General features: G+C 45.2%; 1 pseudogene; it reads left to right on the plus strand.

Annotated features, from left to right (window-relative positions):
• The first annotated feature begins 59,910 nt into the window (after positions 1-59,910).
• LOC146799624 (uncharacterized) lies at positions 59,911-107,838 on the plus strand (annotated as a pseudogene).
• The last annotated feature ends 36,341 nt before the right edge of the window (positions 107,839-144,179 follow it).

Raw genomic sequence — 144,179 nt, forward strand, 5'->3', positions numbered from 1 at the left:
AACCATACGATTCTGCAACGTCATACGGCGATCCGCTTGAAGCTCAGCTGTCAAGTTACCAAGGGCACCAGCCGTTACATTAACAGTGGATTCAACTACACGAGTCAGTTGTCTCAGGTTCCTACTATTGACCATAGGTCCCCAAAACGGCAGGAAACCCATGAAAAAGTCTCCCGCTTCCTGACCAGCAGTATCCTCCTGACTAACAACACCTCTCACAACTCTAGTCTTGTGATAATCAGAGGCAGCAGTAAATGTCGGCGGTAGTAAGTTAGCAACATAACATGTTCCTGAAAAATCAGGGGGCAACCATGTGTATGCTCGATCATAACAGACAAAGTATGTACCCTTGGCAGCCAAAAACGCAGGGGAAGACTGTGATGGGAAAACGTACGTTTCAGTACAGTCACTCTTCCCTAGCTGAGCTCTCGGATTCTGACCATTGCCTTGCAAACAAAAACTACCTAAGTGGGGTACGACCCAAATCGGAGGCGAACTCTTGCGCTGTTTCTCGCCCAGACTAATGCTATACCCAGTCGCATTCCAACCCACATAAGCTCGCAACTCATCCTTGGGAATGGATGAATATGCATCGATATCTCTACTCATATCGGCAACTCCTCTTACCAAGGCCTTATTGTTGGAGCTAAATTTTGTGGAGCGCGGTGGTCGCGGGGGATAGGTCTCAAGTGCAAAAAGGAACATAGTCTGGAATGCCCACGATGACCCATTATAGCTAAAAGGCAGAACTAGATACGGGATACCCTTATCAGTGGTATGCGGCATCTAACCACACACCCAACAATTAGTCGTATTCATCACTAGTTGGTGTTGGTGCAGGAGTTGAATAAACAAATTGTTTACAAACTCAGAACGTCTAGCTTGTTCGTGTTCAGGCAAAGGGTGGAAGGAATGCGAAGAAGCAGTAGTAGCGGAAAAAGAAACGTGAGGAGGCACCGTAGACATAGCAGGTACAAAAATTAAAACAATTCCACCCACCAAAGTTATCAAGAAAATTAAAAACATTAGGGCACACTGGATCAGGAAACATTTGTTGCGCAATAATTCATGCAATTTCGCTTTACGCTCAATCACAGTATTAACACCTCGCAGCTCAGGAAGCTCCATCCTCTACTCGAGCCGTCCGCGGCGGTTGGTTTGTACCTGTTCAGAAATGCGTCCGTTAGCCTTGGGAGTTCCCAAAAACCAACCGGGGAAACCGACCTAGTGTCTGGTAACCTGCAAATCAAAACTAGGCACACGTCACGGCCCTACGGCGAACCCGGATGGCCGGTTCAAGAACACACATACAGCAAACTTCCTGGCTGAGGAGAATACAATTGTCCAAAAACGAGTTGTCAGGGCAGAGGAGGCAAAAGAAAACAAAAAAAAAAGGGGTATTCACTTTATTAGTCCTTGGAATGGGAGCGTAAAGAGTAACGATGTCTTCCAGGTTGTGTCTGCTCTTCGAACAAAGGACCAGATGACAAAACAGTGTTCAATTGTTCAGGTGAATGTTTGAATGGAGTAATGTTCGGATCCAGGGGCAAAGGCACAGTTCCAGGTGGAGCAGCAGTGTTCTTCAGTTTAGCTGACTCAAGACTTTTGAATCGTGCATCGCTGAACGGGACAAGCCTAGGAACACACTATGTTTCAGAACTGCCAATTCCCTGTCTAATCCATTTGTCATACGGTAAAGGTAGCGGTACACGCTTCGTATGGGCAGCATGCACCCAATGCTTTCTTCCAGCCAATCGAACAGCAGTCCGTGTTGACAACAGGACCTGGAACGGTCCAATTTATCTTGGCTCCAAGTTTCTTTATTTCCCAAAGTTCTTTACGACAACGAAATCGCCAGGCTGTAACTTGTGTCCTGGTCCCTCTGTTGGTTTTGGCAGAGCCTCAAAAACCTGTTGATGAATGGCACTTAGTTTAGCAGTCAAGTCATAAAGGTAATCGATCAACATGGGATATTCGAGCTGGGTAAATTCCTTAGGTCTAGGGACTCCCCAAACGTTCGCAGGACGACCAAACACAATTTCATACGGGCTAAGCCCTACTCAAGAGTGAACAGTCGCCCTAGTGGACAGAAGAGCCAAAGGCAATGCATCTGGCCATGACAATCCAGTAGTTGTTTGGATCTTAGCTAACTTCAATCTCAGAGTCCCGTTATAACCCTCAACAAGACCTCCAGACTGTGGATGATTAGCACTATGGAACTTCTGCCTAATCCCCAAACCCATACACACACTCTTCATAACCTTTCCCACAAACTCACTTCCATTATCCGACCATACAATCCGTGGCATGCCGAACCTAGGGAAGAACTCTTTGAGAAGGACTTTGGCTGTAGACAGGGCTGTATTATCTTTCAAGGGGTAGGCTTCGATCCATCGTGAAAATGCACAAACTACAACAAGGACATACTTAAGGTTGTTACACCTATCCATATGAATGAAATCTAATTGAATAATCTCAAAGGGACAAGTCGCGGGAGCAAAATGACCAGATGGAGTTGGAGTTCCCTTGCCAGGATTATGCATCAGGCACACCATGCAATTCTTAACCACCCTCGCCGCACACTTAGAAATCCCATCATTCTTCCATACTGGGGCCAACAACTTGCAAATTCCCTTCGCACTTATGTGTGCCATTCCATGTGCCATTGTAACTACTGCAAGCACATACGCATCGGGTAACATCCATCTCTGCTGTTCAGACAGATCAACCCAACAACCAGTCGAATCCAATTTACCCATACTTTCTTTCCACACATTCTTCTCACTCTCAGTAGCCTCCTTCTGAATTGACTTCACACTCTCAATCGTATTTTCACACATTCCATTATCCGTAACCCATCTTGCAGAACTTGCAACATACATTAAACTCATCATGTTCTTTGCCGTCTCTTTCGCAACCTCATCTGCAAACGCATTACCACGACCAACATCATCCGTAACCTTCCGATGCGCACTACACTTCACAATTGCAACTTGCTTTGGCAAAGTAAGTGATTCCAGAAGCTCATTCACCAATTGTCCATGCTGTATTTTTGTCCCGTGGGACGTCAAAAATCCTCTCTCTTTCCATAATCGTCCAAAACTGTGTGCAACACCAAACGCATACTGACTGTCGGTGAACACATTCACTCTCTTTCCCTCGGCCAAGACACATGCTCTCATCAACGCAATCAACTCTGCAGCTTGTGCAGAGTTCTGACTTACTCTCGCAGTCTCAACAATCGTAATCAATGTCGTCACAGCATACGCAGCAGTCACATCACCATTCGGCAACTTAAAGCACGAACCATCCACATACAAAGTACCGTCCAGATCTGACAACGGGGTATCTTTCAAATCGATCCGACCCTTCGTTTCTTCTTCAGTTCGCAAACAACAATCATGTGGTTCTGAATCACTCGACTCTACAGTAGTCGGCAACAATGTGGCTGTATTCAACACACTACATCTTTTAATCTGGATATGGCTTGCCAAGAGTGTCAGCTCATAGCCTGCCAACCTAGCACTCGTAAGATGTTGAGTTTTCATCCGGATCAATAGAGTATCTACTGCATGTGGAACCACTAACATATTATCCATGACCAGACCAGCAGACTGTCGAATAGACACAGCAGCTGCCGCTGTCGCTCTAAGACAGCTCGGCAATGCTCTTGCTACTGGATCTAAAGTCGAAGAAAAATACGCACACGGGCGCTGTTTATCACCAAATTGTTGCGTCAACACACTCAACGCACAACCCTCTCTTTCATGAACGTATAGTGTAAACGGCTTACTGTAGTCGGGAGTACCCAACACAGGAGCTGAACACAATGCATCGCGTAACTCAGAAAAACTCTTCTGACAGTCATCAGACCAAGGCAGAGGATTCGAAACATCTTTGCACGTGAGAGCTAACAAAGGCTTTGCTAACAAGGAAAAATGTGGGATCCATTGTCTGCAGTATGATGTGATACCTAAAAAGGCACGTACTTCTCTTTGAGTGCTTGGCACAGTCATTTGAGCAATTGCTGTAATTCGTTCCTGGGTCAACCTTCTTCCCTCCTTTGACAAGAGATGACCTAAGTAGGTTACTTCTTGGCAACAATATTGTAACTTAGAAGGTGACACCTTATGATGTAAATCAGACAAATGCTGTAGCAAGGAAATCGTAGCCGCTTTGCAAGTTGCCTTGTCATCAGCAGCTACTAAAAGATCGTCTACGTACTGGATCAGAGCAGCACCGACAGGTAACACAAAGTTATCAAGCTGGCTTTTCAGAGCCTGACTATATATCAAAGGACTCTCACAATAACCTTGGGGTGCGCGCTTGAATCTAAAGCTACGACCACCCACTCGTTCTTATAATGACCCTCTTCCTTGCAGTATGCACATTGATTCTATCCTAACAAGGGCCGAGAAGCGAAATACTCCGATCTCAGTGGTACTTTCGGGAACTGTGTCTGTTGCTGAAATTGCGAACGTTGCTGCGAATCGTTCTGATTCGAGCGAGGCTGATACGCCTGCTGCAACAACACCTTAGTCTTCAAGTCCTTCGTTTTCTTTTCTACTCGTTCCTTTTCTTCCTTATCTCTGTTCTCGTAATATTGGGCTGTAGCTAGAATCTGAGCAGTTGAAGAAACAGCCCAAGCGCTTTCTGAGTCTTTCAATTTGTTGCACAAGTCAGGCAACAATTTAAACACAAATTTATCGACAAATAGTCTCTGGCCTCCCTCCGAACTCATGTCTTGACCACTGTGGTCCACAAAAGTCTCTTCGAATCGCGTGAAAAAGTCGGACACACTTTCATCCTTCTTCTGCTTACAAGCCGACAATTTATCCCAGTTAACTCTCAACGCTGGCATCAAAGTCTTCATCAAATTAACTATCCTGTTCGGTAACTCCGCTACTAGGGGCTCAGGCTTTGCACCTCCAACTTGGAGAGCATCCGCAGCTAAAATAGCCGTCCAGGTACCACCTAACTCGTTCGGATGATCCTCATGGCGGATCTTTGCCCATATCGGTTGTGGCACTATATTGCCAAACAACATCTCAAGATCTGCAATGTTCATAATACAAGCGTCCACTGTCTGGGACAATTCCTTATAGTAACCAGCAGGATTCTTACGCGGGTCTGGCAAAGTCTGTTTTAATGCAAACACTTCAGACCTTTTCCATGGGACATGTATCCAAACTCTCTGAAAATGTGCTGGAGTGGCCTGAATACCTCTCCCTGCATCAGCCTGTACCGCATCACGCCATACTGACCGGACCTCTCTCATAGGATACTGTCCTAACGTCTTCGTTGCGGAAGAATCACTCGTCAAACAAATCTCTAGAGGGCAGCACAGACCTATAGGCAAGAAGCCGTTCTAACGCATGTCTAGCTTCAGAACCCACTATCATACCTTTCGCAAATTGACTCTGGAGTTCGAGCATTTCAGTAGGGGCTGAGTCTAATTCGTCGTTATCCCATTCATCTCGCAACAACTTACACATCTCCTCAAATACATACCTCTGAGTCGGTTCATTCCATTGAGAAAATGTATCGTAAACTATACGAGAACTATACCTATCGGGTTTCAAAATCCACCTATGAGCCATCGAATCTAATACGGCTCCTTCCCCAGAGCCAGGGAGCTGGCTACGTCTCTGCGTGGAATCAGAAACGACGGGCGCAATTAGCGACCCAAAAAGAGGAGTCAGAAAACTAGGGACGGTGTCGGATACTCGCCAACGAACGGAAGGTGAAATAGAAATAAGAGCAGGAGAGACAGCGTTCAATGAAAGCAAAGGAGCAAAAGGAGTAACAGAAACAGGAGTAACAGACGTAGTAAGGTGAGGTGTAGTAGTCAAAGACGAAAGAGGCAACCCAGGAAGAGGGGGTGCCGGAGGAACATAACCCAACTGAGGAACAGGGGCAGGGACAGGAGCAGGAGGAGGAACTACCAAAGGCTGACCAGCAGCCGGTTGTACAGCAGGGGGAACCAAAAGAGCTGTAGGACTTTGTACATAAGGAGGTGGCAACTTCAATAAATAAGACATCAGACGATCCTTTTCGGGGTCCTCTATCGGCTTATCGGGACATGATGGCAAAACAGGGTAGCACTTATCAATTGCCATGCTATGTTGTCTAGTGGAAATCTCTGTCGCTTTCTCTTTTTCATCTTCCTTAAACTGCCTAGCAGCTTGCATAATCGTGACACCTTTTTCTCGTTTATCCTTTTTAGCCTGTTTGATTTCTTTCTGCTTGGCTTCTTTGCGCCATAGACGAAAGGAGTCAAACATCACCGGCCGGGCTTTCTTCTTAAATAATTTCGCTTCCAAATTATCCAAAATTGAAGTTTCAAAGCTACCATGTTGTGGCCATCTGAGAACACCATCTTTCCTCGTATAGTGGACCCATACCGCATTATACGTGATAGGACCCACACCATGCTTCGAATAGAGCTCGTAAGTCGGAGTTCCAACCGGAGGTATCGGACAAGAGTCCTCCAATCGGGAATCCTTGTTGCAACATCCAAGACAAGACAAGAAACCAAGACTACGGGTAGGCATCTTCGCTCACTAACCGAGTTTCAAACTTCAAGGGGCTATCTCTACCGATACACTCGTAAATGTACGAGACCCTCAGTTTTTGGGAACTGCAGCTACCAAATAATCCTAAGGACCAAACTAAACCAAATGCAATGGAACCATGCAAACCAGAACTAAGGACCAAAGAACTCAAGTTACCAAACAAAACTAAGGAACAAACCTGAGGACTGGGAGCGACCCACTTATACTTAACTGAAAGATCAATGACGTCACCAGGAAGACCCGTCTATCGTCTCGCCGTACTAAGGACTACGCCAGGCTCCAAAACAGGTCGACAGTCAGGGCGCCAGTCCTTTGCAGACGTCTGGAAGCGGGAACCTTCGCGGGGAAAGACCTTCGGACCACTTATGCGACATACATGGATCGATGAAGTGGGGTGCACCTCCCTCGGAAATTTCACACGAAGCTCCTCACAATCTTCAGGCTAGGACCGGGACCACTCGATGTCGCCACGCTTGGGAGCCAACTGAAGGACTTGGCAATTTTTAATGACCCAGCGGTGCCAGGGGACAACACCTGAGACCATCGGGGTTCACCTGTTTTGGCGTACTAAACAAACAGAGACACGGGAATCATCCTCTGGCGTCGAAAGATCTTTTTAATGACTGCAGTAAGGAACAGAAGTCACAGAAGTATCATACGAGATAGATTCTACGGAGACTGCTCGATTTGTACAAAGCAGGTCGCTCCTTACATACTGAATATTATGCCTCGGGCAAACATTCCTACAAGTTTACAAGTATTCCCGTTTCTGTATTCCAAACAATAAGATCACACAACATCACATTCCCATCTCCAGGTGTCCGGCCTTCAATCACACAATTCTGACATCCCTCTATTGAAAGGCCGGACCGCCCCATAATAAAATTAGTCACCTCCTCATCATAAAAGGCTAGAGGGAAATACAGGGATAGATGCAGAAAATAGGAGAGTCAGATAAGACATATTCGTAGGCAAATAAAAGAAGCGTGGTCTATTGTATCAGGGTCAGTAATCTTGCTCAAGCAGGACAAGACAGAAAACCGGTGGGGCAGGGTCAGCTTTCGCCAAGTCATGCGGAATTCAGCAGAACGTGCACTAAGGAATACGTGTCCTCGTGAGGTTATCCAAACAGGGTCATCACTCGGACATCGCCCATTCACTGACTATGTGAGGGCAATGATACAAAATGGACGTTGTGCACAAAATGAAACCCGTAGGTTTGAACACGAAAACCAGCAATATATGACAAATCCTTCAGTGCAGCGTTGCGAAAACACTTGCCCATACTAAACTCATCATTTGTGATTCACTAATACCAAAATCGTCACGGTACCATTAGTTCCAAAACACGGGTTCAGTTTTCACAGAACCTCAGACTAGAGGAAGCGACTGCAAGTCCAGGTAGGCTACTAAGAAAGACCGCAGGACTCACTCACAGACGAGGCAGTTCTGAGATTCCTGTAGTAAGCATGAGCTCCCCTAGGGCAGTTCCACTCTTATCTGTGCAGCCATACCCAAGATGACCGCAATCCAGGTCATCTGGGGAAATACAGTCCCTTTATCGAAACTGAGATGAAAAGTAAACAGCACATGCAAAAACACACCCAGGCCATATGTAATACTCACAAGTGTTAATTACAGCATAGTCACCAGTACGCAGACCCATGGAACCAGTGACTTTTCCCACAGGGAAGACTCGCAAAGCGATGTAATCTGCAGCATGCGGGAAATCAATCTACGGACTGCACTGGTTGGGCGGGCCCTAGGGCGTACACCGCAGAGATATTGACACTATAATTTGCGCTACCGCCATGCACAGTTATTTCATCAATAATTTCACTACAAATGTTACAGTGATATTATCAGTGATGTAATAGAAGATGTCATGAGTGATGTAATATGTGAGGTAATTAGCAGTGCATGGCAAGGGCATGAGTTATAGTTACCTTAGGGCGCAAGTTATAGTTACCTGAGATAATAATAAGTAAAATTGGTGAATTTCTGTGGTTTTAAGAGTTTAAAATGTTACCTTTTAACTGGACATTTCACCTAACAAGAACATTACTTTAACCTTTGTTTTTTTCAGTGAATTTCTTCTTTTTTTACCATAAAGTAATATTTAATTACACATACATTAATCCTACCCCCGCTGTGGATGCCTCTGACCACGCGCGGCAGGGAGTTCGCAGCAGGGCCTGGCATCAAGACCCTGCGACCAACCCCCCCTGCCTGCTGCCTACCCTATGCTGTTTCGGCCAACCCCCATAATTACAGCCAACCCTACTCTCCACAGAGTCTTTGGTCATGCATGGTGGAGGTTGGCCAGAGGGCCTGGCATGCAGACAGGCCCTGTGGCCAACCCCCTCATGTTGCCAACCCCACACTGCACATGGCTTTGGACATGTGCAGTGGGGGGTGAGCCACGAACCCTGGTCTGCCGACAGGCCCAGTAGCCAACCCTCAAAGGCAGCCAACCCCACACTGCAAATGGCCTTTGTCCCACGGCTCCCCCCGGGCCTATTTCAGCCCTTCCCCATTCCCTGGAGCCTGGCACAAAAAAGGTGGGCTTTCCAGTGCCCACCAAGGACACCCACCATAGTGTTTTTGGGGGCTGCTGGGGGCTGCAGGAGGAGCCCCAATGGCCCAGTGACCCCAGTCAGCTCCACACATCTAGAGGGAGCTGGCATTATTCCTGTCCATGGGGAGCGCATTCTAATACTGGTCCCTGTGGGCAGGAGCAATATTTTCATTTGTGTCCCTGCACGCACAGATGAAAAGCCTACTCCTAGCGGGCAGGAGCATTTTTTAAGCTCCCGCCCGCTGGGTGCGAACTTTGTGTTTTCTTTCACTTGGTGGGAGATTTGAAATTGCGAGAGGGGGTGAGCTCCCTGAGACATAACATTTGACCTGGCCCCAGTGGGTGGGGTCCCCAGGGCCTCTAGAGGCTCAGGTAGAGGCTATCAGTGGTGAGCCACACAGCCCCCTCCCCTTAAAACATGCAGCAGGCCCGGGGGTAGGGACCCTGGAGATGAAACTGACCTGGCTGGGAGGGCCATGTGGCCTCTACCCCTTTATAAAGGTGGCTGTGGCTCCCTGTGGCTGATATCGGCCTGGGAATGGACTGCATGACCCTCCTCCTTTACAAATGTGTCCAGGCTCTGCAGGATGGAGTTCGAAGGGCCGAGGAAAGCCTGGCTGGGGGGACATGTGTGTCCCACTCCCCCAAAAGTGAACATCTATTCCCCCCATAACCTGGGCTACCAGGGGCTTTAAAAAAACAAGCATGGGAGATTGCACTTTTTTGCCGTAGGTTTGCAAATCATTAGAAAATTTGTGGCAACGTTTTTTAAAAACACATTTTTCGGCCCAGGTGGGGACCCCCTGGGAACCCACCACCAGGCCTAGGGGGTCAGAGTATTCCAACTCTGCTCCCTTGTGTCTTTTTTGCAGTGTTTTTTAATCACTTGGAGTCCTGAGTCCTAAGATATCTGCCAACACTTACTGGTTGAGGTGGTGCCAGCCAATGAGATCTCAGTTTGAGATCTATCAGGATCTGCAGAGCCTCAGCGTCTCTAGATCTACCAAGTTTTTGAGCATTTTTTACTCAAAAACTACTGAACGGATTTACAACAAAACACAACAAGCATTTGCAATGCAATAGGTCTCGCATTTACGCGAGTTGGAGATATTGACATTGCAAATGACAATGCCTTTTATTTTTGTTTTTAAAACCTAAATAAAAGGCATTGTCATTTACAATGCCAATAGCTTAAACTCGTGTAAATACGAGACCTATTGCATTGCAAATGCTTGTTTGTTGCTGGAACCGTAATCCTGCCTTCCTGTCCCTGCTTAGAGGGCAGCTAAGGAATGAGCTTCCCAGAGATAAGCACCTGATTTATGAGGTCTTTGAGGCCCGCATGAAGGCCCCTTGATGTTTACAATCCCTTGTGTTCGCACTGAAAGGGGGGTGGTTTATGGCCTTCACAGTCGCCTGCTAGAAGCTTCTTAGATGTTAGCTGTATCTGGGTCCGTGTTGTAATTGTGCTGCATGCAAAAAAAACAACGCAGCGTGGAGGACAGAAGTTTAAAAGAATCTGATGGCCCAGAGGAAATTTGGAATCGTAGCCAAAGTGAACGGACACTAATTACATTTTTGAAAGGGTGTCCTTAATTTCACATCACCCTTACCTCTTCCTTTCAAGTGTCATAAAGTGTCTGTAGTCTTGGGGCTCTCCCCTAATCTTGTCTTAAATGGTCACAATTGCTGTACTTTCCTCCTTCAGCCCTAGCACCCTCACCATATCTATTTTTAAGCAATTGAAGAAAAAACATCATGAAAGAGTACTGGAAACCACACAAACATGAAAAAAAACTGGAAATTACGAACAATTAAGACGTTAGAATAGTAAAGTGCAACATTGATGCTGGATCGATGGCTCAGTAGACTAATGTGTCCACCTAAAAATATGTGTTTGACCTCATGGACACAGGTTCAAATCCCCGTGGGTCCACTCAGCCTTTCATTCTTCCGAGGTTGATAAAATGAGTACCGTTGGGTATCAATGAACACCTGTATGTCAACGTCAAAATATCCTCCAAGGTGAACGCTGCTGTTTAAATATACACGTTAAGTTATTAAAACAAATACCCTGAGTTAAACAAGGGGTTTATACACGTGCCATCTTTTATTAAAAAACTGTTGTCACAGGGGTTGATATGTTGTGGGTTTTTTAATCCACTGGCCAACAGTTTTCTACCAATTCATTTAATTTGTTCTTCCATATATTTATCATGTAACTTTAGTTTTTTTAAACGAATTAAGAAAAAACTGTGTAAAGGACCAGAGGGCGCTCTTCTTTCTGCATATTCATGTATATTTTTTAATAGGTGGGAGTGTACATGTGTTTTAAATGTCTTTTTTTCGTCCTATATACTAACATACAGAGAAAGAGGTTCACACTGCATACTGCAAAATATTCTCTGCTTGGCGGAAAAAAGCAAGTACAAACGTCCTTTTGATGAACGGTTACACTGCATATATGTAATCCCTTCACATTTACGCATGCCTAAAGAATTACCAAAGTGAGTGGTTCTACAAATCTGCGAGTATTTCAGCTTCCCATGACTATGTGTAGACTTTTGGGGAGAATTAAATAGAAAATATGCCATAGGTCGGTTTAAATCTACGGACTTTTGAATCCAGCTAATCTTCCCCATGACTGAGGTTGCCTGTGAAACTCGCTGCACTTTTGGGCCAAATACAACACAACAGAGGAGTGAACATTTCACATCGTGTAAAGGGCCAATCCAATTCGGAAGCAATCTTAAAACAGTTTGTAGAAACGTGGAAAACCGAAAGCCAGGAAGGGCTGGTGGCTGGTTAAGATTCGACCGAGAAATGGCCTTGACAGAGCGGTGAAGCGCTGACTTCCCGAAACAAGCACATGTTTCTAAATACTAAGGGGCAGATTTACAAGCCCCTTGCGCCACCTGTGCGTCACTTTTCAAATGTTAAAAATGACGCAAAAGTGGAACAAACGGCTTGTAAATCTGCCCCTAAGCATTAAGCATCTCGTAAGAGTTTACTGAGCGCCATATGGGACAGTTTATAGTTTCAATGAGGCAGGGTGGTAAAGTGAGAACACAACAGCAGAGTTACAAAATAAGCAGGCATCGTGTACAAAACCCACCTTAAAAAACATTTGATGCTTTTTATGAGACACCGCGAGGGTGTTGTGGGGTGACGGGTGAGGACGGGACTGAAGCGAATGAAAGGCTGTTTAATGCTGGAATGCGATGGGAGCCGGTGGGCTGAGGTGTATTGACTGGGCTGTGCCTGGGCTCTAGAGGGAACAGTGACACTGTCAGGACGGAGATGCACTGATTGAGCAGTACTGACTGCATAATATGCCAGGCCCAGTGATGGAACGGGGAGTGCCACGGGTGGACTTAGGTGCATTGAGGGAGTTGGAACAGCAAAAGGTGCAGCAGGTGCAGTGGCACAGCTGTGTATGTGCGTGTGTGAAAGTGATCGCTATCGCGATCACATCAAAGCGGCCGTGCGGCCCGCGAAAGTGAAAGCAAACGAGTACTTTCAGGCCTCCAAATGGTGCGCGCGCCCGGCCGACGCACATGCACTGTATTTGGAGGCCTGAAAAGCCACTGTTTGCACTTCCAAAACTCGCTTACTATAAGTCTCGCCAGAGCAGCGCTAATGCGCTGTCTCAGACGAGACCTAAAAAGCACTCTTTCTGGACCTAGATCTAGCTTTCTGTCAAATTTTAGCTGTTTCTAAAAACCCTATGGGAAAGTAAATTGAGCAAATTTGTTTTGGGAACCCCCGCTTTTTTTTTCTCTCCACTTGACGGATTTCCCTTAAACTTTCTATGTTCAAACTAGGCAAAATGGAGCACTTTTTTGGAACGTTTTGTGAAGATTCATTGAAGAGCGCCAAAGACATTAGCATCACATAAAATGCATTTTATATGGAAAAAACGCCAAACCTAACTTGTTTAAACACCCTCTGGTGACTGCCAAGTTTGTTAAGAACAAAACACACCACGGCTCAACTGCTATCCCAAGCGAGCTTTTATTTGTGCAACGATATTCCTCATATGAGACAGACGAAAAAACCATCATCAATCTAAACTACACAATGATGAGATTCAGGTCCTCAAATTAGGACTAACTTTCTGCCCCACATCGATGTTCAACTACACACAAACAAGGATTGACCTGTATATGTACATCAGAAAATTAAAACTGCTGAAAATTCACACTCTACACCCGAAACCCCCACGTCATCTTATCACAAATGAAGAAACGGCCCAACTCACAGGGAATGACTTAGATACACTTCTGGCATTACAATAACTGGAAGAATCTGCTGAGTCCGAGAATATTGCCGAGATGGATGTTGCCACACATCTTGATGCTGCAGGGATCCCACAAACTAGAGGACAGAGCAAGTTTTGGGTCAAATCCAAAGTTATTCCACAACTACCGCACAACGCCATTGACGTTTTTCATGATGCCATCATTACGTATTTAAAGAAACATAAAGATGAGACACCTAGAAAAAAGCAATTCAACATTCCGATGAGATAGTGGAAAGTGGTCATGGACCTAAAGAAAGATGACTAATTAACAATAAAAACTTCGGATAAAGAGGGAAATATCGTCATTTTCAACAAGGAACAATATGTCAATGAAGTCCGGCGACAGCTAAATGACACCAACTGCTACATGCCTATACACAGAAGGGACTATGACTGTTGCATTATCAAAATCCAAGAACTCCTGCAATGTTGGCTTGAAAGCGGGCTCATTGACTTGGAAGAATATTGTTTTCTCCTCTGCGAACACCCGGTGATACCTACCTTCTACCACCTCCCGAAGGTACACAAAGATCTCATGAAACCACCGGGGAGACCGATTGTAGCATCACAGAACAGCCTACTTGAGAACATCTCCATCTATATTGATTCCTCCCTATATCCTTTGGTGAAGGACCTAACCTCATATGTGAAAGACACCCATGCCTTTTGAAACTAATCAATGGGATTGACTAGGAACATGACATGGCTATGATCACACTTGATATCACCTGCTTGTACACTTGTATTGAACACACTAAGGGTGTGAATGCAATCAAGTGATTTCTGAACAAACGTGAACTGAAATACCACAACCATAACATTATGTTGTTAGACAAGACTGCTTACTGTCTTGAAAATAATATCTTTCTATTCGATGGTTGTTAGATTTGGGGTTCTCTAGTTGGCATAGGTAGGTACCTTTGACAAATAGGGACCCTTGCGTCTAGTCAGGGTAAGGGAGTACACTCCTAGAATAACTCCTGCTCACCCCCTTGGTAGCTTGGCACAAGCAGACAGGCATATCTCAGAGGCAGTGTGTAAAGCATTTGTGAACACATACAATAACCAAGTGACAACACTACAGATGGACACCACACAAGTTATATATAAAAAATAAGTATTCTTTATATAGACTTATCACAAGACCACAAACGACAAAAATCCACAATACTGTACTTAAAATTGTAGAATTAGCTTAGTTCTCTTTAGATGTTAAAAGGCGACACTTTGAGTTCATTGTACCTTAAGATGCGTAACGCAATTCAACGAAAGTTTTGCAGGGAAGGTGATGCGTCGGTTCCTTACACGCAAGAACGGTGATGCGTCGGGTCCCTACTGCTGCATAGGGGATGCGTCGGTTCTTCTCTGCAAGGGGAGGTGATGTGTCGGTTTCTTACTGCGCTTCCGGGGCTATTCGGCACGCAACGCCGCGATGCGATGAAGATCTGGTGCAATGAAACTAAGATGGCATCTTTTCTTGATGTGACACGATGCGAACCGCGACAGGCCCTGCGACACGCTTCTCGGTGATGCGGCGACATCTGATTTGACGTCGATCCTCATCTCCGGCGATGCGAGATGCTTCGGCAACAATGCGAGCCACAATAAGCCCTGCGACACGCTTCCCGGTGATGCGCCGCCGTCTGATGAAACGTCGATCCTCTTCTCCGGCGATGCAAAGTGCTTTGGCAACGATGCGAGCTGCGACAGGCCCTGCAACACACTTCCCGGGGATGCGGTGGCATCTGTTGTGAAGTCTATTCTCTTCTCCGACGATACGAGGCACTTCGGGGACCCTGTGATGACTCAACAGCTCTTCTGGGCCGTGACAGGCCCTGCAACGCGCTTCCGGGTGATGCAGCGGGGTCTGCTGCGACGTCGATCCTCTTCTCCGGCGATGTGAGGCACTTTCTCGTTGTGAAACGACAGCGGCAGTGTGACGACACGCTTCTTGCTCGTGAGTCGCGCTTCCAGCTCCTTGCGACACGCAGTCCCTCAGAAAGCCTCGCAAAACAGCAGGCACTTCTAAAGAACTCTTGGGGAGATGGTTGGTGAAGTCTGTTGTCCCTGAGAATTCAGCAGGAGGCAAGCTCTTTTCTCAAGCCCTTGGAGATCCTTCACAAGTTGAATAAAGTACACAAAGTTCCTTTCTCCTCTCTTTTGGCAGTCAGGCAACAACTGCAGGCCAATCCCTCAAGCTTAGGGATAGTCTCTCCTCAGTCTTTCTGGTTCCTCTTCTCAGCAAATGTTTCTTATTGTTTCCCAATGTGATCTAAAGTTCTGGGGTCTGGGTCCCCCTTTTTATACACAGTCTCTCTTTGTTCTCTGAAGGCAGAGATGTATTTGCCTAGTCAAAACCAGTTCTGGTCAGTCCTGGTGCACTCTGTTTACATGACTCCTTTTTTCCTTTCACAGTGCAGGGCAGAGACATCAGACGCACCACAGGAGGTGGAGCCAGCATTGTGGAGGGAAGGAACAGCCCTATGCAGATCCCAGGTGCAACTCCTCCCATCCATCTGCATGCAGATCTCTCTATTCAGTCCTGTGCTGACTCACCCTGTCTCCTGGAATCCCCCAGCCCCTGTCACTCAAACTCCAGACAAGGAATACACAACATAGCAGAGGCAGGCTTCACTAAAAGATGTATTTGATCATTCTGAGTTCAGGCATACTAAACTCGAATTTCTACCATGTTCCCTGAGTCAGTTAGGATTATAAGGTGTACTAATCCAACTGCCCATTCTGGTCTATGGGGAGCAGATAGCCTTGCAATAGTGAAAACCAAAAATGGCTGTAATTCACTATTAGGACATGACACACACACCAGGGCATGTCCTACCTTATACTTACAATACACCCTGCCCTTGGGCCTACCATAGTGGTGTCTAATATGAAGAAAAGGGAAGGTTTAGGGACTGGCAAGTGTGTGCACTTGCCCAGTCAGCATGGCAGTACCAGTCTGCACACAGGCTCTGCAATGGCAAGTCTTAGACACACGTTAACAGGCTGCTTCTGTGGGTGGCACAACCAGTGCTGCAAGCACACCAGCAGCATTTGGATTACCAGCCCTGGGCACTCCTGGTGCACTGTACTAGGGTCTGACAAGTAAACCAAACCAGCCAATCATGAAATCACTAATCCATACACCAATTTACAATAGGGAGCACTTGCACTGTGGCACTGGATAGCAGTGGCACAGTGCCCAAAGCATCTAACACAAGCAAAAACACATGAGGCAACAGCAAAAAATGGAAATGAGACCCACCGCAAGGGGCCAGGTCTAACAATGGGCAACTGTACAGGCAGAGACGAGGGACCGGGATGGGCACGTGCTTTGCCCCAGCTATGCAAACTTGTTCGTTGGCTGGTGGGAGAAGTACGTGGCCTAGGCGGAGCAATATGAGCCCTGGGTAGAAAGAATTTCCTTATGGGCGAGATACATCGACAATTTATTTATTGTCTGGAGAGGGACCCCTGAGGAGGCCAATAGATACAAAGCAACCCTTAACCAGAATGACCTCAATCTCATATTTACTGCCACCATAAGTGTAACCAGTGTCTTCTATCTAGACTTGGAGGTATACAACGAAGGCAGGAAATTACTAACTAGTCTATACCACAAGCCTACCGCGGGCAAGGCAGTTCTGCACGCGGGCCGCCAACATCCCAGAGCCCTGATCAAGAACATACAGTTCGGCTAGCTTCTACGGTCAAACGAAACTGTACTACCAATGATGAGTACATGAAAGCAAAAATTAGGATGGTGGTGAGGTTCAAGGCCAGAGGTTATACCGATGGCATATTACGGGAAGCTGTCTGCAAAACCAAAGAGATAAATAGACAGACACTCCTGGCAGAGAAGCCGAAAGCAGTGACTAACACAGGACCCATTAGAATGATCACAGGATATCATGAGAAATCTCATAGGGTCACTCAGATCTTCAGAAAAAACTGGCACATAGTCCAGACTGATAATGTGATAAAACATGCCTTACCGCCACACCCAATCATTACATACAGGCGTAGTACCTCCATCAAGGATTGCCTAGTTCATAGCCATTTCCCAGCCACTCCAATCGGGCAGGACAGATGCAAGGGGTTCTTTCCCTGCCTAAGCTGTAAGGCCTGCAAATTCATCAGAAAGGTCACTGAGTATGAGGTGGGGAGACACAGCTCTAAGAAATAAAGGAAAATAAATAAATTACTTAATTGCAATTCAAACTTTACCAATTACTGTTTAGAATGTCCCTGACAGAAAAGATACATTGGAAGCACCATTCATCCTGTTAAGAAAAGAATACTTGAGCACATGCGTTCATATGCGAATAAAGATCAGACGTATACAGTGGCACAACACTTTGAGCAAGAACACAAATGTAAGCATGATTTATTGCGATTCTTTTGTATTGATAAGATTGGTAAAAAGGAGAGAGGAGGAGACAGAGTGAAAGAGCTGCGGTGTCTGGAATCCAGATACCTTGTGGAATTGTCCACTAAGACTCCGCTGGGCCTGAATAATGAGGAAGAATTGTGGGTACACATAGGTTAGGTTGCGATCACCATGCCTCACAGCGCATGAGCTATAGTTGGTGGCTTTGTCATAGATTTTGATACAGATTTTCATCACTGTAAATATCTTGCACCAGAGAGTCTGAAGTCATATATCAAAGTCAATGGAGTTTGCCCATTAAGGGCTTGATTGTTTCCATAGGAGTTGCATATATATTAACCCTGGACGTAGTATGCGTAGTAGCGCTACGCTACCTGAAGTGCACTTCGCACTACGCAAGCCATGCGTAGCTACGCGAGCTGCATAGTGCAGTAGGGAAAATGCTGTTTGCACTGATTGCACAGTGCTGGATGCGTGTCTGCACTGTGCAATCATTGCAAACGGCATCTTGCACAGTGCAATCTGTCGTTTTCTGCCGCTCGAATAGATTTGTACTCAAGCGGCAGTTTTCTCAACGCGGACTGGTAGTTTCTCATCGTGAGCGGTCGCGAGCATACGCAACCACTCGCAATGAGAAACCTGACCTCCCCGCGTTGAGAATCTCGCCGGGAGGTTTATTTTCCACGCTCGCAATCGGCAACTTGATGTTGCTGATCGCGAACGAGGAAAAAGCCTCGCCGGGATGTCATTTTGCTCGCTTGCGGTCGCCAACTTGACGTTGAGGACCGCGAGGAAGCAAAAAATGCCCGCTATGCGTTTTTGCACTGTGCTACGTGCCTCTGCGCACACAGATCATTAAATGTGCCGACGCAAAAAATGAAAGTGAATATTTTAATCGTGTAATGGACTTCAAGTCCCAGTATACAGCGGAGTGACGTGGGATGTAGCACACGCCTACTTGGGGGCTTGTAATAAAAGTAGCCGGAAATAGAAATGCCACAATCGTCAAGAGTCATTTTATGCAGCCCAAGATGAAGAGGGTCACACCTTGAAACGCGTCGGCACATCTAATGATCTGTGTGCGCAGAGGCAGGCTGGAGAGTAGAAGCTGGAAGGCACAGTAATGTCGAGTGCCTTTTCAAAGCTCAAGGCATTTTGTTGATTCAGTATCGCACACGGCGGCCTGGTCGTGGGAAAGGCACCATCGTCTGCAGGAAGAAGAATGTTATCTCCAGCTGGGCGAGGCCAGAGTCTGAAACAATTTCGGGACTCTTGTGGCACAGTGCTGTTTTGTAAAAGGCTTACCAAAACGCACACAACCTACTGAAGGTATTTAATTGAAGCATGAATTGAAAACGAACTCTTGAACTTACTGAAAGTGAATATTTTAATCGTGTCATGGACTTCAAGTCCCAGTATACAGCGGAGTGACGTGGGATGTAGCACACGCCTACTTGGGGGCTTGTAATAAAAGTAGCCGGAAATAGAAATGACACGATCGTCAAGAGTCATTTTTTGCAGCCCAAGATGAAGAGGGTCACACCTTGAAACGCGTTGGCACATTTATTGATCTGTGTGCGCAGAGGCAGGCTGGAGAGTAGAAGCTGGAAGGCACAGTACTGTCGAGTGCCTTTTCAAAGTTCAAGTCATTTTGTTGATTCATATATATAGATATATATATATATATATATATATATATATATATATATATATATATATATATATATATATATATATATAAATATATATCCAACTGAAGAGCGCACCACAATTGAAACGCCACACACGGTCGTGTAGAATACCTTTTATTTGGCAGGATAGCAGGGAAGAAGGTCCACCATTGCAGCTAAGGTTAGTAGCCAAACATGTTTCGGGTTTGCTTGTCCCTTGGTCACTGGCTTCACAACGGAGAGAACAGCTGCAGAGATTTTCCGCCGCACTCGCGGAGGCTTGATTTAAAGTCCCGCCCAGGTGGGCGTGTCTGATGACTGCATTCTGGGATTAGCAGGGAAGAAGGTCCACCATTGCAGCTAAGGTTAGTAGCCAAACATGTTTGGATATATAGCGTTCTGTGCCAGGCCGCGAAACGCCCCGCTGCGGAGGAGCAGATCCTACACGCCGATGATCACAGGCGTACAAGGAACGGCGTGACCGATGTGGCAGGTCATCACTAGCGGGCACCCAGCTTTGCCCTGTGTAGCGACCTACTATAGGAATAAGAAATTGATTGGGAGATAAAGCGCAATGCCACAATGGCTTTCAAAGAACTCACAATCCCAGAATGCAGTCATCAGACACGCCCACCTGGGCGGGACTTTAAATCAAGCCTCCGCGAGTGCGGCGGAAAATCTCTGCAGCTGTTCTCTCCGTTGTGAAGCCAGTGGCCAAGGGACAAGCAAACCCGAAACATGTTTGGCTACTAACCTTAGCTGCAATGGTGGACCTTCTTCCCTGCTATCCTGCCAAATAAAAGGTATTCTACACGACCGTGTGTGGCGTTTCAATTGTGGTGCGCTCTTCATTTGGATATATAGCGGTCTGTGCCAGGCCGCGAAACGCCCCGCTGCGGAGGAGCAGATCCTACACGCCGATGATCACAGGCGTACAAGGAACGGCGTGACCGATGTGGCAGGTCATCACTAGCGGGGACCCAGCTTTGCCCTGTGTAGCGACCTACTATAGGAATAAGAAATTGATTGGGAGATAAAGCGCAATGCCACGATGGCTTTCAAAGAACTCACAATCCCAGAATGCAGTCATCAGACACGCCCACCTGGGCGGGACTTTAAATCAAGCCTCCGCGAGTGAGGTGGAAAATCTCTGCAGCTGTTCTCTCCGTTGTGAAGCCAGTGACCAAGGGACAAGCAAACCCGAAACATGTTTGGCTACTAACCTTAGCTGCAATGGTGGACCTTCTTCCCTGCTATCCTGCCAAATAAAAGGTATTCTACACGACCGTGTGTGGCGTTTCAATTGTGGTGCGCTCTTCAGTTGGATATATAGCGTTCTGTGCCAGGCCGCGAAACGCCCCGCTGCGGAGGAGCAGATCCTACACGCCGATGATCACGGGCGTACAAGGAACGGCGTGACCGATGTGGCAGGTCATCACTAGCGGGGACCCAGCTTTGCCCTGTGTAGCGACCTACTATAGGAATAAGAAATTGATTGGGAGATAAAGCGCAATGCCACGATGGCTTTCAAAGAACTCACAATCCCAGAATGCAGTCATCAGACACGCCCACCTGGGCGGGACTTTAAATCAAGCCTCCGCGAGTGCGGCGGAAAATCTCTGCAGCTGGTCTCTCCGTTGTGAAGCCAGTGACCAAGGGACAAGCAAACCCGAAACATGTTTGGCTACTAACCTTAGCTGCAATGATGGACCTTCTTCCCTGCTATCCTGCCAAATAAAAGGTATTCTACACGACCGTGTGTGGCGTTTCAATTGTGGTGCGCTCTTCAGTTGGATATATAAATATATATATATGTCTATATATATATTATCATGTGTTATGAATTTCTAATAATGTGTCCTGACTACATGATTTCCTTGCCAGCACATAATGCATTGGGATTTACATTCTTTCTGGTGCACCAATATTGCAGCCTCCATAGGATTGTATATGTCGCCTCTTATTTTATAATCGACCATGTTCCGTTTTGAAATTGCACAATCTGTATATACACATTTTGATTTAACTAAATATTTGCAAATGAGGTTCCGCACTATCGCGATATGTTCAGTCACACACTGGCAGCCGTGCTTTAACTGTTAACTTGTATCCAACGTAGTACTTCTAAAATGGCCACCGTATATGCTTTGTCTGTATTTTGTGCAACTTCTTTACTTTTGGTTGTGCATGACGATGATTTTCCTTCCGTTATGCTTCAATACGATTTTGTTTATATTGGTAACCGACATTGAAAAAGGCGTTGCTTGCTGAAATGTGTCTGCCAGTTTTCACGCTGCTAGCCAAATAAACCCTTCACTTTAACTTTCCCTAATGAGTGCCTCCAAGTTTGTCCACAGGAGTGTGGATCGTATCTTGTGATGTGACGCGACTCACCACCACGTAGGAGTGAACCCCGGACACGTGGTGTGGCGTCTGGTGAACTTTCGTTGGTGATATATATATATATATATATATATATATATATATATATATATATATATATTATATATATATATAGATATATATATATTCAACGAAAAAATCATAGGTTTCAGGGGTGTTATAGTTAGCTGGCCATTTCACTCGTACAAAATCATAGAAATTCCTCCGTTATAGTTAGTTCTGCTAACTATAACTCGCGTGCCTGCAATGCACTGCTGATGATGTCACATATTGCATCATTCATGACATGGTCAGTGACATCACTGATGACATCTCAAATGACATCACTGATGACATCACTGATGACATCATCCAGTGAATGTAGTTTCGTTTGAAATTTAAATATTTATTATATATATACCAATCTGTATTGAAGATTGAGTGGATATATAACTGTCTGAATGGAGGATTTAGTAGCTGTCTGACTGTCTGTTTAAGTGAGTAATTAAAAGTGTATCTCTTAATACATGGATTAGTAACTAAACTATGTGAATGTGTGCATCACTGTCTCTGTTGTTGTATAACATGCTGCATCAGTTGGTCACTAACTACATGTGTGAGTATATTAGTTATTGATTAGTTGGGTGAGTATTTGTATGGGACACTGAGTTTGTGTGCGGTTGGATGGGGTGTGTGTAACTCTATGCATAGATGTGTGAATGGTTGATTGACTAGGTGTATAGGTTTAAGAGTGCATGTGGAAACAGTTGTTTGGCTGACTGAGTGTATTTATTTGTGTATTGGTGAGTGAATTTATGTATTAGTTGTACATCTTAAACAAAGTTTTAAAAAAAGGCATTGTATGTGAGAGTTGGTGTATATAAATAAGTATGTGTAAGAGTCAGTGATTGTGAGAGTAACTATAAGAATGAGTGTATAATTGTAATGGTGATTTTTTAACATATTAACTATGAGTTACTATGTGTTTGAATAAATTAGGTGTTGTTGGATAATTGTGTAAGTGAGTAGATGTAAGTGTGATTAATTTTTTTCATGAGTGAGTAGGATGACTGCATAACCGACTAAGATGACTGCTGATGTGTCAATGTCTATATATGTGTATAAGTGCATTTGATAGTGTTCAATTAATTAGTGACTGCATGTATAAATGATTCTGTTGTTGAATGGGTAATTGTGTGTGTAGACTTAGGAATCTGTGAGTGGTTATGTAGTAACTGGTATTGGTGTGTCACTGGTTTCAAATATGATATTTTACAGTGAGTGATGAAAGGTTATACTAGTGTATGATGAAGTGTATCAGATTGTCACGTGGATGATGTCATCAGTGATGTCATTTGAGATGTCATCAGTGATGTCACTGACCATGTCATGAATGATGCAATATGTGACACCATCAGCAGTGCATTGCGGGCGCGCAAGTTATAGTTAGCATAACTAACTATAACGAAGGAATTTCTATGGTTTTGTACGAGTGAAATGGCCAGCTAATTATAACACCCCTGAAACCTATGTTTTTTCTGTGAATTTTTAAGGTTTTTCAAATGCTAATTTCTAACTATAAAGTCCCTGAAACCTATGGTTTTTTCAGTGAATTTCAAAGCTTTTTTAAATGCTAATTTCTATCTATAACGTCTCTGGAACCTATGGTTTTTCTCAGTGAATTTCAAAGGTTTTTTAAATGCTAATTTTTAAGTGTGATAGTAGTTATACCTATTTTTTTGTACTGAATTTGTACAGTTTTTTAACTGTTCATTTATAAATATTTTATTCATTAAATAACCTTATATATTTTTCTGAAAATTGCAAAAAAAACATTTAAAAATTATTTTAATATATTTATATTATTTTCTTTAAAAAAAATGTTTTTTCCCAAGAAATTTCGGAGTCACGCACTCAAAGCATACACATCACGGTGGGTGCGCGGATTCTAGCTGCTATTTTAGAAAAGTCGTGAAGGATCCGCGTACGGTGTGCGAAGGCTGCGTGTTTTTCAGTTACATCATATACATATAATATTACGTGATGTGCGCGATTGGTATGCGACCAGTCCGTGACCCCTGCTCCCGTGCATTCACGACACATGCGCATTACGGTACGAGATGCTTGCGCGGTGCAGGCTCCGCGTGATGTCATATACATGCTGGGGTGCGCTGGGTGCGCAACTCCCGCAAAAAAAATGTATATTCCAAAATGATATGTATGTGTCTTTAATATACATATTAGGGCAAGAGATTATCTAAGATAGTGATAAAAATAACATATTTGTACTTATAATAAACCTAAAACCTATATTATTTTTAAATATATTTTCGCGAAGTCGGGTGCTTGCATCGTGAGTGCAGAGAACCAGGTCAGCAGAGGTTCTGTACTGCCAGAGAAACCAGGTCAGCAGAGCCGTTGTAGAGACAGAGAACCAGGTCAGCAGAGCTGCTCTAGAGCCTAATAAGCAGGTCAGCAGAGCTGCTCTAGAACCAGAGACCCATGTCAGCAAAGCTGCTCTGGAGCCAGAGACCCAGGTCAGCAGAGCTGCTCTAGAGGCCAAGAACCAGGTCAGGAGAGTTGCTGTAGAGCCAGAGAAACCAGGTCAGCAGAGCTGCTTTAGAGGGAGAGAACCAGGTCAGCAGAACTGCTTTAGAGCCAGAGAACCAGGTCAGCAGAGCTGCTCTAGAGCCAGAGAACCAGGTCAGCAGAGCTCCTTTAGAGCCATAGAACCAGGTCAGCAGAGCTGCTCTAGAGGCAGCGAACCAGGTCAGCAGAACTGCTTTAGAGCCAGAGAACCAGGTCAGCAGAGCTCTTTAGAGGGAGAGAACCAGGTCAGCAGAGCTGCTTTAGAGCCAGAGAACCAGGTCAGCAGAGCTGCCTCTAGAGCCAGAGAACCAGGAAGCAGAGTTGCATTAGAGCCATAGAATCAGGTCAGCAGAGCTGCTTTAGAGCTAGAAAATCAGGTAAGAAGAGCTGCTCTAGAGGCAGAGAACCAGGTCAGCAGAGCTGCTCTAGAGCCAGAGAACCAGGTCAGCAGAGCTGCTCTAGAGGCAGAGAACCAGGTCAGCAGAGCTGCTCTAGTGCCAGAGAACCAGGTCAGCAGAGCTGATTTAGAGGGAGAGAACCAGGTCAGCAGAGCTGCTTTAGAGCCAGAGAACCAGGTCAGCAGAGCTGCTCTAGAGCCAGAGACCCAGGTCAGCAGAGCTGCTGTAGAGCCACAGAAACCAGGTCAGTAGAGCTGCTTTAGAGCGTGAGAACCAGGTCAGCAGAGCTGCTTTAGAGGCACAGAACCAGGTCAGCAGAGCTGCTCTAGAGCCAGAGAACCAGGTCAGCAGAACTGCTCTAGAGGCAGAGAACCAGGTCAGCAGAGCTGCTCTAGAGCCAGAGAACCAGGTCAGCAGGGCTGCTCTAGAGGCCGAGAACCAGGTCAGCAGAGCTGCTGTAGAGCCAGAGAAACCAGGTCAGCAGAGCTGCTCTAGAGCCAGAGAACCAGGTCAGCAGAGCTGCTCTAGAGCCAGAGAACCAGGTCAGCAGAGCTGCCGTAGAGCCAGAGAAACCAGGTCAGTAGAGCTGCTTTAGAGCGTGAGAACCAGGTCAGCAGAGCTGCTTTAGAGGGAGAGAACCAGGTCAGCAGGTCTGCTTTAGAGCCAAGAGACCAGGTCAGCAGAGCTGCTCTAGAGCCAGAGAACCAGGTCAGCAGAACTGCTTTAAAGCCATAGAACCGGGTCAGCAGAGCTGCTTTAGAGCCAGAGAACCAGGTCAGCAGAGCTGTTGTAGAGCCAGATAACAAAGGTCAGCAGAGCTGTTCTAGAGCCTAAGAACTAGGTCAGCAGAGCTGCTCTAGAACCAGAGACCCAGGTCAGCAAAGCTGCTCTAGAGCCAGAGAAACCAGGTCAGCAGAGCTGCTCTAGAGCCAGAGAACCATGTCAGCTGAGCTGCTTTAGAGCCAGAGAAACCAGGTCAGCAGAGCTGCTTTAGAGGGAGAGAACCAGGTCAGCAGAACTGCTTTAGAGCCAGAAATCAGGTCAGCAGAGCTGCTCTAGAGCCAGAGACCCAGGTCAGCAGAGCTGCTCTAGAGGCAGAGAACCTGGTCAGCAGAACTGCTTTAGAGCCAGAGACCCAGGTCAGCAGAGCTCTTTAGAGGGAGAGAACCAGGTCAGCAGAGCCGATTTAGAGCCAGAGAACCAGGAAGCAGAGTTGCATTAGAGCCATAGAACCAGGTTAGCAGAGCTGCTTTAGAGCTGGAAAACCAGGTCAGCAGAGCTACTCTAGAGCCAGAGAACCAGGTCAGCAGAGCTGATTTAGAGGGAGAGAACCAGGTCAGCAGAGCTGCTCTAGAGCCAGAGACCCAGGTCCGCAGGGCTGCTCTAGAGCCAGAGAACCAGGTCAGCAGAACTGCTTTAGAGCCATAGAACCGGGTCAGCAGAGCTGCTTTAGAGCCAGAGAACCAGGTCAGCAGAGCTGTTGTAGAGCCAGATAACAAAGGTCAGCAGAGCTGCTCTAGAGCCTAAGAACTAGGTCAGCAGAGCTGCTCTAGAGCCAGAGAACCAGGTCAGCAGAGCTGCTCTAGAGCCAGAGAAACAAAGTCAGCAGAGCTGCTTTAGAGCCATAGAACCAGGTTAGCAGAGCTGCTCAAGACCCTAAGAACCAGGTCAGCAGAGCTGTTTTAGAGCCATAGAACCAGGCAGCAGAGCTGTTGTAGAGCCAGATAACAAAGTTCAGCAGAGCTGCTCTAAAGCCTAAGTGTCACACGTTGGTTCACCCCTCGGGATCGGTTTGTTGCTAATTGTGGTCCACCTCTTGATCTACCCAAGCCTAGACAGCTTTAATGGCACAGGTCATTAGGAGGATCAAGTGAGGGAAGGAAAGGATGGGGACAGCAGGGAGGGAGACCTGTAAGACATAAGGAACACGATTAGTACCCTACCTAGCTTCCCTAACGTTCAGGTCAGACCTTCCTTTAGTTCAGTCCCATAAACTTACCTAGTCTATATGAACATATCTGTACCTGTAAAGAAAACAGAACAATCGGCTTCTTTGGCGTACTCTTATTAGGGCGGTCTTAACAGTGGTTCTCCTTGGTTTGACTACATAAACGGATACACAAATACAAGAGCATCATAGGACAATAATACAGCGTCATCAATGAGCATAGGTTCACCCTAGACATACAACGCAACTGCGTAGATCCCTCCCAGCACCTACCCCAAATCAAGGCTCCACCTTGCTTCACAGGGAGAGCGTGAAACTGCTACTTTAGGATGAATCCCTGTTTAGAATGGAGTCAAGAACACACAAACACAAAGACTGATACAGACGTGTCAACATATAGAGTTTATCGCCATTGCGGTGCCATTCCTCTGTCTGAGGACGGTATTAATGATGGAGGTATTTTGTAACGGATGCCAATAAATGAAAATGTAGGGTATTCAGGGTAGTAAACCGAGAATAGGTTTGCTCGGGTACCTCTCTCTACCACAGGGAATGTTTGTGGCTATTCTCTTTCTCTGCTCAGAGTCTGAGGACTTAAAAGGAGCCGGAATGCCTCCGGGCGAGTTCTATCACTGAGGTTGCTAGGATCTTTGCGGCAGTAATACTACCACTCCAGGAGACGATAATTCCCCCCTACCTCCGCCTGAGCTAGCTCCGAGCTCTCCAACGGAGTAGGGGCTGAGGATCACAACAATGGTATTTCACGGGGTTGGTGCACAGCACCCTTACCAGACCTTCGGATCGTTTAGAAGCTCCCTCTGCAAAGGAGCGAACTGGGGCACAAACTGCTACTTTGGACGAACAGGAATCTCCACTGGAAGCGCACGACTCCGCTGCGGCCGTTGGAAAGAATTTCCGACGCGTTGTGGGGCGGCGCTGGCATCTATGTAGCAGATGCGTTCGGGTGACGTTGGTGTTTTCGCGTACAACGTGTACGCTCCTTGGGCTTCTGGGATATGTAGTTTGGGAGGGGTTTCTGACCGTAACGTCTCGAGCGCGCTCGAGTACGGTCCATAACACTAAGAACTAGGTCAGCAGAGCTGCTCTAGAGCCAGAGAACCAGGTCAGCAGAGCTGCTCTAGAGCCAGAGAAACCAGGTCAGCAGAGCTGCTTTAGAGCCAGAGAACCAGGCAGCAGAGCTGTTGTAGAGCCAGATAAGAAAGGTCAGCAGAGCTGCTCTAGAGCCAGAGAACCAGGTCAGCAGAGCTGCTCTAGAGCCAGAGAAACCAGGTCAGCAGAGCTGCTTTAGAGGGAGAGAACCAGGTCATCAGAGCTGCTCTAGAGCCAGAGAACTAGACCAGTAGAACTGCTTTAGAGCCAGAGAACCAGGTCAGCAGAGCTGCTTCAGAGCCAGAGAACCAGGTCAGCAGAGCTGCTCTGGAGCCAGAGAACCAAGTCAGCAGAGCTGCTTTAGAGCCATAGAACCAGGTCAGCAGAGCTGCTCAAGAGCCTAAGAAGCAGGTCAGCAGATCTGCTCTAGAGCCAGAGATCCAGGTCAGCAGAGCCGCTGTAGAGCCAGAGAAACCAGGTCAGGAGAGTTGCTGTAGAGCCAGAGAAACCAGGTCAGCAGAGCTGCTTTAGAGGGAGAGAACCAGGTCAGCAGAACTGCTTTAGAGCCAGAGAACCAGGTCAGCAGAGCTGCTCTAGAGCCAGAGAACCAGGTCAGCAGAGCTGCTCTAGAGGCAGAGAACCAGGTCAGCAGAACTGCTTTAGAGCCAGAGAACCAGATCAGCAGAGCTCTTTAGAGTGAGAGAACCAGGTCAGCAGAGCTGCTTTAGAGCCAGAGAACCAGGTCAGCGGAGCTGCCTCTAGAGCCAGAGAACCTGGAAGCAGAGTTGCATTAGAGCCATAGAATCAGGTCAGCAGAGCTGCTTTAGAGCTAGAAAACCAGGTAAGCAGAGCTGCTCCAGAGGCAGAGAACCAGGTCAGCAGAGTTGCTCTAGAGCCAGAGAACCAGGTCAGCAGAGCTGCTCTGGAGCCAGAGAACCAGGTCAGCAGAGCTGATTTAGAGGGAGAGAACCAGGTCAGCAGAGCTGCTTTAGAGCCGGAGAACGAGGTCAGCAGAGCTGCTCTAGAGCCAGAGACCCAGGTCAGCAGGGCTGCTCTAGAGGCCGAGAACCAGGTCAGCAGAGCTGCTGTAGAGCCAGAGAAACCAGGTCAGCAGAGCTGCTCTAGAGCCAGAGAACCAGGTCAGCAGAGCTGCTGTAGAGCCAGAGAATCCAGGTCAGTAGAGCTGCTTTAGAGCGAGAGAACCAGGTCAGCAGAGCTGCTTTAGAGAGAGAGAACCAGGTCAGCAGGTCTGCTTTAGAGCCAAGAGGCCAGGTCAGCAGAGCTGCTCTAGAGCCAGAGAACCAGGTCAGCAGAACTGTTGTAGAGCCAGATAACAAAGGTCAGCAGAGCTGCTCTAGAGCCAGAGAACCAGGTCAGCAGAGCTGCTCAAGAGCCTAAGAACCAGGTCAGCAGAGCTGCTCTAGAGCCAGAGAACCAGGTCAGCAGAGCCGCTATAGGGCTAGAGAAACCAGGTCAAGAGAGTTGCTGTAGAGCCAGAGAAACCAGGTCAGCAGAGCTGCTTTAGAGGGAGAGAACCAGGTCAGCAGAACTGCTTTAGAGCCAGAGAAGCAGGTCAGCAGAGCTGCTCTAGAGCCAGAGAACCAGGTCAGCAGAGCTGCTCTAGAGCCATAGAACCAGGTCAGCAGAGCTGCTCTAGAGGCAGAGAACCAGGTCAGCAAAACTGCTTTAGAGCCAGAGAACCAGGTCAGCAGAGCTCTTTAGAGGGAGAGAACCAGATCAGCAGAGCTGCTTTAGAGCCAGAGAACCAGGTCAGCAGAGCTGCCTCTAGAGCCAGAGAACCAGGAAGCAGAGTTGCATTAGAGCCATAGAATCAGGTCAGCAGAGCTGCTTTAGAGCTAGAAAACCAGGTAAGCAGAGCTGCTCTAGAGGCAGAGAACCAGGTCAGCAGAGTTGCTCTAGAGCCAGAGAACCAGGTCAGCAGAGCTGCTCTAGAGCCAGAGAACCAGGTCAGCAGAGCTGATTTAGAGAGAGAGAACCAGGTCAGCAGAGCTGCTTTAGAGCCAGAGAACCAGGTCAGCAGAGCTGCTCTAGAGCCAGAGACCCAGGTCAGCAGGGCTGCTCTAGAGGCCGAGAACCAGGTCAGCAGAGCTGCTGTAGAGCCAGACAAACCAGGTCAGCAGAGCTGCTCTAGAGCCAGAGAACCAGGTCAGCAGAGCTGATGTAGAGCCAGAGATACCAGGTCAGTAGAGCTGCTTTAGAGCGAGAGAACCAGGTCAGCAGAGCTGCTTTAGAGGGAGAGAACCAGGTCAGCAGGTCTGCTTTAGAGCCAAGAGGCCAGGTCAGCAGAGCTGCTCTAGAGCCAGAGAACCAGGTCAGCAGAACTGCTTTAGAGCCATAGAACCGGGTCAGCAGAGCTGCTTTAGAGCCAAAGAACCAGGTCAGCAGAGCTGTTGTAGAGCCAGATAACAAAGGTCAGCAGAGCTGCTCTAGAGCCTAAGAACTAGGTCAGCAGAGCTGCTCTAGAACCAGAGACCCAGGTCAGCAAAGCTGCTCTAGAGCCAGAGAAACCAGGTCAGCAGAGCTGCTCTAGAGCCAGAGAACCATGCCAGCTGAGCTGCTTTAGAGCCAGAGAAACCAGGTCAGTAGAGCTGCTTTAGAGGGAGAGAACCAGGTCAGCAGAACTGCTTTAGAGCCAGAAACCAGGTCAGCAGAGCTGCTCTAGAGCCAAGAACCAGGTCATCAGAGCTGCTTTAGAGCCATAGAACCAGGTCAGCAGGGCTGCTCTAGAGGCAGCGAACCAGGTCAGCAGAACTGCTTTAGGCTATCAGGATGCTTTTAGGGGTACCAACTGCATGTGCCTGGGGTAAGTTGCTGGGGGAGTCGGTCAGTACTGAAGGCGGGGGGAATAAAGCAGGGTTTCTTTACAAGTTTGGCTCCCCAAAATTCTTCAAACGAGTAAGGCTGAAGGTGATCAAAAATGCTTTGGAGGTCTGGTATTTCATCCGCTCCAAATGTGGGATAGGTTACTACTCCGATCAGGCACCGATCTGGGACTCTCCGGGGACCCCCCCTGCCTCCAGGATAGTATGGCACTCCCAATTAAAAGAGCCGGGGTCGCGACTTGGTCTGAGTTGGGGGATGAAAATGGCATACATCCTTGGGAGGTATTGAAAGCAAGAATAGGCTCGGGGTTCTCGAGGTTCAAGTTTATTCAACTAAAATCATGGTTTGAAACGGAGAAGGAGAATCTAAGGGGGAATGGTGAGGTGGAAGATGCTCTCAAGAACATTCAACATCTTAAGAAGGAAATCTCTATCTGGTACAGGCTCCTGATCAACGCAGATGACGTTGGTATTCCACATCAGGTTTCAGCCTGGAATGACTCTCCTTTTGAACCAGATATTGGGAGCCTCCTGGAACCCTCCATGACCCTGCTTTATAAATACACAAAATCTGCCAGTCTGAAGAGAAATCACTTTTTTGTTTCTAATCGAATTTACTATACTCCGGAGAAGATCTCGAAATTTGCCCCAGATCCGGAGCCGAGATGCCCCAGGTGCTCACTCCCTAAAGCCAACGACGTACACATCTTTTTTGAATGCGCTGAATTGGGAAAATACTGGGAAGGGGTGTGCAGATACTTATGTATGACCTTCGGAATAGATATCGTGTTGAACGGCTCTCTGATCTTTTTTGCCAATGACCAGGTGTCCACTGCCGGTTTGGCTCAACCACTCAGAGGGCTGTTATTATGTTTGATTTTGTTGGCCCGAAGGGAGATATGTTTCAGGTGGAAAGACCCCCTCCCCCCGAAAGTAGAAGACTGGTTAAAATCAGCACTGGCTATGGCCCGGTTAGATGTTATGAGTTCCAGCCCTAGCCTTCCTTCACTTTGGGCACCCTTTGTTCGTCTGGGCCAGGAATTGAGACTCTGTTGATTCCATTCTGCAGTTGCTAATGGTCGATAAATACCATGGTCCTATGATTAACACCTAAATCCCGGACGACAAAAGGGGATTGGTTGGATAACCTAAACAATGGCAGGCGGTCGGAGGGCGCCCCATTATTAAAACTGACCGGTTATGTCCTGCTAGCAGTTTATAGGTGAGATGAGGACAAATAAAAAAATTAAAAAAAAAAAAAAAAAAAAAAAAAGAACTGCTTTAGAGCCAGAGAACCAGGTCATGAGAGCTCTTTAGAGGGAGAGAACCAGGTCAGCAGAGCTGCTTTAGAGCCAGAGAACCAGGTCAGCAGCGCTGCCTCTAGAGCCAGAGAACCAGGAAGCAGAGTTGCATTAGAGCCATAGAACCAGGTCAGCAGAGCTGCTTTAGAGCTAGAAAAACAGGTAAGCAGAGCTGCTCTAGAGGCAGAGAATCAGGTCAGCAGAGCTGCTCTAGAGCCAGAGAACCAGGTCAGCAGAGCTGATTTAGAGGGAGAGAACCAGGTCAGCAGAGCCACTTTAGAGCCAGAGAACCAGGTCAGCAGAGCAGCTCTAGAGCCAGATACCCAGGTCAGCAGAGCTGTTGTAGAGCCAGATAACAAAGGTCAGCAGAGCTGCTCTAGAGCCTAAGAACTAGGTCAGCAGAGCTGCTCTAGAGCCAGAGAACCAGATCAGCAGAACTGCTCTAGAGCCAGAGAACCAAGTCAGCAGAGCTGCTTTAGAGCCATAGAACCAGGTCATCAGAGCTGCTCAAGACCCTAAGAACCAGGTCAGCAGAGCTGCTTTAGAGCCATAGAACCGGGTCAGCAGAGCTGCTTTAGAGCCAGAGAACCAGGCAGCAGAGCTGTTGTAGAGCCAGATAACAAAGGTCAGCAGAGCTGCTCTAGAGCCAAGAACCAGGTCAGCAGAGCTGCTCTAGAGCCAGAGAACCAGATCAGCAGAGCTGCTCTAGAGCCAGGGAAACCAGGTCAGCAGAGCTGCTTTAGAGGGAGAGAACCAGGTCAGCAGAGCTGCTTTAGAGCCATAGAACCAGGTCATCAGAGCTGCTCAAGACCCTAAGAACCAGGTCAGCAGAGCTGCTTTAGAGCCATAGAACCGGGTCAGCAGAGCTGCTTTAGAGCCAGAGAACCAGGCAGCAGAGCTGTTGTAGAGCCAGATAACAAAGGTCAGCAGAGCTGCTCTAGAGCTTAAGAACTAGGTCAGCAGAGCTGCTCTAGAGCCAGAGACCCAGGTCAGCAGAGCTGCTCTAGAGCCAGGGAAACCAGGTCAGCAGAGCTGCTTTAGAGGGAGAGAACCAGGTCAGCAGAGCTGCTTTAGAGCCAGAGAACTAGACCAGCAGAGCTGCTCTAGAGCCAGAGAACAAGACCAGTAGAACTGCTTTAGAGCCAGAGAACCAGGTCAGCAGAGCTGCTTTAGAGCCAGAGAACCAGGTCAGCAGAGCTGCTCTGGAGCCAGAGAACCAAGTCAGCAGAGTTGCTTTAGAGCCATAGAACCAGGTCAGCAGAGCTGCTCAACGGCCTAAGAACCAGGTCAGCAGAGCTGCTCTAGAGCAAGAGAACCAGATCAGCAGAGCCACTGTAGAGCCAGAGAAACCAGTCAGTAGAGCTGCTTTGGAGGAAGAGAACCAGGTCATTAGAGCTGCTCCAGAGGGAGAGAACCAGGTCAGCTGAGCTGCTGTAGAGCCAGAGAACCATGTCAGCAGAACTGCTTTAGAGCCATAGAACCGGGTCAGCAGAGCTGCTTTAGAGCCAGAGAACCAGGTCAGCAGAGCTGTTGTAGAGCCAGAGAACCAGATCAGCAGAGTTGTTCTGTAGCCTAAGAGCTAGGTCAGCAGAGCTGCTCTAGAGCCAGAGAACCAGGTCAGCAGACCTGCTGTAGAGCCAGAGAACCCAGGTCGGCAGAGCTGCTCTAGCTGACACTGACTGACTGACACTGACTGACACTGATTGACTGACACTGACACTGACTGACACTGACTGATGCTGATTGACTGATCCTGACTGACTGCAAGGACTGACACTGACTGATGCTGATTGACTGATCCTGACTGACTGCAAGGACTGACACTGATTGACTTACACTGACTGACTGACACTGACTGATTGACTGACACTGACTGACTGACACTGACACTGACTGACTGACACTGACACTGACTGACACTGACTGACACTGACTGACTGACTGACTGACACTGACTGACTACTCTCTACTACTCTACTACTCACTCTCTACTACTCTCTCTCTCTCTACTACTCACTCTCTACTACTCACTGTCTACTACTCTCTACTACTCACTCTCTACTACTCTCTACTACTCACTCTCTACTACTCACTGTCTACTACTCTCTACTACTCACTCTCTACTACTCTCTACTACTCACTCTCTACTACTCACTCTCTACTACTCTCTACTACTCACTCTCTACTACTCACTCACTACTACTCTCTACTACTCACTCTCTACTACTCTCTACTACTCACTCTCTACTACTCACTCACTACTACTCTCTACTACTCTCTATCTACTACTCACTTTCTACTACTCACTCTACTACTCTCTACTACTCACTCTCTCCTACTCACTCTTTACTATTCACTCTCTACTACTCACTCTCTACTACTCACTCTCTACTATTCACTCTCTACTACTACTCTCTCTCTACTACTCACTCTCTACTACTCACTCTACTACTCTCTACTACTCACTCTCTACTATTTACTCTCTACTATTCACTCTCTACTACTTGCTCTCTACTACTCTCTATTACTCACTCTCTACTACTCACTCTCTACTACTCACTTTCTACTACTCGCTCTTCTACTCACTCTCTACTACTCACTCTACTACTCTCTATTACTCACTCTCTACTATTCACTCTCTACTATTCACTCTCTACTACTCGCTCTCTACTACTCTCTATTACTCACTCTCTACTACTCACTCTCTACTACTCTCTACTACTCACTCTCTACTACTCACTTTCTACTACTCGCTCTTCTACTCTCTCTCTCTCTACTACTCACTCTCTACTACTCACTCCCTACTACTCTCTACTACTCACTCTCTACTAACCTCTACTACTCACCCTCTACTACTCACTCTCTACTACTCACTCTCTACTACTCACTCTCTACTACTCACTCACTACTACTCTCTACTACTCACTCTCTACTACTCACTCTATAATTATCTCTACTACTCACTCTACTATGCACTCTCTACTACTATACTACTCACTGTCTACTACTCTCTACTACTCTCTATCTACTACTCACTTTCTACTACTCACTCTACTACTCTCTACTACTCACTCTCTCCTACTCACTCTTTACTATTCACTCTCTACTACTCACTCTCTACTACTCACTCTCTACTACTCGCTCTCTACTACTACTCTCTCTCTCTACTACTCACTCTCTACTACTAACTCTACTACTCTCTACTACTCACTCTCTACTATTCACTCTCTACTATTCACTCTCTACTACTCACTCTCTACTACTCTCTATTACTCACTCTCTACTACTCACTCTCTACTACTCACTCTCTACTACTCAGTTTCTACTACTCGCTCTTCTACTCACTCTCTACTACTCACTCTACTACTCTCTATTACTCTTTACCACTCACTCTCTTCTACTCTACTACTCACTCTCTACTACTCTCTCTCTACTACTCACGCTCTACTACTCACTCTACTACTCTCTACTACTCACTGTCTTTTACTCTCTCTCTACTACTCACTCTCTACTACTCTCTACTACTCACTCTCTACTACTCGCTCTCACTACTACTCGCTCTCAACTACTCTCTACTACTCATTCTATTACTCACTCTTTACTACTCTACTACTCTCTCTACTTCTCCCTCTCTACTACTCTCTCTACTACGCCCTCTCTACTATTCTCTACTACTCACTATCTACTACACACTCTCTACTACTTGCTCTCTACTACTCACTCTCTACTACTCTCTACTACTCACTCTACTACTCTCTAATACTCACTCTCTACTACTCTCTACTACTCATTCTCTACTACACCACTACTCTCTACTACTCACTCTCTACTACTCACTCTCTACTACTCTACTACTCTCTCTCTACTACTTATTCTTTACTACTCACTCTCTACTACTCTCTACTACTCTCTCTCTGCTACTCACTCTCTACTACTCACTCTCTACTACTCTCTACTACTCACTCTCTACTACTCTATACTACTCTCTACTACTCACTCTACTACTCACTCTACTACTCTCTACTACTCACTCTCTGCTACCTCTCTACCTCACTCTACTACTCTCTACCTCTCTACCTCTATACCGCTACCTTTCTACTTCTACCTCTCTACTTCTACACCTCTAGCTCTACATCTCTACCTCTCTGCCTCTCTCTACCTCTCTCTACACGCACACATATGCATATATATATGCATATATATGCATATGCATTTATATATATGTATGTGTATATATAAATATACATTCATATATAAACATATATATCATCTGCATATCTATATAAATACAAATATAAATGCATGCATACATATACATATATGCATACATATGCATGTTATGTACGTGAAAGTTTGAAAAACACTAATACAAGCAAAGCTAAAAAGCCACCTAATTACAAACAGAATTGCTTTAACTTAAACAAGGTGGAGACCTATTGCATTTTCAATGCTTGTTTACTTGGTTCCATCAAGAAGGCATTCAGATGTATCACATATTTTCCATAAATTCTGAATGGTAGCACTCTAGTTGCCCATTAGATCATTGTAGAAAAGCTACTGCTCACCAGGGAAATCTGCTGCTGGTATTCAAAGTGCATGTTTCAGTCTGCATGTCAGAATTTTTTAATGAAATAGAAGAGGATTTGAGAAGTCAAAATGTGCCCTAATTTTTCTTTCTGCAGCATTAATCATAATTTCTATGGCAAAATGAAACCCATCATTTTGTTCCTTTGCAAATTAAATGTTTTAAGTGTTACTACTTTATTCCAATCAAGATGGCTTCAGGTGTGCCATACTTTTGTAATAAGTAAGACTATTAGCGCTCTAGTTGTTATTTAGAACACTATGGGACATTTTGTCATTGGGCAATACTTGGGCTACATCTGGGTGATATTTGTGCTACATTTGGGCTCTTTTGTCTCTGGTGGCCATCTTGGGAGACTTGTTTGTTATGAAGTTTCCTAATTTCCTCATTTACTGCAGTCTCCTCAGTAGGAAATACTTTAATTTTTTTACTTTGATTCCATCATGAAGGCATTCAGATGTGTCACACATTTGCCATCAATTCGGAATGTTAGCACTCTAGTTGCTTATTAGATCACTGTAGTAAAGCTACTGCACACCAGGGAAGTCTGCTGCTGCTATTGAAAGTGCATGTTTCAGTCTGCATGTCAGATTTTTTTAATGAAATAGAAGAGAATTTGAGAAGTCAAACAAAATGTGCCCTAATTTATCTTTTTTCAGCACTAATCATAATTTCTATGGCAAAATGAACCCCCTCATTGTGTTCCTTTTAAATTAAACTACTCACTCTCTACTACTCACTCTCTACTACTACTATCTACTACTCACTCTCTACTACGCACTCTCTACTACTCTCTACTACTCTCTACCACTCACTCTCTTCTACTCTACTACTCACTCTCTACTACTCTCTACTGCTCTCTCTCTACTACTCCCTCTCTACTACTCACTCTACTACTCTCTACTACTCTCTCTCTACTACTCACTCTCTACTATTGACTCTCTACTTTTCACTCTCGACTACTCACTCTCTACTACTCTCTACTACTCACTCTCCACTACTCACTCTCTACTACTCGCTCTCTACTACACTCTACTACTCACTCTCTACTACTCACAATCTACTACTCTACTACTCTCTACTACTCTCTCTACTACTCACTCTCTACTACTCACTCTCTGCTACTCTACTACTCTCTACTACTCGCTCTACTACTCACTATCTACTACTCTCTACTACTCACTCTACTACTCTCTACCACTCAGTCTCTACTACTCTACTACTCACTCTCTACTACTCTCTCTTCTACTCTCTCTCTACTACTCACGCCCTACTACTCACTCTACTACTCTCTACTACTCACTCTCTACTACTCTCTCTACTACTCACTCTCTACTACTCTCTACTACTCACTCTCTACTACTCTCTCTCTACTACTCACTCTCTACTACTCCCTACTACTCACTCTCTACTACTCTCTCTCCACTACTCAGTCTCTACTACTCTACTACTCTCTACTCTCTCTACTACTCACTCTCTACTACTCTACTACTCACTATCTACTACTCTCTACTACTCACTCTACTACTCACTCTCTACTACTCTCTACTACTCAGTCTCCACTACTCCACTACCCTCTACTACTCACTACCCTCTATTACTCACTCTCTACTACTCATGTCTGGCTCGCCCTCACAAGATGCCTTGCCAAACAGACATGCGCAATTTGGAAAGTGCACATGCAACCCACCCTTCTCCCAGTCCTTACTACAGTCATTCAGCAGCAACCCCTCCCCGTCCAGACACTTGTTCAGGACGGGAGGATGTTAGGATGAAAACTAAAATGGTATGATGAAGTACCAGTTTATTTTTCATCTTGGGGCTCGGGGGCATCTATGTAGGGAGACACTTGGAGGAGCTTCCCCTGCAGAATGCTGCAAAGATGTGAGCGTGGCGCTAGGTAGCCTGATTGTGCGCTAGTGCTAGGGGGACATATCTTGGTAGATATGGCCAGGTCCTGCTCTCTCCCTCTCACACAGGGCAACACAGCAACTTCGGTTGCTATTCTGCGCTGTGTAACAACTTTCTAAGTCTGAGCCTGCATGTGCAGATACATTCATACAAGGCTTCACTCATGTCCCAGTGTATGATGCACTGCGAGCAGAAGTATGGTGATGGACCATTTGGGCACGATACCAAACCATCAGCCTAGAATACAATTTGGGATTCGGAAAGGGAAAAAGTACGGGGGCACAGTAGAAGACACAAGGATCTCGTTATTGGTTCTCTCAATGCAACCTTGAACACTATAAAATCAACAGTAAGAGATTGTGAATCTGTTCTCTCTGCGCCTCCCTAGTACTGATTTTGAAATACGTACAATATTTTACAGAATAAGCATTGTATCTGATTCTGAATAATGTTACTGGATTGACTTCATGCCATAGAGTTTCCTGGCTGCCATATCTGAATCCAGTGCTGGCTTCTTATTCAACAAATCACTGCATTCTGGGAGCTGTAGTCTCTGTCACCTTCAGCAGCAACATCTGAACTAACACGCCTTAAAATAATAGTTTGGGAAAGAAAAAGGCCAGGACTGGGTCCATGATGCTTGACATGCATTGATTAGGATTGTCTTAGTGTTAGATCTAGGGTGACTAACAAAGGAGTATTAGATCCATGTCAGATTTTTAGAATAGCTTTAAAAGATGAAATTTCAGCTATTGAATCTAAATAAAATTATTTTACATAGTGGATATCCTGAAAATCTGGTCTGGATCCAGTCCATTGTAATCAACCTTCATCGATGCCATTTTAGATGAGTCAAACTAAGCCGCCCCCTTATTTGGCCAGTTAGATAATTACCAATGACATGTTTGGAGAAGCGTCCTTTCTAACATGGTCCTTGGTAACAGCTGCTACATGAGCAGACGTCATCAGATTGCGTGCTTGCTATCCGTTATTGTCAAGCCGGACACAGCCTGAGTTCCAAGAACTGCTGCTGATCAGGGCAAAGTCATGTCAACCTGTCGGCTCACCCCTCCTGGATGTACCGCTGTTGCGCCATTTTGCAGAAGCAGTCTCATCATCAAAAAACAATTTGAAGGCAGCTCTAAATGCGCCTGGTAAGAGGTTGAGTCATTGAGCTCAGCTGCTGCGATGAAGGGTTGTTCATCAATTGATTTTGTCGAGGAGGCACTGTCAGCAAAGCGACAATGGTCGCAAACTATAATAGGGCGCGTACTGATGGAAACAGATTGCCAGAGAGCGATAACTCCAAAATCCAGGGATAGCTTCATTGTTAGCAGTCCCGTCGCTTGTACTATTTCAAACAGATAAAGGTGGCACCCTATTACAGAATTTGTGCTCGAAAAAGAGGAATGACCCAAGATCAAGCATCTATTACACCTAATGGTTCTGTCAAAAGCTGGCGCGACAATTGCTCCTAAAACTTTTTGTGTGGAAGCTCATCAAACAGCCTGTAAAACAAGCCACTCATGGAGATTAATGTTAAGGCACTTTGGAAGCCCGGACGGCAAGCACAGATCTAAAACCCTTGAATTGATTCTCTCGCTGTGTCGCTCCTGTAATGATATCCGCCTGTAATTGTTACCAAAGCCATTGAGTAAAAAGTGCCGTCAAGCACAAGCGTTCCTGCTAACGACCATGGTCTGGGAACATCCTCTGAGCCCCTTCAGTGGAAGGCAAACAATGCCTGTGAAAAATCAACCAATCCAGAAGGATAATATCTGATCCTTTCACCGGAAGTACCTCCTGATCAATCTAACTTATGAGCTGCTAAACTTTCTGGGGTGGGAAACTTTGCTGTGTACAGCTCAGAGCTGCAGCATTGGACACAGTAGGACTTTAAAGTGGGTGTAGCTGTGCAAACACAGGGCTGGCTAAATCAAATGTTTGCTGACTCATGTATTTGTTTCAGTCTACAGGTGTGACAGTGCTCTGTGCTCCAGCACACTGGCTTCGGTAAGTCAACCATATTTGGAATTCTCTTCCAAGTATGCCATGATTTGGTCACAGTCCTTGTCATGGAAAGAGTCTCTTGGGTAGGGGGTTATTCTTTCATCTTTCATTGGCAGTCTTTCACTCTGCTAACTTTGTTAAACATGGCGGCAAACGCGCCACCCGCCGCTCCATCTTAAATCGCTCTCACAGCAAGACATGCACTCTCAAGGGAACTCTTTAGGTTGGCTAAAGCACCATAGGCACAGAGAGCAAATTCAGGGGCATAGTATCAAGCGGCAGCGATAATTATCGCTGGCTGCTCTTAGCGAGAACTTATTTATCGCCGGCTATCGCTGCCAATTATCGCCATGCTATCGCTGTATCAACAACACATAGCGCAATGGCGATAATTTAACAGCGATAGCGGTGTTTTCCATGGAACATCGCTGGTTTTCCAGCGATGTTCCATGGAAAACGGCGATAACCTTGCTGATACGACCCTGTGGTCGTATCAGCATAATCCACCCATTGTTAGGTATTGGTAAGTCAGCATTTTAGCAGACATTAGTTTTTTGCAAAAAACAAGTTTTTTGCCGAAAACGAACGTCTGCTAAAATGCGTGGACCTCCTTGTAAATATCGCGATGTACATCTAGTGATATTTTACGAGGTAGTCCGTCAGGGGTACGCCCAGTGATGCCCACTTTGCATCTCATTAGAGATGCAAAGCAACGCATCGGGAAAACGGGTGCTAACATGCGCTAATGCATGTTAGCACCACCTTGTAAATAGGGCGATGAAAATATCTCCGGCCGCCTGGAAGTAAACCTTGTGACTGGGAGTAAAACTACCATGGGCAGTAACTGCATTAGGGATGCCAATATTGATTTACACCGGAGAGCAGTAGATGAATGGCTAGAAAAAGAATCTATAAAAGATGGTCTGATGAAAACTTTGTGGTGTCACCAGGGTGAGGCAACTGAGTGGCAGATGCGTGCTTTCCTGGTGCTTACAAAGTTTGGATTGAGGGTTCGAGCTTTGCTGCAGAGCTCAGCCCTGTAATAGGTGCACTGTTGTGTGAAGTTCGCTGAAGTACACTTCTACAATCCAAATAAGCCAATCACACTGGAATGCTGTGCCTTATGCAGCCATCTGCTATTCTGTAATCTTGAACCTTATGTAACGAACAATCCTGATTCTCTGTCTTTTGTGATGACCTCCTATTTTTTAATTTTGAATCACATGTAATCATCTATTTTTTATTGTGAACCTTTGGGTAATGTCCACGCTATGTACAAACGCATAAAAGAATCCTAGGGGTAGGACAGTCAGCGCGTTTCCCCGGAGCCTGGTCATTCCTGTGCTCGTGCAGGGGCTAATTGAGCCCTCAGGCAGTGGATAGCTGTGACAAGTCCACACAAACATTTAGGGCCATATTTGCAACATTTTGCGTCCTGGTTGCATCACTTTTGTGGTGCATCAATGACGCAAAATGCCTGTAGATATTTACAAACCCACGCAAGGGGCGATTTGCGCCGCCTTGCATGGCTTTGTATAAAAACTGCAACGCAACACAGCAGCTTGCGCTGCATCGCGCTACATTTCATTCTGAGAGGCGCAACATGGATGGAACATGGGTGTTCACATGCATCCTCCCATGGATTTCATCCAGTGCCAGATTTATAAAGGTTTGTAAACCTAGGATGCGTGAAATCGCTACGCTTCTCAGAGGATGGCGTAGCGAGGAGAAAATTATTTTTTTTCTCTTTATTTCCTCTTTAAAGAGGAAAATGCCTCAGGATATTGATTTTTTGTGCAGGAAGGTATCCCTTTCTGCACCTAAAAAATTCTCCTTCTAACGCAGCCTCCCTTGCACTTTGGTGCAAGAGTGCCTGCATTGGCCCAAGCCTGTGATGGTGTGGGTAGTACAAAATGTTGTATACCTCCCCCATTTTGCATGAAAATACTAATTGAATAATCTATTAATTACAATATTATTAAATGAATATGCATAATTATTAATCAACATTATTAATATTCGAATTACACGTGGGATTTGCATATTGCATGGCTAAATAACCTTCATTCACTAAAAACCGTACTCATACTAACAGTAGTATATGTAATAAATAGAATACTGCATGATATATGTTGCTTTGTGGTGTCTTTGTAATGTTGCCCGAGAATAGGACCAAAAGGGGGAATATAATTGCTTTAAATGTTGCTATACGCTAGATAAATACCAGCACATAGAGGGATTAGTAAGGGCTTAACATTAGATTTATTATTTCTATGTATTAATTACACTTTTGTGTTTGTTTCGCTTAAGTTGGCGTTTGGGCCTAAAACAAAGACAGCTGCCGACGCGACACGACGAAGTGGCCACTGTCCCACGAGGCATGGAGCGAAGTGCGCAGAAGCGACAAAGTCTTCTAGACCTCGTGATAAACCCTGAACTTAGTGTACTCAAGCAAGGACACTGTGGGATGACGGCCAAGACGAAAGACAATAGTCTTCCACAGTAAACCAGTACGGACTGACTTTAAAATGAACTCTTGACATCACCCCTTGAGCTGAACCAAAATCGCAAACTTCAGCATCGAACGATCTCAACCCACCAATCACGACCGTATTAAAATAACGAAATGTATCTTCTTGCTTTGATTTTATTATAAAAATACGCAGTAGAATAGAGAGGAATGCTTAAAATGCTTATTATGCTTATTGCAATCCGATGACAACGACGGTGACGCTACGCGAACTCTACTACTTAGGGTGACTGCTGCGTTTTCCTGACTCCTAGATGATCCAGATGCTGCCCAATTATTGATGACTGCGAACTTTTCCTAATTCTATGGGCACTGACAGATGCTTGCACGTCTCTGGTCTTTGCTGATTTATTGAGACTGTAGCGTGCTGAGCAAAGAACTTTGAACTTTGACAACTGACTGCGACATGAACCAATGACTTAGAGGACTCCAAATAGCCAGATTAGGTAAATATGATGTTCTGCGCTATAATTGAAATTTTATATAAAATTCCAAATGTGAATATAACTCTTCCAGAAATTTAGATAAACAGATATTGATTAACAAGAAATGAGTTTGTGGTTTATTGAGGAAGGTAAGATCTAAATCTTGAATGTGTTTTAGCTGGTTCTAAATCACCGTCAACCAATCCAACTAAATGATTCATCGATCATTGTGGGAGGAGTGCCTTGATGATTAGGATTGAGATCTGTAGGTGGAAGGGGTATTGATGTACATTGTTGTAAAATAACTTTTCTTTCTCTATAGGTTATAAGGTGTTCCCCTCACATGTTGAGCGCTTGAACCGCTCATCGCTCCTGTTGGGTGCAGACCGTGGAATGGTTAGTGTGAGTGTTGGTGTTATGGGCCCCACCAATGACTGCATGTGTGAATGAGTTAGTGTGACGTCTGGTCTGCTGAAGGGAGGATACCGGTACGGGTTTGCTTTCCCCGTTACTAGGCTTTTTTTACGCTCCATCACCTGCCTAAAGTCACAAGCACTGGGAGAGAGCAGAAGTGCTTTCTATCTTGGTTGATATGGCTCATTTCTGCTCTCTACCTTTCATACAACGCAGCACAGCAAGCTGTCGAAATCTGGTCCCTATTGCCCCTTCTGCTGCACCGCTCAAGCTGGTGAATGGTGCTCTGCAATCAGATTGAGATTACCTTGCTGACAAACTGCTGCCCTAATCTCATTCACAGCTGTAAATTCTCTTCCTTCCAGCTGACCGCAGACCTGATTGGTGTCTTACTTAAAACTCTAGATCCTAAAACCCCATTCATTGTGTTTCATCCTTAGTATGATTTGAGGGGGTGTTTCTCAGAGTCTTAGCTTTCGTCCTTCAAGTTTTCTAATCCTCGGCCAGTCACCCTCTTCCCATTGCAAAGAGCCCCCCAACACTTCTGTGAAACATTAATAAAATAATCATTTTCAAACCTTATTTCTTTTGCTGTGGGTATTTCTCGTAACATTCTAAGATAGACGAAAGTCTAGTTAGTGTATTTCATTCATTTTCTGACCAAGGCCCTCATAGGGAGTGGCTAAATTTTTGGGAAAAATTCCAGTTTCTGGTCAAAGCGGGACTGCAAGTGATGCATTATTCCCACTCTTGGTAACACATGATGCCGTAATACTTCATGGCCTTGTCAGCACTTAATCACCTGCCAAAAGCAGGGGGAACATGTGTTAAAAGACAAGGGTGGAATTATCAGTTTGGAAATCAGTGTGGTAACTGCAATGTCTGCATGCAATACCCCACTTCATATGGACCTATATGTCATCGGCTCAAGATGACACTGTATCTGCCTGGCTCCTGCCTTGTACCTCCACCCTTACCTGTGCCTGGTCCTCCAACCCAGCTCCAGCCCTGTCGCAAAGCTCCCCACCTTCACCTCCTCTCACTCCTTTATTGAACTTTTGCTTCTCTCTCTTATTATCTTGCTCTCTCCCATATCACTACTTCATCTGCCCGTTTGCCCTGTTGCAGACCTTCCTGTTCTTTTCTTTTCTTTTTATTATCTCCTACTTTTTTGTGTATTTCTCATCTTTTCCTAGCCGTCTTCTGTGCATCTCTCATTCATTCCTTGCTGCTTTTTTGTGCAGTTTCTGTATGCATATCTCATTCTTTACCCTTATTCTTTAGTTCTTTTTTATGCATCTCTTGGAGGATTTAAGCCAATTGAAGGTCAAGTGTAGATTACTCCCAGATGATTTAATTAATAATATAGAATGCCTGTGGATCACAAATAAATCATTACTGGTTGGATTACACCTTGACAATTCCATGTTAGGAGCACGTTAGCGGACTGCCAGTATTGCCTTGCAGGGTGCCACTAGAAGCTTAGGAATATGGATTTGCTGGTAGGAAAACATTTGGAGGACCACCTCCTTAATTTACTTTCCGGTCGAAAACAGGCAACTTGGATGTAACATGCCTTTTTTACACAAAACCAAGATTTCTATGCAATGCCACGAGTTCTAAAGTAAGGCCCAGATTTACAAAACTGTCACTGAACGAAGTGCAGCACCCTAATTGGATGTGTTGCATAACAGGGAGAGAGTAGGAAAGTGTCATGTCTATCCCTCTCACTAGCACCACTGCACCATTAGGCAGCCGAGAGCCATGCACACACATTGGCACTATAATGCAATGTTGTCTGCGAGAGTCTAGAGGTAGACACCTGTATAAAATAAATCTGAAAATTGCTATTTGTGGCTAGGTTTGTGCTACAGAAATACCACAAGCACCTTCATACAAAAGAAGTGGTCTGCAACAATGTTATACCTTTGCATTCAGATAAACTTAACAACGTGTGCCACTACTCCCATACTCCTGACTCACTGGGATTTGCCTTATTTTGAAGTACAGAGCATTATCTGAAGCTGTTTGACATGATGACCAGTGGCAAAAGACTAAACAAAACAGTGGTTAAAGTAAAATTGATCAAAAGGGATGTGCCAACATGTAATTTTATTTATCTAAAGCACATATTTGGCCCCATAGGGAAAAAGTCCAGAAAAAAAAATCTATGAAAAAAAGGAGGGAAAAAAGGTCAGACTACTGTAACAAGAACAAATGGCTTAACAAAAACCTGCAACTTCGTTGTTTGATTATAGATTCAGAGTTTTCCTTAATCCTCTTTTGGCATCGCAAATCTTTATAGCCGACTTTGTCAATGGCTGTAAGTTGCTTAAAATATATAAGCAACAAGTATCATTTTGTTGTATATAATACTAAACATTTTACTCATTTTTTATGGCGAACATTGTGGCCTAAGTTTAGAGCAGCTGACCTTCAAGGTAAGAAAGCAGGTTCTAGCCTGCACCTCCTGTGATTTAAAAACGTATGCTCTTGTGTAATTTAATTGGTGCTCTATTTAAAGAGCTTCCAGTTTGTGCTATATATTTAAAACTGTAGTCCCTGTTACCAGAGGGAGTGAGGGGTAGAGAAGGTCACCTAAAGATTACCGGTCAGCACCGGCAGGACCCGGCCCACTTTAAGCCCTGGGCCGGGAGTCTAGGGCTGCATGCTCTTTTTTATGTGAGGCCCCGTGCTAAGAATCAGGGTTGACCCTGGCCTGCAGGCTCCCCCATCATGACAAAAACAAAAAACGAACGGGCCCTTCACTGAAGCCAAAAATCTTTGCTTTGCACAGAGTGCCCCACTAGAATTTTGCTGCTTCTGTCCATTCATTTTGCCGCTTCTGTCCATTCATTTTGCCATGAAACGCAAGTAAAAATACACCTACAACAAGCCAGGACTATTGGCTTTGTCAATGGCTGTAAGTTGCTTAAGATAAATAGGCAACAACTATCACTTTGTTGCATATAATACTAAACATTTTACTCGTTTTTGATCGCGATCGTTGTGGCCTAAGGTTAGAGCAGTCGACCTTCAAGTTAAGAAAGCAGGTTCGAGCCTGCACCTCCTGTGATTTAAAAAACGTTTCCCCTTTATATTTTAACTGGTGCTCTATTTTATGCGCTCCCAGTTTGCACTATATATTTAAAACTGAAACTCTAGTCCCTGTTACAGAGGCAGTGAGGTGTAGTGAAGGGCACCTAAAGATTACCGGTCAGCACCGGAAGGAGCCGGCTCACTTAAAGCCCTGGGGCCAGGAGTCTAGGACTGCCTGCTCTTTTTTTATGAGAGGCCCTGTGCTAAGAATCTGGGTAATTGAAATTGGACTGCAGGGCTCCCCAGTGGCAAGGGGGTGCGGTTGACTGCGTGGGTGCTGCTGGGGAAGTATCGCGTCAACTGGTATGCAGCTCGTTCCTGCCCCGATCGACTGTTTAAGCTTGACCCCTTGGTGTCAGCTGCAGCATGCTGTACCTGAGATACGCTAGAATCCCTGAAGTTTTCCTGCTTTCAAAATGTAAAGTTGGAAAATAAAGAGACCGAGGCCGATCTATCGTGCTCTTTTTATGGCCATTGCACCATCACGGCATTCGTTCTTGCAGCAGAGCAATGACGTCACTTCCGGCGCTCCCGGATGTGCGTAGACTTTGCGCGTCCACCTGATTAATTCAGGTGTATGCCTAAAGGTGAGTGCAAGCAGGATATGTTGTAAATTTGAACATTTTAGCAATTTAATAGTTATGTATGTATATGGATGCTACAGTTGACGGAGCGGCAAGCTGCTCTCTATTGAGGACCCGGGTTCGATTTCCAGCTCTGCAGGCAAGATGGTTTTCAGTGGGCTGGGGTCTGTAAACTTATATCAGTTTGTTTGATATGGGGAATGTTGTGTGGTAGTAGTATTACTTTATTTGTTGTTTAATAAAAATCATTATAATCGAGAACAATATATTACAATTAGCAGCAATGGTTAAAAGTGCCTGTGCCAAGTCTTTTAGTAACAATAATTAAAGTGCAATTCTGCAGAATCTTGTATTTAGCAGCAATGATTAAAGGTGCAATTGTGCAGAATCCTGCAAAACATTTTTGAACTGTTAATTAAAATAAATAATTTCTCCTCTTCAGAACGGACCCACACAATACAGATAATTGAGCTTGTATTAGGATTTAACCAGTTGCTACAAACAATAATATATATATATTTTTTTAAACCTATTAAAAAAAATCTCGAATTTGTTTTTCCAATTACTATAAACAATTAAAAACCTTTTAGAACTTCAGATTCAGGGTCATACGCAAGTCTTTAGGAATAATTTTTTGGGGTTACAGATTTTCATTTAAAATTAATGGGATTAGCAACATTATCCTGCAAGAACAATCATTAACGGTCTAGGCAAGCGATTTGAGAGTCGCACTTGGAGAGTAACTGCTTTTCTGCGATAAAAATGAACTTTACAAATTGGGAAGTCAGGCAGGGCATATTCCCAGTGGGACAGGTTATAATAGCATGTCGACATGTTCACACCCCTAATTCGTTAAAGATGGATTTCAACAGAGCTTTCCTCTCTTCTAACAGCTGAGGGCGTGAAGTTACAATATGCATTCAAGATTCTTTATAAAAAACACATAACCCACAGCTGTTTGAGGACCAGTTTTTTTCCCATGTAGGAATTCCATCCTTAGTGGGATATCTCCCAAACCGTAGCAACATAAATTTCTTCCTTAAAAATGGTTTTAAATGGGTCGTGAGATATAATTGAAGTTCTAATTTGGTAAAAGAATTAATAACTGACCAAGAGTGACTATTTTTTGCGAGCTCATCCTTATCTAGAGGACTCGATAGAAGAGTAGCTGATCGATTTATTGTCTTTTTGTACACTGCTTTGCTCCTGACTTCCTCTTCAAAAATCGGAGACTTAATATTGTTTAAACTCTCTATTAGATAAGCTTTTAAAAAGTCACATTGCCTTAACAGAGATTGTCTTTTCAGACCAAATTCCAATCTGACATTGGTGTGCCCCATATGCCTGGGAATCCCAAAGACAGATTTAAAACTTTTCTTTGTAGGTCATCAAGGATTTTCGCGTCTTTCCCATGGAAAATCATTGAACCGTAAGCCAAAGAAGGAATCAGCTTTTCTTTCATAACCTTGAGTAGAAGTTCATGGTTTGGACAAGACAACTTATCCCTCAACTTTCTAAAAGCAAAGGACAAGGCTGTAGCTTTTGCTTTAAGGTTAGTAAAGTGCTGTTTAAAAGACAGATTATCATTGAATATTATTCCTAGATACTTATAATATTTCACAGTTTCAATATGTAACCCTTTAATCTTCCAATCTTTCTTGTCTGATTTTGTACCGCCTATCTTTATAATTTTAGTCTTCTTGGTATTTATTTGCAAACTGTTAACGGAGATACAGTGGTTAAATGAATTGACTAATCTTCTTATGCCTATGGCAGTGTGGCTTAACAAAATGGTATCATCAGCATATTGTAAGTATTTGATATCTTGGCCTAAGAAGGTTGGTGAGTGAGTATTAACTTCTTTAAAATACAATGGTAAGTCAGCCATAAAATGATTAAAAAGGCATGGGGCCAGGACGCAACCCTGATTAAGACTACTCTTAGTTTCAAATCGGCAAGTTGTGTATCTGCCGTCTCCGACTTTAACCTGGACCCATGTGTTAGTATATAACAATTTAATCATGTCCCGCAATTGGTTTGGAATACCCCATCCTGATAGTTTAGCTCAAAGTAGATTGCGTGGGACAGAATGAAAAGCGGCCTTAAAGTTCACAAAACAAATATATAGCTTTTGCTTTCTATACTTTGCTCTTTCAGCCAATAAAGTCAATAAGGTCAAGTTCGTGGTCGTTGACTCGCCCCTTCGAAAGCCAGTTTGGAAGGTTGGAATCAAATCTTCTTTAATGGCCCATTCTTCCAAGTCATTAAGCAAACAGCTTGAGAAGATTTTTGCCTCCACATCTATTAGGGCAATTGCAGGGTTGTCTTGTGGACCACTTTTGTAAATCCGCTGTATTATGCCTCCTTGCCATGACTCGGGGACCAGCTTAGATTAATGACATCATTAAAGAAAGTTGTTAAAATCTCTGACCAAAGGTCAAGCTTTGCTTTAAAAATTAAATTTGGAACTCCGTTGGGACCAGGCGCGCCATTCAATTTTATCATGCTTATTGCCTTTTTTACTTGTTGTGTAGGCCATCTCTCTTTAACTTGTGGCTCACCTTCTTTCTGCTTGATGGGCTCGACTTTTGATGAACAGCTTTATTATTAAACAATATGTCCGGGGATGAACCATAAAGATTAGAAATGAAAGACGCCCAGCAAGATTTGGTGATATTAGCACTATTCCCTCTTTTACCACCATTTTCGAGATTATTTATTATGCCCCAGAATAATTTTGGATTTTGAGTTTTGCAGGAGAAATTCAGATTGGTCCATATTCCTTCATAGTATGTTTGTTTGGCTTTCCATATTTCATTTTTATATTGTCTCCTAAGCCTTTTTAATTTATGAAGCTCTGAGGTTTTTAGTACTTCATTCGTTTTTCTAAAAGTTGCCCATATAGCTCTATAAGGTTCTCTTTTTTGGCGAAGCAGCCAATTCGTATACCATCCTGAATTTTTTGGCCTCATAATAGACCCTTTTGATGTGGTGGAAGGAGGGAAACGATCCAAAAGGGAAGCACACAAACAAGGCCAAATATCAACCATAGACTTCCCTTCTTGTTTCTCAGTTAGCGCCTTAGCAATTGCAAGTTCTAGGAATTACCATATTTCCTTTAGGTTTCTCGAGTTCTAGCCTTTTAAGGCTAAAGGCTGTTTGCCCGATTATCATGGATCTTGCTTCAGGCAGGTTGACATCTGATAATGCCAGGGAGATTGTTTGTGGATTATGATCACTTTCTATCCTAGGTATCACTTGATTCTCATGAAGTGAGGATGTCAGCTCCATTGAGATGATGGAATAATCGATGGTGGAGAATTGGGCTGATTTTTTGAATGTAGGTACGCTCTTGTAGTGATTTTGGACGCCTTCCTGTAGTAACATGAGATTATATTTATTGAGCTGGAAATGGCACATCTGTGTCAGTGCTCTGCTTGGTTTGTTAGTGCAGTTTTTTGTGAGGAGGTGCATATTAAAATCTCCTGAGATAATTAGCATAGTGTCTTGGCGGTCATGGTACAACACTTTAACTACTTCCCATAGTGCAGTAAATTGAGATGTCTTAGAGTTTTTTGGACTTAGATAGACGTTTATGCATATTATAGGTTGTTTAAGGTCTAAATTGATGCACAAAAGCCATGCCAATAGGAAATCAATTTCATAATGATTGACATCCAAGCTCAACGATACACAGATAGATAAGCTGCCACTTGCGCGACCGAAGCCTGATTTACGGGCTGCAAAGTTCAAATAATCATAGTAACCAATTAGGGGTTCCTTTTCCATATTCCATGTTTCTTGGAACATTAAAACATCAAAGTCCCTCAAAAAGGTTACCGTACCATGATCCTCTATGAGGGTTTTCAGACGGTTGGTGTTCCACGAACAAATATTAAAAGGTTTTGTATCCCTAATTGAACCCTTTAAGCATCATTTGTGAGTTTCAGCTCTCCCTTTTGTGAGTGTTTTGGGAAGCCAGCTCCAGTCATCACTGAGGGCTATATTTTTCTTTAGCTACTCACACACTTGAGTGTCCGGTTTGCAACTTGTAGCATTGATCCCAGATGACAAATACAAATTTGATAGTGGCCCTAAAGCGCCTTTTAATACCCTGGAATGACCTCTTGATCTCATGCTTGTAGCGGAATCTATTAAAACAGGGCTATTAATTGGTAACTTTGGGATCAGCAAAGTTGGATATTGATTTTCACTGGTTTTCCGGATTATTTCTCAAATTGTGAGCTGTTTGCTAAAATGTTATTAACTATCTCATCTCGGTGCCAAGTTATAAAAGTCATCTCTTCAGTGGGATTATTGTTCCGATGTTAATTCTTTAAACTCTGGGATTACGTTCAACAGTTTTAGAATATTACCAAGATTCAAAATATTATGTGGGCCCCCTGAAACATACCATGGGGAGAATACTAATTTCATAGTTGCGTCTGGATGTTTGTTATTCACTGATTTTTCTTTTTTTATGTTACCAGCGATCTCAGGTGACAGCTGCATGCCTTGAGTGTCCCCATCAACTGGAACATTGTCTTCCACATCCAGTTGTTCATAAGATACTGTAAGCTTGATGTTAGTTGAAATATTTGTTGAAATATGTTCCGAAAAGGTAACATTGTTAACACGCTTCCCTCTGACCACATTTTGCACTTCACACTGCCGATCAATTCCTCTTTGGGCCTGATCTTGTCCACTCTCCTGAGAATTGGATGTTACAGTTAGTTGTGACCTTGTAAGATCATGGGCCACTTCGGTGAGAGGGCATGTTTCGGCTGAACCAGTTGGACCAGCTGTACTTTTGCACCAACGTTATTCCAAGGATCTAAAGATTGGGTAGATTTCTTTTGTGGTACGATCGATAGGCGAGCCAGAGTTTGTGGATTTCTTTATTTTGTTGTGAGCTTTCCTTAACCTTTTCCTTACTCTTTTAGTTAGTCCATATTGTATTGTATTATTGATTGGTGCCAGATGTGAGGTGGTTTGGGAAGCATTAACATCAGACTCTGATGGTTGGTCCATGGAATCGTTTCCTTCCATCGAGTTCTGGGGTTTCTCAGGGATGGTTAGTAAGGTCTCTCCCTTTGAGGATTGCGTTTCATTTAATATCTCCTGTTTAAATGAGACTATATTTTGTTGCTGAACTTTACTAGTATGAGAGCAATTTGTATTTTGTGTAGCTTTTCTTGTAATCCTGGTTTTTACCTGTGGGCCCCCAGTATCATCTGGTGTTCCCTTAATTAAAGCTTTAGCATCTGAGTGAAGGCAATGGTTTTGTTCAGTTAAGACTGTTTTATCTTGTACAATTCTGTCTGACATTGCCTTAACCTCTGTCACCATGGATCTTACTATGGTCGGTAGCTCTGAGATTTTATCAATCATATGGGCACAAGTGCATGTTAACAGTTGATTATCTCTGTCTGATTGGGCTTTGGCTACCAGGTTTGATAGGTGGAGTAATTTAGTGTATATCCCGGATACATAGAGAGCCAATGTAATTAGTAAGTCCACTTGGATATTCAGTTTAACTGAGTGGAAATTAAGGGCATTGGTGATATTGTCCATTGGATTGAGCAGACTACCCCATATTCCATTCTCGGGATCTTTTAATTTATCCTCAAAAGCACATGATCCATCCCGAACATTTTCATCATATTTGGCTAACAATGATAGATCTGCTGAGCTAAGAGGATTGATCAGTGAATCAGCTTGCGCAAACTTACTCTGTCCATTTAAAAAAGGCACATTCTCTGTGGAAAGTTTACCTGGGACCAGGGTTGATTTGTGATCATTATTAATGATACTGGTTTCCAAAATATGGCTAGGTGGATCCATTTTAATTGCATTCTTACAGCCATTTGGGCTTGAGGAGGCCTCTGGTATCATATTTTGACAACCTCTGACAATATCTGAATTAGGCAGAGTAAGGGAGGGTATCCGAGTGAAAGGAGACATAAAAACCTCGTCAGTTGAATTTTGGTCCAGGCCAGACGATATATTGATCACAGAGTTGTTCGCATTTTGACGAAAAACCTGTTGTGTTTGGGTAATTGTACCTTCGTTAGGAGCTATCGCTATCTTTGACTCCACAATAGGAGATACTAAAAGGTTGAAATTTGCTGCACCTTCGTGCCCACTGGATGAACGGTTTTGGTGTAGTCCTCCTAGTTTCGCACTGGAGGCATGGACTTGAGCTTGTACCAAAAGGTTTGTGGTTTTGCTGGTGAGGAGGCCACACTGGCGGCTGTTGGAAAGACACCAGTGCTATTACCTGGCAATGAGTGATTACTGCTGGTTTCCTTGTTCCCTAAACAAAGTAGGGCATTATCAAGCGTACACCCCGTGTCGGGTCCTAAGCCTTTAAGTATCTCTGTTTTGTTCGTAGATATTTGATCTCCATTTGCACCACAGGCTATTAGTACTGTTCCATTGACTTTATTTACAGTTTCATATTTCTGCTTGAAGAATCCTGTGATGGCTGGTTGACTGGTCATGCTACGAACTCCTGGTTATTGGGCGTCTGCAGGAGAAGCTAAAGAGAATGCTGTTGCATTGACTAATTCTTGATCTTTATCTCCTATTGGATTGCTCATACTGCTATGCAAAAATTAATCCCCAAACTCTCCATTCTCCTCATTCTTTCTCCGCCGCTTTGCTTGAGGTCGTGGCAATGACTAAGCCTGGACAAAGCACTACGCTACGCTCGCGTAGTTTGCGCTACTTCGCACTACGCGAATTGCACGTAGCACAGTGCGAACACGCGTAGCGCAGTGTTGCGTAGTGCTGCGGTCATTTTTTGCTTGCTCGCGGTCCTCAACGTCAAGTTGGCGACCGCGAGCAAGCAAAATGACATCCCGGCGAGACTTTTTCCTTGTTCGCGATCAGCAACATCAAGTTGGCGATCGCGAGCATGGAAAATAAACCTCCCGGCGAGATTCCCAACGCGAGGAGTTCAGGTTTCTCATTGCGAGTGGTCGCGCATGCTCGCGACCGCTCGCGATGAGAAACTATCAGTTTGCGTTGAGAAAGCTGCTGCTCGAGTAAAAATCTACTCGAGCAGCAGAAAACTACAGCTCGCACAGTGCAAGATGCCATTTTCAATGATTGCACAGTGCCGGTTGCTTGTCCGCACTGTGCAATCATTGAAAACGACATCTGGCACAGTGCGAACAAGGTACTACGCAGTTCGCGAAGTGCTACGCGTAGCTCGCGTAGTGCGAACTGCACTTTGCGTAGCTTCACGAAGTGCTACTTCGCGAACTACGCCCAGGGTTAGCAATGACCCATGCAGCCGGCCTGACCTCATTGTGTTGACTAGTCAGGTTTAAATTTTCTTTTTTAACTTTAAGGTATTCAAACAGTATTCTGTGCCTCTAATACAGTAATGTTGAGTTAAGCTGGATATTCGGCTGGTGTCAGGCTGGTATTGGGCTGGTATTGGGCGATATCAAGTGGTAAGAGTGGCAGGAGGCAAGTGGTGAACAGGTGCTCGCAGACCTAATTGGGCTGCTTCCCCAGGTACCCGTACCCACGAGCCCCCACTCTGCAAGAGACCTTTGCAGTGAAGGAGAAGGAATAGGAATAGGAAAGACTGCAAACAGCAGTTGCAGCTCACCTTTCCTTCTGCTGTCGTTTCCTCTTCACCACTTCATCACAAATGGTAGCCCAACAGTTCGACTAAGCGTCAGATCTTTAACTCTCCTTACAGCTCCTTACAACTCCAGAGCGGCTCTCTATTCCTCCCGCTTTTATCGCAACTGCCGCTTTTACCGCAACTGACACAGCTGGTACCGCTGATACGGTTCCTGGAGCAGGAACCTGTCGCGGGCTTGCAGCTCCTCTTGCGCAGTCCCCTGTGTTCTCCTGCTTATAGCTCCCCCAGGGACCCAGGACCACGGCCCCTCTTGCACACGGAACCACAGCTGACAGCAGACTGGAGGGGCACACAACTCTTCTCACTGCTGGCTCGCCGGTGGCTCTTTCTCGCTGCCAGCTCTCGCTCTCATTTCCAGCTCCTTCTTTTTCTTATCTTTCAGTGCGTGGCTCACGGCCGCTGGGAGCCACGGGAGGGGGCTCAGAGGGGCTCAGCAAGATAAAACGGCAAGATAGAACGGCGAGCAAGCAAGGAGCGAGCTGCCACGGCGTCCACTACCGTCTCTCTCTGGATGCAGCGCTCAGCTTTCAGCGAGAGCAGGAGCAGGAGCGAAAACCAGGAATGGTGTTTGATATAATGTAAATGATAAATATGGTGTGCAAGGCCTTGAAGTAAAAAGTCAAGAAGAATTTCAGGAATGTTTTTAAGTTTTTTAGACTGTCATTGGAAAAAACTGGTTGGTTATGAATTGTTACATACATATAATGCTACAGTCCTTTAGGATTTTGGGTGTATGCTTCTACTTGGTTTGATTATAAAAAAGATATCAGGTGACCAAGATTGATGACCCTGCTAAACATGCGATTAAGTGGGTGTGCAAGTAGAATTAGTTAACCAGCTGGATCACCAAATCCCAATCATTCCTTCTATGCAAATCGCCTTGTAGAATATATCCAGGGGGCAAACAGCGCAGCTCATGTGTAATGGCAAAGAATGTTGTTATATTCAGGGCACTGGAATTATGAGATACTGTGGAAGCACTTTTTTCCCTACTATGGATCTGCTGCATGTGCCACTGTTGCATAATCTGCAGATGTTACTTAAAAATCGGTTTTCAGTTTAATTGGATGAGAGTTACTAAAAACATGGTGACATGTGGAATGCTGTTGGTAAAGGTTGACATGTCATCTTTTATTGCTTATTACTTTATTTTGTAGGTAAACTGGTAATAACGAGGTACTGTTGTTGCCCAGAAAGTGCTACTATGTGCAAAAAAACAACAATATAATAAAGCAAGACTATCACAAAATGTATTACATTATTCTGCATAATTTATTTTTTCTTGCTTCATAATTTAGTCAACCCTGCCACATAATGTGGTCCTCAACTGCTGCATAATTCCAATAGCTCTATTGTATTGCAAACTTTTGCCTGCTGTGTCACCCACACTGATCAGAGTTTATTGTGTTCTTATTTAGGCCATGGTTAGTAAAAGTGAAGATTATCTTGACTCTACATAGTGCAACATTTATGCAGTATTTGTGCCTGAAAATAAATCATTTGTTGCCTCCAAGTCTAATCTAGTTAACAGCAAGGGCTCTTTTTGCCAAGATACTGTTAATATACTATTACTCTTTTACAACTTGGTGATTGTGCCACATCATGAGCATACCAACATTTAATTACAACAGCCGAGAGCTTTTGAGCAAAGCTTCAGGCACCGGCACTTTATATTTTACATTGTTGAGTTAACGAAAATCTGTTTGCGTTCTCATTGCTAGGTATTACACAGGCATGACAGCAGATTCATGAAGGGAAACAGCATGTTTTCTCCATTTATGTGTTGCAACATTTTACGAGGCAAAATGTTTGCGTATTTGTTATAGAAACTGATCCTTGCACTGCATGGGCATTTTGAGATACTATTTTTGTATAATTTTGCTTGCTCTTATTTTTGGGCTTAATTTTGGGTGAACCCCCTTTGCGAAATCTAATGAATGGTACTTAGTGAGTTAATGAGCTTGGGGGTATTTTATTTATACTCTGGGCCACACTGTGTCTGATGTTCTGACGACCTCTTGCTCCTTCTGTTAATACCACCCCAAGATCAGTATGAACCTGTATTTCTAAGTTGGAAACCGAGTCGTGGTCCATTGTAGAGGGAAGTCCAGATTCACCGGAACCGTGGTTGGCGTGAGGGGGATAATTAAATATTTGTCACAACTAATCTCAAGGCCAGATAGTTGCCCAAACCGGACCACCTGTGTGAGGACAGGTGTAAGCTGTCTCTCAGGGTCCCGAATATGAAGAAGCATGTCATCAGCGTACGCCGAGACGATCAAATGGTAGCCTGGGAAGTGCACTCCCCTGTACCCTTGATAGTCTCTCAGATCGCAGATCAGTGGTTCTGCGACCAAGGCATACAGCGGAGGAGACAAAGGGCATCCCTGACAGGTACCCCTTGAGATAGGTATGGGAGATGTAAATCTGTTGCCCAATCCAATTTTTGCAACTGGGACATTACCTCACCCACTCCAATGCGCCGTAGCAATGTTTTCATAAATGGCCATTCTACAGAATCAAATGCTTTTTTAGCACCTAATAATACACTGACTACTGTGTCATGGTACTCCTCTAGGCTTTTTTAATACCCTCTAGGACCTTTGAGTCACCTGATCTCAAATGCGATTGTTCCAGTTGTACTATCTCTTTTTTTAATCTGGATAGTCTGTCTCGTATGGAACCTAACACTAATGCATGTTTCAAGATTGCCATCCCCCTTATGTACACCTTGATTGCCTCCCAGACCGTTAAGAAAGAGGTTACTGAGCCTATATTGTCTTCATATAATTATAAGCCCTGTATGGATGTGGCTATATCTGCCCAAAAGATCGGGTCCAGTAAGGAGTATGGGGGAACCTCCCAGTGAAAGGGGCAAAGTGCTCAATTCATAATTCTATGTCTAACATAACCGAGGAATAATCTGAATATGTTCTTGGAAGCGTGTCGCAGGTAAAGACCCAGGTGAGTACACTCTTAGATATCAGCCAGTAATCAATACTGGTGTGCGTGTCATGGGGTGCAAAATAATGTGTGAATCCCGGGGTGTCATCAGAGTGCTGTCACCACACATCTAGCACACTTAACTAGTCAATAATCTACTATTGCTCCAGCGGCAGCAGAAGGCCGATGTGGAGGGCCCTTGGACTGGTCACGGGTAGGGTCCAATATGCAATTAAAATCGCCTCCCTAAATTTGAGGAAGATCAGTCGCTTCAAGTAGGCGGCAGCCAAGTGAATGGCAAAACTGTGGATGGTCGTGGTTGGGGTCATATATATTCACTAACTTAACACTTAGTCCTTCTTTATGGTAACAGGACATGCAATGATTAAGCACACATTTCTGACTTTTATTTACATGTCACCCTGCTCCGAAGGGTTGCCTGGGGTGACTTATATGAAATGAAAGATTTTTTTTAGGCTTGTCAAGTAGCTTCAAATGCCAAGTCGAAGTGACAGTAAACTGCACACACGGGCTGTACAATGGCAGACCTGAGACAAGTTTGAAAGGCTACTTATGTTGGCGTAATCAGTACTAGAAGCTCACTGGTAAAGTTTCAAGTACAGGGCCTGGGTAGATGATATAGCACTTTATAAGGGACATATCAGTAATTCACGAAAAATGTAAATCTTGAAAATGCTGCTATAAGAGCACTGTATGTTTGTCAGGTGTAAATACCTTTTAGAGGCCTTCCATTAGCCAGAGAGATACTGAACTGAGATGTTTGGCATCATAAAATAAATACCAGGCGAGGAAAGTATTGTCTGTGCGAGAAAGACCCACAGCTCAATTTCCATATTTAAAGTGTATTTCAATCTGTACTCCACAGTGGGCCAGATGTACGACCCATTCATTTAGCGCCTCCCAATTTACGACTCATTGCGAGGTGCTAAATGAAATGTACAACAGTGTTATTACACTGTTTTGCGATTCCCAATGGGGTCGCAAATGGGAGGCTCTTTAATATTAATGAGACTCTCACAATTTGTGAGCCTTTTGGGAACTCCTGCCCTCCCAGGGTTGGTGGCCTGCTGGGCTCAGCAGACCACCATGTCTGGGACTGCTATTTAATAAAGCAGCTTTTTTTTAAAATGCTGCCCGTTTTCCCTAAACGCTATGCATTTTTTTTTTATTTATTTTTTTTAAATGAAAAGTTTTCGTTTCATTTTTTAAGGGCAGGCAGTGGTCCCTGGGACCACTGCCTGCCCTTAAAAAATATTTTTAGAGACAGTCACAAAGTGGAAGGGGTCCCCTGGGGACTCCTTCCAAATTGCGACTGCATTACTAACCTCTTGAAGAGGGTGGTAGTTTGTGAGTATTTTGCGACCGCAATTCCGGTTGCTAAACATTCACACATAGCATTGCGAACGCAATTAGGGAGGGGAAGCCCCTTCCTAATTGGGACTCGCAATTCCTAAATAGCGAGTCGCAAATAAATTGCAACTCGCTATTTGGGAATTGAACATGGCCAACAGTGATTTTGCATGTGAAAACCGGTTTGCAAACCTGTTTGCGCATTGAAAATCATGTCATACATCTGGCCCAGTATGAACATCTGTTGAATGTGCAAATAATTATTCAAGACTATTGGAAGCAGAAAAAATGATGCCAGTAAATAAAGGAGGACAATTTAGGAAAGAAACGTGGGCCATACAAAAAATGGTTAGTAGAGGTAAGCGCACAATTACACTTAGGGGCATATTAACAAGCCAGGCGATAAAATATGCCCCTAAATCTGTTCAGAGGACACTTCAATCCACGAAACAGATTTACAGAGACACTAAGATGCAGTTAATAGTACTTCAGATGGCCATCTTTGTTTTTGAGGCAGCAGTGTGAAACAGGCTTCCTTGGAAAGAGTATGATCTGCTCTGCATGAGTTTCGTTTTACCCTGTTGTTTTCTTTCTTGTAGCCGTTAGGTAAGACAAGCCTTTAATAGAAGGAACATGTTAGTAAGTAATTCAATTATTGTAAGCTATGTACTCAATATATTACTGTAATCGTCTTCTTTATGTTCTGTGGAGACAAAGCATTGCGTTTTGGAATTCAATGGTGCAGTAATTTTACCGTGATCACAAAGTTACATTGTCCAGTTTTGAGAATACAGTATTAACCTAATAAGGCACCAAACCAGCTTCTCTGATTTGCATGAAGCCAAATCAAAACCACCACACTCAACCATATGGAAGTTATTGTACCAAGACACTATTTGTTCATTCACATGTCCCATCCTAATAGCCATGCATATGTGGTGAATGCACACAAGACACAAAATAATTAATGCTGTGGGTACAAGCATTGCTCGAAAAGTGGGGGACTTTTAGAAGTCGCCAAAAGTCCTGTGCTACATGTTACCAAGTGCAGAGTTGAATTAATTGGTGTTTTTTCTGCATGAGAGTAGACAGAACATTTCAGTAAAGAAGCAGATGACAACATTATACAATATGCAGCACCAAAGAAAGTAAAAGAAGGATCCTGGGAGACTTCAAGCACATCAGATGGCATTATCCCCAAAGGTACAGTACGAAATTATAAACTCCTTTTTATTCTGCTTGCATTAACAATTTGATGCATGAAAGGATATAGTTTGAAAGCCCATTACCTGCAAAAATGAAGGTCCTCATCAACCCACATTGAGTTTCTGCCACAGAAAATGTGCTTGGTTACTGACACATAATACATTTACAATCTAATTAAACATATTTTGCTTACTAAATGTACAATAACATACTTTCTTTTGTCATAGTTCTTCATACATCACCTTCTGCAGAGCAGTGTACATTGCATTCAGACAACAGTAAAGCATTACCAGATTATACCCCACCAGTAGACGAAGATCCAATTGACACTGTTTGGGATACGCTTTGTAGCAGCTTAAATGTTGAAATGGATGCTCATCTTAAAGACGATTTAATTAATGACTCGGATTCTGGTTTTGAACAACTTATGGATCAAGTTGGATATACCATTCAAGATGAGTACGTAGAAATTCAAATTTGTTCTGATCAAACTAATACCACAGATGAATCATCACTTATTTTTGAGGGCTCCAACAAATGCTTACAGGTGGTCATACTATTGCTTTGTTTCTTTATTATTCGTTTTCGCTTGAGTGATGAGGCAGCTGGCTATATGCTGAATCTCATCTATTTGCTCTTGCCACGTTATAACAGAATGTTCAGAACTCTGTATCACCTTCACAGATATATAAAAAAAAGTGTTAAGGCCCCAAATATTACTTACTATTGTGCCAACTGCTATACATATGTTGATAAAAAACACTCAGATCTGTCCTAACCAACATTGTTTGAAAGATTTGATTCAAAGTGACTCAGTGTCTTATTTCATTCAGCATAGCCTAATTGCATAGTTACAGACTATGTTTAGGCGAAAACATTTTACAGAAAAGGTGAGGAAACATCAATTTGATCACTATATGGAGAATGAGAAACAAACAATGAAAGATGTATATGATGGGGAAATGTATTTGGATTTATTCAAGAGTGGATTCCTGAAAAGCCCTAACAGCCTTTCATTTGCAATGAACACTGATGGTGTTCCTGTATTTAAAAGTTCCAAAATATCAATGTGGCCAGTGTACTTAATGGTAAACGAGCAGCCTATGTCTCAAAGAAAGCTGCGTGAAAATATATTACTCTATGGTATTTGGGTTTCCGCAAAAAAGCCAATAATGTGATCTTTCTTAAAACCATTATATAATGAACTTGCACAGCTGGAAAGTGGAGTGTCATTTAAAGATCACAACAATTGTAGTTTTACTTGCCACGCTACATTTCTGACAATCACATGTGATTTACCAGCTCGTTGTCTTGTTTCAAACAGCACCTAGTTTAATGCGAAGTTTGGGTGCTGGCATTGTCTACAAGAGGGTGAAGTGACTGCTTCAGGAATAGGGCACTGATGTAAACAGTGCAATAGCTAATACCGAGAGTGGACTTTCAGTGTAAGAGGGATCAAAGGTCCCATGTGGTTCGTGTGTTTGAAAAAAGTTTGTGTAACCAGAGGGTTTTTGATTGATTACATGCATGGTGTCTGTAGTGGCATTATGAAATTGTTGATGACCATCTGGTTCACTAAAGAATATAAGCATCATTCATACTCTTTTTATGAAAAATTCAAAGTAGTTAATGTCTATTTGAAACAGATAAAACCCACACTGGACGTTAGTAGAGATCCAAGGTCTGTTGATGAACTACCATTTTGGAAGGACTCAGAGTTTCGAAACTTTCTTTTATTTTATGGAATGCCTGTGTTAAAACATGTTTTAGATAGATCACACTATTTACACTTTTGTGTACTTATAAAAGCAATTCATAAGCTATTAAATGATGACATTAGAAAGGAAGATTTAAATATAGCAGAACAGTGTTTACTTTGTTTGTGCAACTGTTTAATGATTTATATGAAAAAAGATTTTTGACAATGAATGTTCATCAATTGGTCCACCTAGTAGACAGTGTAAGAGCAGCAGGGCCTCTGTTTACTGCTAATTGTTTTGTTTTTGAAGATCTTAATGGTTTCCTTTTTACAACATGTGCATGGTACAGTAGGCATAGAAACACAAATTCTAGATGCAGTAAATATGATACAAGTAATACCTATGTTAATGGAAAATCATTTGCCTCCTGATAGTGTTGAGTAGGGGTGGGCGACAATTTCCGTTCCGCTCGCGGATATTGCGACAATTCAACATTTTCGCGTTCCGCGCGGAATGCGAAAATGTTGAATTGTCGCAATTTCCGCGAGGGAACGGAAATGATTGCCTTGAGTCCTTCCTTTCCTGTCACAAAAATTAAACCTCAACAGGAAGCACTTGCAGATATAAATAAAGCAGGGACCCGAGTTGAAGCTCAAATTCAGTACAAAACATTCAGGAGCTAGGTCAAGGCTGGGCAGGTGTGCTTTTCTCCCCATATCTACCGTCAAAAATTACCTGTGATCTTTGGTGGAGCTCTGTGCAGCCATGACTTTCTCGAGCGCAATCCCCTTGTAGTTCCTGACACCAGGAGGTTCTGTCTCCTCGTCTGCTGCTCTGATCGGTCTCTGGCCCTTTAAATAAGAGGCATGTGAACTGCATGGAAGCCCTGCCCCACACACCAGCGGTGGGCAACGTCTTCCCGCCCTTTCCCCCACTATGATGGACAGCTGACTCGAGGGACCCCAGGGCCGTCGGCGCCGTGGCAAAGTTAGCACTTACTGAGTGATTAGCCAGTAGAAAGTACTCGAGTAGAGGTATTGCACAAAACGGTGGCATCTTCTTGGGTAAATATGCAGGGCAGGAATCATTCTGGCACGCTGCTCCTGTAACAAAAATGAAACCCCAACCGGAAGCACTAATCTCCGCGATCACGTGAAATATCGCGTGATCGCGGAGATTTTGTGCCGTTTCGCGATATTTGGCGAAAGGCACTTCCGCTAATTCCGACCACCCCTAGTGTTAGGGCAGAATTTTACCAGAGTATGATGTGTTTCTTATAATAGAAAGAGACAGCGATACTTAAAAATAGAAAAATGCATTTACAGCGTTGGTTCTACATCTTACAGCTTAACAGAGAATGAATATATAGCAGTAACTCAGACCACTCATATTTTAGGCTCATATTTTAGGCTCGGATGTGGTAACCTATAACAAAATATTTTTAGAACAAAGCAATCATCTTGTTTACAGCTCAAATTACACTAGTATTCAGAGGAGAGACCAAAGTGTAATAAAATATGAAACAGAACCTGGAGTCACTAGATTCATTCAGTGTAAGCAGGCAGACATGTCTGTTAATCTAAAACTCATGGTGCTACTTAAGTGTGAATCCTATGACATCAGGGAACCAGTTTATCTGGTCGTAGTAAATAACAACATCACAGCTATCAGGATATCAATTATAAAATGTGCCTGTTTTTACATTCAGGTAGAAAATGAATCATTTGTACGTGAAATGCCAAATCAATTTGAAATAGATTAAGGAAAATCATGATAGAAAATTCTCCTACATGCACGTCTCTTTTTATAGCGCATCTGATTAGAAATCATCTTTATAAGCATTCTTAACCAGTGCTCCAAGGACACCTAGTGGTCCGCGACACCTACGCAGGGGTCCTAGACTGCTCATAAAACATGGTAATATTGACCAAATAATAAAGTGTAGATCAATATAGAAGCAAAATATAAAACTGAACAATCAAAAATGTTTTATAAATGTGCAGCAATATGAAATTGAAAGCTAATAATTCATTTGGTATCCTCACATTGATTTTTAGGAGCAGTGCAAGTACATCAAATACAATACAGTATGCCCAATGGGTGGTCTCAATGGAGTTTAGAAAAGATTCAACCTTCCCATTAAAAGTAAAAAAAAACATTTTGCATTTGTTTGTGAATTAAATCAAATATTTCATAATTTGTGTATTTGTTTGATGGATGCTTGTTTCCGTCACTTTGTGTATTGTTTTGCGTTGCAAATCATCAAATATCAGATGGATAGATAGAGATTCTGCTGTATAATGTGCCTCCAGTGATTGCATAATGTGCAGCATTTTTTTTTTTTAAACATTTATTTATTGGTTTACATCAATACAAGAAACCATTACAGCTTCAGGTGGCCAAAACAGACCAGCATAAGAGACAGCACCTGCAACTTATATTCATCGTTCATTATATACTCACTCTTCATTTTGCAACATCGTTGGAAACATCAGGGGAACCAGACCCAATCAGTATTTGTGTATCATAGGATTAGGCGAGTACAAGAGGGCCCAGCGACATCACATCTGGAGCAGTAAGAAAGGTACATTTCGGCTAATAGTCAGCTTCACCACTTCTCATATCTTAGCTTTGACCCGCTCCCCGCCCCCCCACGTAGCTCCTCAATAGCAGGTAACAATAAGAGGAGACGCTGCACTGAATCACAGGGAACATCACACTGCGGTCAACAGACATTGATCAGTTCTCGGCGGCAGAGGGTCTGACCCATCAGAGTCTCGCTGGAGGAGATAACTTTGCATTGTGCCCCATATATCCTTAGGTCTAGAAGCTCTTGGGAGTAGCTCAGTATATACAGTCAATTGCTCCTGACAGTATAGTAGATCTGCCAGCCAATTTTTGAATTTCAGGGCACGCCCTCGTCCCCACCTGCAGGCCACCCTATGCTTGGCCAACAAGAACTCCACAGCAAGAAATTTACGACATGACCTAGGTATTTGTGCAGTATACCCCACCAGGGCCATCAGAGGATCTCTCCCCAATGTGGTATTCATCATCTTCTCGAGTGCCTCAAAGACCTGTCCCCCGAACTCCTGCACCCCTGGACATTCCCATGCCATATGTATTAAGCCAGCCCCCGGTCGTCTACACCGCTCACAGCTATCGTTATCAGACAATTTATGCCTATAATTTTTTAGCGGGAGTGTAATAGAAGCGATGCAGGAATTTTTTAATGCATTACTTGCAATCTACAGCTGGCGGAGATGTGTGATGTTTGGAGACAGCAGTATTCCCATTGTTCATCGGTCACCTCCCTCCCTAGTTCTGTATTCCAGTGTGCGCAAGCTGGAGTGCTGACCCCCTTTTGCTGTGTGAGTATTTTTTTATAAAGCCTAGATACTAGGTGCTTTCCATCCGTGGATCCCAGCATTTGGTGTAGTGGGAGAAAATTAGCTGGCTCCCGCGGGAAGTCTGGTATAATGGTTCGAATTCCCTGTCTGAGCCGTTTGTAAAGGAAAATATCCAGTGATTAAGGCTGGATCCCCTGAAATAACTAGTCAGAAGAGCGAAATATACCATTGTGAAAGAGGTCACCCCATTTAGTTACCTTAATCCGCTCGCATAGCTTATGAAAGCCTTTTTCCTGTAACAGTGGCATGCAGGGGTGATAAGACAGCGGAAGCCGCGACGAATATTGCAGCATTTATTTTTGTTACGTTATTTAGTCTATCCTGCCACATTTTTTCATACTTCATTGTCTCTTAACTTCAGTGACCATGCATACAATGGCCAATGTTCATCTTTATTAATGTTAGGCATTGATCTTTTTACAGTGGATGCTTATTTTACCTGGTTTGTACAAAATGAAAGTGACAAAAATAAAAAAAAGTGTTAAAAAATAACCTATGACTTATGCACAGTTTGCTAAAGCACATTGTATGCTCAGTTGTGTATAATAGAAAACTCATATGTCGTTTTGCGTTTATCTGCAATTAATCGTGCAATCATCCAACAGTTTGCATTTTTCTAGAAAACTGAAACCAAAGTGGTGGACATGCTCTTTAAATAGACAAGCAATTCCTGTTAAAATCACCAGAAGCAAAAATATCTCATTGAAAACACAATAGTACCTTTGACGTAATCAGATACTTATTTTCAAATCATCCCAAAGTCATCAGGAACAAGCTCAACTTGTAAAGTTATCGGATAGTCATTTTTAAGTCATCTTTAAATCATCAGAAATAATGACAGCTTCTGAAGTCATCAGATACTCATTTTGAAGTCATCCTTAAATCATCACGAATAGTGACACCTACTAAAGTAATTGGATACTCATTTTCAAGTCATCCTTAAATCATCAGGCTGAGCTTTTCAGCTTTGCTGGAGACTTAAAGAGCTTGATGATGTCTGATGATGTGAAAATGACTTTTAATGTAGTTGGATGATCATCGGATGACTCTAGGATGGCTTCTAAAGTAATCCTGTTTGACCTGGGTACCCCCTCTTTCAGTAGTTCTGTCTCCTGAAAGTGTACCTGCATGCTGCCTTATGAGTACAGGACACTAACACATCCAAGGCGAAGAGGAACGGCTGTTCTTTTGAAAGTAAACAGTACCCTTAGGTAGTGCTGTAAAGCCACCTCACGACTTTTCAATTAACTGAACTGCAGTGGATAAAAGTGCAGCGCCACAGGCTTTGTTTTCCTGTGCATGCCCTGAATAGTAACATTTTGTTTGGCAACTTTCCAATGATATTCATCGCCGGTTTCACAGTGTGGTGCTTCCGTCTATGTTTACATTTCTCTGGCATTTTTCCCTAGGGTGGGTCACATAAGTCTACCATACCGGAGTGTGCAGGTGCTCATTCCTCGATATCGATTTAAGATTTACCCACAGAATGGAATCCAACACACGACGTGAATGATACATCCAGCACCATGACATTGGCACATTCACCGACAATGCGTCTTGTTAACTGAAGGTTCTGCATAGATATTTGCAGCAGGTGTAGTAAACCCCTGAACGATCTTAATGTGATACAGACACAGCAGGTACTTTTACCCAAATATTTTAATCTGAATCAAAGAGGTGGCATGCAAGCTACACACAGATCTCTTAAACAGGTGTGGCAACCACCTGCCCTGTCTAACTGGGATTTGAAGCTGTGGCCTGCATGTAAAACAAATATCTCTGTAGCAGTTGCAGGAATGCTCCATGTTATTGTTCTGGAAACTGTAAGTGTGATGGCCTTCTGATTGGAAAAAAATGTCTACCCCTGCAGCAGATTCCACGTACTGGGATTTGAACCAGTAACCTACAGGTCACACTCAGCTCTTTGCTGCAGGTCCATCTTTCTGTGATTGGTGCCCGTGCCAGGCAGGCTGCACACAGATGTATGCAGCAGGGTATTTAACTCACTGAGCTAGCTGGCAGAACCTTGCTCCTTTCTGCTGGCAGCAGACTTGTCTGTAGATTTTTTCCACTCGCATGAATTTTTAACAACCCCAGAGTCGTGTTTCAGATCATGGTGGAAAGGCCATGGGGCGCGTAGAAGGACGAGCATTATCCAGGAGTAACCTTCGGGGTGGCAGGGCAGGGTGTCGAGCGGGGCCTGGTGCTTCGCCAACCTGTTCCCCTATAGGCCTCAGCATGTCTGCACCAAGGCTTGTCCCAAAAAATAGGCCACCTGGAGGGCCACTGAAAGGAGAGAGGCCTTACGTCATGGAATACCAACCATTATCACCCTCTACTGTGAGGAGAGGGGCCTGGGAGGGCGGGACGGAAGTCAGTAAATACCCATCATTGCCACTACAGGGTGGGGAGAACTCTGCAGAGGCTCACAGTTTTTTTTTTAGACTGCAAGTTCTGCCCACCTCTACTTCCCCGACAGAACCAATTGTTTTACTTAACAGATCATCCCCCAACAAATTAAGATTACCAAATACTCCGCCCTCACTGAGCATATTGAAAGCCGCACCAAAAGTACCAAGGATATCTTCACAATAATGTACGATTTCACCACTCCGGCAATAATCTCCACAGGTGTCCCTCCCTCACAAGCCCCCTGCACCCAGCTGGTGCTCTTCTTCAGGAGAAAGATCTCCAGCATCTATGACCACTTGAAGCCCCAACCAGACTCTTCACCCTCGCAGCCACCCTAGCCATCAGAAGACCACTGTGACCACCTGGCTCACCATCACTACTCAAGAAACCACAATGCTCATGCACATCTTACTCTCTGGAGAACCATCATATCCCTGCCATCATCACATAAACACCAAAGTTTATGACCTCATCAGCTCAGCCAACAATTCTGAATAACTTGTTCAACGCAGTCACTTTCCCGCATGAATGAAAATGCACCACAGTTCGCCTTCTCCTGAAGAAACCCTCAGCGAATCCTAAAACACTAGCCAACAATTGGCCCATCTACTTGCTATCCTTCCCTACGAAATTCATAGAGTAGATCATGAACAAACCTCTAGTCACCCGTCTCAATGACAACCACCTGCTCGACACCATCCCTTCGAGCTTCATACCCAACAAGAGCACTCAAACCCCCCTTCATCACTGCCACAGATGACATCTGACTCACCATGAACAGAGGAGACACCACTGCCCTAGTCCTGGATCTATCCCTCACCTTCGATACTGTCTCCCACTCCATCCTCATTCAACACCTTCATGATGCTGGCATATAGGGGCCACCTCCCTACTGTGACTGCAAGGTTCCCTGCTCAATCCAACACTGTTGAATGCCTACATGGCCTCACTCGCTGGCATCATTCACACTCACGAAATCAATGTTATATCCTACGCAGACGACACCCACTGATAGGTTTGCAAAAACCATTACCGTCATGCACCCGTTATATGCTATATTAGGTTAGCAGTGTGCAGCTAAATAGAAACCATTCATATTCATTGCGTGCAACCCACTGAGTTATCCATGTGCTGTGCAAGCTTCAGTTAGCGAATGTGACTCCATTTTGTATTTCGTAATCCCTCTCTAGCTGTGTCTGAACTAGGCCTCATGACTCGTATTGCTTGCCTCAGCAGAACCCCGTGTCCAGTGATTATTTTCCTTAGTTGCTCATGGTTGGATCCTGTTTCACTAATGAATAGGCCATTTTGCCCTTGCATACCTATCCTTGTGTGTAACTCTGCTCCCACGTTAGGAGACGCTGAGATCAAGTACAGCATCCTTGAAACTGTGATAGTGTGTACCCATCTGGCAGGTGGTAGCCCATCCTTCTGTGCCTCCTTTGTTCAGGTTTGGCCTAAGCCAGTAACTTTCCACTGTAGGCGTGGTTGGAGGTTCTTGGGTGGAATGGTTATGCGCTGCAGACCATTGGGGGGTCAGTCCCTCGGCAGACATCTTAGGTTGCAGGTCAGATTGGACTCCTCTGCAGAGTATTACTAATAACATTTCTGTTCGTATTCTCTACTGTCTGCCTGACTCTTCATTTGTTTGGAAGGCGATTAGGTGGTTGTAGATAATCCGGGTGGCCCCTAAGGGCCACTTCCTTCACCACCTCATCTTCTTCCTCACTAAAAAAAGTATGAACACCAAAACCAACTTCTCCTCCCAAATGTCCAAAATCAGCTTATGGACGAAAAGCAACACAACACAGCTCAACACAGACAAGACATAAAACAGATGTAGTTATCTTTGGCAAGGACACCTCTCTGTGGGACTCCACCTGGTAGCCTATTGATCTCAGACCCACAGCCAACCAAATCACCAATATGAAGACCCTCAGGACAATAGTGAACAACCAGTTCACAATGACAGGGCAAGTGAATGTAGTTTATGTTGTAACATGTTGTGCCGTGTCATGTCATGGTATGTTATGTTTATTTGTAAAACACGCAAGGCTATTCTGGTGCTGAGCAGGTGTGTATGCCTATGTAGGTTAGTTAATTGAAATGCTAGGTTTCAGCTTATTGCAGAATTCAAGCTGGGATGTGGGATGGTAGGCCATTCCACACTTTAGGAACAATGTAAGAGAATGCCTGTCCTCATGTCCTTGTTCTATGTGCACGTGGAATGTGTGCGAATAGGAGTCCTGCGGAGCGGAGGTGTATAGGTAGTTGGTGTAAGGAGATGCTACTATTTAGGTAAATGGGGCCTGAGTTATGTAGTGCCTCGAATGCTTGTGTGAGGAGTTTGAATTAGCAAATTATGTGTCGGAGGTTGAGGAAGAGTCTGGCTGCTGAGTTCAGGATTGTTTTCAGTCTACTTATGAGTTGATTAGCATTCTGGGCGTAGAGGGTGTTTCCATAGTCCAACTTGCTGGTGACTAGGCTATGAGTGAAAGTTTTTCTAGTGTTGCTTGAGAGCCATTTTTTTTAGATCTTCCTCAGCATCTTCAGGTTGTGAAAGCAAGGTGCAGTGACTGCAATGATTTACAGTCATGTCCAGTTTTCTGACTATTTCTAGGTTTCTCATGCAGGTGTAGGTCTGAGTCCAGTTATCCACCAGTTGGAGTCCTATGGTGAGGAGTTCTTGCTGAACATCATTGCTTCTCTCTTGCTGGTTGAACTTGAGACATATGGGTTTCATCAGTTTGCTACTTTGGTCATGCAGGCAGTGCAGTTGATTCTTGTGTTGGGGTCTTGTATAAGAGGGGAGTATGAGTTGTGTGTCATCGGCATAGGTGAGGATGTTGATGTTGTATGCGCAGATCCAGAGGGATCATGGGGCTCATTTATGAGTCATTGCGTCACTTTTGCGCTACCGGTGCGTCACTTTTTGTGACGCATCAGCGGCGTAAAAACTGGACCTTGTTTCACCATATTTACAAAGTGACGCATCTAGGTAGATGCGTCACTTTGTAAACTCCTGCGCTACATTATACCTGCGTCAGGTATAATGTATGCAGGGTGGGCGTTCCCACGTAAGTAAGCATCGTAGAAGTAACGCAGAGAAATCTATGAGATTTCACTGCGCCACTTCTAGGGTGCAAATGCGTCAATATCTTGCGCCTGCCTCACAGCAGGCGTAAGACTGACGCAGGCCCTTTCACATGGGGGCTTGCCCCATGTAAAAGGACACATTGCTGGAGTTGCGTCACTTTTGTGACACACTCCAGCAATGCGTCACTTTTGCGCCTACAGATACGTCAGGAATACTGACGTATCTGTGACTCCTTGCGACATGATGCGTCATACTGTAAATATGACGCATCATTGGAGTCGCAGGGAGGGCGCAGTGAAAAGTGACGCATCACTGTTTTCACGCAGTGATGCGTCACTTTTCATAAATGAGGCCCCATGTATTCATTGAAGATGGTGGAGCTGATGAAGGAACCTTGAGGCGCTGTGCAGATCCGTTTGTAGGCTTCTGCAGAGTAATGCGCTAGGCTGACAGCCTGCGTTCTATCCACCAAGAAGGAGCAGATACAGTGTAGAGCACGTCCTTGGTTGGAAATGTCCTGCAGGAGCATGATGAGGATGGGTTGTGAGACCATGTGAAATTCTGCACAGAGGTGCAGGACAATGAGGGTTAGCCATGTCTCCTTTGTCTAGGATCATGGTGATGTCATATCTAGTGGCAATGAGTGCTGCTTCTGTACTGTGGTTGGGCCTAAATCTGGACTACATGGCATCAAGGAGCTGGTGGTTGCTGAGGTGGTCCTTAAGGCATCAGTTGACTAGTTTCTCTAAGACCTTTACTGAGTATGATAGGAGGGTGATGGGTCTGGATTTGGAAAGCGTTGGTGGGTCAGCGGATGATTTCATGCAGGGGCATGACAATGGAATGCTTCCAGGTGTCTGGGAATGTGGCTGAGTTTATGGAAGCGTTGAGAATGGGTGCTTTGATAATCCATTGGAGTCCTTTGTTGCAAAGGACTTGTGGGGTGGTGATGTTGCTGGAGGTGGCAGGAGGCACTGGGAAATATTTGATAATGGCAAAGATTTCCTTGCTGCTGTTAGTGCTGGTGATGATGTGACCTGTGAGACCTGTCTTCTTGGTGTTCCGTATCTGCTGGTGCTAGTATCCCATGGCTGATTTGAAGATGTCTTTATCTGAAGTGTCTTGACTTGTTCTCCATTTGAGCTCCAGTTGCTTGCATTGACATTTCATCAGCTTGGGTTCCTCAGTGTGCCAGGTGGCATGTGGTCGGGCTCTTGCCGTTGGGTTACAATTGAGGGGAGCCAGGGTGTTGGTACATTCAGTGATCCAGCTGTTGAGGTTCTTGATGGCTTGCTGCAAGTTGCTGGTGTTCTCAGGCGAGTGCTCAGAGAGGGTGGAAGTCTATTCCTCTTCTGTGCTGCTTTTCCAACTGCAGTTGGTGGTTCTGGTGATGGCAGACACGCGGTCAAGCGGGATGGGCATGCTGAAACTGACAAGCGTGTTAGTTGCTGGCTTGTTGACTGTGATGTTGCTGATCGAGGAGAAAGTTGGGCTCAATAGATGTCCGATGGAGTGGGTGGCTTAGGTAACGTGCTACATGAGGCCAAGGTTTCTAGATGAGCTGTACAGTTTGGATCGATACAGTCTGCTAGGTGAAAGGTAAGGTTTCTGAGGAAGATGAAGGTGCTGGCATTGATGATGAGTTGTGCAGCAAAGTCTGTGATGTCGCTGGTGAAAATGGTGCGGGGTCCTGGCAGTCTGTATACAAGAGTTCGACCCAGGGAAAAGTTGGCTGCGATTAATTTTTAGAGTGTGAGCTGTTCCACATAGCTGGTGGGGCATGTTCTTTGAGTGGTGTATGGTCTGTGTGAGCATGAGCGGGTGTCTGGTTTTTGTGAGAGTGAACAAGTGGGGAGCTGGGTGCTGTTGGTGTGGGAGTGGTGGGTGTAGGTTGTGGGAAAGTGCATGAAGACTTGCAGGAGGAGCATGTGATTGCTCCTTCTGTGTTGTGTGGTGCAGGTGGCAGAACTGTGGTGAGCAGCGGCCGGGAATGAGAGGACAGGGGAGCACAGCAGATTAGCGGCAAGTAGGGCGAGAACCAGAATTCTTGGTGCTGGGTTCAGTCCAGGCATGGACAGACACAGACGGGCATGCCTGTGTCCATGCTGCAGCCGCCATTGATTAGGTCATGGGGAAGTGAGGAATGCAGGATGTTGTGGGCAGGAAACCAGTGATGTACACCTCCTGTTTCCACACACTCATGATGCTCTAGAATATTTCCTTCAACACACACAGAACCACCTCTCAAGCCCTCATCACCAGCAAGTTGGACTACAGCAGCACACTCTATGTAGGAAGCAAAGCGTGAGTGAGCAGAAGACTTCTGACAATATGGAATTCAGCTCCCAGGCTCACCCTCAGACTACCCCCTGCAGCCACATCACTCTCCCCTAAAAGACCTTCAATGGCCCCTCGTCCACAAATGGCCAATTTTAAAACTCATGACGTGTATGCAAAGCCTTGCACAACACCAAACTTACCTACCTCAAGAATCACATTAACTTCCACATACATCTTGGGAGCTTAGTGAGAGTAAGCACATAGACAGACTGTGGACATAATGCTATTTGGACCATGTACTTGTAGTGACAGACAGAGAAGTCTAATGCTGTACTACCTAGGCCAGGCATACTGTCGTACTCAAACACTGAATTATTTGTTTGCATGATTAGTGCATGAAGGAACAAAGTCTATGAAAACGTATAATTTGTATCAAATATAGTTATTAATTTATTTCCTTGGTTTATGAAGTACCAATAGGGCACAAATTGACCAATGCGGGGCTCCACAGAAAAATAGACAAAATGTTGGTGAATTTGTAGGTTTGGTTAAAATGTGATACCTTTACCTTTGACTCAGGGTTTGGTGCAGGCAAACATACAGATGTAAACACTCATCAAGCGGATTCATATACTTTATAAAATATATACTATGCAATTATGTGTTTAAGTTCGTATTACCTGCTGTTCAGCTCACCTTTTTACAGATCTTTCAGTTTACTCCTCTAGTGCTTATGCTCTGTGGATGCCTTAAGAAGACACTTCCAAGCCCCTTCACCCACACTGAATGTTCACATGACAGGAGAATGCATGCAGTACAGTTCTAGGAGGTTTCAGCTAGTCCTGAGTGATAGCTGGTGTGTTCCTTCTTGGCTTACTGTTGATTGCAACTTCATATTCTGCTTCACACTGAGAACTTCCTTTTAGGCTTTAAGATGCCTCTGTGTATTATGCACAAGGAATAATACCAGGGTGTTAGGTGTGTGCTGAAGTCGACATATGAGGACTGAACCAGGAAAGCAGGAGGTGACCTCCCTATGCAGTCTTTCTCACTTATTTGAATCAGCCACTATGATCCTGCACCCTAGGGTGCCTGAGGAAGAGGTGTCCTGTCTCACAGGTCTTGGAGGCAGCGGTGCCCCGGCAGGGGTGCGTACATGTGCGCTAGAACATCCCAGGGAGAAATACAGCTCCCTCCCACGAGGTTAGGATTGGTGCTGTGCTCCTGTAGAGCAGTAGAAACTTTAAACATGCCTATTTCAAAGTGCAGTACTTTGCTAAAACAGGTTCCATGGATTTAAGGCTGGAAAAGAATGGTTTAGAATAAAATAAAGTGCTGCAATAAAGGCTCACATTTTTTTATTTTTGTGCCACAAAATTTGCAAATCCATGCCACAATATTCTGGGGTATCGAATAAAACAAAAAACTTCCTAATACATAAAATAATTCAAAGAAAGATGAATATAAGTTAATACTATCAGTAGTTGGATCACCACTACATTCTAAGCTATACCTACATAAAAACTGAATAAACATGTTGTGCAGCATTGAGCAAATACATAAACCATACAAGCAGTTCAGGGTCAGAAAAGAACATACTGAATAAGACCACTCACTACAAATGCTCAAAACAACAAGATACACTTGAATACATTACATTAAGATCCAGCTAACAGATCATTCATAGGCAATACATAATTAAAAACAGAATAAACATATTGTGCAAAGGAGGCAAATAGGTAAACCATCCAAACTGTTCAAAACCAGAGCAGAATATACTTATTAAAACCATATAAAATAACATGAGTTATTTTAGTGCACTCATTAAGTGTCTCATACTAAATGTAAAGTGCATAATATATAACAGATCAAGCTGGTCTTAATCCTTTGTCAAATATCTTCCACAGCTTCAAGGAAGAGTCTAGGAGGCAAGCAACAGCATGAGTTGAATAAACATATGGAAGTAACTGGAGATACATAAGAGCGGGCTTAACCAGGACAAAATTCAGAGATTTTAACAGTGGTAGTAAATTTGTCCTGACTGGGACATCATAAAAACCACAAAAAAATACAAAGTGTGTAAGGTCCTGAGCAGAAACATTTTCACAGGTGCAAGGCCTCAAATTCACATGACAGGTGCAAGGGTTGGGACAAGCCAGCAACAAATGAAATTGGTTACCTCAGAATCTGGTGAGGAGAAACCGATGATGACAAGTGGACACAAAGAGCAAATAGGGTTCAACAGCACTCCCTGTTAGAATCTGACCATGCCCTCGCACTAAGAGCTTCTTAAGATCTACCCCCTCTCTCTCTGCTTTCCTCTGTGACAGGAAGTTGTTCAGGGTCCAGGCGATACATGCTTTCAAGATATTACATGGTAAATCAAACAGGGCTGATCTTCCAAGCTTAAAATAAGGTGTCCCGTTTATATGCCAACCACTTAATTGACCTCCACCTTTGTAGCTGCAGACAGTCCATAAGTATCCCCCTGTTTAAACGGTTCTCAGGTCTCACCCTAATGGTGAGCCACCTGATCAGGGGACACAGAGCAATAAGGTCCAACAACTATGGCTACCCCAACCCCAACTCCTCATGAACCATGAAAGCAAGCGTCAAAGCTGGGACTGGAAAAAGACATGTGCAAAACCCATTTGAAGCTCCCCTTAATCTATGTATTCCCACACGCTACTGACAAATGTAGATACTGAGAACAATTCGGCCTGATAGATTTTAATCAGTGCACCCAGTGGTTTGCTAGCAGTTTCGGAGGAGAAGAACTAGACCGCCCCAATAGAGCGAGACAAAGCCTTTCAGGGTAACCCATGACGATCGCTCATCAAAAACCATGCCTAGGTAGGTGTAGGTCTGGACCCTGAACAGCTCATGGCTCTGAACATGGAAAGATATTGACTTAGCCCCTCTAATATCCAGAACTATTACTTGAGATTTACCACGGTTGGTTGAAAGATCAAGGATATTTATGTACTTGACAAAGCCAATCAGCCGTGTCTGAAGGCTCAGGGCAGTCTTTTCAAACAAAACGGCGTCATTCACATATAGCAGTGTAGGAATCTGGCAGGTAACTACTCGCGGACAGTCCACCTGCTTGTCTAACAGCCTGGTCCCCAGATCATTCACATACAAGGTGAACAAAAGAGTGGCCAGCATACATGCCTGCTCCACTCCTCTCTTCAGATGCAAAGAGCTGGCACAGGACCCATTCAGGTTTTATCAAACGACTGCGGTCATGTCACTGTGAAACTCACTTAGAAAGTGGATGACGTCTATGTCTGTACCCATATCTAAGAAGATGGGCCACGGCTTCGATCTGGTCACTACTGTCAAAGGCAGAAACAGGTCCATATATGCGATGATCAATGACCCCAGTTTCGCCACGGTGTATTTATTAATTAAAAAAGGTTTAGGATTTGGTCACATGTGCCCAGGCGAAACCCAAACTGACGATCTGAAAGCATGGAACAGTCCTCTGCCTATGACAGAATTCTCTCCAGGATGACCCTTTCCATCACCTTGACTACCAAGTCTATTAAGGAGACAGACCTACAGCAGTTCAGTAAGTCTCTAGAGCCCTTTTTACATACAGGGATGATAATGGACAATGACCACTAGGCCTGTACGTACTGCCAGATTAAACATACGGGTTAAAATTAGGGGTGGGCGGAATTTGCGAAAGCGACTTTCGCAAATTATCGCGAAAATGTTTAAAATCTCCGCAAACACGCGGAAATATCGCGAAGATGCGGAAGTTTTTTTCCCGCCCGTTCGCGGTATTTTCTGCGTGTTCGCAGCTCGCCAACTTACCCATGCAGTTGCTTGCGGGCGCGGCCATCTTGCGGTGCATGATCGCGAGAAGAAAGACGTGATCGCGCGACGCCTGACGTTACTGCGGGCGCGAACTGTCGCGAGACAGCGCAAATAGCTACCAACAATCCAACATCTCGTGGAGAACGCGACCGGATCGGGAAAACTTGTCGGCGAACGCGGGGATTCAGGTAAGGCGATCGCGCGCGCGCGAGAATGTATTACTTTACAGCGCGAGCAAGAACCAAATTATCGCTAAGCTGTGGAATGCGGAAATTTTGACATTTTCGCGCTCTCCGCGAAACGCGAAAATGTCAAATTATCGCAATTTCCGCGAGCAGAACGGAAATTTAGCCCAGGCCTAGTTAAAATCCATGCCCAAAGTTCAGTTAAAACTTAAAATAAATAGGCAAGGATCCCATCAGGACCAGGGGCATTGTGACCAGTCATGTGACCTATGGCTAATGTGTCCTCATGTGAAATTACATTAGTGGGTGGTTATCGAACATGTTTTAAGGGGTACTCCGCTATCCAGAGAATTATAGATGCCTTCGAAATGCTCAGTCCACTTCTCTGGAACAATATGTAAGGAGATGGTTTGAGTCCCGTTATCATTGAATAAGGGGCAATTAACTATGTCTAAAAAATGTACTGCTACCAGCCCTGAGTGAGCCGTCTGTAAGATCATCCCAGTCTTCCTTTCTGAGTGCTCTCTTCCTCAAATCTAATGTATTTTTATAAGGAACATGTCTGTTAACTATTAGACATCAATCTTTGGGCCAAGCTTTAAGTGCTGACTTTAATGATTTATGTGCTTTTGAGCAGCCTTTGTTAAACCTCCAGGGATTAATAACTACTGCTGGCTTGGAGGGAAGTGATAACCTAGATTTAACATCAGCCCCAATCACTGAACAGACATTCAGAAATGCACTATTGTCACATAAGTCCTCCAAACACATATACATTTCTCTGTGTCTAGCTACCACGAGGCATTTAAAAAAAAACCTCAGGAACAATCTTTGTCCACCTTCATCTCTGTCCATGGTCACTGCACCATCCAGTTGGATAAACGCACTCTGTGCCAATGCTCGTACAAACAAGTCAATGACACTAATAAAGATACAATAATGATCACTAAAACCATATACTCTTATAGCACAATGATCTAAAAATCCTGCAGAGGCACAGAAATTAAAATAAAATCTATTTTGGAGTGTAAACCTCATCCTATAAAAGAAGGGACAAAACTGCCTTCTGCATTTTGAAACACATTGGTCATAACACATTCCAAATTGAATTCTGCAAGAATGTTATTCAAAAAGACACTTGACTATGTTCCAGATGCAAAGATTCTTCATTATTCACTTGCTTGCAGGAGGTAAAAGAGTGTAAACAGGGATGGATATTTAAATCTCATGCAAAAGTAAATCCAGTCTTAGTCTCACCACATGAATCAATTTTCAGCATCTGATCCCTGAGAATTAAAATTGTGTCACAGATAGCGGGACCAGCGGTTGCATTATAAAATTTACCAAAACAAAACCACCAACCACCAGTGAGGTAAAGAGGAATGCTTGCACATTACGCCTATCACTACCCAATTGGGACAGCCAGTAGCCAACTTTGTTTCTTTGACTGGGATAATCTTCTCTAACCCCTTGTTTTAAAACAGGGACTCCACTGATTACCAAGAGCAGTGAGACTTACTATTTCAAGACTCCTGGGGGTTTTATTGATATATTTCAAAAACCTTTTCCAGTGCAGTTCCGGTTAACAATCCATGAACTGATTAGTCGTTACTGCTCAACTTTAGAAAGATTTGTCCATTACCACATTGAAAGTACATCCACCATGGTTGAAATTAATGTATCTACACAACTCAAAACATAGAAGAATTTAGAAACAAGCATTGGCATTACCAATAGGTCTCGCTTTTGGGAGTTTATAAGTATTTAGTTATGCAGCACAATAGCCTTGGTGCAACAATAAATGTTGCATGGCTAAACACTTATAAGGCCCCAAAGGCGAGACCTATTGGCTATGCCAATGCTTGTTTAGGACTTGTGCCCTGGCTAAATGGCTCTATTGTTTGCTGTGTATCATGGTACAGCACTATATTTAGTGATGTGCTCCTACCTCCCCACCACCTTCCCCCCCCACACAAAGGAGGCTCATCTTTGACTCTCCTCCTTATCCTTTTATGCTATTAGGACTTATTTCTCGAAAGCGCACTGGGTCGGCACGTTAGTAATGTTTGTCATGTTATTCACAAAACATTGAAATGAAGTGTGAGAAAAAAGAAATGTGCTTGTGTAACCTGTGAGCCGGTTATCTAACTGGGAGAGCTGGTTTGCACGAAACAAACAGAGAAAGAAGGAAGGAGAGAGAAGAAAGTAAGCAGGGTGAGAATGCAGGACAAAGACGAGGGAAGGCACAGAAAAAAGGAGAAAAGGAAGAGCGAAGCGGAGGGACATAGGGTAGCTAGCAGAGTAATGCAGGAGATGGGAAGGGGAAAAGAAGACAAAAGGAGGAAGCGGCAGCAGGACCGGTTTATATTTGTTGCATCACACGTACAACAGCAGACGCTCACTCTGTGCTCTGGGTACAATGTTGAATGTATGTCTGTCTAATTTTACCATCTGAGTGAGTGATACAAAATGATAGAGTGCCCTGGTACCCCCAGGCTTCCCCCGTACCTACGGATACCCTCCGAAGTGACGGACAGACACGGGTACCAAAGCAAGGTTTTGGTTTTTACTGATGTGATGCACTGCAAAGAAAATACAGGGCTTCGAATCTCATTCATGAAGAACGGTTCCCTACGAAAGTCAAAGAGATCACTTCAAGAGCAGCTGGGAGTCGTGCTGTCACTTAATACACGCTGCAGGGGCGGGGGCAAAACACGGGCATGAGCACGCCATAACCCAAGTCTCTCGGGACACAAGGGAGGGACGGGTGTTCGGACTGTACTTTCATCACTTATGTTAAATAGCTCAGGTACAGAAAGGCAATTTTGCAGAAGAGAAAACGGGTACCCAGCCTGACACAGTCACATGAAAAGTGAAGTAGATTTCGAAGCGCAAAACATTGAAGACAGGGCAAACCCGGACCATAAACCCACACTGGTACACTAAAGATTAAAATGTAAATATATTACCAAAACATTAGAAAAAAATAGCGTGCCTCGCGCTAAAAGTGGGAGAGGCGGGGGGAGTGCGACAGCATACAAAGCGTTTCCCTTGCGGGAGCGAGCCAGGGGCACCATGTGTTTGTAAGTTAATTACAAACATATGGTGTCAAGCTCGTTCAAGCAAGGCAATCGCCACACGTGCACGCGTTGTCATTGAAAGCAATGGAACGCGAGCACGTTTTCGGCTGAAAAGCCTAAGCGATTGCAAAAGGTATTTTTGCCTAAGTAGCGCATGCGCGCTGCGTAGGCGAGACCTAAAAATGTGTGAAAAGGCTAGAAAACATTTCACGTGCGCAAACCCACAGGGCTGCTGGATGGTACTCGCCAGTATGCCCGCGTTATCATCATTGGTTGCTTTCTAGCCACAACATAAAAAAGTAAAGAAATAAAGGTGTGAGTGGAAATTCTTAAGCGGTGGAAAGTCAAACAACATACAAGTGTGTGACAGACAACACTGACATTCTGTAGCTCTCTCAGTGTTCTCTCAACCCCATCTGTGCAATGAGAAAACAATTCTCAAGTTAAAATTGAGGAACCACTCACATACAGCACGTCCTTTATTAGTTGTTGTGAGCGTCCTCAGTTTAACAAGCAGGCATGTCACTTGCCACTTTTGACTGCAAATGGCCTTTTGAATTTTATAACTGATTGAGTGTCTGACTCCCTATTCCCCCTGCTGCTCCCATTGTGAATGTGACTCCACTGATTACCACAATATAAAGGGCGAGGCAGGAGGAAGGCTAAGAACAACTCATTGGGATACAAGATTATCTTTACTACCAACAGCACCAGACTCCCCCATAGATGCCTTAATACCTGAGTTCCTCCTGGGACCTCCAACATGGGCAAGCAATTCGGAGTACCTTGGCACACCATGCCGCACCGACTGAGCCGGCAAAATTGCCTGAGAAAAAGGGAGCAGATTGAGGAGCAAATACTTAACATCATTAGAAAACTGGGTGCACATGTAGAACCCTGAACTTCTTCCCTCACAATCTTTGGCCCAGTCTGCCACATGCCTCCAGCTACATGGCTCCTAGGGCCAGGCCTTAATCCTGGTGTTGAGAAATTTGCTTTAGAAAACATAATTGCATTAATTAAACTGTCTTTGATGGATAGCAATTTCTCTAAACATTTACCAACTGCAGCCTCTTTCATTGACTGGACCTTAGAAACAAAGTCTTCAGAATTAATAATGGCACTGTGATCTCTATGCAATTTGTAATCAGTGGTGGATGAGGGAGCCAATCTACCCCTGGCTTTAGACCCTTTCTGTGCCGCAGCTGTATCAAACTTTCTACTCCTTTTCTGTTTAGATGCCAAAAGGCCACAGTCAACTGTGGCGTTCCTGATCTCAGTCTCAGCCTCTGTATGATGGTTATCTGCAATAACAATTGTATCTATAACCCCATCCCTGCTGGGTCACACCACATTGCCCTGCGTCAACTTTCCTAATAGAATCAGAGATAGGCAGATGGGCAAAAACAGATTCCATAGGGGCAGAGCAAATACCCAACTTCTCCTCCACAGTACTAATTTAATTATTTATAGCCCCAACTGATGTTATTAAATATGAAAGAATTGATTACTTGGAAAGGCCATTAGGGGCTAGATCCTTAGAAGCTACACCAGGATGCGGACCACCTGTATCTCAAGATTTTTTCAGTTGCCCATTCTAGTACAGAAGAAAGAATGTAAGACATGGGAAAGGAAAAGGAGGCTGGCTCCGCCCAGCCGCTATCAGGTATTAACACCAAGGCCAGGCACTATATATGCTAATAACCTGCTTCTCCCACTATGTACTAGCAAGATAACAAGACATGCAGCTCTTTTGCAGCAAAGGGCATGAAAGTAACAAAACGACCACTAAAAGTCAATTGCTTGCCTGGTATAGAGAGTGAGAAATCACAGACCCGCCCTGCCACTTCCAATAATCGCATTTTGAGATAGACCAAGAGTCTATTCCTTCTGGCCTGTCCGATGTCAGAGGGGTGGCCCTGCCCAGTCTACTCTGGACAATAATTGGCACAGGATGGCCCACCCTTGGCCCGGGCGAGGGCCCACATGTGTCCCAAGGAGTGGGCTAGCAGACGGCGCTTTAGGTGCTCGTTGGTGTGGTGTGTGTTGGAGCCTCCAGGCATATAGGACAATGTGATTTGAAGTCCTCCAGCGAGCAGAACAATTTCTGGGGCTTAAGACCCCCTCAATATAATCAAGCGCTTTCTGCGCAGCGTGATAGTCGACAGTGATTTAAGCATACATTGGGAAGCAGCCCTGCCCTCTTTGGTGTGGCCGTGCATCGGCACCTCCAGGCGCATAAGCAGTGTTGTTAGATTGGGCTATTTACCGCACAAATGGGTGACATTTTCCCATTTGTGCGGGAAAACCCACACCTGGTGGGTGGCTATTTTCTGTGCCGATATTTGCCCATTGTGAGCAAATTTGTAGCTGGAGCGGCACCGACGACACTCGTGCCTATCACTCAGTGGCGCACAGGCAAGGGTCAGCGGGGAATGGTGGGAGAATGAGAGCAGCTTAGGCAGTACATTTGGTAGAGCCGAGAATTATCAGTAGCATGACAGCCCTGCTGGCCCAGCCCCCCAGAGTGACTTCTGGACCACTGTGGTCATAAGGGGCAGGCCAGTTAATAGTTTTTAGGTCTCGCTAAGTCAGCGCGCATGCGCTGCTCGGAGAGACATTTTCTATGTGAGTTTTTTAAGTGCTGAGGTTCTGTAATTCTCGAGTCTGACTCCATTTTGTTCTGTGCCACCATTTCGTGTTGCCCTCACGTAGGTCTGTGAAGGTAGTCTGGCGAATAAAGTTGCCTGGCCTTCTTAGTTCATGTATACATTAACTAGGTTTCTTTTTGACTCTGAAATGAACTGTAAGAAACTGACCTCTGCACCTGAAACTGACACCGCAAAGCCAATTTCCCTGATCGATCTTTGTCTGAGATTGCCAATTAATGTTCAGGACATCGTTAACTTTTAGTTTCCTTGTACATGCCTTATCTTGTTCAGCATCTGTTACCGTTTCTTTTTTTATGTTTCTTCATTACATGGGTTATGCTTTCAATTATAGGTTTGTCCGGCTTGTGGATATTGAATTTGGGACATTCCTAATAATTAACTTTTGGGTTGGGATACTGTAAATTGAGTTTTTGTTATGTGACACTTTGTTTGAAAATGTACCTTATTGGCTAGAATTTTGTGCAGTGGGTGTAAATTTATAATGTGAATATTGGGTATAAAAGGAGACGTCTCGTCTTAGTAAAATGAGCAGTCTCCTGAGAATTTACACCGTGATGTATTTCTAGGATCACTGTTACTAGCTGCAGCTAATAAACTTGGTCTCTGATGCCATCCAGAAGTATTCCGTGTCTCTTTATACCAAGACAGGTGAACTCGAAGATCTTAGGTGTGCCCCTGACGCCGCTGGGTTAAACCCCGGTTCTTCAGTGCTGCTGGCTGGCCTAGCGCTTGCGTGCATGTGAGCATGCACGCGCGCAGCCGCCATGCGCTAGGCCAGCCAGCAGCAGCCTTTCTGCGTCATCGCGATCACTTTCGCTTTCACAGCAATCATGATCGCGATCACTTTTGTGGCCAATGTTTGTTTATAATGGCGCCCGGCGCTTCCTGGAGCTGCCACACCATAGCCTACTGAGCCTACTGAGCCTCCAGGGACCTGCGTTTACATGGGCTCTTGTGTGAATTTCACACAGCGCTCGCGCACTACTCTTGGGATTCTCTTTTGTGGGTTTCACAGCGCGTGTACACCACTCACGGGCTTCTGCATTCTGGGTTATCTAGTTCTTTAAATGAAAAACTGTCCGTCGAGCTCGCTCTGTCCCCGGAGCCAGTTAGCATTGTGGGACCTGTAGTTCTGGTTCGTTTGTTGCTTTCAGCTTTTGTGCCCCGCAATAGCACCTCCTGCGTTTTCGCGATGCCTCGTTTCACGTGCTGTGTGCCTGGATGCTATAGCAACTCGCACCGCGACAGGGAGTTGCACTTCTACACCTTCCCCAAGGACCCGGAGCTGTGTCGGCTCTGGCTTAACACTATGTCCTGTACAGGCGTCAGTGGTTCTTTCAGCACTTTTCAGCCCACGTCAGGGCATCAACTCTGCAGCCTGCATTTCCCTATCAGCCTCAACACTTACAGTTTACGCATGCCCACCATCTTCCCTCTGCAACGGGTGAATCAGCAGCGCCGGGCCAGCCGTGGGGCAGCCGAGGACGGAAACATCCAGCCAGCCAGCTAATCAAACTCTGCAAGAGTACACTGCGCGGCATTTTTTTCAGCTTCTCATGTCACTTCTCCCAGCTGCACAGGTCTTCAGTAAGTGTTAATTCGCTTAATCTCCCCCTGCCATCCCTGCCCCCCCCACCGACTCCCTCCGGTTGCTGCTTATTTAGTTACTTTGATTTACTTTTAACCGCTTTCTCTCCAACATCACTTCTTTTCTGTATACTCCTGCTCGGAGGTCTCTCATTTCATTCGCACCCCTGATTTCATTACAAGACCGGAGGCCACCATTATGCAAATACTTTTATTTGCTGCCCAAACATGCAGCCCTTTAAAGAATGTAACTACATCATAATAAGTAGAACATTGGTAACATGACAAGTAGACTGTGCAGGCTCCCATCTCCCTCTTTTGTTCGCTGCTCTGACACAGCTAAGTATACCTTTTGTTACTCCACTATTATAAGCGTTATTTATAACAATATTGTATAATTCGCTTATATATTGTATGATAGAACTTATAACATGTTGTAATGATACTCTCTACGTCTTTTGAATTATTTTTGACAAATTGTTTGGCATTTTAAAACACATGCCTTTCCTCTACATTTTAATTTGGTCTTTCTTTCTAGGTCTAATTTGGTGGCCATCTCCCCTGTCCAATTTATGGCGGGAATGGCTTTCTTTTGCCTTGCGATTGCTTCGCAATCGTTTTCGGCTCGGTAAGTATTTAAATCATGAACGCGTGCACTCTTGATTCCCTTTGTTACCGCTTGTATTTTTTTACATGAAAATAATTACTTAATTTGGCCCACCTTAAGCGGTTTGTAATTGTGACCGTAAACACAATATTTTTTTCTATAAATACTTGAGGAAACGGGACATGAGCTTGCGTCCCTTGAGTTACGCGTTCCCTAGCAACCTGCTAGGGGACGCGACGATACACGCGGCAGCATGAAGTCAGTTTCAATCCCCTTTTACTTAGTTCCCTAGCCAAATTATTATAACATACAGAAGATCGCCATCTGCTGGCTTTTCTCTCACGCTACAACTCGCATTTATTCTTCAAGGAATATAAACTTTACCAGGCCCGATTTTGATTGCAGTGCTTACCCAGCACAACCGTGAGTAAGCCTTAACAAGGCTAATTACTACTGAAAATTTATATTTACATACTGTCATGGATGTTGAGCCTATTACCCTACTCCAGTCCCCTAAGGAGCCTATGGGGGATAGTCTGAAGAGACTAATTAGTGAAGAACTTAAATCTTCTATGAGAGAAGCAGTTGACGCTGCATTACTTAAGAGGAAGAGTGTGCCCACTCCCAAGGAAATCTATTCTTCCCTCTCCGACGGGGACTCCCCCTCTACCACTGGCCCTAAAAAAGGGGCAAAGTACCCCAAAAAAGCAAACATTTGAAGGAAGCATTCACCAATGCATTACAGACGGGTAGCCCTCGCGCTACAAGAGATTTTGGTGCCCGTAGCAGCACAATAGAAAGATCCCAGCTCACTGGGACAGAGAGAAGGGGTGCCCTTAGCGGAATTAGAGATGATGGTATCCTATACGGTACAAATGATTATGTTACTGGAGTAATGTTAGCCTCCGTTTGTCTTTAATGAAATCAAGATTCTCTCTGCATAATAATTGGAGAATCGTCATTCTCCTTCACCACCCCTCTCCCGCTTTATTTTCACGAGCTTCACCTCTTTTATTCTGCTCTCCCCTTATGCGCTCTCCCTGGCCTTTTCCGTGCTATCACCAAATGCAACGACCAAAAGCAGAGGTAGTCCAGCCTCCTTTATGTAACTGCTGCTGCCTCCATGTGTCCCTGGAGGTCCGGGGCAGCAGGGCAGTACCAGGGGTATCAAATAACAAGCCATGAGGAGCAGATGCGACCTCTGGCAACCTCTAATTGAGGTCCACGGGACTAACCTTGTGCACCCTGAAGCCCCGTCCTTGTTGAGCTGGCGCAATACAAATGTTAGAAACCTCGGCCTGTTATAGTAAGAAATAATAAATATGTGCCATATGTGTGATGTCATATAGTCAGTGAATGTTGCCCACTTGTAATTGGACTACAACTGTAATTGTAATTGTATTTATATAGCGCTTACTACCCCAGACGAGGATTAGAAGCGCTTTACGCCAGGCAGCACAGTGCTCCGGAACCCGAGGTTAGTGTTTCGAACCTTATTACCAAGGAGGCCTTTTACGTAAAAGTGCATGTTTCTTAGTATAACACCACCTCCTTTGCCCTTTTGTTTAGCCTCAAAGCACTATAAAATGTTCAAAAGTTTCTATATAGTGGAATCAGGAGGGGCCATGGCAGAAAACCTGCAGACAATTAAACAAAGAAAACTCCTGTAGGAATTCCAGATGATCAGTTACAAATGGCTTCCACTGAATTGGAGCTGCAGCATGTGGGATTTATTTAAATAGTGCAATGTATGGTGCATCGGCTGAAGCCAGAGGTAATCTACTGGTAAATAAAAACACAAAATAAAACCAAGGGGCTCCACGAGACGGAAACGGCTAGCTCAACCATGCAACTGAAATATCCTGGAATGGTCTCCATAAGATTTCAACAGGAAAGCTACAAAACCTGCAAAGAAATCAGGTAGAAGTCATTTGAAACTGGGATTTCCAATAGAGGGCAGGCTATGTTTGCTGCACATTTTGCATTAGGACTTTGAAGTTGGAAGAGACCCCTGAAAGCGCATACCTGTAGCAAGGACAGGCCACTGAAGACGAGCACAAGGTGACCTAGAGCGTGTCATCAAATGCAGCTTATGGGCCCCATCCAGCCGGCCACATCCAAGACTGTTCTTTACCCACAGACCAGCCGCCGTCACCAGCTTCATCCTTGTTTTTCAGTGGGAAAGGCCTGGTTTAGACTTGGGCAGTAATAATAGGCCCTCACATTTTTGGAGGTAGCATTACGTATAGTGGAAGATCCACCAAGTGAGTTCCTCCACTATACGTGTAAGAAATCCACCAATTAAGTTCTTTCACAACATTGTCTCTGTAAGGGAGGAAACCCCCCCTGTGGATTCTCCACTGCATTTAGCAATTTTTCTGAAAATTGTAGGACTTTCTATTGCCATCAAACCCTAAATCAAGCCCCAAATCTACCCGCCATCTGTCCCTGGGTTTTTTAAAGTTATTTATTGTTTTTGCTTGTGACCCTTGTAGGGTAGTGGTGTTTCTTCACTTCATTGTACTTTTCTTGAGTGTGTATTGTCAAATGTTCCTCCGGAGCCCTCACATCTTATACGCTAGTGCACCAGAATTCCAGGAGTATGTTCAGCTGAACAAGGCACGTCTGGGTTGTGTTTGCTCCCTTTAGATTGAACACCTCTGACAGGTCCCTGTGCTTTCTTTCTTCCAGTTCATAAAGGATTTGTTTCCTGAGCAAAGCTACATTTATTGATTTGTTTGGCTAAAGTTTTTAGATAGCACCTGGACACCACTGAGGAGGTAGCTGCTGGGAGGTTGAACTTAGCGGCATCCAGTTCTTTGCAGGCATAATCCAACTGTACAGCTTGGGAGGAGGGTATGTTACATAGCAAGGAAGGCCACACCAGGCAAACTGTACCCTGTTGGAATATGTCTTGTTTCTAGCGTTTGTTCACCACATTCAACCCTTCTTATGACCCATGTATGTATGCATGCATGAATGTATGTATGCGTGTATGTGTATGTATGTATTCATGCATGTATGTTGTATTTGAACCAAGCCAAAAGCCAGCAGAGCTCTGTACAAGGTCAAAGTCAATGGGTGACAGGAGAGACAACAGGTTTGTGGATGGTTAATGCATTGTCATGCAGGGTTCTTTAACTGTTTCCTAAATTGAAGTTCAGTGCTGAACTCCGCAATTTTTGGCCTTATCTTCCAAGCTTTTTCTCTGAGACATATTCTTGACATAGCTGTGCACTGTTCAATTTTCAGGAGTAAGAAACACATACAGAAAAAAATGTTTTGCAAATCAGGCCCTTTGAGTGTTTAGGTCGGGCCTACCACAGCGCACATGCGCTGCCCTAGGAAAATGACGTCTTGGGATCACTCTGGACTTTTCACACTGGACTGTTTTTTTTTAGCATTTTTTCTATTGGGCTTTGCGTGCGTCTTTGTAAAAAGACAGCACGCAATTGGGCAAAGGCGGGTGCATGTCCCACCTTTGCCAGGAAATGTATCCGCCCACGGCCTTCCGCTTGCGGTTACGAACAGCGACGCGCAGTGTGCCATCTGTTATGTGTCAGATTTCACACAAGCGCACACCACTCGCAGGACACTGCAGCTCCATTCCTCGCATCCCACGGCGTTTTGCCTGCGAGCAGCTGCAATGCCTCCTTGTTTCCTGTACTTTATTTCCATCCTCTTTTGTCAGGCGCTGAGCTTGGGCGCCTACCAGGACTGTAGCAGGACCAGGGACTACGAAACCCATAACACCCGGCTGCAGGAGGGCGTGGCCTATGACTTAAATCCCTGGGACGCAAGCCGAGAGGCGCGCGTTATTCTGCCTATTGAATCCGGAAGCTACGGAGAACACTACACTGACGGAGACTGCTTGGCGAACAGGCAGAAGTTTGGCGGTTCCCGAGTCACGGGAGACCGCTGCAGAGCGCTGAGGTAAGCGCCTCCGCGCCAACCCCGGAACACTTTCTACGTCGCTCACGGGAGTCGACCGTGAGACGTTCGGCTGTCTTGACTCTACTTTCGTGGTTCCCGCGAGGAGGGAGACCACCACGGGGCGCTGAGGTAGCGCCGCTGCATCTTTCCCGGATTATTTGATCACGGCTTTCCTGAATGGAAGAGCTTCACACGCCTCGTGCAGTAAGAGGCGATTTTCCTACAGCATCTTCCGGGGTAATAACCCTAGCAGCCCTAACGGAAAGGGGAGGCTGTCCCTTGCGAGACTTGGTTACCATTGTCGGCATTATTTCTGGAGGCCTTGGGCTACACTTTAAGTTCTTCATAGGTCTTAAGATTTGTGACTCATAGCTGGTTCTAGAGCTAGCATGGTATTAATGCTAGTGTGGCTATTCAATACATTCAGAACAATCCTTGGAATATAAAGCCATGAAACTGCTGGAATGAACAGCAGTGTTTGTTTATGATTTGGAACAGGGAAGGGGAGGAATTGTATGGATGATCTGTGGTTGCTTGATGGTACAGGGCTCTAGATGTCCTTCTTGAGGTAAAGGGCATCTCTACATGGATTTGATGCATGTTTGGTGGAGTGTATGTAGAGACACACATATTAAGGTATATATAGTGAGACCTAAAGAGAGTAGCGATGTTGTTTTACTGTTGTTCTTTATGTAATGTTATGTTGCAGGTATCCTCCTCCTTGCTGTTCCCTTCCTAATTCCTTTCCCTCACCTGATAGCCCTAGCACTCTGTGTTGGTTTCATCCAGAGTCGGGGACATCTGGAGGTGGAACCCTTTGTGCATCGTTCAAGGCCGAAGGAGTCGCAGTGGAACGTGACATCTTTGTTCTGCTAGTTTTTTTTGTTTTCACAAATGTAGCACTGACCCTGTCGCACCTCTTTCCTTTTCACAGCAGCCCCTTGATCTCCCAGCAGTACGTCCTCCCAGGCAGGCGCACTCCCCCGGCGTGCGGGCCTCTGATCTCCGAGCAGTGCGGCACGCGCCTCATCAGCCAGCCCTGTGATCTCCTTGTGACTCACCCGAAAACGCTACAGGCTCGGTGCTGCCACGTTCCCCAGCTAACTTGGTCTAGTTCCCTGTTCCGTCTTCCTTCTTTCATGCCTCTCCCATCACTTCTGGCCCTCTCCCCCTGTATCTTGCTCTTCGTCTGTTTCTCTCCTCTCTCTCTAATTACCACTCACTCTGTTGTCTGTCTCGCTTACTCTGCCCCGTCTTGTTATTACTCCGTTCTTCCCCTTTCTTTGCCGTCTCCCGAGTTCCCCTTCATTTTCATTATCTCCGAATGTGGCATCATTGGTGTGTTGTGATGTCACACTCAATGGATAAAGGACTTTATCGCATGTTAGTATAATGGTATTGTGTTTGTGTGGCTGCGCCTTCTGTTTTGCTTCTAAGCGCCCGCTGATTGACAGAGAGGTGTGTTTACTGTTTTACCTGCTCCATTGGGTCGCACAGTCACTCAGTTTGCAGGATACCGGTGAAATTCACTCTCCCCTCACTTCCTGCACACCAACAGCCTCAAGCTCACCATGACATGACTAGATGACGTATCAGGACTTCGGGCACCACACCAAACTATTCCCATAGAAGTTATTTCCTACAAATACACACCTTGCAACCAAAGCTGCAGCCAGCTGCAGTCGCTCCTGACAGGGCCTCCCTGGTTACAATGACGCGTTGCACAAGTCTGATATAACATAATAAAGACATAACATAGCACCTACTCTGTAGGCACTAAGACACAATACAATTTGTGGCGCACCTTACATGAATGACTGTGTAATATCATTATGGGGGTGCTCCAGAAGCAGAGGGCTTGGGCGAGGTCACCCCGGCTTCAAGCAGCGATTATTTCATTAAGTCCAGACCGCAGGCCCATCAGCGCCATCGGGCCTTGGTGTGTGATTCCATGACTGTCTGCGAGGGCGGGGGAGAGGGTGCATTAGCACTCGGTGTGTGATTCCATGAGGGGACCTTCCAGGTCACTTGTCTGCATTACAGTAATGGCTGCTGAGCCTGGCTGGGTGTGTTGGAATCTGTGACCCCCCACCCCACAAACACAACTTACAATACAATATCAGGACAAGAGAAAACTGAGGGCATTTTTTATATTAAATACTTTTCTTTTAATATGGTCGTTCAGTTGTATATAAAGCCTTCTTGGTCATATATAATGTAATTAAATGCTTCTGACACTTTTTTATTATAACTTTTCAGCATGCTGCACAGCAGCTACACTTCTCTACAGCGTAGCTTAAAGACATTGGCAAAGTCAATAGCTCTGACTAAACACTTACAAGGTCCCAAAGGCGAGACTTATTGGCTATGCCAATGCTTGTTGGTAGATGTGATTGGCCCCACCCGGCTGTGGTCTGGGCAGGGCCGTGAGGTACCTTCACTTCTTGCTACTCGCTGGAAATTGGCGGTGCCGATTGAGAAGGCTGTTGAGTTCTAGAGAGGAGGAGTCAGGACTGACAAGGCAAGTGCTGTTTGGCTAACCCTGCAGCCTGCTTCTGTTGCAAGTGAGTATCCCTAGATGCCCAGGAGGTTCATTAAGAAGGCAAGATTAGTGGTTAGATGTGTCCACTACTCCTGCTCTGCCGCAGGCAGCAGAACCCCCTCTCTTTTTTCCTCTTCTTCTCCCTCTCTCCCTCTCTCTCCTCCTCACTTGCTCAAAACCGGGACTTCAATGTACGCCTCTTCCCTTCCATTTCCTCTACTTTCCTTCATTCGTCCCCCTGTGAAATGGATCTAAAAAAAGAAAGATTTTTTTTTCTGGAAATGTCTTTTTCTGACATTTTTCTGTTCCAAAGTGCCGACGGGACAAAAAGAAAAAAAAAGATTCAACATACAAAAAATAAATGACTAAATAAAGCATAACAGAGGGGGCGCAAAGTTGCCTGATTGATTTTATTCACACTCAAACACATTAGCACCACTTTATAGAGTTGGCTAGTGAAGCACAACTTTGGTTTTCTCGTCTTTCTTTGAACAGCATTGCTTTACTCGAGTAGGAAGTGCAACATTCCTGGTGGTACTGCAATACCTGCTTGATGACTGGAGTGGAAAACGTTTATTGTAATCCTCATCAGCTGCTTTCCTTATTTTAGTTTATAAAATGTATGCCATGGCTCCATTTTCAGAAATGTGGTCTTTTTAAACCATACTGCTCACGTTTTGTAAGGATAAAAGCAATGGACATTAAAAAAGGGCCCCTGCCGGGCCCTGTAGTCATGTCCTTGACTTTTCAGACAAAAACACTCCTTGATTTCTGAATAATGAGTGTTAAATCCTTAAGGTAACCATGCTGTTCCTGCTTACATTTCACATGCTTTACTTAATCTTGCATTCCCTATGAGTGTTTGCTTTTTTCAAGATGTTATTACTTTTCTTTTTTTAAGGCAGCATATTACTCTCTTCTGGTGCATAATTTGAATTGAGTCATATCCAGGTGTTTATAGCGGGGCACAATTGGATTGTAGCTGAAGGCAGAGCGAGTTTCTCTCAGTGGGGCAGCATGGTGTTCAGTGGGGGAAGGGATGTGGCACTAGGGCCAGAGCTGCCAAATTTGGAACTGGGGAGTCAGGTTCTGCCTTCATGGCCAGTCCACCAGACCACTCTCCAGAGGGAGCACATTCCCATCCTAGATCTTAGAAAGCCGTGCTAGACCTTATAATCCCTGGTGTCTTAGCACCAGAAGGTAGACCCTAGCAGTGGCAAGTGTGAGTTAACCTTGAAGGCCTGTCCACCAAAATCCATACTGAATCTCACTTCCAGTCTTGCGGGGAGGCCCTCGAAGCAGGACACCCTAGAGCAACAGTGACTCACCCATTGGTACCTCCTGTGGCCTTGTTTCAGCAGGAGTAATGCAACTCACCAGGGACCGGCAATTGGGCCTGGGCTAAAATTCCGTTCCGCTCGCAGAAATTGCGATAATTTGACATTTTCGCATTCCGCGGAGAGCGCGAAAATGTCAAAATTTCCACTATCTGCATTTTACCGGAAATTTTTTGCTTGCTCTCGCTGTAAAATAATACATTCTCGCGTGCGCGCAATCACCTTACCTGAATCCCCGCGTTCGCCGACAAGTTTTCCTGATCCGGTCGCGTTCTCCACGAGATGTTGGATTGTTGGTAGCCATTTGCGCTGTCTCGCAACAGTTCACGCCCACAGTAACGTCATTCGTCGTTCGATCATGTCTTTCTTCTCGCGATCATGCACCGCGAGACAAGTGAAAACAAGACGGCCGCGCCCGTGAGCAACCGCATGGGTAAATTGGCGAGCCGCGACCACGCAGAAAATACCGCGAACGGGCAGGAAAAAAACTTCCGCATCTTCCCGATATTTAACATTTTCGCGATAATTTGCGAAAGTGAATTTCGCAAATTCCGACCACCCCTACCGGCAATGCAGGATTTGCTCGCGCACCAAACTAAGGGGTATATTTACAAGGGAATGGCAAAGTGCAGCATTATGCAAACATTGCTAATGCCATGCCACGCCTTTCTGAAAACGCAGGGATGTGCCATATTTACAATGGTACGGCACATCCCTGCATTTTCCCTAGCGCTGGTGCTAAATTCAGCTGCCTAGCACCAACACAGGCACCCTTGCACCATAGTGCAAGGGTTCCTGCATTGAGAGAATGGTTGTTAATGTGCAGGGAGGTATCGCTTCTTGCACATAAACAATCCAAAATGGCGAATTGTAACTTCTATGTGTGCTGCATTATGCAGCACACGTAAAAGTTATGAATCATCATTTTGTAGGTCGAGCATTCGAGACCTCTTGTACATACTTTAGTATATATTTATGTACTTTAGTATATACTTCTATACTTTAGTATATACTTATAAGTGTATGCACTTTGTGTGCTCTGGAAATCAGCCCTAGGACTTGTGTGCTTCCGCGTACAGACTTTTTTTCTGTTCAACTGCCTCGATAGGAAAACGACCAGCAGAGGTCAGTAAAATACCAGAATTGCTTTCTGCTAAGGGGATTTCTATTTTTCTGGCAACTGCCTCTATTTAACTTTCTTGATAGAAAACGACAAGCAGAGGTCAGTAAAATACCAGAATCACTTTAGCATTCTCTAGATTCCAGTCCATAGAAATTGTCTTCCACGAGCACCCATAGACAATAATATTTTTTTCAAATTTTGTATTCTCAGTGTTATGACCACCGAAGGCCCTGATTGTCATGGCCCTGGCGAACAAGCATGCCTGGCCTGTGTGTGCGAGTCCGTGTGTTAGCATACGCCATACTCCCGATGACGTCAGGAAGCGCATACCGGTTGGCGGTCTAGCCTCTGTCTTCCGGAAGCGGATGCTGCTACGGACTCCGAGCGCAACCGGGGGTAACCGCATAACTATCGGCGGTGCCCACGGATCAGCGCTTTGGATTTTGCCTCAGCGCAGGAGCGTCTGTTACTGTTTGCCCACGGCTAGTGCTGGAGCACACAGCCGTTCTTGTTGCCTTTGGGGATAAGCCAGTCCCTTTCTACTTGACTGCATTTACAGGTATGCTGTACTTGTTGATAAATGTTCCTTGTCTCCAGCACAGGAGCGCTTGCCATTTGCCTTCTCAGCCTGCTTGTCTCGCGCAGGAGCGCTTCCCATTTGCCTCACCTGCCTGCCTCTCTAGCACAGGAGCGCTTGCCATTTGCCTTGTCTGCCTGCTTGTCTCGCGCAGGAGCGCTTCCCATTTGCCTTGCCTGCCTGCCTCTCTAGCGCAGGAGTGCTTGCCATTTGCCTTGTCTACCTGCCTCTCTAGCGCAGGAGCGTTTGCCATTTGCCTTGCCTGCCTGCTTCTCTTGCGCAGGAGCGCTTGCCATTTGCTTAGTTTGCCTTTCACCAGCGCAGGAGCGCATAACTTTCCTTTGCTTTTCACCAGCGCAGGAGCGCATAACTTTCCTTTGCCTTTCACCAGCGCAAGAGCGCATAACTTTCATTTACCTTCCACCACCGCAGGAGCGCATAACTTTCCTTTGCCTTTCACCAGCGCAGGAGCGCATACCTTTTCTTTTCTGTATTCACTGACCCTACGGGGGACGCCTCCTTTCCATTCCTCATGGTGCCACCTATAAGGTGACTATACAATACCTTGGGCACTGTGGTGTAATATGTCTAGGCTTGTTTGCATGTATCAGTGGTAATAGTGTTCCCCTGCGCTTCTCATTCACAGGCATTATACCCAGAGGGATTTCGGGAACACAGTGAGGTTACCCATCTGGTCTTCAGGAGGATATCTCTATACCACTAGCTTCCTCCGCCGCTCTCATCTTCATCCTGGTCAGTCCACATGCATTGCTTAGGGTAAGGTGGGAGACGGTGGCGGTTGCTCATGTCATCTCTGCGAGATCACTTCACAAGCGGAAGGTAAGACTTGTGGGGTCCTGACATTGATTTTATATTAAAAATAGCGCTTTGGTAATATTTCTTTCCATGTGTTCCCATACCTGGTGTGTCATGCAGTTTGGTGCTTACTTTCCCTCCATGTTAAAGAACAGTAGATGTTTCAGCACCCAGGCTAATGTGCTGCATACCTAAATACATTTAAGATCCCAAAGGCAAGACCGATTGCTTTGTAAATGCTTGTTTAAATGATTGTTTATGTGCAGGAAGGGACACCTTCCTGCACATGGACAACCATTCATGGTGATTTGCTGTTTCGATGTGTGCTGCATAATGCAGCACACATAGAAACAGGAAAAACAAGGAGAAAGTAAGCATTTCTTTCTGTTTCGCCATGTTAAGATCAGGTTTTCCCTGGTCTTAATTTGGGTGCTGCCTCCTATTTATGCCACCCTTGTAAATAGGGGGCAGCACCAAAATCAATGGGTGTTGTGGTGGAACAAAGGCCAGCCTAACAAACACTCTTCTTGTTCAGGCCAGGCAGACAGGAGCTGGACATGAGCTAAATGTGCAGGATCATGAGTTGAACTTAGACAGGCTGAGGATTTCACAGCCCTGTGGGCGTGACCTCCTCAGTCTGACAAAAGTGCTTCTAGGCCCTCCCCCTTGTGATGAAGGGGAGCGCCACCAATCGCCTCAGACCTGGCAGCTTTAATTTTAAGCCCTGAAGTGCCCAGGGCAGAGTGTCAATCAGTGGCATCTAGTCATACAGTGGGATAGGGTCACCAGTCTCACTGACCCCATCTAACTCTGTGACCAGGTTGGGACTGCTAATTTCCAATCAGCCAACTAGGGAAGGCAGCAGTCCCAACCCTCCTAGGACCTCTGAGGCCTCTCTCCCAGAGAGCTGCAGTTAAGGTGAGTTGTATGCGTTTTTTATGTTTCATGTGTGTATGTATTAATGTATGTGTCTCTAGCTAGCGCTATATAAAACTCTCAAATAAAGTTATACATTTGTTTGTGTAGTGAATGGGTGTGTGTGTGCATGTTGTGAATTCAGGGGTTTAAGTGAGGTGTATGTGTGTATGTGCGCCCACCGCCTGCTCCCTGGTAAAAATACTGCCCGCCACTGCTTTTAACACAGAGAGCCTTTTGTTATTTGCATCTAATATGTCACAATCCTTCTATTATCGTACAGTGAAGTATGACCCGACATCAAGGAGCTGCATGCAAACTTAAAGGCATTACTTTTGAACCTTGTTTTTATCCTCAATCTTTTGTAACTCCCAGGTTGTTAAAAAGGGTTACTCTGGATAATAAAGACTTATTAGCACACTCAACTGCATAGCGTTTTAATCCTGAATGTGTGTTTCTGCAGACCACGTGCTCTTAATATATAATGCCTACTAGTGTGCATGATATGACTCCTACACATTGTATCCCCCATTGTGCACATGTATAACAGTGCTTTAATTTTAAAGTGGCATTTATATAACCATCGCTTTATGCACACTCCTAAGAGGCCAAGGATTGGATGTGCATTTAGTCTGAACACCTTAATGACCCAGCATCATGCACTGTGAGAAAGCAGTACGGCCTTCAGCCTCAGGAGTCTCAATCGTGCCCATCATAAATGTCTACTTGTGATCTGAACTCACCCAGACCTGAAGGCGATTCATTTCACAATTTGTACTATAAAAGTATGTTAAGAGCATGAATATTTAATGTCCTGGCTGGGTGATAGGAGTAAAGGAGCCTCATGAGAGGACCCAGGCTAATGTGGTATGGGAGTGGGCAGTGATGACGGGGAATGGAACACAAACAGTATGACAGTATCAGTATGTTGCCAAATGTTTTGGGAAATTGGGTAATTTTCCTTTGTGCTCCAACAGCTTTGAGTTCCTCTATACCCCAAACAAACCAATCTGCTGTTTGCCAAGACAAAGAGCTTTAGTCAAGTGCTTGCTGCAACACAATGGAAACAACAATGTCCTCTATACTTTTTAGTGCCAGAGTAAGTGGTCACGGTGAAGGACTTTGGAAAGGAGGGAAGGGAATCGGTCAGAGTAGGGGACTCTCTTTCTTCTGGCCTCTCCTTACATTTTAACTGGAAAAGTGTGCAATTCTTGTCTTACTGTAGCAATCCTCCATTTTGACACTGTTGCTTCACATTCACATACACTTGTTTTGTACGAAAACTTCGTATCACATTTGCCTGCTACAAGGTTAATTTTTCTGTTGTCCCATGCTGCCATTGTAAAGGAGTTTTTTTTTTTTTAATATCTTTAGAGAAGTACATAAAATATAAGCCATGGCAAACAAGTTGTATTGCAATTAATTTAATACAAGGGGATGTTTCGTAATATGTACATCATTGTGTGGTGTTAATTCTGCATAACCTTTTCAGTATTCTTTTTTGGAGTCAGATTGTTGAAATAGCAATGAAATTCCTATTCATAGACGTAAAGTGGTTTGTAATCTGCATAGGCATAAATGTAAATCTTTAAAAAAAAACAGACTGCTGGATTGATATTTCAAACTTTAAAAAAAAAAATCTCTAAATATGGTTTATGTAAGGTTGCATATTGTGCTCAGACGTGAAATTTTACCCGCATAATGGAAAGTGCATTCATTCTCCTTTCTGGGAAAACGGAATAAGGTCAAATTGGAGCCAAGTAAGTTTCGGTTAAAGCAAATCATATGCTACACTCCAGACCAAATTACTTTTGAAAATGATGATTTTACCTTGTACTTCTTCTCTGAAGGTAGAAAGGAGAATTGCCTGCAGTGCACATTCAATATAGGAATATAACAGAGCAGCTAATGAACTCTTCAGCAAGCTTACTAATATAAAGAGATGCTTTTGTGTAGAGAGTACAACCTCAATTCTAGACAGAAAACCATCTACTTTTCTATATGTGAGAAAAACACTGTATTTCCACTAGCTGAATCTAACCTTGCTTCTTGCCAAGATACATCAAAAGCAATGTTCCCTCTAATTATTTTCCTCTGTGTGCGGCAGAGTAAGGTCTCTGTGCGCTGCAGCCAAGGCTATGTGCGCCAAGAACCTGACCACGCGTGTAGACCAAGGTTTTGAGTGGGATGAAAATACTCAGGGATCTTTCAAAGGGGCGTATCCAATGCAATTAAGGGTGTGGCTTTAAAGCAATTATGCTAAAAATATGTGCATCGCATAGTGTGCCACCCTACTGATATTTTGTTGCTTCTGTCATTGCATCCAGATATATAATACAAGTAACATTACACCTACAAGAAGCCAAGACTATTGTCTCTGTCAATGGTTGTTTTTTGCATCAAGTTGTATATAATATTGAAAATGCTTCCGCTCTTGTGGTTGTGGTTGTGACTTAATGCTCGAGCTGTCAGTTTAGGAGATGGGTTTTTAGTTTCGGGTCAGCCTAACATCCTGTGATTCTGGGCAAATCAATTAATCTCCCCATGCATACAAAAAAATATATAATAATAAATCATGTAAAGAGCTCCAATACTTTTGGGTTGAGTTCGCACTATATAAAAACTTGCCGCATTTATTTTCTAAATGCCGGGTAGAAACCATAACAGATGGAGAAAGAATGAGGAAAATAGAGGGAAAGAGAAAGAGAGGGCAGAAAGGAAGAATGAAAAACTGCGACAAGAAGGAGAGGTCAATATAAGGATGGATACAAAGGTGAAAGGTTTGAGAGATGGAAGAATAAAGTTATATTTGCATGGGTGGGTGCATGCAAGAATGGATTGAAGGATGTATGTTTGGATAGATGGATGGAAACCTGGATGATAGGGTGAAAGGATGAGTGATTGATAAAAGGCGGGTGAAATGATGGATGGATGGATGGAATGGTAAAGGAAGGATGATTGGATTAGATGAAAAGACAGACGGATGGGAGCATGAATAGACAGGTGAAATGGACGCTGGATGAAAGGCTTAAAGGGTGGAGAGATTAATAGATAGGAGGGATGAAAGGACCTCTTCTAGGGAGGACAGAGTGTAATTTCAGATATTTATAGGTTTCCCTGGTCATCACTTCAATCTGACACCTTGGCAGCTATGTACATGGATGTTGCATGTGAATTATGTGGGCATTTGTGAAAGTATTCCTATTAATCACAGCGCCCGTCATGCGCTGCAATTAATAGGAATACTTTCACAAAAGCCCACAATCAGCCCGCAGCTTCTCTCTATTGAGAAAAGACATGCATCAAGTTCAGAACCACGTGTGCTTTACACTCGTGCTTTTGGACTTGCTGCATTTGTAATGGATCCTGGCTGCGGTTGATTGTGGGCCTCTGCAGAGGCGTAGTTGGAGCTTGTGGCGCCCGGGGCTATCCCTCAGATTGCCGCCCCTGGGAGGGGGAGTTGCTGGGGAAAAAGGACGACAAGCACTTGAAAGAGGACCGAGAGACACATAGTATCGCCGCTAATAGTTACCTCGATCATGCAAGTTACATACATATAGATGACACGGTCCAAGGCTACACAGTTGAATACACCGGTGACTGGCAGTGACTGGCAGTACAAAAGAGAACACACAGACTGCATGATCTATCTGGGGACTCAGAAAAAACGCATGTGACATCCATCAGAGAGCTGCGTGAACAATTACCTGGTAATCCCCTCAGCACAATGCAAACATGCACATACATAACACTGTTCAGGGATCCATCATCTACAGCTGACATTAAATGACCATTCATCATGGTCCACCCATTAAAGCAGTGCACTTTGTGATCTGCATGGTACATGTTCTTTGCAGCAGGCACAGTAACCCTCTGTGCTACCTTTCCAGGAGTCAACCCTTCCACTAGACAAAACTGGGATCTCTCTCTAGGAAGAACATTAATCACCGAAGTTATCATGACATTTTTATTGTTTCTGAAAATTGCTGGAGGCCAGGAAGGAGGCAGCAAGTTTTTTTTAAACCATAATATACTTGCAAACACTACGCACCCACCCGAAATAGGTACCCAGTGTGGTCACACCGTTCGCACCGCCCTAACCTGCTCAAGGATCATGTGACCTCAGTGACAGAGTCACAGTGACTGGATCACTGTTGCTCTAGGGTGTGCTGCTTCGTAGGATTGTGGTGGACAGGCCTTCAAGGTTAACTCACAATTGACACCACTAGGGTACACCTGCTTGTGCTAAGACATCAAGCGTTCTAAGGTCTAGTGGGGCCTTCTTAGGTCTAGCATGGGAATATGCTCCCTCAGTTGAGTGGTCTGGTGGACTGGTCATGAAGGCTGAACCCAGTTCCCCAGTTCCAAATTCGACAGCTCTGGCCACAGTGCCACATCCTCTCCCCCACTGAACACCATACTGCCCCTCTGAGAGAAACTCGCACTGCCTTCAGCTACAACCTAATTGTGCCCGCTATAAACACTTGGATGTGGCTCAATTCAAATTATGCACTTGATAAGAGTAATATGCTGCCTAAAAAAAAAAGTAAAAGCAACCACTCATAGGGAATGCAAGATTAAGTAAAGCATGTGAAATGTAAGCAGAAACAACATGGTTACCTTAACGATCTCTCACTCACTATTCAGAAACCAGCGAGTGGTTTTACCTGAAAAGTTAAGGACATGACTACAGGGCCCTGAAGGGAACCGTTTCAATGTCCATTGCTTATTTCCTTACAAAACGTAAGCAGTATGGGTTAAAAAGACCACATCCATAAACAGAGCTATGGTACACATTTTGTTTTCCAATCCACCCATCAACCAGGTATTGCAGTCCCTCCAGGAATGGTACACTTTCCCACCTGCGAACAACAATGCTGTTCAAAGAAAGATTAGAAAACAAAAGTAGCGCTTCACTGCAAAGTCTGTAAAGTGAGGCTGATGTGTTTGGATGTGAATAAAACCAATCTGGCCACTTTGCAACTGTCTTGCTTTATTTAGGTATGTATTTATTTTTTCATATTTAAAAACTTCTAGTTCTCTCCATCCCGCTGCACTTTGGAAAACAAAAATGTCAGAAAAAGGGCATTTCTCGCAAGAGTGTTTTTCTTTTTTGGATCCATTTCACAGGGAAGCAACTATATGAAAGAAGGAAAGAGAGGCTGTAAACCGTTTCTTCAAGTCACGGTTTTCAGTAAGTGAGGAGCAAGACAGAAATGCCACTGGGCCTTTGTGAAAGGATTCCTGTTAATCCCAGCGCCCGTCATGCGCTGCAATTAACAGGAATATTTTCACGATGGGCCACAATCAGCACCCAGCTGCGCTGTATTTAGAAAAGAAATGAAGCAAGTCCGAAAGCATGATGTGTAAAGCACACGTCGTGCTGTTGGACTAGATGCATGTCTTTACTCAATAGAGCGTGGCTGGGTGCTGATTGTGGGCATTTTTTAAAGTATTCCTGTTAATTGCAGCGCATTACGGGCGCTGGGATTAACACGAATCCTTTCACAAAGGTCTCAGGCAACAGGTAAATTGCCGTTTTTCGCCGTTCGCGTTTTAAAAGCGGGCGGCGACGAGAATGTGTGCGCACTTCCCATGGGGCACTGCGCGCTCGGTGCCTTAAAGGTGCGCGGGCGCTCAGGCGCGCACGTTAGTGGGAACATAGATCAAAAGTGACTGCGTGTTTTACCCAAGCTACAGTGGCCTGCATTTTGAGTGGCCCAGTAGTTTGGTGTAGGGAAATGGCAGGGGAAATACCAATCGCCACATGTCCACAGGGTGGCTTTACATTCCTATTCTGCATCTCCCTGCTTGGAATGAAGCATAGCCTGCAGTATTGGAGTTCTGCACCTGATTACCACTGAAGATTCCCCATTTTCAACCAGTTTTCCCAATGCAAATTCCACCTGCTTTTTTCTGTCTAGATCAAATTGAGAATACTAGAATAACCTAAATAGTTAAAGTCGGCACAAAAAGAATATTTGATCCTCATTGGTAGTCACTGAGAATGAAGGCTCATCATGAACCCCATTCTGAGTGCCCCAGTATTCTGCCTAGTAGCACCCCCTCAAGCCCCCTATACTTACTTACTAGGTGTACCAGTAACTCTGATAATAGAGTTACTAAGGAACTAAAAGTGAGACCCCAAGGGTTGCCTTCGATGCTAGCAATTACATCCTACTTGTAGAACTGAAGCTCCACCTCGAAGACCACCCAAACTCTATCTCAAAAGCACCCATCAAAGACCTTGGAAGCCTGAGCCTCACCCAATGAGTGAAGGGGTCTAACCACATCTCCTGACAACTCCTGGATCCTATTTCCCCACCTTCAACAATATCCTAGTCAAGAAGATAACACCAGTTTCCTGGACAAACCACCCCCTTGTTAAGTTCAGCATCCCTGTCCCAGTCCAAATCACATGCACCACCACCAGAGCAGAAACTGGAACAGCATCACTGACAAGCACTAGAACACCACTCTAAGCACCCACTGAGATGAACACAGTAACAGCCTCCTCATTGCAAGCAAGAATTTCAACAGTTGGATTACCTCTTGCCATGACTCTTCCCCCCTAAAACACAGCAATACAACACAACTGTACTCCTGTGGCGGAAGCCGGGAGCGTTACTTATGTTTTAAAATTTGAGTGTCACTTTGTGTAAATTGTGTTCTTAACTTACCTCACTTCGGCTAATTCCTGGGGCAGTAACCCATATCTTGTCAACCCGCGCAGCGGATCTTAACACTGTCGCGGACTTTGACAAAACAAACATTTGCTGACGCCATTGCCGGCGTGCACCGAGGCCACGCCCCTTCGAGGCCACGCCCCCCGCCCAAGCTTAAAAGGTGCTGAGAACTAGCGCCTGTCCAGAACTGTACTCCTGAGGCGGAAGCCGGGAGCGTTACTTATGTTTTAAAATTTGAGTGTCACTTTGTGTAAATTGTGTTCTTAACTTACCTCACTTCGGCTAATTCCTGGGGCAGTAACCCATATCTTGTCAACCCGCGCAGTGGATCTTAACGCTGTTGCGGACTTTGACAAAACAAACATTTGCTGACGCCATTGCCGGCGTGCACTGAGGCCACGCCCCTTTGAGGCCACACACCCCCTAGCGCCTCCCCCACTATAAAATATGAGCATTTGGCGGAAGTGCAGCGGACGAGCGCAGCGGGCGCGCCGTCAGCGCGCCGAAGGCGCGCCTAAGGCAAGCCCGTCTGCGCCCGTCCGCGCCAGGACGAGCCTAGGGCCAGACACCCTGGAGTTTTCTACTCAATCAAGGCTATCATACTCCAGAGACTCCCTGTTTCAACTAAACCAGCCCCTCCAGCCTTCTTGTACTCATATCTTTAAAGGTGAGAGCTCTTGTGTCCATTGTCCTCATTGCCCATTTAAACTTACTCCAGCAATGACAAGTCAGGCCCCCCTGACAATCATTAATATGGCTTTGTTAAACTGCAGATCCCTGCCCAAACACGCTCAAGAAATCCATATGCTACTAGAAGAGGAGCAATTGGAGATTCTGTTTCTTACTGAAACATGGCTCGCTCCAGACACAGACTCTGATGTTGTACAGGCGCTTCCTCAGGGCTATCTTGTGCAACACTTGGACCGAGTGAAGGGAAGGGGAGGAGGGTTAGCACTTATTTACAAGGAGCAATTTTCATGTAGATTTCATGACAGCCCCCTATTGGACTGTGAAAATGTACACTTTAGCATTCAATTGTCCCCATGTAACTCCCTTTCAGGAGTCCTCATCTACCGTCCACCAGGGGCCCTGGGACAATTCTGTAGCTCCCTCTTGGAATTCTCCACAGCTATGACCAGCACCTTACCCAATTTTCTAATCTTAGGAGATCTTAATATTCATTTAAATAATAGCAATGACAATACCGCCTCAGAATTGCTTTTAGACCTGACTACTCAGCACCTCCACCTACAGAGCGACCAACCTACGCATACTCTTGGACATTTACTTGATCCTATTTTATGTAACATTGCTGATCTTAAAATAAATGTCCCGATCCCTCTGCCTTGGTCGGATCACCTGCTCATCCCCTTTAGGTGGGAGATTCCGACCATCTCTCCTCCTAACCAACCTCCCGGCAGACCGGCTCGTCCCTGGGCCAAACTAGACACCGAAAAATGGAAGCAGGTCTCGGAATTTTCCAAGCCAAACCATGAAACTGACCCCGTAATAGCGGATGCGGAGTTTTCTTCCTGGATCGAGAACTCTCTCAACACGATCCTCCTAAAAAAAACGTACCTTAAATCCCGCAAAAAAATTTCCTCTCCATGGTTTACCCAGAGACCCGCCTTCTGAAAAAGCTCTGTAAAAGGGCGGAAAGAGTGTGGCGGAAAGATTTCGACCCTAATAGCAAGAGGGACTACAGACAGGCCATTCTTAATTACAAAAAAGCCCTGAAAAATGCCCAAACAGCCTTTTTCCAGGAGAAAATTAGTGCTGCAACTTGCTCGTCGAGGGAGACTTTCCGAATAGTAAAACAACTTTTAAAAACACCAGAGCCCATATGCTCGACTGACCTCTCGGACAACCATTGTAAGGAGTTGGCCACTTATTTTGATCAAAAGATTCAAAATATTCTTCAGCAACTTCCCCCGCTCACCCCTACGGACCCCTCATCTATGCCCCTAATGCAAGTCCAGAACCTGAATACGGGACTTGACACATTCACGCCCATCAGTAAGGACACCTTATCCCCCATCCTTCAATCACTTAAAAGTGGTTCACCATCTGACCCCGCCCCAGTCAAAATCTTAAAGCAGGTAGCATCCACCATTCTTGCGCCAATGGTAAACTTAATTAATGCCTCTCTAGCAGATGGAATAGTGCCCCCTAGCTGGAAGAAGGCGAAGGTTAGGGCCCTACTTAAAAAACACAATCTAGACCCCCTCAATCTATCCAATTTTAGGCCTATTTCTCTCCTTCCGTGTATCAGCAAGATGACAGAAAAATTCATCAATGCTCAGCTGTCTAATTACCTGGAATCGAACGAACTACTCAAACCTTCACAGACAGGCTTTCGCCCTGGCCAGGGTACTGAAACAACGATGGTGACGGTGGTCGAAGAGGCCAGGAAGAACATGGATGCAGGAGGATCAGTGGCAGTGATCCTCCTGGACCTAAGCGCGGCCTTCGACACGGTCAACCACCAGATCCTGGCCCAGCGGCTTAGAGATCTTGGGATCACAGGTGTCGCCCTGTCCTGGTTGAAATCCTTTCTTCAGTGCTGCTCATTCCAAGTGATAGAGGGTAGTTACACCTCCAAAGAGAATCCTATACGTTGTGGAGTGCCTCAGGGCTCGTCCTTGAGCCCCACGCTCTTCAACGTTTATATGTCCCCTCTGGATAAGATTGTCACACCACATGGTATCAAACTTCTGATATATGCGGATGATACCCAGCTGGTTGTCGCTCTTAGTCAGCATGAAAATCCTACCATCGACCTTTATTCCTACCTGAGAGACATAGCCAGCTGGATGGACAGATCTCACTTGAAACTTAATAGTGACAAGACTGAGATTCTTGTGATGGGGAATCAGTCCCACTTTCGTCCGGACTTCCTCTGGCCCCCATGCATGGGCAGGCCTCCAACCCCCAAATCCGAGATTAAAAGCCTCGGCTATGGCTGGACCAAAATCTCACCATGCCTACCCAAGCAAGGAAAACTGCCGGAGTCTGTTATGGTCTCTTGCGCTCCGCCCGGAAGATTCTACCATTGCTCCCATTCCAATCGAGGAAACTCCTGATCCAAGGCCTCATTCTGTCAAGGTTGGATTATGGAAACGCACTGTACCTGGGCGCACCGCGGAAAGTAACAACTAAACTCCAGGTAGTGCAGAATACGGCCGCACGGATTCTTACCAACACCAAGAGTCGTTGCTCGGCCAAGCCAGCCATTAGAGCGCTACACTGGCTGCCCGTCTTGGAAAGAGTGCAGTTTAAGGCGCTCCGACTAACACACAAAATTCTCAACGGGAAAGCCCCCCCTATCCTCAAAGATCTGGTGACTCCTTACATCACCTCCAGATCCCTCCGATCTTCTGACGCCCACCTAACTCTACCACCTAAGATCAAGAGAGCACGATCGGGAGGTCGTCGCTTCTCTTACAATGCCTCCAAACAGTGGAACTCCCTCCCCCCTGACCACCGTGCACAACCTAATCTTCTAACATTCTGAACATTTCTGAAGACCTGGCTGTTCCCGTAGGCTTCCCCTCTTGATTCCCCCTGTACTTCTGTTCCGCGCTGGGACGCTTACGGGCAGCCATGTGCTCTAGAAATCTTCTATCAGACTGAACAAACGCCACTCTAAACAACTGGAGCGCAAAAGGAGAATGATCCAGAAAAATGCAGTTAGGAGCACATTGAAGTACAACTTAAGATGCTACCACCAAATGATGTGGACCCCCAAACGTACCACTCTGGCTGACCACCTATATGCCAGCATCAACAGAAGAGAAGAAATCTTTGCCATCCTGAAGAGTTTCACCTTACCTGCAGCTTCCGCGCTCTTGATCAACTCCCCGCAAAACGTTTGCAACAATCCCTTCAAAAACAAATCACCACCATGTACGGCAACTCCAACCTGCAATCAGACCCAACAGACCTCACTAAATGCCTACCAAGGTTTTACAAAAAAACACTGCTAACTATATGGTGTGACTTCACCCCGAAAGAAACCGCTACTCGATAGGGCTGCCACCCATTAGCATCATGCTCACACTCATTCTGAAAGCCTCAACCTCTTTTGCAACCTTCCCAGATGCTTGGAAATATACAACAGTTGTCTCATTTCTGAACAAACCCTACATGGACACTTCAATGCTTGCCAGCTACAGACTTATGTCCCTCCTACCACTCCTGTCAAAGGTCTTAAAGAAAATCATTAAGTGATGCCTCACCAAGTACCTCAACAACCACTAACTCCTCCACGCCACTCAGTCTGGTTTCAGATCCAACCCCAGCATGGAAACTGCCTTTAATTGCCACCATGGATGAAATCCGATTGACTCTCAGTGGAGGTAACCTCATCCTACAAGACTGCTCTGCAGTGTAAGACACGGTCTCTTCCCCCATGCTTATCCAAAGCTTACATGACATCGGAATCTAAGGACACACACTTTGATGGATCTGCTCTTTCTTGACTGGAAGGACCCAGTCAGCCAAACTGGCATTGTACACCTCAGACAATTATGACCTTATCTTCTAAGTTTCACCACGATACTGCCTGGCCCCTTCCTCTTCAACACATACATGATCCCTTTAGCCAACATCATCTGCTCTCATGGCATCAACATCTTCTATGTCAATGACACACTACTCAGTCTCTCCCTTACAGACAGGACTCTAAGTACCCAAATCAAGTTCAGTGCCTGCATGACTGAAATCGCTCACTGGATGAAGACCAACTGTCTGAAGCTGAACACTGACAAGAACGAAATGGTGATCTTCAGGAACTCCTCCTGGTTGCCAAAAAATCTAGGAGCACCACCCACATCCCGAACCTGAGGATCATCATCGACAGCAAACGCAACATGACTGCCCAAGTCAACGCCTTCACCGCCTCATGCTTCCATACCCTGAAGATGCTAAGGAATATTTTCATATTGTTACCAATCAGCACCCAGAAAACCTTCAGGCACCCTTTATCAAAAGAAAGCTAAACTGCGGGAACACCCTCCCTTTCCAGAAGCAACAGAAAACGTACTAGAAGGCTGCAGATCATTCAGAACTCGGCATCAGAATCACTCTCAATCTTCCATGCTGCACTCACATCACTCCGCACAGGAAGGAGCTCCTCTGGCTCCCCATCCACAAACAAGCAGAATTCAAACTCTTCACTCACACTTTCATGACACCACGTAACACTTAACAATCATATATGTCACAAAACTCCCAGACACCTCCGCTCGTCCGAACTTCTGCTTGCACACATCCTACACATACAGAGTCTCCTCCTACATCACTCATAAAGCGTGGAACAACCCGCCAGTACACATAAGAGCCTCCTCCTTACTTCTTGAATTGTGCACAAACTGAAGACGTTACTTTTCAAATAGTCCCACTAAGTCTAGGTTTGGCTAGCCTCACACCTGCTCACCACTAGGATATCCTCCTGGGGTGCATTCCACAAATCTATATAACATAACGTAATGTAACATAACGCACATAAAGTAACATAACATAACGTCTCATAACACAACATATCATAACTTAAGATAATATGATGAATTGCTGGAGGAATCAGTCATTCTGGATCCTATATTCCCAGTAACTTCTCATTTTCAGCATCTAAAATCTCCAAGTGCAAGAAAACAGCCCATCGGATTCATCAGGCCCCCCCATAAGAAGGTCCTAAGTGGTGTATTTCAGTGACACACCTCTCTAGGTAACTCGACAATTCAGAAGGATGTGCTAACCAATAGGAAAGAAAGAGTGGATTCTTTTTTTTTTTTTATATTTTTTTTTTTTCCTCATATACCAAGATGGGCATTCCTGATGGGAGGCCACAACCTCTCTCCACCAATCAACATAACCCAGCCCTGATATTGGAGACCGGTGTGGAGAGAGAGAGGCTCAGACCCTCAAGCTACCACTGTTTTTAATGTCCACTCCTTTTCACGCTACCAGATAACCCAGCGCTATTTAGGAGGGATCAAACCAACAGTGCCCAGGTGAAATCATTGGAATGTTCTTTATCTATTCCGCCATGCCACAAGGGCTGCCCAGATTTTTCCATAACTATTTCCGTCACATGCCATATCGGATTCACTAGTATATATTATATATTTCAGACACTCTGTAAAGATTGGAGCACTTATGTTTTTCCAGGCTCTACATATCTCTCATCTTGCCAGGATAATCACATAAAAAATAAATTTAGATGTCGGATCATTAAGATGGTAATCTGTATGCAGTCCGAACATAATCATTTCTGGAGTGACTTCAATATGTTTATGTAATACCTCGACTAAAATGTCTCGCACCATGGCCCAATAGCTTAATATCTCAGGGCAATCTATAAACATATGGCAATCGTCGGCTGCAGGCATTTTACATCTTGGGCAATGATGGCATAAGCCTGTTATCTTTGTTAGCTTTTTTGGGGATATATAGGCTCTATATGCAGTATATAAATGGTTTCTTTTAAGTGGAGCTAATTTAACCACCGCATGTAGCATGGTAAAAGAATCCCCCCATAATTCCATGAGATTAGAATCTGAGTTTATAACATTGCCCCAGAGTTTATAAAGTTCGGATTCTGTTATTGCTTCCACCTCTAGGATGGCCCAGTACCAAAAAGATACCTCCTGCTTCCATCTACCCCTCCTTGATACATAATCGAACTTAGGGCTCAATGATTCAGATTCCAGGATTTAGTTGCCCACCATCCTGACAGCTGATAATATTTATACCTTGATAGCGTTCCACCAGTCAGGCAGGATAAGGACTCCCAATTCAGAAGCTGCGAATCTTTCTGTAGATCCTGTCAGAAAAACAAGCCTGCCACTTTAAGAGGACGAGATAATTGATCATTCAGGCAGTCTGGTGTACCTGGGGAATCCCATATCGGGGCCTGAGGTGCATAGTATGGGATTTTTAGACTCTTTCTAACATACAGCCCGTTCCTAAGAGCAGTATCCAGAATCTTTAGTCTAACCCTCTTAAAAAACCGTGGATCGCCATACTTAAATAGAAAGTATTCTTGCCCCTGAGGTATACCATGTAATAGGGATTGAAACAATAAACCCAGAGAGGAGGCATCAGTCTTTCCGGCTAACATTCTGAAGTTCTTAAAATGGAAGGAGTGACAATAAACAAGTAAATCTGGTAGGGTCAACCCTCCCATACTAAGACTTCTCCTTAATTTTTTCCAGGAGATCCACAATGTCTTAGCATTCCAAATGAACAAGCCTATTTTCCCCTGTATTTTGGCAATATCTGATGCTGAAAATGTCAATGGAATAGAGCCAAACAAAAAGGTTATCTTCGGCAGAATAATCATTTTAATTAGATTTACTCTGCCAAAAATACTCAAGGAGAGGCCAGACCATCACTGCAATAGACCACAAACGTCCTTATAGACTCTCGTCAGATTTATTTTAGCTATTTCTGAAATATTTTGGGCCAAAATTATACCCAAATACCTCATGTGTGTCTTAGCTCCAACTGCCCCTCCTGCCTGGATCCAGTGCATAGTCTCAGTTTTTTCTTTATTTACCTTATACCCCGAGATTTCTCCGAACAATTCTGCTTGCTCAAACAGTCTTGGGATAGCCTCAGCTGGATTAGAGGTAAACATGAGGAGATCATCGGCGTATAGAGCAAATTTTAGTTCTAGGTCTGCAATTCTAAAAGGATGGATCACAGGATCAGCCCTGAGCTGGCAGACAAAAGGTTCAATATAAAGGTTAAATAACAGAGGTGATAAGGGACACCCCTGTCTAGTCCCTCGAGAAATTATGAACCAGTCTGAGAGCACTCCGTTTACCAAAACTTTTGCTCGAGGGCTCTTATATAGGGACCGGACAGCTGAAACAAAGTTAGAGGGAAGTCCGAACCTAGATAGAGCCGACCATAGATAGGACCAGTTTACTTGATCGAAAGCCTTAGCGGCGTCGAGGGCCGTAAGGGTCAGCGGGAGCTTCTTAGCCACTGCAACATCTACTGCTGCAATAGCTTGGAAGGTTAACTCATTCAACTGTCTGTCAGGGATAAAACCTCTCTGATCCTGATGTACAATTGTTTTAATGACCTTGGCCAACCTTGCTGCTAGGACCCCTGCGAAGACCTTATAGTCGGTGTTCAACAATGAGATTGGTCTGTAAGACTCAATCTTCAGGGGATCTTTATTAGGCTTCAGGATCAGGGTGACTGTGGCTTCAGACCAAGTATCCGGAATAGTTTCACCCAATAAGTATATTTTATTGAACAAAGTCGTCAAGGCAGTGACAACTTCCTTAGACTCTATCTGATATAGTTCAATTGGGAGCCCGTCCGGGCCTGCTGCCTTACCCCTGGCCATTTTTTTATCTGGGCGGAGACTTCCTCTTCTCTGATACTCGAAGCCAAGAAGATGCAGTCTGTTTCTGTTAACCGAGGGATCTCTATCTGGTTTAGCCAATCTTCTATTTTCCTAATAGAAGGACTTACATCTTCTTTATATAGGGTTTGCATGAATGATCTGGCCTCCTCTCGAATAAGGACGTCATCATGCGTGATGACTCCTGTGTCTTGAAGCAGAATACACCCAATCTGGTTTCGAACTCTATCCATTCTAACTTTCCAGGCAAGAAGATGGCCGCATTTTTCCCCATAGGAGAAATTCTGAAGCCTACTTGAATCCCACCTATCTTTTAAGATTTTATCTAAACTTGCCTGATATTCTGCCCGCAGACCATCGAGTTCACTTTGAATAAGAAGTATATTATTTCGAGGATCTACGGAGGCCTGCTGAAGCTGCTCTTCCTTTTGTTTGATCTTAACAAGGCTCTCTTTTTCGATCCGCCTTCTAGCCTTATTTCTCCTGATCATCCATGCTCTTATGGTCCCTCTTATATACGCCTTGAATGCTTCCCATATAGTCTGATCGGTTGCTGTTCCAGAGCTGAGCCTGAAATATTCCTCTATACCCGATTTTAAGTTACCTATGACCTCCTCTTGTGATAGTATAGACCTATCTAATGTCCACTTTCTCTGTTGATTTTCTTTCTTTAGGTTTATGGTCAGTTCCACCATAGAGTGATCAGAGAGTATGGCTGGAATATATATTATGGATTCCACATTAGGATAAAGGACTTGATCCAAGAGGAAGTAATCAATCCTCGAGTGGTGCCTATACTTACGGCTAGAGAAGGAAAAGTCCTTCCTGTTACAGTTTTTTACCCTCCAGATATCTATTAAGTTGAAGTCTTTAATTATATTTTTCAACTCTACTAACGACTTACGGGGGGGGGAATATATTTAGCCCTAGATGTACGATCTAGGTTCTTATTCAAAACCAGATTAAAGTCACCTCCCAGCACAACTGGTATTGTCAGGGCAGAGAGACTAGTTTTTAAACATGTCAGAGCTCCGGGTGTATCCTGATTTGTCCCATAGTATACTGCACAAACTAATGGAGAGCTTTCAACTAGAAGAGATGCAACTAACCATCTCCCTGAATGGTCCGTCTCAAACTTTACGACTCTAATCCCCTTATTAGATCGAATTATAATTGCCACCCCCCTTGTGTTTCCTATCTGTTTCGAGCAGCAAAGCTCTTGAATCCACCTATGTTTTCCGAACGCTGCCTCACATTCATGTGACTCCAGGTGGGTCTCTTCCAATAAACAAATATGGGCCTCTGTTTTATTTAAGAATTCACAAACTCTAGCCATTTTCCTATTGTCTCTCAATCCATTGACATTCCAGCTAATAATTTTAATTCTATTGGGCATACTGTTCATCTGGGAAGTCTTTTTCCTAAGCTTCTCCTATGGTGGATCATTTTCCCTTCTGAATCTATTCTCGCCCCTATTTCAGTCCCTACTTTCATTTCCAGAATTTCATGAGGAATTTTTTCTTTTTTACTCCCCCTACTCCCCTTCCCCCCTGCATCCCCCCTCCCCTCTTGAGGAACCCCCCCCTTGAGATCTTTGGCGATCTTGTCGCCTGTCGGGAGTCGCTGGACCCCACCCGGGATAGAGCCTCCATGGATAGTAAGATTGTAGTAAAGTGATGTGCCGTTTTCCTTTACTCTTTATTACTTTCCCCCTTTTTCTCTTCCCTTTCCCCCTTCCCCTCCTCTCTCTATCCCATTCGTTTTTTTTCTCCTTTATACTACACCCATTTTTTTTTTTTTTCATCTTTGTCGGAGAAGAAGAGGCAATCGCATCATTTACTTCTCTCATTTTTTTTTTCCCCCTTTTATATATATATATATATTTTTTATAAGTGTGGAGTTTTTCTAATATCAGACAAATATGTGTCTACTTCCTGCGGAGATGTGAAATTATGTGTTTTATTACACCAACTTCATTTGTACCTGAGCCCCCATACTTCTCAGATCTGGCATTCTAGAACCTAACTCCCACTGCCTCTGCGCCGTTGCCCGGCCCACATCTGAGCGGATAAGGTACTTAGTGGTATCTATCTGTAGGGATTTATCAGTTAATGCTCGGCCCAATATTAGCTCCTTAACTGCATATGTTTGAAAGTTGACCAAGATTTTCCTTGGGGCTTTCCTATTAGGATGCTGCCTAAAAGGATCCCTATGCGCCCTCTGGATTTCTTTTTCGAGGTCAATCTCGGGTTTGTCTCTTAATATTTCATCTCTAAGGAGCTTGCAGATCAGAGTCTTAACATCGCCATTTTCCGCCCCTTCAGGTACCTTCAGGGATTTAAGGTTATTCCTTCTGGCATGTAACTCTAATCGCTCAATATCCATTTGCAGTAGTCTATTCTGAGCCTTTAAATCCACTATATCTTTAGAATGGTCTTGAGAAACTTGAGATAAGGTAGCGACCTCAGTCTCCAGCACCTTTGTTCGATTACTAATGTCGTCCAACTTCTGCTCCAGACTTGTACACTTCTCGTTTATCTCCTTCTGATTAGACTCCGAGATTTCAAATTTAGACAATATATCTCCACGAAGAGATTGGAAAAGTTGCAAGAGCTGGCTACCTCCACCTCCACCTTCTGATCCACCATCTGATCCCCTTGAGTAACACCTCTCAGTACCTGCCACATCCATCACAATGACTTCATTTTGTGGGCTTGGTAGTGGCAAATGAGCTGAATTTAGAGGGGTTTGAGGTTCAGAAATAATTTCCGCAGGAGGGGTTGTCTGGGCCATCACATTAGGTTCAGACATCAAGGGAGAAAATCTGTTCTCAGTCCGTACTTGGGGGTGCACTATATCAAGATTTATCTGATTATCAGCCAAACTCTTCAAAGATGGACGGGCTGTACACATACACACTCTTTTAAGGAACAGCAGGAGGAACATGGCGGCTGGCTAACGCTGGTCGCGGGAGCTCCGGACCATCGGGAGAAGAAACCCATGGATGACTAACCGCTAGATGCCGTTTCCTTAGTTTAAAGGTGCGAGATATGATAATATGCCTTTTTCGCCTGTTTTGCTAACACTAAACACCCCTGTTTGTGTGTTTTCGGTGGGTTCCTGAGAGGCAGGCAGTAGGACCCAGGAGACTCGGCTGTGGATGGGGGCGGAAGTGTTTGCAGAGCCGAGCGTCAGACCGCGCTGTGCGAGGGAAGCCGGCGGCGGACGTCGAGCGGGTCTGTGGCGACGGACCAGAGCAGCTGTTGCCAGGATCGATTTTCGGCCACTTCAAAGCAGTAGTGTCATACGGTCAGTGACGGGAGAGGTTGATAAGGGATGTGTGACCTGTGGGTCATCGAATTCTCTGTACCGGTGGTGTATCGCTGCAGTTAAAGGTTGGGAGAGCTACGGGGTTTTTGACTCTTGGACCTCTGTGGGATGTACTTTATCCATGTTGTCGACCCATGTAGGCATGGACACTCTGCTAGAGAAGGGATCAATTGCACCTGGCGGCGAAAGCTCGGCTTGTAGTAAGAGGCAACAAAGGCTGAAGGAAAGCCAAGCAGGAGTGGCAGGAGAGGAGGAGGGAGCAAGAGGGGGGACACCAGAAAATTGGGCTGGCCCTTTGACCACCGAGGGGACAGGCGCGACCATCGAATTACCTGATAAATTGACTAAATCCATCTCAGTAGCCCAGAGAAATAGATATCAGTTACGCTCACAGATAGAAAGTGAGCTGCAGTCTGCCTTTTCTGGTGAGGCCAACATAGTAACTCCGATTACACCAAGGCAGAGAAAAAAGAAGGAGAAGGGCAGCAAGACGGGAGAAAAAAAAAACGCCAGGCAGCTGAAGGTCATGTTCCCTTATTTAAGTCAACTCCCTCCTTAAAATCCTTTTTTAATATTATGGAGCAAGTAGCTACCTCCAAGAACAAACTAACCCCGCCCGCTGCACTTCCCAATACCTTGGATGCCTCTAACGCATTCAACATCCCTAGCAAAGAGGCTGATAAAGAAAGAGTGGATTGATATGGACTGAAAGTCACTCAGGAATATGGACATGACTCTGAGATAGGGCCGTGGGGGACCCGGGGTTTTGACATCACATGCATTATATGCAAACTGAACATTTGGTACTTCCTACCAGAAGTCAGCACTCCTTTATGGTGAGGAGGAGAGGGAGACATTTCCCTTGGCAACCAGATAAGCTCTCTCACTGTTCACTTTTGCATCCACCATCGGGTAAGGATAAAAGGGAACTGAGAGTCAGACCTGGATCACAATCTGTCAAAAAAGGAATGGATGAGGCCCTGGATTCATTTTAAAGTGGCATTTTACAATCTAAGCTTCCAGCTGATGCAATCCAAAATTCCTACAAAAGGCAAATTGTTCCTTGATAAGCCCAGTAAAACAAATTAGGCCACAAAAAAATGCAGAATTTAGTCACAACGATTTGCCATGCCGGTGTCAATGCTTATTTGGGAAAGGGTAATTAAATACCTCGAAGAGATGCTAGACTAAAATATTGGCACGCCCCCAAGAATGTTTGTTGGGACTGTTCTTGGTAGGTAAAAAGAGTAAGAAGCCAGCAACAATATCACCTATTGTAGTGCACTGAAAGCCTAACAGTGCGCCAGAATATATGACATGGACCAGGCATTTACTTGAATGGGTAACAGTGACATTAGAGTTAGTTAACCGAGCAGTGGCAGTTTGTGAGTTAACTTATCCTTCTATATGTTTGGATCTGAATTCTAGATTCATTGTAGGGCCGTGAGGAAGGCCAACACTGAGAGCAGAGTGTCCCTCGGTGTAGTTTCAAGCTAAGCGTTTTTCTGTAAAGCAGTTCAAACTGCTAGTCTTCGACTATCCACCTATACCCGTTGACATAAGGACCAGTAGCAGTCCATGGATGGAGTTCGGTTATTTATTTAAATGTGTACTTACCTCCGTTCATCCATATTCCAGTGTTTACATTTCCCCACCCTGCCCCTCCCCCGCCCCGCCTCACTGCCCCACCGAACTCCCTCCACGGACCGCTACTGATAATGACATGCGTTTGAGATGCACTGTCCTGAAGCAGTGAAGGGGATGTGACACACTCTAACCCCTACTAATCTATTATGAAGAAGCTTAACCATCGGGCTTTACCTACTGCACTAGTATTGCTGAGAGTGGCAAATGAGTTAGGCATCTTGGAAGACCTCCTTCCATCTCTATTTGTATTCTTGTATTTACAGTGCAGTTGAACCAACTGGTTATTCTAACTGGTTATTCTAGGTGACCTGAACATTTGAGCCGGCAATCCTAATGTATCAGCCTATAAAATGATGATAGCTCTCAATGCACTTCAAGCAATGAGCTTTGAGGCGCACACACATGAATGGTCACATCAATGATCTGCTCTTTGCTAGAGAAAGAATTATCACTATCACAGAATGTCCCCTTCTTATGTGTTTGGACCCTCTGCTATTACATTTACCCTACAAGTTTCCACTCAGCACACACTGTCCTCTGCACTTAAAACACACCTGAAGACCTATTACACAAAGTGCTGGAGGGACACAATGAGAAATTCTAACCATTTCTTATGCTCCCAGGGCACTTTGGTACTACTGAGAGGTGGGGATAGCAGTGCATCCTCTTGTGTCATATGGATCATGCCTTTGCCAACTACATAGCAGCATGATTCCAAGAGGGTGTTCCTTCATTTGCATCTGGTGTGGATCCAAGAATGTGTGGCCACACTTCAACTACAACATTCTGTGAATTCTAATTACTACTAAACGACAATGCTTAGTTTGTAATAAAATCACAAGTACAAGGGCACACAGTTTATCATGAGTCTTCCACACGTGCATCCGAGATCTGGAGTTGCCCTTTGTGACAGGTCTAATTTTGGTTGGCAGTGTACCTGGCCATAAACACAACATCGGCACTGTGCCAATTCCAGGAAAGCTTCAGAACACAAAGATTTGCCAAGCGGGAGGTGGCGTCCATCTTGAACATCCTGGGTCAGAAGTTGGAGCACAGCAATGCCATTACCCCTGGTCTGGCTCGACCTGCTGGCGGCCTTGGATATGATGGAGCACCCCTGACACCTTCAGTCCTGGCTCCAGCAGTGACTTACACCCAAGTAGACATTCACAAGGATGGCACATTTCACCGGGAGAGCCATCACCGGTCTAGAGGCAGCGCTCTGCATAAAAAGAAGCATTGATATGAGAGACCTTACAGTACTGTTATTGGAGCATCTATGTGAGAGCTGTTGGAACAGCAACCAGAAATAACAAAGAGAGTCTGCGAGGCTGGGGCAGAAGCAATGCATATTTCTTCCAGTACTGCCCTGCAAATGGCATACATCACTCTCTGCCCTTTAGTGCCTGAGGGCCTGATTCGCATCGCTATTTGTGTGTGTAAATTCGATTTACAAGTACAAATGGATTCTTATGCAAACAAATCGGGGTTCATTCGGTTTTTACAAAACCAGGTCCTTCTTTACAAGTTCAGGACTAATGGTCTTACTGTGAGGTCGGCTGGCAGGATACTCTATCACAAAGGTGGCTAAAGTCTCATCCACTGCATTATAACTTATAATGCAGTGGATGAGATTATAATTTATAAGTGCACTATATAACCATGGCACTTGTAATATGATAGATCCCCTGTACTACCAGTGCATTATATAACCTATAGCACATGCAATATGACAGGTGCACTGTACTAGCAGTGCATTAGAGCACACAGCACTTGTAATATGACAGGTGCGCTGTACTAACAGTGCATTAAAACACATGGCACTTGTAATATGAAAGCTGTGTTGTACTACCAGAGCATTAGAGCACACAGCACTTGTAATATGACAGGTGCGCTGTACTTGCAGTGCATTAGAGCACACAACACTTGTAATAGGACAGGTGCGCTATACTAGCAGTGCATTAGAGCACATAGCACTTGTAATTTGACAGGCGCGCTGTACTAGCAGTGCATTAGAGCACACAGCACTTGTAATATGACAGGTGCGCTGTACTAACAGTGCATTAAAACACATCGCACTTGAAATATGACAGGTGTGCTGTACTGCTAGTGCATTAAAGCACACGGCACATGTAAAATGACAGATGTGCTAAACTACCAGTGCATTAGAGCACACAGCACTTGTAATATGACAGGTGCGCTGTACTAGCAGTGCCTTAAAACACATGGCACTTGTAATATGAAAGCTGTGCTGTACTACCAGAGCATTAGAGCACACAGCACTTGTAATATGACAGGTGCGCTGTACTTGCAGTGCATTAGAGCACACAACACTTGTAATAGGACAGGTGCGCTATACTAGCAGTGCATTAGGACACATAGCAGTTGTAATATGACAGGCGCGCTGTACTAGCAGTGCATTAGAGCACACTGCACTTGGAATATGACAGGTGCGCTGTACTAGCAGTGCATTATATAACCTATAGCACTTGTAATATTACAGATGTGCTGTACTACAAGTGCATTAGAGCACACAGCACTTGTAATATGACAGGTGTGCTGTACTAGCCGAGCATTATAGCACACAGCACTTGTAATATGACAGGTGCGCTGTACTAGCAGTGCATTAGAGCACATTGCACTTGTAATATGACAGGTGCGCTGTACTAGCAGTGCATTAGAGCACAGGGCACTTGTAATATGACACGTGCGCTGTACTAGCAGTGCATTCGAGCAAACGGCACTTGTAATATGACAGGTGCACTGTACTAGCAGTGCATTAAAACATGTGGCACTTGTAATATGACAGATGTGCTGTACTACCAGAACATTAGAGCACACAGCACTTGTAATATGGCAGATGCGCTGTACTGCCAGTGCATTAGAGCACACGGCACTTGTAATATGAAAGGAGCGCTGTACCAGCAGTGCATTAGAGCACACGGTGCTTGTAATATGACAGGTGCGCTGTACTAGCAGTGCATTAAAACACATGACACTTCTAATATGACAGATGTGCTGTACTACCAGAGCATTAGAGCACACAGCACTTGTAATATGACAGATGCGCTGTACTGCCAGTGCATTAGAGCACACAGCACTTGTAATATGACAGATGCGCCGTACTGCCAGTGCATTAGAGCGCACGGCACTTGTAATATGACAGACAGGATAGCGCCATGTTTTTACTGAGTATCCTGTCGACAAACTAAATAAAGCCTCAATTTTCATCCCTGTGCAAATGCTTTAAGCCCATGTTAAGGCTGTTGGGGGTCGTCCTCCTTCCTGCCTCTTCTAGCAGGAGAAGAGGCTGAGTTGGGGGCGCTGGCAGCAGCAGGAGCTGGCTGCTGTGCTCAACCTGCACACATGATGGGAATCGTCTATCTGTCTGGTTGGCCTCAGCAGACAAGAACAGACTCGGAATCTTTGAGCTGCATTTCTTTTGCTCTCTCATTCTCCTTCAGACTCCTTTGCAAGATGGAACCACTGGCAACTTATAAACAAATAAAAATAAAAGTCATATTTTATTTTTAGGCCCATTCCCTTTTCCTTTAGGGAAAGCGGGTTGCATTTTACAAAATAAATGTTTGCTTTACCGCAAAGGTAGTGGTCTGCTGACCCAGCAAGCCTCTATCCCTTTCATGGCCCCCAATCATAGTCAGTTGCAATCTGTGACCTTTTGCATAAACATTCATGAGGGAGGTTAGACTGTGACCCACTATGATTCAGAATTTTAGGAGCTGACTTATTCCTATGTAGGTCAGTTCTTGATTCTTTACTTGCCGCAAATGGCGACCAATTCTTTGCGACTAGTAAATGGTGCATCTGCCTCCTGATGCGGCAGAGGTCCCAGGCCAATTTTCTTTTACTCCTTTGGTTGTGGAGTTACCCTGAATGTGGGTTGTATGACGGAACCACACTTTCTTAACCCCGCATGCCTAAACAACGCGGTCTTAATAACGACAGCATCTTAACAACGCATTCCTTTACCAGGCATGACTTTACCACGAATGTTTGTGGTAAAGGCATGAATGGTAAAGGGGTATTGTTGGAAAAACCCCACTCCCACACTAGAAGTGGTGGTCTTCCGAACACACTGTGGTAGCTTGGCTCGAGTGGTCAGGAATCAGGCTCCGTGCTAAGCATACAACATACCCAAACAATAACCATGCGTGCATCCGTTCCAAAAACGACTCTACACCGTAAAAATTATGAAAATATCTTTCTTTATCTGCTTCTTCTCTTAGTTGCTGATTGGAGAAAATAAATAACAATCACAATATACAAACTTTTTTAGAAAGTGCAGGTCAAATAAATACTGGCTTAATGATTCAATAAATAGGGGTGATCATAAATACTGAAGGCATAAATAAAAGTGCAATACAGACAGGCAATTAAATATTCTGAGGCAATAAATACTGTAACCAATAAATATTGTGCATCAATAAATACTGTGGACCAATAAATACAGTGAAGCAATAAATAGGTTAAATACAATAAATACAGTGCCCCTAATAAATACTTAAAAGCTGACAGTGACACTCATGGAATCAGATCACTTTTGAATTCCTAAGGGCTGATTTGGCCCAGGCACAGCTTGTGGGGATGTGGAAGGCTTGGGGGTGTCTACTCCCTGGCTTGGTCAAGGCTGAGGCCTAAACTGAGGTAGATAAAGGGGGAAATACCAGAGACCTGGCTCTCTCTCTCTACACAACTTCTCTAGATTAGTCCCAGTTCACCCCTGGCACAGTCAGGTTGGTTCCAGCACCTCCCTAGCCCCTTAGAGCAGTCTCTCAGGTCTCCACAGGGCCTTAGGCGCCCTCTACTCCACTTACTGCCCTTTTTCTGATGCTCCGACGCCGCTGGAGTCGTATCGATGCCGTGAGGCGGTTCCGGTTCGATGTCGGCGGCCTCGGCACAATGTCAGTTCTTTGACGACGCCGGCAGGCGGATCCGGTCTCGATGTCAGCGGCCTCGGTTCGATCTCGACCTCCGATTCGATGGCGTCGGGCAGTCTTACTCGGTGTCGACTTCGGGCGGCTCCGGTCCGATGGCGACCTCGGCTTCGATGACGTCGGCCGGCCTTGCCTCGATGTCGACTTCCGGCGGCTCCGGAGTGCGATCCTCACTCCCGACCTCCGGTGCTCCTCACAGGTTTCCGGCGTCTCCGGAGTGCGACCTCCACTCCCGACCTCCGGCACGATTCTCACAGGTTCCGGCGACTCCGGAGTGCGATCCTCACTCCCGACCTCCGTTACCCTTCACCTCAGTCTCCGACGACTCCGGAGGGCGGACTTCACTCCTCCGATGACGCCGCTCACTCGACCTCGGGTGACTTCCTCCTCGACCTCTGGTATTCCTCACGACCTCTGACGGCGCCCTCTCTCGACCTCTGGCGGCTCCGGGTACGACGTCTGCTTTTCCAGTCAGCGCCGCTTCTCCACCTCGGGCTCCAGGTCTTAGGCTACTCGACGTCGGACTTCAGGGAAACCAGTTTCCAGGTCAGGATCTTGCTGTTCTCTGTTTCTAAGGCCTGTTCCTGCTGTCCAGGTCCTTAGGATGGTTTTTCTTGCTTCTTCCCACACAGGGCTCCAGGCTGGGCTCAGTCAGTAGGGACTAGTATCAAGGGTGGGTTTATGGACCCCACTCCAGGCACAAGTTTCCACCCCTGCTGCCTCACTCCTTCCTCCTTCAGGTTTCTGCTGCTCACTCTTCACCAGTTAGGTGCCAACTGCCAGCTCCAACTGCCAACTCTCTCTCTTAGCTTCCCAACATTCTAAACCGCCTCCAACTGTCACAGGGTTCTGGAATGTTCTGGAAGGTGCTAGCAGGTTCCAGTGGATGCTGGTGATGTCACAGGTGGCCACCATTTTGTGCTTCAGGCCCTCAGACAGAAGTTTCAGGGGTAGGTAAAATGGCTCCCTGAATCTGCAGCAACACTAAAAAGTCTGGTGGTTCCCAAAAAGGAAAAATTCAAACAGGGTTTGAGGCAAAAGTGGGACAAAATAAATAATGATGAGGAGGGACCACCCAAAGGGCTGACAGGTCTAACAGGTATGCATGGCTAAGGTCACTATCCCCCTCCCCACTGCCCCATGGTACTAACTCCCCCCGACCCCATCCCGACCTTAGGTGCAAATACCCCCACCACCTCCCAAACCCAAGCTGTACCCCCCTTGCCCTGATGCCTAAAACCCTGTCCCTTAACCCTGTCACTTATCCTGACCCAGCCCTAAAAACTTCCTGCCCTCCGTTAAGCCGTGAAAACTACCCCGACTACCCATTCCCCTCCCCCTGCCCTGAGGCCTAATACCCAAACCCCTAATTTAAAAAAACTACCCCAATACTCTCCCAGCCCTAAAAACTACACCGTCCCCCCAGCCTTGAAAACTACCCCCGGCCCCAGCCCTAAAACTAGCCCCACCCACAGCCCTGAGAAATAGTCCCAAACCCCCCTAGCCCTGAAAACTACCTCCAACCCCACAGTCCTGAAAACTAGCTCCGAGCCCCGCAGCCAAGAAAATTACCCCCGACCTACCCCCAGCCCAGAAAACTACCCCCGACCCAACCCCCAGCCCCGAAAACTACCCCCAACCCACCCCCAGTCCAGAAAACTACCATGACCATCCAGCCTACAAAACTACCACCGACCCACCCCAGCCCATAAAACAGCCCTGACCCACCCCCAGTCCACAAAGCAACCTTGACCCACCCCCAACCCACAAAGTAACCCCGACTCAGCTACAAATCGACCCCAGACCCACCCCAACCCACAAAACTACCCAGATCAACCCCATGCCCACAAAACTACCCCCAACCCAGCCCACAAAAGTACCCTGACCCCTTCAGCCCACAAAAGTACCCTGACCCACCCTCATCCCACAAAACTACAGCCCCAATCCACTGCCCCAGCCCCACTTCCCTCACCGTGGATCTCTCCCTGCGTTCAATGCTGCCCGCAGTTAGACCGCGCATTGCCTTAGCCACGCACATGCTTGGTTAAGGCATATGCGTGGTTTAGGCAAGCATGGTTAAGCTTGAGGAGTCGGAACACTAGTGGTTTAGACCGCGGTGTTCCGACTGTTTTCCTTGACAGTGTTATTCCCACTCTCCTTTGGTTTCTGTGTGGCTGAATTGCAGTCCCTAATAATTGCCTATTTGTGGTCTGTGGTTTACTGATAGGCTGGTTGGGTGTACCTTTCGGCTGGGTTGGCCTACCATACTACTTGAGTAGCACCGAGTATTACTTATGTGAATTGAGCCACAACTCTATCTGATCTCCTCCATCATTTTCCATTTGCTGCCTAACTTGTGAGGAGATATTGTCCTTTTTGGATACTCTCCCTGCCCACACCCACTTTTACACTTAAGTAACACATTGTATGTGTCATGTGGAAGAATATATATATATTTTTTCAAACTTTATTTTCCTTGTTTTGTCGTGTCACAATTAGGTCACAAAAAAGAACAATATAATTTCTCGACAATATACAGCAGACATATTAAGATTAGATAACATCAGTGGCAATTCACAGAATATGAGCTTACATTATGCAGTACAATAGCAAAACGACAAGTCAGTACCTCTTGCTGGCTTATACCGTATTCTGTGCAGTTTAGGCTAGATGTCCGGCGAACACAGTAATCCCGTGCAATAAGCCACTCACAGTTTCTCAGGTGGGGAAGCAATATTCCTAAAGCATCCATAGTAGAGATACGTGAGAAGCGTAAATTTCAATTCACATCATGGGAGAAGCACCAGAGCAGCACCACCGCTATCATATGATAGGTTTTTCCTTGCTGCCCCATATATGATATAGCTGATGGGCAAGAACCATTACTGCACCGCTGTTTCTGGATCATCTATCTGAGATTCCGCAGATTGAGCTAAGAGGTAGCTGTGCAGTGGGCCCCATATGTTTTTGGGCTTTGAGGCTCTAGACAACAATTCAGCATATAACGTCAGTTGGTCTTGGCAATAAACCAAGTCCTCCATCCATTCCTTGAATTTTGGCACCGGTCAACCACTCTACATTTAGCTAAGAGTAGGGCAACAGCAAGGAACTTACGATAGGGCTAAGGGATGAGTTTAGTATAACTTAACAATGCTAGTAATGGTGTGCATTTCAACTCAATAGGCACCATCCGGCACAGAGCGTCGAACCCCTGAGACCAGTATTCTCGTACCCTCGGACACTCCCAGGCCAGATGTAAAAAATCCACCCCTGGGCTACTGTATCTATCACAGTTATCTCCAGCTCTCAAGTTAAATCTGAGCATTTTAACTAGGGGTGGGCGGAATTTGCGAAATCGCGTCACGCAAATCTCCGCGAAACGGTAAAAAATCTCCGCGAACACGCAGAAATTCCGCGAACACGCGGAATTGCTTGTTCGCGATACTTTTTTCCTGTTCGCGATCGCTGTTTGCGTGCTCGGGGTGAAATATCTCGCAAACACGCATATTGAGAACGCGAACAAGCAAAAAATTTCGCGAAGTCGCGGAACGCAGATTTTTGGGCAATTTCGCGTTCTCCGCGTAACGCGAAATTACTCAAATTCCGCAAATTCCGCAAACGGAACAGAATTTACCGCCCAGGCCTAATTTTAACCAGAGTGTAATATAGGCGTTGCAGAAATTTATAATGTGTAATACGAAGTCTGGAACTGGCAGATATCTGCTCTGTTTGTAGGCAGCAGTATGTCCACTGATCATCTGTTATCTCATACCCCAATTCCTGATGCCACCTAATTCGAGCAGAGCCGAGAGATTCCATTTGCTGTGTGCAAATAGTATGGTAGAGGACCGAGACCAAATGTCCCGACGAATAGCATATGTAAGGGGGGGAATGTTGGAGGCTCCCGGGGGAACTCGGGAGTGATCGAACGTATACCTTGTCTAGGTTGGACATAGAGGAATACATCCAAACACGTAGGTTGTATGTCTTGAAAAATGCTTTCTGAAGAGCGGAATGTCCCATTTCGATAGAGATCGCCCCACGTACTGACCTTGACGCGTTCACATAATTTGATGAAACCTGTTTCCTGCAGAAGCGGCATGTGTGAATGATAAGTGAGAGGAAGTGGTGAATACAGCATTGCACAATGTAGGAGAGCTAGAATGCATCGCCAGGCTTCCACTGTGCATGTGATGGTTGTAGGCTCGATATCGCGCGTGCGAGGAGAAGCTTGTAGCATGCCATTTAATGGAATAGGATCCGCCAGCCAATGCTCAGCTGCGATTTGTGGCATGTATCTATGGGGGTGGAAGAAGTAAAACGCATAGTGAGCTTGCGCACAGACATAGTATAGTTCAAAGTTTGGCACGTCAAACCCCCCTCGAGCATATGGTTATGTGAGAACCTTCCATTGCAATCATGTTTGTTTGCTTGTTTGCCCCCCCAGAGCAATCTCGACCTTTCAGACTTGAATTGGGATATTTAAAAAGAGATATAGTATTTGCGGCAAAACCACCATTTTGATCAATGCTGCTCGTCATGCTAGGGACAACGGCAAGGCGATCCACCGTGTGACATTTTCCGTGATCCAGTGTATTACGGTGCCGTAATTGAGACGCATCAACTCTTCTCTATTTCTGGTTATTATGATCCCAAGGTAGCGTAGGTCCGATTCGCACCACTCAAGAGGAAAGTCTAAGGAGACCTAGAAGCAGCGGAAGTCAATGGGAATATTTGTGACTTCCCCCAATTTATATGTATCCCAGAAAGTTTACCAAACACTATGAATTCCCACAATAGTGGATTTAAGTTTTCTTGTGGGTGTTTAACATATAATGTTATGTCATCCGCATATAAAGATAAGAGGATTTGTCTTAGGTTGCATCGCAGGGCCTTGTCTTGGTGATGTTGCAGCAATTTGGATGCTAAGGGTTCAATGGCTATTGCAAATAATATTGGTGAGAGTGGGCACCCCTGCCGCGTGCCTCTAGAGACAGGGAACGCGTTAGACAGATGTACATTAATTAATAATCTCGCCGTTGGTAGCTGATATAGCAGCCTTATCCAGGACAGGAATACAGCAGGAAATCCCATTTGCTGTAGTGCCCCTAGGAGATATTCCCATTCGACCGTGTCAAATGCTTTAGTGGCGTCCCAAAAAAATGCCGCCAGGGCAGTTCTGGGGCAACATTCTGTATTATAGTGAATAGGGTACGAAGATTATGTGTGGTAGCCCTGCCAGGGATGAACCCGGCATGATCTGGGAGGACTAGTTGGTTCGTTAATAAGGCAAGTCTATTCGAAATTACCTTAGCCAGAATTTTTGCATCACAGTTGATAAGAGATAATGGCCGGTAAGAATCACAGTGTAATGGTGATTTGCCAGGTTTAAGCAGTGATGTGATATATGCTTCTCTCATGGATGGGGGAAGTGAACCAACTTCCATCGATTCCTCATATAGTTCCTTCAAGATCGGAGCCATCAGGTCTATGTTAGTTTTGTAGAAGTCGGCAGGCAACCCGTAAAGGCTAGGGGCCTTTCTTGACTGCATTTGCATTATGGCCTCTCTTATTTCATCTACCTCAAAGGGAGCACTCAGGAATTCCCTCTGCGAATCCCCCAGCCATCCCAGGGCCACATCCCAGAGGAAGCTGTCAAGTTCAAAATGATCCCTACGTTCTGAAGTATAAAGTGCCGAGTAATGGTCTGTGAATGTAGCTAGAATGTCTGCCGTGTCGCGATGGACATCCCCTTCTGGTCTCATGATTTCCAAGACACAATTGGGCAAACGAGGGTGACGTAGGATTTGAGCTAACGCCTTCCCAGGTCTTTCACCCTCCCCGACTTTACGAGCCTCACTATATTTTCCCTTAAATTTTGTTTCCCGCTCAGCGACTTCCATATATTCAGTGAGCTTCCCCCGAAATTCGTTTTGCAGGTCTGCATCCCCCCTCAGTGTCAGCTATGTCTGTAACTCTTTTAGCTCCGCATCTAATGTTCTGATCGTACCTTGTATGTCCCTCAAAACTCTCGAGCTCTTAGAGATACAAAAACCTCGCACTGTCACTTTAAAGGCTTCCCAAATCATTTCCACATTATCTCCGGAGTCCTTATACCGGAGGAAAAAGTCCTATATCTCATCCCCTAATTCACTGCGGAACACCGTGTCTAGAAGTGTTAAGGGCTGCAACCTCCAATTACGGCATGGTGTATGAAACCTGAGTGGGGCTATTGTAAGTTTGACCAGTGAATGGTCTGAGTATGTCCTAGCCAGTTGTGTAACATCCTGTATTAGCGGACATAGTCCTCTAGATAACAAAAGATAGTCCAACCGTGCCCAGGAAGCAGCATGGGCTGTGAATTGTGTGCCTTCCCTCGCATGTGGGTGAAAGTGTTGCCTTGCATCCAGTAAACCCCCTTCCTTTCTAATTCCCTGTAGGACTTCGTGGGACCCATTGTAATGGTGTGATGCTGGGTTAGATCTATCTTCCGCAGGGTTAAGGACCACATTGAAATCCCTACCCCATATTATATGTGTAGAGCCAATGGCCAGTATCTTCTCCCACAACTCCGTAAAGACTGCAGGAGTGTCCACGTTGGGACCATAACAGCTCACCAGAGTGACTGAGTCCATGCCCAGGTGACCCCACACAATAGTGTACCTGCCATTCCGATCTAATGATGCACCCGCTAGTGCAAATGGTGTTTGTTTTTTTATAAGTATAGCCGTGCCTCTAGCGTATGATGAATATGAAGAAAAGAGTCGGTGGTCTGCCCATTTCGCGGCGAATGTAGTGGGATGTAAGGGGTGGATGTGTGTTTCCTGAGGTAATGCGATGTGTGTGTTTTGCCGATCTAAGTACACCAAAAGCTGACGACGCTTTCAAGGGTCCCCCATGCCTCGCACATTCCACGTTACTATTTCTACATTATGATGTGCCATCAAATCAGTTATACGGACTCAGAATGGATACGAAGTGCCGGCCTGTCATCTGAACTCTGTGTGCCATCTTTACCAACATCAACATATGTCTGTCTGCCATGCTGCAATATAACGATTCTCAGTAACCTATGAGTGCTGTCCTTCCCCCCCTCCCCTCCCTCCCACAACAGCACCCCAATTGTGCCGGGATATCTATTCCCTCCCTAACCCCAGCATTTTCCCAACAGGTAAATTCGGCCAAACGTGACCAAGAGTGAAGATAGTCTTGTGGGGGATCGCCCATAGTGGGGGAGCCGCCGGTGTGTCACAATCACCTCACTTTTCCCAGTGACTGAAATTCGCACAGTAGTAGCGGGTAAGTCATCTTGCGAAAGGGTGCTTGGCATTATGCCGTGGAGAAAGCCAAGAAAAGGAAAATACTAGAAAAGTCAATGTACAAAAGTATACTGGTATTGGCATCCAGTGTGCTGGATACCCTTATCTGCCGCCTTCTGGTGGACCAAGGAACCATATTCCAACCGAATTCAAGTTGTGTCTCCTTGCGTTGCAGTTTGGGCGCACAGACTCCGTGGGCCAATGGCGGTGTTCATGAAGGCTTTGTAGCTACAGGTGACTCCAGTTAAGTCCCTCGATTCTTATGATGGAGCGTCTGTTTCAGGAGTGCGATTCGAGGGGGAGTGATCTTCCAGGTTCTGTCTGGGTGATTGTCGGTTGACACTTTTCAGAAATTCTTCAACTTGATGGGGATTAACGAATATCTTTAGTTTACCCTGGTGTGTGACCTGCAGACGCGCTGGATATAGGAGTGCAAAGTCATTTTGCGCCTTGCATAACTTCTGCTTTACCAGGAGGAACTTACGACGGGCCTCAAGTACTGCTACGGTGAAATCGGGGTATATAGTAAAGTCCATGCCATCATATGTCAGGTTCCTCTTCTCTTGCGCCAAGCGAAGTGCAGTGTCGCGATCCAGATCCCGATCCCGAATCCGAGCAATTATAGGGCGCAGCACGCTGCCCAGAGGGGGGCGAGGACCCAAAGATCTATGAGCACGCTCCACAGTCAGGTGTGGGGAGAAGGCATGTTCTCCAAATTTGTCACGTAGGAGGCACTCAATGTAATCTTCCAGGCGGCCCATGTTCGTGGTCTCCGAAATACCTAGGACCCTTATGTTATTTCTTCGACTCCGGGCTTCAAGATCTTCATTTTTGGTGGCAATCACTTTGAGTATTCTATCCATTTGAGCCATTTGCTTCTGCATTTGTGTCGTTGCGTCTTCCGTGTCGGATATCCTCCGCTCTGCTTCCTTAATCTGCTCATCATGTTTATCGACTTTTAGCACCAAGAAGTCCAGACGGCTATTCATCGTGTCCATTTTCCCTAACAGAGAGGTAAGACTCTGCTGCATTGCCAGAAGTAATGTTTTCACCTCATCATCCTGGGAAGAGGATTGTGCTTGAGACATGGTTTCTGTGTTTTGTATGATAGTTAGAACGGGTGACTGTCTTTTTCACTTCAAATACCAGCCGAGATTGCCTGCCGTCTGTCTTCCCCATGATCTGTCAGCAGGAGTGGGCAGACCACACCCCCGCGGATACTATGTATATTACACCCAAAGTGTATGTGACTATGAGCATTTGCGGAAGTCTCCTGCTCTGTTCCAGGAGTAGTGTCCCCTAAGCCGGACACCGAATATGGGCAGTAGAAAGCAGAGTAGCTGATGGGATGAATCTGTCTTGAGGAGGGCACTGTCAGGTGTATGAGTCACAACTCCCCGGAGACCAGAACTAGTCGCTGTAGTCGCAGTAAACACGCGGAAGGAGTTAGGCTGCCTAATTGCCCCAGGCGGTGGTCACCAGCTTGTGCGGTCGCCTACGTTGCAATGTACTGGGAACATCAGTAATTCGCAGTGGATGCTGCTCCCCACCACCTGGACAGTCTCGGCACACTGCAGGCTATCAAATATGGCAGGTTGAGGTTGTGCGCTCAACTGCTGGTATTTCCCGATCTGCGGGCTCCTCCGTGGTTTCCCACCAAATTCATTTAAAAGTCACACAAAGTCCCTTCGAGGATCAAAGTAATGCCGTGCCCGCCCCCTGTGCGCTAGCTGACAACAAGCGATTCTGCGGGGATTAGGAACAAGATGGCGGACACATCGGCAAATATTTATTTAGCAAATCTGTCTCTGTCGCTTCCTCGTCCGGCATCACGCCAGTAGCCCAACCCACCGCCGTGCAGCTCACCATCAATCCCGCAGTCCGTCCGACAGCATGACAAAAAAAGATCACCTGCGTTTATTCCAAGTTGGCGTCCACGTGGTGCTAGTGTCTACCCTCAGCGTGGCTCTGTGTCCTGCCCGTGAAATGGCGGCAGGAGTGTGATGATCTGTTGTCTTGCTATACGTCCATTCCTCCTTCAGCCACCTCTGTTCGGGTCCTGCGTGTCTCCACTGCTCCCAGGTCAATTCTGCAGCTGCCCCGTTATTATCTGTATTCAGGCAGTAGCTGTCCCACTCTTTAGTTGGACACGGTGTGTGCGGTCTCTGCTCTCATGTACCATGACGCCACCACTACTAGCGCAGACGGCCGTTGCACTCTCCAACCGCCAGCGCCTTAGTTGCATCCACTCTGTATGCGCAAATTACTTATCCGTGGTGTGTCAATAGCTCGAGGGCACTCTATGTGCATCACGTTCTCAGTCCAGTTAGAACCCCAGCTTTTTGGCATCTTACAGTCTTTCTGCGCAGGGGCCCAGCACCTCGTGGGAGACCGGGAGCTCACGTACTTGCCCCAGCTGCCGATGTCTCTGCTCAGCGTTCCGTTCGCTTCCCACTGTCTCCTTTGCCTCGCTCTGCGGGGGTCTCCCGGCATCCGATCTCACTGAAACTTGCACCAAAGTCGGAGGACGCCCTTCCGCACGATCGACGCTCTTTGTGTGCACTTTCTCCTGGAACTGAGAGGAGAAATTAAGGCTTATGATGCCGAGTTACCACAGCCTCACAGTAGAGCGGCCATTCTGGTTGTGCGCCACCTGTCGCCCCCTCATGTTGAAGAATATTACACACCAGTATGATGAGTAACTGCTGCATGTATGTTTCTAAAAGAGCTTTTTTGATTTGCCCACTGGCATGCTATATTTACGTGTGCTAGACTTACTATCAGCGTCAGACCAGTTCTCGTTGAAGTTAGTCTACACCAGCAAAAGGTCCAACACAAAGTTATTCTAGTCCCTTGTGAACAGAGGCCCATTAGGAGGCAGAGGACACAGCAGCGAAAACATAAGTGCTGACGACTGGACTGAGTTTCTATTTAATCACTTTAGATATCATTTAAGCAGGACACAGCACCCCATCCCCTATTCGACATCCACATTTTGGCCACCACTCACCAAAGACCACTGCACAGGCAACACCAGGTCCACTACTACAGTTGAAGGAGTCCTGGGTACACCCATAATTGAGAGAAAGGAGCCACAAAACGATTCAACCCCAGAGATGCTGACAACACACAGAGTTTTAATAAACACCATTGTCTGGATAATTAGGAAAGGCAGGTCAGACGGAGCCCCCGGCCCCAACGGACTACCTCAGGCCTTGTTCAAGTCAAATGAAACATTGTGGTCAGGTCTCCTTGCACCACTGTTTTTACATTGTAGGCGCAATGACCACATCCCGGATTCCTGGACAGGTGCCATCATTCAACCCATCTACAAAAGTAGTAAAAGAGATGACCCAAAAAATTACAGAATGATAGCCCTTCTTTTTATCGAATCCAAATACTGCACAAGCATTTTACTGGAAGAACTGTCAACCTGGGTTGAATCAACACTGCGTCTCCCCTTCAACCAGACCAGCTTCGTAGCTAATTCAGGCACAACCAGCAACCTATTGACATTAACTGTTTTGATGGAGAAGGCAGACGTTCGTCGTATGCAACTATACTGCTGCTTCGTCAACTTCAAGGCGGCTTTTGATCGGGTCCCACACGGGCGCCTATGGCAAAAATTAGACCGCTTGGGAATACCTCCGCCCTCTTACAAGCCATAATCCAACTCCACACACAGACCTGGATAAGGATAAAGTTGGGCGACGGGTCCCATGTTTCAAAAAAGATCCAACCAGGAAGCGGTTTTAAACAAGGCTGCGTCTTGGCGCCCCTTCTTTTTAACCTGTTTATCTCTGCCCTATCCAGACCTATCCCCCATACTTGACAAGGTTAACTTCCATCCGCCTCAACTGGACGGAACCTGCATCAGCAATCTGTTATACACTGAAAATCTTGTGTTACTGAGCCACACAAAGTTAGGCCTGCAGAGGCTTCTTGACGAACTCCTTCCCTACACACTTGACAATGCTCTCGAATTGAATCTGTCAAAAACAAAAATAATTCATTTCAGCAAACAGAAGCAGCGGAAAAGCAGGTGCTTTTTCAATAACAAAAGCATCGATACAGTGCCACACTATAAATATTTGGGAATTTTCCTTGACTCCAGAGGTTCTTTCACCAAGCAAAAGATGCCGTCAAGGCTAAAGCACTGTCGCTGGAGGTTGCGTTGGCAAAACTTTCAAAACATCTACTAGGGCCAAGCCTAACTCCTCTGCTCAAGGTGATGAAAGCCAAGATCACCAATTCCTTATCATACGGACACGAGATTATGATGGGCTCAACAAACATCTTATTAAATAAATCAACCACCAGAATCTTTAAGTGAGCATGGCGCCTGCCGAGGGCTTCATCTCCAGCACAAGTCAGATTAGAACTCGGCCTGCTAGATCACAACGGCGTTGAGGCTGGTGCTTCTATTAAGTTCTGCAATAGACTGCGCAACTTCCGGGATGGCAGTCTTGAGACCAAACTCTGGAATTAAATATCGACCAGCGCATTTAGCCAAAAATATCGGCACCACTTGGCCCACTCCCTACAGCTACTTGGAGTCACGGAATATTGGGGAACAAATCCACCACAACAGGCATTGAAGACCGTAATTAAGGAAACATGCCTGGGCCGTTGTCTCTGATTATAAACCGGGGGTTGAGTCATCCTACTTATCAAGCACATACTCACTCTTTTGGAAGGTTAAGTTCATGGCCCTAAGGCTACGCGAGTGGGCCTTTGTAATGGATTTGCCACTATGGCGGCGCCTCAGTCTCAATATCAAATGCAGGGAATGTGGCTACCATTCGCAAAGCTTGGAGCACATAGCCTGCACATGCCCAGCTCTGCTAAATGACAGAAGGACTTTATTGCGAGTGGAGTGGAACAAACTAGGAGCTCGCACATGTCGTCAGGCCATAATAACAGCTATGAACCAAGAAAATACAAAGCTGAACATTCAGTTCACCAAATTTGTCATCAGAGCTGCTAAAATGCTGAGGAAAGAGAAGGCCGCAATTCTTCCGCTGGTTGGCCTTGCCATTTCTTTGTAATAAAAGCTCTAGCGGCCGCCGGACCCTTCAGCTAGGCCTACCTGGACACTGTTTTCAGCATTTTAAAACTAGCTGTCATATTAATTTGTCCCATCTTTTAGGTTTTCTTAAAACCATTCCGTGACTGTTATGTTATTCAATAAGCCTGATCTGTAAAAGACAAATGCATATTCGGACAAGTTTTAATTTCAACCCATTTTTATCGCAAGATTATTGCACTGTTTTTGCACTAACCAGGGTCCTTTTTTGTTTATTTTTACATTTTTGTATACGTAATAATGAGTCACATGGTTATAACATTTTGTCATGATTTTTAGTAATCAAACAATACATTTCAATTTGAATTTGAATTTAGACTTACTATTAGACATGGTCGCTATTGCCGTTGTGAATGGGGTCAGAATAATTACATTTTCTGAGAAATAGGAATATCAATCAGTCTATGAACAGTGCCGATAATAAGTTAAGACCTAAGACCTCTGACACCAAAATCATGCATCCACTTCTCAATCGGCCACACTAGATACACAAGACATGTGGTCAGAAGCAATTGAGTTCCTGGTATGCAGTGGATATTGTGGAGAATTACCTGGACGGCTGAAAGTTCTATTAGAAGGGCACACTAGTGGCAGACTATAGGCCACATGTAGAGCTTGATTTAGAGTTCGGCGAACAGGTTACTCCTTCACAATATAGAGGATAACCCGACCACCTTCTTACAAGGACCTCAGGATAATATGCACTTTTAATAAGGCAGACAGAATTTCCCTCATATTTGTGATAGAGTAACCTGTCCGCCAAACTCTACATCAGACTCAGAGATGTGGCAGCACGGCAGTCACTTGGAGGTAGTCAGGGGTCGCAGCTGTGACCTCTATTTTTCTCCCTGCTACTCCTGGCACTTCGTTTGGGACCCCTGGCCTCAGAGGGGGCAAAACATTTGCCTCCTCTGAGGCCAGGGGTCGCAAAGAAACTGCCAGGAGTAGCAGGGAACAAGCTAATGGTCACAGCTGCGACTGTGTTAGAAATGTGAGGTATATCCCGTCTGCCTTATTACCAGTGCATTATAGTCATTGACTCTTGTAATTTGGCAAACGAACCTCTGTCTCGTTTGTGACGGACTCCCTGTCCAACAAAATCTACATCAGACCCTATGAGAAAAATAACAATTTCATGAATTTTATATCATACACTTGATCAACATATTTTTCAAGGAAGCCCCAGCGCGACAGAATGAGACATGAGCTCCGGCGGTAGCAGGGTCTAATTGTGACTAACCTGTCAATCTTCTCTTTTGATTCTGCCATGCTAATGAGAGCGCTCCTTCCTCGCGCAGACTCCCCACGCCAATGTCCCAAGTGAGCATCGACTAAAAGAGGAACATGGATTTCGCGGCATTTCTGAATTAACTAAGACGCCTTAATTGGCGGGTGGTGTCCGGAGAGCTGCTGCATTAAGTCGAAACAGCGATGGTGCAGCAGGCTCCGGGTTCATTTATGCAAAGATGCCCCCGTGTGCCTTGTAAGTATCAGGCCTTTGTTGCGTACACGGAGGGTCACAGGGGTTAATGTACAAATGGGCTATCTTGTTACAATCGTTCATTCACAAAAGCCTTGCTAGATGCCTGCTGATGCAGCCTGCGCCTCAGAGGGCGGCGGAAGCGCTGAACCACAGGTTTGCAACCCACAGGACGAACGGATCTGATGCAAAAAGGCACGTGGCAACACAGCAGATCAGTGGCCGGCCAACACAGGTCCAAGCTGGCCAACTCCTTGCCAGATTTCGGAATATCCACGTCAGGAAAATGAACATAGACTGAATATAAAGGGAACGCATTTAAATAGTCATTGGTGATCCCAAATATCTGATCCTGGCTCCCCAAAGGCTATATTGGACACCCTCAAAAATAATGCAGCCAGTGGCAGACCATACTGCTGCTTCTACTATCAACAAAGCCTCTGGGAATCCAGGTGGTGGTTTCTAGCGTCACTTCATGTTAAAAAGGGCTGGGTGCCTTGGAGATGCATCAGTCCAGGGTGCTGCAGGACAGTAATTATGCCCTGGTCTACAGTGCAGATACACGCTGTGCTCGCCTTCATTTGGACAGTGCATGTGTTTGTATGCACTGGGGGCATATTTACAAAGAAGTGCTGTAGCTCAGGGCAGCAAGCACAGTCGCTGTGCTGCGCTGCGTCACTGCAGAGTGTAGTGCGGTGTCATATCATCAAAGAGATGGCGCAGTTCTGCTCTCTCCATGCACTGGTGCTCTTTTGATTAGCGCCAGCAGGGGCACCCTTGCACCATAGTGACAGCGCGTCTGCATTGTGGTCAGGATAGGTTTTGTGCTGGAAGGGGTACCGTCCTGCACTAAAACCATCCTTTGAAGCTATTAGCTCTTTGTATGTGTGCACCAGAATGCAGCCTACATGCAGAGCTGAAATAACCAGGAGAAATAAAGATATTTCTCCTTATTCCGCCCACCCTAGGCAGGCGCATTATTTTGGAGCAAATCCATGTCTTCATGTCTTCGTAAATATGGTTTTGCGTCAAAATCCGTGGATGCACGGGAACGCTCATGCACCACCCATGGAATGCCTATCTGACATAAAGTAACGCAAGGCAGCTCAATGTGCAACTTCCCATGAAACCAACATTTCTGTAGATGTGTAAATATATGTTGTAGCTATTTCTTGACTACAATCGAAGGCGCGTATGCACATGAATCAAATGCAACTGAAAGGAAAACACTGAGATGTTTGGAGGTGTGTTTTTGTGGCCGATTTCCACCTAGTCCTCGAATAGGCCTTGACTTCATCTTTAAACAGATGCCTGCTGCTGTCTCATGTCAATCATTGTGTGTTTATTTCTCTCTTTTTAAAAGTCTAATGGATTGCTGTTTTCAAGAGCTCCTGAGATGCCTTAGCAACATTCAAGGCACTTCCTGTTTGAATGCTGCAGACAAAACATCTATGAGACCTTCCATCGTTTACTGTAACATATATGTTCATTAACCTTCGATGACATTAGGTTAGAAGGAACAATCAATATTCATGTAGTGGGCTAGCGCTTACATAGTGGGTTTATGTTACGTTTTGTAATACAGTACTGTGATTTGTCAAAGAATAGATACACTTGCTCATCCGATGCAGAATGTACAGGTTTTCGTTGCTTCCCATGGTGAAATTCATTATAAAAGACCCCTGAAACTGGGAGTGAGACAGACCTTTTTGGTCTCTATTATGGATGCTGTCTGAATCTCAGTAGTTTTGAACAAATCTCTGTCGTTTTGCTGAACATTTGAGACAAACTATTTCTTTGATTTTTACTCAGTATTGCACTTACCTTGACATCCGTGAACCTTTATTACAATTGAATTCCTCTATTCTATGATTGACACTGAACTGAGCTATATTTTTGCCAACTGCTTGTGTTTTCTAATTTTAGTAAACCTTCATGTATTCTTCTAAAATACTGATCTCAAACTCCCTGTTTGAGTAAGTCCTTTCTTGTTATTGACTATTTTTATTATTGTGTTTGAATCTCATCCTTAAGAGACACATTGCCTTATCTATTCTTGAGGTTAACACAGTCCCCACCTCTGAGATCTGGGCACACTATTATGAAGATTATTTAAGTGATAGTGTCAGACTCAGAGCACATCCAGATACTAAAAACAAATTTGCGTGAGGACTACATCAAAAAAATGACACAACCCCAATGCAAAATCTTTGTGAATCTGGGCTTTACACTCGTATTAGCCAAAAACCTAGCTGCAAACGCTGTGCAGGAAAATATTTTACTTTATTCTCTGCACTTCCTCCCCTGCCACTCTGTCATCATGCCAGAAGCCTCCTGTACCTTTAGGGAAGGGGCTTAGGATCCCCACATAAATGGTTCAAGCCTCTGACAAAATCAAGCATCATTCAGCCATGGGGCATGGCCAGGCTGCGGACCGTGATGGCCGCGCGGCACTGAAGCTCTGCCAGTACTGCCCAAAAGCCTACCTCATCTGACCATCCATCCGCAACACATTGCGGCGAAACATCCGTCCTGCCTTGGGGAAGATGCACGCACCCTAAAGAACGGTCTGGAGGGCTAGTAATACCGGCATTGACTTGGGAGCGGGCATTGAATGCTGGAGGCATCCGGGGCTGGCTCTACGTAAGTGTGGCCTAGGCCACACAGACGGAAGCTTCAACCCGCTGTGATCCATTGCTGCTGACCCAGGTAACAGATTCTCAGCACGCCCAGGCAGCTCGGAGGTGAGTTGGTTGCTGATCTAGGCCCCTGTGGTTATTTGCCCCCATTTTCTGCCTTACGTGAGACCGGCCCGCGTAGCTACCGGATGCCTTGCGGCAACCGGGGCTGCGGGTGAGCCTGGGGGCCAGCCACTCAGCTGGACGGGCCGGTTAGGGGGGCTGCCAGCGTCTGGTGCTTGCCTGACGGAGCGGGGGAGGAGATCGAGCTACACTAAGGGTTCCTGGGATGGCAGTACATGTCGCATGATAATGGAGCAGCTTGACATTTGAGATGGCAAGGCCTGTGCCGGACTGATTCGCCCGCTTCCCCTATCAAGCTACACTGAGGGTGGAGATTGACATAAAGAGCCTGCCGCTGAGTTGAGGTCTAATATCAGCTCGGGAGTCAAGGTGAAAACATAGTGAGGTGACCCTGCTGCTACCTTCCTAACCGCACGCTACTAACCCCAGGTGGCAGTGCGGCCATTACTGAATCGGGACCCAGCGGGGTCTGTCTTTACTGGCTCCCTCGGGTTGACCTACGGCCAGGAGATGGCCCAATTCACATCCAGTCGGCACAACAAGGGATGGGACGCACAGCAAAGGCTGCTCCAGTTTGGGAAACCTGCCGAGGCCCCAGCAAATCCTGAAATCAACATGGCCCAGGGTGGAACGGAGGTGGCTGGCACCGGTGATGCTCCAACTGGATCTGGCGCACATATGCAAGAACTGAAGGCAGGCTTTAGGGCACTAGACGGCCGATTTGACTCCCCAGAAAAAAGGCTGAACAGCATGGGAGTCAAGCTGGATGCACATGATAAGCTCCTCAACAATGCGGAGGGTAGGATTTCCGATCTAGAAGATGGGGCGGCCCAGTCTACAAAACGTTTAGATCGAATGGAGAAGATCCTTAAAGAAGTGGCCATAAAGAATGAAGATTTAGAGGCGCGAAGCCGGCGCAACAACGTAAGCATCCTCGGGGTTCCAGAATCCACTAACACTGGCCGCATGGATCTATTTGATGAAACTTTGTTTACAGACATTTTTGGCAGAGAGGCATTCACCTCAACCTTTTTGGTGGAGCATGCATACCGCTCTCTGGGCCCACGACCCAACCTGGGTTGCCTACCTAGGCCTATCATAGCTTGCCTCCTAAATTTCCGGGACAGAGATATTGCATTGAGGCAAGGCTAGAGATCAAGGTTCCATAGCCTGGCAGGGGTCTTCGCTGTCACTTTTTCCGGATTTCACCACCATGGCGTAAATATACCAGTGTTAAGGCAACTCTTCATAATCTGGGTCTCAGATATGGTATGATCTACCTTGCATGTCTCCGGGTTGATGTTGACGGCCAGTCTCGCCTTTTTGACATCCCGCTGGCTGTTCAAGAATTCTGCAGAGACTACAAGAAGAGCGACGGACACAGAAATAGCGATAAGTCGAGAGTATCCCCGCCACATAGTGGCTCAGTGGCCAGTGTGGAACTTTTTTACAATGAGTAATATGGCGCTGCTTATGTTGAAGTATTTTGGGTGAGGTATATGAGCAACTTTATAGAGAGGTGCAAGAGAAGCCTTGTTGATTACTGCATGTTTGGGGTTCTGGCGTGGCATTGCCACACCCCCAGTGTATAACACGTAACGTTTGTTTCAGATGCTGTAATGCATCTTACCTTACTGTTTAGTACTCTCTTGGGGTGTTTACATGATGCATATGATAGAGTTGTTAATGGGGATATGTTGTAATTATTTCTGTCACAGGTAACTGCTATATATCGTGTACTAAATTGCTGTGTTCTTACAGTCAGCGTTTTATAATTTTAAATTTTGATACAGGGTAGGTTATCAACTAATTTGAATGTGAAACTGATCACCTAGAACGTTAGGGGCCTAAACAATGCCAGAAAGGGGAAACACATCTTGCATTACCTGCAGCGGGAAAAAAAGAAAACAAAAACATCATTCAGCCATAGTCCATCCCCTTTAATGGGAAGTTGCAGTTGTTCCCTGATGAACATTGAGATGTGTGTCGTGAGCTATGCTGTCTGCGTCTGTGTAGAGGTAGCACCTTGCATGTGTTTTGGGAACTGCAGTCTGGGAAGGACCATCTCATGGCCAATCTACAAACCCAGCCTCTCTTTTTCTTTATTTATATATGACTTTATATGTGGCTGCTTTTGATGTCATACCAAAATGTCTTACCTATATGTCTTACAATGGAAAAAGTGAAAGAAAGTTAGAGGTACAACTGGTTACCCACAGCCACAGTCACAGTAGAAAGACAACATAGTCACACAAGAAAGCCAAGTAAAAATGAAGCTAAAAATAAGGAGTAATAATTGCGTGAGTCAGTAATTGGCGAACTATCACATGCAGTAACAATCACAAATACATACACATAGTGGACCTATATGTATCCACAAAAGAACAATTATTTGCAAGGGGCAGAATAACATTTCCAAATCAATAATCAGAAAGTCATCAGAAAGTGGGCATCTCGATATCAGTTCAATCCTGTAGGTGGGTGCTCTTTGACAACACCTCCAGCACACCAGTGCTCCAACTCTCCTCATCAACCTGTCAGCCCATCACACTCGGGCCAGCACTAGAACTAAGCCAGATGATGTATATCTTTGTTATGTTTGAGAATGAGGTAGAGAGGAGGTTCTGCTTGCATTCAATGTGATCTTGGACTAAGTTGCAGATTGGAAACAGGAGCTCACCTCGTCAATTGACTGGTCCCACACCATCCCAGTCCACGCCAAGGTTCTGTCTGCATCACACTTCATGGTCATGGGGTTATTCCAGAGAACTTGGGGGAGGCAGGGCAGGTGGATCCTAGCTGGCATCTCACAGACAAGCCAACCATGTAGCTTGCACGTTGGGTACTAACGTTGCATCTCCAGAGTGCAACAGTACATCACCATGCCATAGTTACTATAGAGCAGGCAATAGTTGGCACAGCAATGTCCCCTTTCTGCTAGAGGTCATCAGTTGCATGCATGTGGCACTTCAGTCAACCTGACAAGCGGGACACGTTTGTTGTAATCAAAAGCCCTGCTGCTTCATCAATGTGCAAGTTTTCTGTGGTGTCAGATGGTGCTTTTGATGTCTACTCCACCATTATGGTGCAATAACAGCTTGATCTTCCATCAGTCAGCAATTGTAGGTCAATTGATTGACGGTGAACATGGAGACATGTGACTGCTTGGTGAGTACATATAACCTAACACACGGATTACCCTACACAACCAGGCAAGTTTGCTAAGGGCATGACGTCACAGTGACTGACACATTTATATATATAAATATATTATCTACTGGCGGTCGCCAGTAGATAGTTATAGTTACAACCTAGTTTCCATAGGAAATCTCAAAATTCTATTTTGAATAACTTTGATGCCGGTTGACGAATCCTCACGAAATGTTCAAAACTAATGGGGCGCTCCGTTCAGCTCCTACCCTGAAAGTCTCGGGGTGATTCGTCAAGCGGGCGCCGAGAAAAAGGGGGGGTCCCAAAACGCGTTTTCCCCATGCATTTTTCCATAGGACGTTTAGACGCAGCTACAGCCCGAACGGCTGAACAGAATTACGTGGAATTTGGCAGAGAGGTAGCCATAAGGTCAAGGAAGTGCCTTTTGCAGGTCTGGTGTAAATCTGTTCAGTATTTTCCTGAGAAAATAGCATTTAAATGCATCTAAATATCTATACGCGCGCACCGTGCGCGCACGGTGCGCGCACCCTGCCGTGCGCGAGCGCAATTCTGATTCGTTGTTAGATGTTGGTAAACATTTGAATCGGTCGAAACCAGGAAGTGTCGGCCGCCATTTTGTCTCTCGCAGTCTGAGGGGGTGAAAAAAAAAGGTGGAGAACTTGAAAAGGGGGCAGAGTGGACAGTTCCTGACCCCCTAGCCTTGGTCAGGGGGTCACAGAAGGACCCCCAAGGGAAAAAAAAACAATTTTTTTGTTTTTTTTTAAATCGCGAGGTGCGCGCACCCTGCGCGCACTGCGAACTATGTGCGCTCGGTGCGCGAAGCGCACCGAGTGCCCATAGAGCGCGCACGATGCGCGAAGCTCACGGTGCACGCACGGTGTAAAACCTGAAAAATAATAAAATAAAATAAAAGCATAACTTAGCATTTAAAAACCGTACAAATTCACTGAAAAAACCATAGGTTTCACACACGTTATAGTTACGAATTAGCATTTAAAAAACCTTGCAAATTCACTTAAAAAACCATAGGTTTCACGCATGTTATAGTTAGCTGGACATTTCACTCGTAAAAAACCAATGAAATTCCCCCGTTATAGTTACTGCAGGCAACTATAACTCACGCGACCGCAATTCTCTGCTGATGACGTCAGATATTACATCACTGATAACATATGTGTCTTTCTGAAAAATAAATATTTGTAATATATGTATAGCTAAAATAATGGAAGAAGACATGGGTAAATAAGTGTCTAAATACAGTGATGTAATATCTGACGTCATCAGCAGAGGATTGCGGTCGCGTGAGTTATAGTTGCCTGGAACCGCCGTAATAACATGTACCCAACTTTGCCCAGCAAATGAGGCCGCAGCACACCGCAGGTAAGGAACAACCTTTATTAATCGAAACAGGCAGCTTCCGATCCCGTCGTGACATCCCTTGCCTGACGCGTTTCAGAGTCTTTTACTCCTTCCTCAGAGGCAGTCATCCGCATTCGTAAAGTTCCGTGCAATTCTAAAAGTGCCCAGCACGCTTGAAATAGCTTTCATTAGCTTCCGGTGTGTCATAGGTTTAATTGATGTTGCCCATTGCATGCTGGTTCTCGTAGTTCAATCCTGCACATTTAAAACCCTCCAGTGGGTCCGAATACGCTGAAAATTTTCGGGATACTTTTCTTAAGCCCTTCATTTAGCCCCCAGATCGGACTTTGCCTGCTTTCATTATCTGCCTGCTGTGTCATACACAAGACGAAGGTTCCTCTTGTGAGCATCCTGAGTTCCGGATGGCGCGATCCCTCTACGGCCTGGAACCGCCGTAATAACATGTACCCAACTTTGCCCAGCAAATGAGGCCGCAGCACACCGCAGGTAAGGAACAACCTTTATTAATCGAAACAGGCAGCTTCCGATCCCGTCGTGACATCCCTTGCCTGACGCGTTTCAGAGTCTTTTACTCCTTCCTCAGAGGCAGTCATCCGCATTCGTAAAGTTCCGTGCAATTCTAAAAGTGCCCAGCACGCTTGAAATAGCTTTCATTAGCTTCCGGTGTGTCATAGGTTTAATTGATGTTGCCCATTGCATGCTGGTTCTCGTAGTTCAATCCTGCACATTTAAAACCCTCCAGTGGGTCCGAATACGCTGAAAATTTTCGGGATACTTTTCTTAAGCCCTTCATTGAGCCCCCAGATCGGACTTTGCCTGCTTTCATTATCTGCCTGCTGTGTCATACACAAGACGAAGGTTCCTCTTGTGAGCATCCTGAGTTCCGGATGGCGCGATCCCTCTACGGCCTGGAACCGCCGTAATAACATGTACCCAACTTTGCCCAGCAATTGAGGCCGCAGCACACCGCAGGTAAGGAACAACCTTTATTAATCGAAACAGGCAGCTTCCGATCCCGTCGTGACATCCCTTGCCTGACGCGTTTCAGAGTCTTTTA

The sequence above is a fragment of the Triturus cristatus genome, chromosome 9, assembly GCF_964204655.1.
Source record: "Triturus cristatus chromosome 9, aTriCri1.1, whole genome shotgun sequence".
Classification (NCBI taxonomy): Eukaryota; Metazoa; Chordata; class Amphibia; order Caudata; family Salamandridae; genus Triturus; species Triturus cristatus.